We start from the raw sequence: 104,370 nt of genomic DNA, 5'->3' as shown, positions 1-104,370 counted from the left end.
AACGGACTAAAAAAGTAAAAAAATAAATAAATTATCAAATATATGAATTTATTCTTTTCAAAAGTTTAATAAATCATTGATTAATGAAGTATTTTGAAAAAAAAAATAAAAAATAGAATACATTATTTCATTACAAAATCAGAATCACATAGAATCCAAATTTATATAAAGAATCAGAATTGTTGATTCTAAAACTGAGATCAAGATATTATATATCAACAATAAATTATATTTGGGTACTTTAACATAAAAAATCATGATAAGAAATGAGGAAATTGGTGTTAGAACGAAGACGATTTTAGTATTACCTCTGTGATTAATGATAATTGCAGGAACTTAACAAAGTAACCCCCCTGGTGGCTCAAATGTCAGTATGCCAAGAATATGACACTCATTGGCCGCTCTCTACCGACATGCAGACTCCTACTACTTCTGTACATGGATATACTCCGTACAATTATTGTTCTTGAGTTGTCGATTCTATACCAAATAAAACAAGTGGTGGTACTTGGATGGTCCCCTACTCTCTCTCTCTCTCTCTCTATAATATATATATATATATATATATATAGTGATGAGAATGATGTAATTGATCCATCAGCAATATATATCAATACTATCATTCACCTCATCTTCTTGTGATCAAGCCATCCGAATATCTGGGAGTCATTTAAGTGATCTTTTATCACTACCTCAGTCTCAAGTGACTACTATCTTATAAGTTCCAACTAGAAAATGAGTACAAATAATTTTCACACGCTCATTATCGTACATACAGTATGGTAAATGAGCATATCAGTCCAGCACTAATTGATAATATTTTTAACTAACGTAATAAATAAATATAATGGTTCAATATTGGTGAACGATGATTATGATCGATTCTTACCCTTCTATTATCATACAATCTATATAACAACCCTCCTACTCCCCCAACACCCCTAAGGCCACGTAATAATCTTAGTTCGTCTTGTTAAACTTATCCAAATATATTACTAAGTTAAGTATTAGAAAGACATTATCAAAAATACATCTAATGTACCTTTTATAGAGTTTGCTATCGGGCGTGGAGAGTTTTATTAGCTCAGACGAATCAGATTGACTCGAAATATATATATATATATATATATATATATATATATATATATATATATATATATATATATATATATATATATATATATATATATATATATATATATATGACGACTTGACTAGTCAACGGTCTACTTGGTTTGGTTGTCAATAGAGATTGGGGAAGGAGTTTGGTCATCATTTCATATTCATTGATTACATTATTAAACGAAATCAAGAACCCAAATTAAATAATTTTTCAAGTGTTTGGACGCCTTAAAGGTCTCATTTCCTTCGTTAGCTACCCCTCTTTTTGCTTCTTTACTATACTTCTTTCCGCTCGATCATTACAGGGTCTTGTCGGCCGGACATAAATGCCACCTCATTCGACAACTAAATAGACACTATATAACATTGATATGACTGAATCATCCTTGACTCCGATATAATTGAATGGTGAATATATTCTCGACTCAGTTCATCAACGATGTGAGTCAAAGTAATCTTGTCGGACTTGGGAATTGGACTAGATGACAAAGTAACTATAGCTTTGCGGGATTAGACATGATCACAGGCAGCTATTTAGTGTCCCTCGAAAGGTGTAACAATCATCAATCGATTTGATTTTGCATCTTCTTAAACTTTTTTTTGGATGGTGTCTCTTGTTTAAAACTTTTATATTTTTTTGCTTCTATTTTTTATAATATCCATAATATCTTTTATTATCATTCATTACTTTCGTACCATCGCAAGATCTCAATACTCTTGCACTTTTCTCACTATTGCTCATCGACACATTGTCGTATCCCTCCTTAGTGATAGATGAAGATAATAGGTATTAGAAAAAATAAGAGTACCAAATGAAAAAATTGGAAACTATAGGCACCTTTCGGAAAAGTTTAAAAGAGAAAATTTATTTTTATAGAAATTGCCCAAAAATGAATAGAGAGGATTTTCCACCCTATTCAATTACTTATCAAGAGTTCATGATACAATGATTTTAGTACAAGGTCTCAATGATACAGTGATTTTAGTACAAGATCTTAAGCCAGTATTATGTATTTGTGTGAATGATAGTGGGGAAAGCAACCACCACATTGCCTATCTTCATCATTGGAAAAGGAAGGAGCATCAACCAATGGCATGTTGTGTGGAATAGTAGGCCACCTGTTGATGTAGAAATCTTGACAACCAACTAAAGATGTAATATCTTCTCTGGTCTTTGTTTTTTTGTTTCCTTTTTCAACAAAAGGAGCAAAAATAATCATCTATGCGAATGGTAAGATGGTCCCAAATGCATGAGATTCTCGTGGAAAATTGTCCATTAAACAAAGCAATGTGATGAAAGTGACATGTTTGAGATGTAAAATGAGTTCGACAATCTGATGATTAGAACTAGTCTTTGAATTTTCCTTACAAGTTATGGTCCTGGAAGAAGTGTTCTTATAGTTTATTCTCTATTACTTAATTCAATTAATTATCTATAAGCCACATCAATCGATTTCAATTCAGATGCTAGTTCTTGAATCCTATGATTAGCATTAAAGACAAATTGGGCTGGGTTTCAATGCAGACCATTAACATTCCACCTGCTGGCACAGAGAGTCATCCCTGCAATTGAGCCCATGGAGCATTATATCTATCTCACACTCTTACATGCCGCTACTCGAAGAGTCGAAGGAGACGATACAAAGGGCACGGCCTGAGCAAACGAGGAGGAATAAGAGAAGAATAAAGCGGCAGTAGCGGACGACATCCTTCTGATCCAAAACTGCAGGTTCCGATGTCGAGGAAGCTATGATTCAAAGAACACGTAGAAGTATATGAACCGTGAGAGTCATTACATCTCATTGTGGCGAACCCTCCATAACTTTCATTACAATATGTTAAAAGCAGAATTTGGTTGTTTGACATATGATCAGGTGTCGAGCGAACCTTGGTTAGAGTCCAAGTTTGTCAAAAATTAAATCCTAGATATGAGTGAATTTGATAAGGGATTTTGCAAAAAAAATATTATGGCGAGGACTTATGCTTAAATCAATAAAGAGTTTGGAAAATATGAAAGGTGTAATTAAGAGGAGCCCCCTTAGAACGTACTTGGGGGCTTTTTACAATGTGGTTTTTGATCGTCAAGTTGGGGTTGTGATTAATGCTCAAAATGATTATGTGCTTCCTAGCTACACGTGATTGTATAACATTAAATTTGAGGAATATAGGGTAATGACTACCTGAGTTAGATCCAATGTACTAATTTTTCATAGGGTTGTCAATCACTACATCACTTGAATAGTAATGATGCATCACTCATCCGATATCAAGATATCAGCTATATGGTGGTGAGGTATCAACCACATATCAATAAGATGTTGGTCATGTGGTGTTGAGATGTTTGTAATCTTTCTTATATTATTATTCCATATCACTTACTCCTCATCGTACATTATAAGACTTCTAATTAACTACCGACGCGAAAAAAATAGTTTAGTAATCTTATCATCAATTAGTAAACTCTGGGTCATCTCGATTAAATTGTTGTTAAAGGGAGCACTTTGGGCCACTTTGATTGTGTCATCAACAAAGCAAGTACATTGGCCTATTTTGATTGTATTATTATTAAAGGGAATACTTTGGGTTGTATCGATCATAATATTATTGAATAAAGTATTTCATACTATTTTGATCATGTTGCATGGAAGGAAGCACTTTGGGTCATTTTAGTTATGCTATTATCAAAGGAGCACTTTAGGTTGTTTCAGTCACACGTCATCGAAGGAGTACCTTAGGTTGTGTCAGTTGTACTATTATTGAATAGAGTGTGTAGAGTTGTTTTGGTTCTACTATTATTGAACACAGCGCTTTGGGTCATTTCGATTGAATTGTTGTCAAATGGAGTGCTTCGGGTAATTTCGGACATGCTGTCATTGAAGGGAGTGCTTTGGGTCATTTTGATCACATTACCAAATGAAGTGCTTTGTATCATTTCAGTTGTGTTGTCATCGAAATATGCTTTAGGCCAATTCAGTTGTATGTGCCATTAAAATGTGCTTTAGATAGATTCATTGTGTATGTCATCAAAACATGCTTTAAATCGATTCGATTGCATGTCATCCAAATGTTCTTTAAGCTGAATCAGCTACATGTGCCACTAAAATGTGCTTAAGGTCGATTCAGCTATGTATGTCCTTGAAATACACTCTGGGCCTATTCAACTACACGTTGAACTCGACCATTCATGCATATGGCCCTTTATTCGAGGTAGTTTTCCTCATGTGTTGTTCCCACATGTACAAGGATTCATCGTGGTCTTCTCTATTTACAAACATGTAATCTCAGCTATTGCACAGGATCTATTGAGATTTGATTCTTAGTATTTCGCAACGATGACTTGATACTTAACTGACATGGTGTCTCTAGGAGCTTCCACGGGTTGATCACCTGAATTATCGAGATTTCTAAAAGATTGAAATGATAATTCATATAACTCTCAATCATTTTGGTGGTGCCATATTGTCACTCAGGGTAATTGAAGGGTTGTCGTTAGCCCTTATAAAAGGTGGGCTAGGCTCATTCATTGCTTCATGCCCTTAGAGGATTCGGAGCATTTGGACCTTAGCCTTCAGACTCTTGTCATATTGGGGGAAGGTACTTCTTCAGAGGTGAATCCTTGGAGTATTGCCATCTTCGATGGACTCGTTTGACTTTGGCTCTATCATGTTGACCTTCGATCTAAATATCATCCGAGAGGTTTATTATATTTTGGTTGAGTTCGAGCTAATAGCTACTTGGCCTAGTAAACGACTCTATATGTCACGTTACTACTTTTGCAAGGTGAGATTTTGTTTCCCCCTCTATTGTTTCTTTGTCAATATTCTCTAATACTAGAATTCTCGCCTGCCTAAATGGTGTCGTACTCCTAATGCTATCTTATAGCATTTGTCAGGGAGTGCAAGAGACTTTGTGTTGCCCTAGCATTCAGTCCACTTTCTTTTCGGTCGCTTTGGATGCAAAGTCAAAGGGGTTTCAAATTTCCTACAAAGGTTACAAAAGGAGATTCTTTTTTGTTTCTTTAAGGAATGGATGTTCAATCCTCCTGAACTGGCCAACTCAGAAGTAATCTAATGTCTCCCCGAGGCTACATGGCTTGGAGAATGAGTAGTTCCCCTAAATTGGTCCCGCCCCATTTGAGTTCACCACCATCCTTCAGATGAGGAGCAGTAGCTCATCGAGGTAGACCTTAGCCTGCACCTTAAGGTAAGACATGGGTGTCTGCCATCTTCTTTCCATCTACTTGTCTTGGTACTAACTTCTTTCTGCCTTCCAAATATGCATCTTTGTAGGAACATCATTCGGGCTAACAAGAGGTGCGAGACTTGGATAAAGCATGTGGTGATGCACCCTTCGGTGAGGGTGCATTAGGAGGAGGAGAGCAATTGGGTGTAGAGTCAACCCACTCCATCACTGAGGTCTGAGTCTCCTCCAAGCCTTAGATCTAGTGCCTTGGGATGCTTGAAGAAGGGAGGCGGGCTTTAGCGAGCAAACATTGATTAGGTCCTCCAACGTCACCACCAATGCCAATCTAATGTTGGCAAGTTAAAGAAATAGTCTTAATCGAAGATCTAGCTCCTCTCTTCACTATCAAGGAGGAGCCATCTAGGACTACTGAGTTCTCTTGCTCTATGGGGAGTCAACGGGAGAAGCACTGGGCATAGCAACACCAACAACAATAATAACAATCCTCACCTATAAAGGGGTCAAGGCACTCGACCTCCTCGGCCCACCCAAGCAACCCTTCATTCGTCAATGTGTTTAGGTTATGCCTATTCTATCATAGATAAATCTAGACAAATGGTATTCGATATAATGGGCTTATAGTAGATTTCAGCACCAATTTGGTTGGTCTTTGCGATCATCTTAGTTATGTAAATGGAAGTTGTGTTCAGTCATTATGTAAATGTAAAATTGTCTAAAAATAGACTATCTATGTAATAATTTTATGGTTTTCAAACTTCATAGAGTGGTGTGGAATGTCATCCAACACAACACTCTAGAGTTACCCTAATAGCACATGGCTAAATGAGCCTTTAGGATAGTATATAAGATCGTTGTCTTATTTCGCAATAATGTCATATGAAAAATTACATGAACTTTTGATTGTAACAGACTACCTTAGATCTCTTCTCACGTGACTATTCAAAACATATGAAATCTATATTTATAATTTATATTATCCATCAAGTGTTTGCTAAAATATCTGCTCATGGGATCCCGAGTAAATGTTTGCAGGTCCTTAAGGGACCATAAGAGGTTTTGAGGAGGTTAATCTTTTACGGATAAACAGGTAATGATGCCACATGACCTACGCAAAACCAGCTAAGTTTATGATAATTCAATGAAACTTGTATCATTACGCCTAAATTATATTTATATGATGTACTATTGAATCACCCTAAAACACATTATGATGATGTACAATTGAATTGGGCTAAAGCATGTTCCAATGACACGTGGCCTAACGTGCATCTCTTAGCAACTCAAATAATTTACTTTAGTATTAACAGATTAACTTAAGTCACTTCTCGACTCACCCTCGCTACAAAGCAATGTGGTTGACACATGCTTGACACCTTGGTGCTAGACAATCGACACACACTCAACATCTCAGTATCATGCGACCGACACACGCTAGGCACCTCAAAGCCACATAGACAATGCGTGTCTAACATCTTAATATCACATAGGATAACATCTCGACATTATGTGACTAAACTGTTATCGCATCACTAAACTCAATGTGACATGATCACAATCAAACCTGAGAGAAACACACAAATGTTCCCCATAACCAACATCAAAGGACTCTCCTAGTGTATTCACTTGAAGACAACTCTTTTGGAGCTCATTCTGAATCCTTCAAATTTCAGACAACTCTTTTAATTAGTTTTACAGGGTTTGAACACTCTCAAACTCAAAAGTACTAATTACAAAAACTAACCTAACACTTCCGGTAGATGATATGAGGAAGAAGAAAACTATACTGATGACAAGAGGAATCACCCCGATCTAGATCGAGAATGATCGGTAAAATTATGCTTCAAGCTTTTCTTTTACCAGTTAAGCATAAACATCCACCTAATTAATAATAGTGTCAAAGATGTGAGGCGACATGAATCTAAATCTAATTAGTATCCAAGAATATGAGTTCCTCCATACTAATTAAGTTTTCGGGTAGAATTTGTTTGCGCCACGTGTGGCCATGGATCGATTTCTTCACTCAAAATCCACATTATTGAATACTGTATCTATTATTTATATACATGTATTGACTTAATATCTCATTATGATCTTTCGCCACATAGATATGCATGCATGGGTGGACGCTGACACGGCTGATGGTGATATGATTCAGCATCTCAGTATGATCAATTACTTCTCACCATAATTGTCAGGATTTGCTGGAAATGTCCTGTAAGGAATCTCTCCTGCACGGCGGCGTTAAATGCATTCAATACTCGAGAAACATAAAAATGGATGAGTATTCTCAATGGTTTTCATCACAACATGTCTGAAATCGAAGATCACAGCTGACTGTTTTTGCATGTCATCATTTGATGAAGTTGGCGTATTTTTGAATCAGCATTTCGATGAGGAGTTCGTTGGCTCTTTGGGTTGGATGGTAGCTATCCCAGAAGACATACTCCGAAGCATTTCTACAGGTCGTGCTTAGAACATTACACAGCTCGGCCACCTCCACAGTTCCAGTGCCACAGCAGCCCAGCTTGGAAACTTCAAATCCTGCACAAGTGAACAAAGAAGACTAGCTTGATGAAATCATCATGCATGGAGAGAACAAGCTCATTTCTTAGCATACCATACTTCCAAGGACACTGGATAAAGTCAAGAAAGATGGAGTAGACATCAACGTAGAACAGCTTTGATCCTTGGAGGTTGGAATTAAGCCTCTGTAGCTCCACGTTCAGCTTTGCGTTGTAAGTCTGTGCTAACTGGTTCCGATCCGCTGCACAATCCCCGGAGAGTCCACCACCCACAAGTCTTTGTGATGGCATGCATCCAACTGGTGGAATTCCTACAACACCCACCTTTCTTGCTCCGAGACCAACCAAATCCTATCATAAGACAGGAAGCATAGGACACTTCGCAGTGAATGTGATTGTGTCTGATCCCTGAATGCAGAGCCATTACATAAAAGGTGTTTTGATTCATTCAAATGGAAGTTTGATGTTGAACAGTGGGGCCTGCCTGTACTATAGCCATGTTAATTGGCCACCATGTGCAACTTCATGTTTTCTTAGCTTCAGTGTCCAATGACAACTCAGTCATTTCCTGGAGATTCCTTTCCCTACATATGTGTACACTCACTAAATCATAGGGTTGTTGAGGTTATCTATTGTTTGCATGTAAGCTTCAAGTTGGTACAAAGGGATGGTGTTTCTCTTACATCTGCATTAAACTGGCCTGCAAATATGCTACTCCATCAAACTGGCCTAGATTTTGAAGTCATAGATTTCGGTCCTCATAAAGAGAGAAGCATATGCAACAAATATCAATAAAAAGGACTTTCTTTTCGTTGCTGGTGTTGCAGATTCATTAATTGATATACCAAGGACTGTGTTTACTGGTTTTAGGCTAAACTTAGTACTTGGACATTGGAGTCACTCCAACAAATAGAACACCTTTTCACAACTTGTTAAAGAACTGAATGACGAAATACTTATGGCAATGTCATGATTTTAAAGCAGGCTCTTATGGCAAGATTCCATTGGTCGAAAATGTGAGGAAGGTTGATGATGGATAGAAGATTTTGCAGGTGAAAATGAAGGACTAGTTCATCATCTTGCAGTGTACAGAGAATGTTAATGCACCAATTCGAAGCATTTACATGTGTTTTTATTTGATCAAAGTAGTATACATGATGTAGCTTATCATGGAGTTTGTACGGCATCACAACAAAAAAATATTGATGTGAATGAATGAAAAGTTCATTCTGAGCTTACCTGGAGAAATCTTGAAGCACTTTGGATCAAGAACTCCGCGTAGGAACTTATGCCATAGCTGAGCTGCTGCATCGGATTGCTGAAGTACGCAACCACATCGTTGGATCCTGCACAAACGATGAACAGACTGCCGGAAAGGAGCCTCGTCAACTTCTTCTCTCCCAGATTCCCTGTCAACGTTCTCTTGTACTCTTTGAAGAACTCCAGTTGCTTCCACATGGGTGTGACTAACTAGATCATAGATAACGATGTTGTGCAGCAGATCTACGATGTAATAAGCTTAGATTGGTGCAAATGTTTGAAGAGATACGATACCGTCACTGCTGACGTGAGAGGATCGTATCCAGTTCCAGCTGAAGCAAAGCTTACACCGGTAGCGAGGTCTTTGAGTCCAAGGTTGGTGCCATGGTAAGCCGGCAACAGCTCCTTGACTCCAAGCATAGAAGCTGTGGAGATACACATGGAGAGGCAAATGGATCAGCCAACATTATTGTGAAGCGATAAGCTGATGCCTCTTTCTGCGACAGACGTACCTATGAAGTCTGCACTGATCTTTCCGTTGGAGAACCTGCCGGTGGGCACATGCCCGGCGAAATCCCGGCCGTAAGGTGGGAAGTTGCTCTTGACGATGGTGAGGAGGACGTTGTTGTTGCCAGGATCGACGATGGAGTCCCCGAAGGCGATGACAGCCGGCACTGCTGGTGCCGTGGAGTTGGAAGGTTGGGCCCGTGCGAGGTGAAACTGAAACAGGAAGAGGATGAGGACGGAGGAAGAGGTGGAAATCACATGCCCTAGCCACGAGAGGAGTGCCATGTTGGAATGGCGTGGTCTAAGATAGAAGGTGGGCAACTTCCTACTTCTATGATCGTTTATGACGGCAATGGTTGGGTTAGGCCACAAGCTTTGGATCATCCATTGCCACCATCTTAGCGACGACAGTACATAGTAACATCACCAGCTTCATCAAAAACAAAAAATTAGCTCTCGAGTAAATCTGTCACTTCCTTGGGAGCAGCGACGGAGATATCAGTGACGAGTGTTATGATCTGAGTACGATCTACTGTACGTGTGTCAGTCATGTTTCAACCAATACGGATACACCACATCGGTACACTAGAATTTGAAGGATCTCATGCAACTCACTGGGGTCAATTTCATTGACAACATTCTTAATGGGGCAGACTCTCTGTTCAAAAGATTAACTTGCCTTTGTCTCGATCATTTCTGACAACCAAATCCAAAACTGCTCCCTGCAAATCTCTTCCTCTTTTGCTTTCCTCTGTTTTCTTTCCTTGGTCAATCTCATTCGATCGATGCAGCTACATGTTGTCTCCGTGATATCGCTGCGTTCATGTCACTAATTTCTGTAGGAGGGTGGTCAAATCTCAGCATCTTCACTTAATGGTTGCCATATTATGTTCTTAAATTTGACCTGTCATCACCATGTTATCAAACAATGCCAAGGATTCCTCGGTTTGAATGAGGTGTCAAATGGACTAATAGCTAATAGACTCTGCTGCCAAACAATGCCAATAGTTTCCTCTGTCTGAATGATGTGTGAAATCTCAACATAATGAATGGCATGCTTGAAGAATCACTCGTGAAAGAAACTGCAGTCGGCTCCATTGGCTCACCGTATAAGAAGCCGCTGTCGGTCATTTTCTAATCAAACATTGGTGCTTATGAGCAGAACAAATTGTGTTGGACTTGTCAGCTTTAATCTACCGAAGAACTATATATCATCATGCTGTAAGAAAACAACGATCTACCAGCAATGTCAGAAATGTGACTCGGATGCTTACGGAACAATTAGAAAATTAAGGCTTTGGATTTCTTCTAATGAGCATTTCCACCTCTGTCATCACTCCTCTGTTCTCCTTCCAATAAGTCTATTGGTCATACGTGGGTAGTGATCCACTTTGTGCAGGCAGACATATGAAACATGGAATATCCATATAAAGAACACAAAGGACATATAACATGCAGAAATTACTACAATGTTTGACAAGGAAATTATAATATGATCACTCTGGCCTGTGCAAAAAGGAAAAGAAAAAAGAAATCCAATTGTAATATCGAAATACTACTAAGGAAAAGAGAAACAATTAGCAATTCATTTAATCTCATGGCTTCTGTGATGGAGGGCTTAAACACAAGTCTCGATTCAGGTCTGGACACCTATAGTCCTGTATGTTCCATGACCCCTCCCTGTTGCTGCTGCTGCTAATCTTCTCTTGCTTATATATGGAAGAAACCGCCCTGTATCTTTCTCCTCATGGATCAGTCGACGGTGCGTCGCTGGGTCTGTCCCTCGACTCAACAATTTCCTCCTGACGTGCGTGTTCCAGTGGTTCTTTATCTCATTGTCCGTTCTTCCTGGCAACCTTGCAGCTATGAGCGACCATCTGCCACAATTCAATGGAGTCAGTCGTCATGAACACTGTTCCGATCTTATTATTATTATCACAGACGCTGCGACGACTTGCCTGTTACTGAGACGGCTATGGAGCTTGATGATGAGCTCATCCTCTTTCATGGTGAAGATGCCGCGCCTGAGACCGAGCCGTAGGTAATTGATCCGACGCAGGCGACAACTCTTGCCGCACCGGAGAAGGCCGGCCGCCATGGGGAGCGAGCGCCAGCACCCCTCTCCATGGGCACGGATGTAGGCTATGAGGAGGTGGTCTTCCTCCCTAGTCCACGCTCCTCTTTTGATGTGGGCCTTCTCACAGCATGGAGACCTCACCATTGCTCCCATCCTCCAACTAGCTTTCTTACTTCTTGTCGAGGTGGTGTTGTATAAACGTTTGATACGGAGGAGAGAGAGAGGTGCATGCAATAATTGGTGAGTGAGAAGACTGGCATGCATGTAGAGAGTGGATATTGTCGGATTCCCTCTCCTCGAGTCATCACCGTTATCATCTTTTTCCTTTTCTATTTTTATATAAGAGTAATTACATATTACCTCATATAATTAATTATGATTAATATTTTAATTTTTATATTTTAAAAAATAATTTTAGAATCTCTAAGGTAAAATATTTAACTCTAATTCTCACCGACGGAAAAAATCACGTGTTGTCATGTAAAAAAAAAAACAAATGAAAATGATAAAAACATAATTTTTTTCTATCTTTCCAAACCACTCACCTGCAGTTTGTAGCACCTTCCTACTCGCCTGTAGTCTGCCACACTTTCTTGCTCGCTCATTGCACTTGCTCACTCGTCGTACTAGCTCACTCACCATTGTGGACCGGTGAGTTGGTGCAGTGGGTGAGCGAGTGCAGTGGGTGTCACAAGTGACAAGTGATGAGCGAGCGGGTGCGGTGGGTAAGAAGCGAGTGAGCAGGTGTGCTAGTAAGCGAGTGCGACGAGCGAGTAGGTGCAACAGGTAAGCGACAAGCGAGCAAGTACAATGGGCAAGCAAAAAAGTACAGTACGATAGGCTATGAGCAAGCAATTTGGAAAGAGAAGAGAAAAGAAAATTAAAAAATTAAAATTAATAATTAAAAAATAATATAAGTTTTATATTTTTATATTTTCCATTTGTGATTTTTTTGCACATGATAATATGATTTTTTTCCGTTGATAAAGTTAATGACGTAAGAAGAATTGGGATTAAATATTTTACTTTCATAAATATAAATCTCAATAATATTTTTTAAAGTAATCTAATAATTACCCTAGAAAATATTATATATAATATAAAATCATCGACTGCCACTATATAATTCATAATGTATTATGATCATGAATCCTAAATGCTTAAGCTTAATATATCGAACAACATGTTAAACATGCAGTGAAAGAGGACCAAATCAACCCGACATTGCCCAGTATATTTTATTCCTCCATTCAATTTCAAGTCATGGAGACAAACTTGTCAGCGATGGCAGTCAGGTTTTTCCATCCACGTCTACCCGAACTATTTAAATCATAGTCAAATACTATTTGGATTATTCGTAGAAAGACAAACAAGTTATTAGTCAGATGTAAATCTAAATAAGATCAAACTATCTTTTAAGGTGAAAAAAGTGGGCCATTCCCCTAAAAAACTTCACAAAGAAAAAGGTCGATTACAACTCAGAAATCGATCAAAGCTTATCTAACAGCTGAGACTACTCGGAGAGACGTATCCCACTTGCACAGAGCATTCCATTTCACGAGCGGTGGATGAGATCGGTCACAGCACGAAGATGGACCACCCAAAAATTCCAACTCAATGCTTGGCCAAGCCATCCCATAAAGTTGACGAAGATAATATACAGCAAAATGCTCTTTACGACCATAACATAATATTAACTCCTAGTACAGATTTTTTATGAGGAATCGTATGGTGTGCTCCACCTAGTCCAATTTCGCACCTGCGCATACTAATTATCATAATCCTATGGCCAGATAAGAATTCCTATTTCTCTTTTTTATCCTTCATGAATCCTTGTACAGATTACGACAGTAATGGTTGTTCATCATCTCGTCAATCAGGCCGATGTAAAGTAAGACGATGAGATTATTATTGCAAGGACTGGAGCATGTCCGGATCGATCTAAACGAGATGGAATCGTAATCTAGGAAGAGTTTGTGGCAGATAAAGCGGCCGGAAATCATTTATGCTGGACTTTGAGTTGCCTGAGGAAACCGGTGGAGGCATGCGATCTATCGCTTTCAGAATGACATGGCTCAAGTTTCTTGATAATCACTTTCGATCTTGGCAAGGTTATTGGATCGTAATTTCGACAACCACAGGATGTTTTGTTTCATCTTTTCTTGGGTTATTGTGGATTTAACCACATAAATCTAACTATATAAGCTATCATAGTTTTGTATTGCTAAATATTAGATGCTAACCACAACGGTGTGCAAACGGAGACCTCGTTATTTAATACAAACCCACTTTGTTTGGCGGATTAGTTACTCACATATCAATGTGCCACTTTCAGTCTTCGTGCTGTGGCGAGGTGTTACGCAGGTAGTCTCTATCGATGAGCTGTTGTTGACTTCGTCATGTTTAACCTAACCCGTTGCCATACTCTTAATTGACTTATCGCTTGCACCAACTTTCGAAATCGGGTGTTTCTTGAATCGCAGAAGAGTTGAAACTTATATGTAGAACAATCTTGAGATGAAGAAAAAGCCTTAGCGTTCTGGTTCATCTGTGGATGTTGTCCTCCACAGAAGGTAAGTCTCGTGTTGGGATCTAAGAATAGTATCGCTTCCCCACAACGAATTCCAGCAAATTTCTTGTACTTCACCAGGGCATACTGCTTCTCTCATTGGCAGTAGCCAGAGTTATCCATGTTGTCGATGAATGGTTCGTCCCCTCGGTTACGGTAGCGAGTAAAATTTCATGTGCAAAACAGGGATCTGGTCAGGTTATTAATGAGACGAGGAAGTAGGTTTGTGGAGATACACCACACCAGTGATAGGCAATGGAGATGAGATGAGGGCAGGGCGCATTTAATGGACAAAACTGCAAAACCGGTGGTGACTGAGGCTTCGTTGTTGCTCCACCGTGAAAGCTTTAAGACCACTGTCGGCCTTCCCTTATAGTCCCTTAGTATTTATAAGCACGTAGGGTTCTCGACATTCCACAACAACATCACACGTTACAATCCTTCTTCTTCTTCACCTCCTCCTCCTGTTGTTATCTTTCCTGCTGAGGTCGAGTTCCATCATGGGAACTCCGCCGCACCTCAAAACCGTTTTGTTCGGTTTGTGTTCAGTCTTTGTGGCCGTCGGATTCGCAAGCGCTGCAACGCAGACCGAGACGGTGGTCTCCGTCGTCGGTGCTACCGAATGCTTGGACTGTGCGCAGAAGAGTATCAAGACTGAGAACGCTGTCAAAGGTCGATCGACTCTTGTTCTTCACTTGTAGTACTCTTGATTCTTAGCACAATTGCTGCTTAGTTGCTCGAGCAAGGCATGCATCTGATATGTTCTTCCTTGGTGGTTTTGACCAAGCAGGACTACGTGTAGCCGTCAAGTGCAAGGTGAGCGACGAGCAGTACGAGACCAAAGCCACGGGCGAGCTCGACAGCAACGGAAACTTCGAGGTGAAGCTCCCGAGCGAGCTTCTCCTAGACAACGGCGACCTGAAGCACGAGTGCTTCGCGCAGCTCCACAACACCTCCAACGCACCTTGCCCTGACAAGAACAACGCCCTCAACCCTTCCAAGCTGATCCTCAAGTCCAAGGACGAGGGAAAGCACACGTTCGTTGCGGCGTCCGGGAAGCTGTCCTTCTCGTCGGCCACCTGCGCGTCGGCCACCTTCTACCCCTGCCCTCCGCTGGCATGGAAAAAGAAGCACCCCAAGTTACATATGCCACACTACAAATTCCCACCCAAGTCTCACTACCACCCACACCCAGTTTACAGCCCCCCTACCTACAACCCACCTGCGCCGGTGCACAGTCCGCCATCAGGGGGATACTACCAACCACCTGCGCCGATGCACAAGCCGCCGTCAGGGGGATACTATAACCCACCTGCTGCGCCGGTCTACAAGCCGTCCCCGATGCCTCACCACGAGCACCCCACGATCAAGTACCATCCGATGCCCAAGAAGACGTTGCCTCACATGAAACATATCCCGCATATCCACCATGATCACCCCAAGTACAACAAGCCGAGCTTCCCACCGGCCAAAGTGCACAGCAAGCCGTAGACCCCCCCGTCGAGCAGATAGCCGATGTGTCGTTGTCGTTACTTGTAGTGGTTGATGCTATGCGTAATAATGCCAGATCTAAGGATATGTGTGTGTGTACGTTCTGGTGTAAGAGCAGTCTTTATAGCTTCTTTTTTACAGCTGCTATCGTTCTATTCCTGTACTGGTTCTGTTCGCGACAGCTCTTCCAATCGGGTTTGCTGTCCGTAGAGACTTAAATAAGTGAAATATCATTTGGTCTTATGTTTCTACTTGTGCTATGTGCTATATACTGATGATAATTAATTAAGGGGGTCTACCAATCGATCCGTCCTGATCTAATCTTACATCGATCAGGTTCGGACTAGGCAGTTTGCGACAGGGCGAACCCGATGGGAATTGAAACCGATCCAACCCGCCCGAACAGCCCACTCAAACCACGCACGTGACCGCAAGAGGCGGCCTCGGGTGGTGGGGCGTGCGAATTGCACGATTTGCGAGGCATCACGTGATCCCTCGTTCTTTTCGAAATTTAAAGCGCTTTATCCTTTGGGCGACATCAAGGGCAAACCAAACTAGTGGACGCCAAGCTGAGTCAGTCGCACAGTAGAAATGATCACAACTTTCCATCTAAAATCTACACTGCACAAACACCAAGACAACCAGTGACTGTTCTCGGTTGCACTCTGAAAGAAACAAAGGCAATGATTATTGTCGATCTCTCAGAGTAATTTCAAGAACACACTTGCTCCTGCGATAGCCGCCGATGTCGCCGCCCGGCACTGCCAATCCTGTCCCCAATATCTTCGTATTTAGAATTTAAATGAAGTGTAATTTGCAATTTAAAAAATACGCGCAAAATGTACGATTTAGATGGAACGTACCGGTGACGCGGCGGAGATGCTAAAGAACCCGGACTCCCCGTCCGGCCCTGTTGTCGAGGCCTCGCCGTCGCCGTTGCCGCCGATACCATCGGTGGAGGTGGAGGTGGAGGTGGAGGTGGAATTGCTACCCTGGTGCATCGAGACACCGACGAGCTGGTAGGCCGGGGTGCCGTCAGGCTTGAAGAGGCCGTAGTTGCGCTCGGAGGACGGTCCCGCCTTCTGGTTCTCGTTGAAGAGGGCGAAGACGTAGGCCCGGATCGGCGTCCCGGGGACCAGCGGCGTCCCCTTCTGCCCCGCCACCAGCCGCATCAGGTTGCCGTTGTACCGCGCCGCGTTCTCAGGCGTCGCCCCCGTCTCGTTGGCGTCGCCCGCGGACGGCCACCCCGTCTCCGACACCCGCACCTCAACCCCGCCACCCTTCGAGGAAGGCGACGCTGCGGCCGCGATGGCGTGGTACACGGCGTCGACCTGAGCGTGGAGCAGGTTGCCGTAGCGGAGGCCAGTGGCTGGGTCGTTGAAGGCGGCAGACCCCTGGTCGAGGAGGGCGTACTCGAGTGCGACGCCGGATGGATCGCTCACGTAGGCGAAGTAGGGGTAGGCGTTGACGAAGAAGGGGGAGCCAGTGCGGGCGTGGAAGGCGAGGAGGGGGCGAACGTAGGGGAGGAGGTCCGGGCGGAAGACCGCGCCGGAGGGCGGATAGGACGGCGTGGCGAGGACCGCAAGGGAGTGGGCCGAGGTGACGGCGACATCGCGGTCGAGGCCGAGGGACGCGAGGGCGCCGTGGAGGTTCTCCATGGCCGGGACGATGCAGTGGGCGAGGCCGGAGGCGTTGGCGCCGGTGAGGACCTCGTTGCCGACGGTGACTGCCACGATCTTGACGGCGGGGACGAAGGCCTGAACGTGGGCGCGGGCCCAGGCAAGAGCCTCGGCCGGGTCAGCGGCCACGGGTGGGAGGCAGCGGTCGGGCATGCCGACGACGAGCTCGACGCCGGTGTTGGCGAACGCGCGGAGGACGGCGGTGTCGGCATCGTAGAGGCGGACGCGGCCGACGCCGATGGAGGCCAGGAGGCGGGGCACGGTCTCGGACGGGGGCAGGTTGTCGCCCACCCGTCCGTAGTTGACGCCGACCAGGGCAGCAGATGTGGCAGCGGAAGGGACCACCAGGGCGATGAGGAGGAGGAGAATAATGAGCAATGGCGGCTTAGAACGATGCAGGGCCATCGAGCTTCGGCGGTGGCGCAGCAATGTAGAGCTCGGGCCACAAAGAAGAAAGGTTGGGGAGTGACGGCGGAACAGAATAGAGGGTAGCGCAATTATGAGAGCAGAAGAAAGCAATTGAGGAGGGGGGGCGGGGGTGGTGATTCCCAGCTGGGCTGGACAATAAGGGAGAGGAGCCATGATTGCAAGGGGACTGTCCTGTGTCTGAGAGAGAGAGTAGAAGACAGGAGGAATCGTCCGGGATTGGTTCAGTCAGTCGCGAGTGGACAAATCCGATACTGAGGAGCGGATCCGTTGCTACTACAAAACTCCGTCTTAGCTCACCGCGGTGCACGTGATCGGGCCGGGAGAAGGGGCGGGATCGGAACGCTAGCTTGATCTGAGCCATACGTTTTAAATGCGGCCATATGAACCCTTTTTTCGACTTACCAGTTTTTTTTTATATATATTTTTTAAAAGGTAAGTGACGAATATAGAACTGTTAAAATTATTATCAATTACTAAATAATATTTTGAAAAATATATTAGATGAGATTTGAAACCCTCAACATTTGTTAAATAAGTCTGGTCCATCGTTACCAAGCTAATGTTTACGATGAATAAATGACTCTATCAAGGATCAATAAAATTTAAATTAAAAAAATTAACTATAATACCATTAGCCCTATTTATATGTTCTCTTATATTTGGGTGGGTGGGAAGGTGGGGGGACATTATACTGCATGAGTGTTTATATTGAAAGAGTCGTCCCTTTTTTTCGTATTTTTACAAGTATCTTTTAGAAGATAAGAAATTGTTACCTACATATATCTAATAACGTCCATCATTATTTTAGTAGCGAAAATGATTATGAATGGAGGATAAATATTGATTAAAATAATAACAAAATGAACGAGTGATAATATAAGCGGTCGTGACCAACGATAAAAAATTATTATTATTATTATTAACAATAACAACAAAAGTATAAATGAATAAGTAAATAAATAATATAGAAGGAAAAAGAAAAAAAAACTCGAATATTAGTAAAGAGGGAAGGGATGAATCAAAATTCAAGAAATTAAGCTAAAATTACTTTATCCGAGAAGAATACATAGTCCTCAACAACAAAACTTGTAGCAATGTTACGCTACCACCAATCACAACAACGAAAATACGAAATCAAGAAGTCCTCTGCAGAGATCGGATCTTACCGCTCGATAAGAGGTCGGTGAATCACCGATGGGCCGTCACCAGCGTCTCGATGAACCTGAGCCCGTCGAATCTCGGCGCGAATTTGTCTTCCACCACCGATCCCGTGGCGTCCTTATCAATCGACGATCCCGATCCCTGTTGAAGAATCCACCCGGGTAATTCTCCTTTCTGCCCCTATCGACAAGGAGGAGAGCAAGGCAGGGACGTGAATACCTCTTTGACGGAGGAAGGGGAGCTGGAGGCGCCGTGATCGGAGTTGTTGAGGGCGGTGAGAGCGGCCGAAGAGGCGGCCGCAAGGGATGCGGCGTAGGCCCCGGCCTTCTTCATCTCCACGACGACGTCGAGATCTCCCACCGACTGCTTGTTCCGACACGCCCGGAAAAACTTCCCCCTCTTTTGGAGCCCCAATCGACGCCCCCCGCCGTCCGTCACACCCAAAGGGTGAACTATTCCGAAAAAAAGGAGAAAATTGGGGCCCACCGGGAGATGCAGCTATTTTGTGCTGTTCTAATTTTGTGCCCTAGTTTTTGTTTCTCCTTCGCTATTATTTTCTTTCAGAGATGAGACAAAAAAAAGGGGGGGAGTTGAATAGGTCTTGCCCACTAAATATTGATGGATGGGGAATGACACTTTATTGGAGCATTTCGGATGAATAATTTTAGATCAGATTTTACCTCCTTATTTTATAAGGGTCAAACTAAAACTTAAATTTCAAGTAAGAAAATAGCTTACAATCTTTACTAAAACTATTAGACCAATATCCTATCTAATCATAAAATTTAATTTAATATTACAACACCTACAAATTAAGAACTCACGCAATAAAGGATTTACCTTCTTTTTTTTAGGTAATAATTATGTGGCTTCTCTTGGAATATATTTTTAGGATCCATCTGTCTACCAATTGATATGTAAATTTGCTGGTGCATTAGGATTTTTATGATCACACCAAATGATATTTACATGTTATATAAACGACACGCTTGGCACGAATCTTAAGGACGCCAATCAAATCTCGGCTTGCCCCGGTGGCTGATGGAACACGAGCCCATGATGCGAATGAGTCCGGATACGTTCGTGCGCTGGAGCTCCACGCAGTCGTCCATCAAGGTCACGAGCCGATGCTTCGTACGTAGCCGACGGTCTCACATGGGAGTGGATGATTCGTGCGGCGAGTGGGTCCCCTGGACTCCGTTTCCATCTACAAAACCTCCCCAGACAAAGGCAACCCTTCATGCAGGCCATCAGCCCGTCGATCAAAAACCACGGTTGGTGCGATATTGTTTCACGCCCACCACCCGCGGGAAGCGGGCCGCACGCGGCTACGGAACGCGAGTCACGGGCGCCACCACAACGCGGTCTAGCGCGGACGCAACATGACAACAAGGTCTAAGCACGCGTCCGGGCCCACCTGTTTGGCGACGAGGAGAGCCGTCCGATGTCGATCGGACGATCGGCTTCGCTTTCGATGGCAACAAAGACGCGCTCTGACTCCACGAGGATCAGGACCCGAAGTCGGCCTCGTGTCGATCTGTCGCCGCCCGAGAGAGACCGCGGGTGGACCTCGTGGGCCACCTGTCCCCTACAGTGCTCCACCCTCAGATCACCGTCGGACGCGGATCAGACGATAGGCGACTCATCGTTCGATTCGGAAGCCGTACGTGAGATATAGGATGAAAACAGAATAGAAAGAATTGGCGTGGCGACCAACTCATCCGTCGGTGGCTTCCCGTTCGATCACCATCGTCCACTCTGTAGCTGATGATTTTTTTAATCTTTATTATTAATACTCATTTCTATTATGCGGCGGAGTAATTGGTGTTTCGAAGGAATGTTTTCTTATTATAAAAACCGGTCATACTGATAAGAAGCGTTTAATATAGGGATGATATACACACTCTACTTTTCAAGTATCGACGCCCGGCACCAGACACAGAGCGCATTTTTTGGGGGGGCATGACGGACGCAGAGGGCGCGTGGTGAAGAAATTTGGGAGCCAAAATATATGTCTACGTAGGTATATGATAGCCCGCCTTAATGCATTGACCTATTCGGCACTCGAGAGCATCGTTCCTCTCACTTACCCGTTCGTCAATTTGATGGGATACCGAGTGTTTTATGGGACCCACTGAGAATGAGGATGGTGTAGAAATGGGCAGGTCAGCGGCATCTCCGGGGTGCGCTTGCGACGACAACGTTGTGCTTTTTAAGCGAGCAGCCCTGACGGCACCATCTTCTACCCACTTTGCGCTCTCTCGGTCACTCTTTCCCCTGCATTTTCTTTGCTCCCTCCCATCTCTTTCTTCGCGTCTCTGCTCCTTTGATCAGCACGAGTGTCAGCCAGAAGTACAGCGCAGCGGAGGGAAAGAGAGAGAGGGAGAGGGGGTGGCACCGCAGAGAAGACGACAGTAACTACCTCGATCGCCTCCTACTCCTCCCCTCATTCTTTTTTTACCGTCTCCACCAAACTTGTTCGTGTGTCGAAGACACAAGCACAAGGATCAACACACACCAAGAACAATCTCCTCTCTTGCACATCTTTGGTCCATAACCATACGGTTCGTTGGATCTCATCCAAGAACTCGCACCGCGTGACCCACATTTTGTCCATCAAAGCCTTATCCATGTCTGCTCTGTCTCTGCCATTCAGATTTTGGGTTTTTAGCTGCCCTTTTCTCCTTCTTCAAGATTTACATTGCTTGGTTTTATCTCATAAACTTGGATGGTATCGATCGAATTGTACTTTTCTAGGTTTTCGTTTTACAGATTCGCGATGGCATTGAGAAAAGAATGCTCCTCACTTCTTTTTCTCAAATGTTTGCTCTTTTCTCCTCTCTACTTGATTGATGAAAACCATTGAGTTTTTTTTATGTGATTTGTACTGGATTCTCAAACTCTGTTTTTCTCGTTATGGAGATTAAAACTAGCACGAAAATCAAGCGGCCCAAACCATTCCTTTTGAAGCATCCTTGCTTCAGGCCAGACTAACATCATATGTAGCAAAATCAGTTCAAGCTGTTCTAGCAGCACAATTTCTATTACGGCTTCTCTTCCGTGCTTTTTTTTTTTTCAAGTATCTTTTTCGCATGCATATCTGATCGAAATAAATGCCCAAACAGAGTAATAAATACTTGTCTAATTGACTTTTTCCTCTCCAGTGAACAGTGCCACTGCTCTCGCAGCATTAGGACATTCACAAACTTTATTCCTGCAAAGGTCAGTACCGAGAATCACTGCATGTGTCCTTAACCATCTAACGTTCGCATTTATAGTTTTGATTCCTCTCCACTCTTTTCATTTAGGCTATGGTAAAACGTTGCTTACTGTTCATCTGCTCACTAGATGAACTCCTTTCATGTAACTTTGAGAATTATTAACTAGAGCTTTCATTACCTAGACATCTTGTACCCACTTACAAGGTTTAGGTATGGTAGAGATTCAAGCTGAGCCTACTTAACTACACCTCCTCTCACAGTTTCAGGGAGATGGGAACAAAAAAAGGGGCATGCACCATAGTAGCTAAAAAGACGTGATACAAAGTGCAGGGATTACTGGATGATATACAAAAGTAGCTTTATCATGGGGAGAGCATAGAAAAGGAATATTCCGCAGATAGTAGTGGCAATAAGATATCTCTTCTTCTATTTGATATTTTTTAATTGAAAATTTCCTCTCTTAATGATGTCTCACTGGTGATCAGCTAAAATTATTAACATGATGCCTTTGTCACCTCTGATGAAGATTGTGAGATTTTGGATATTGAGAGGGGTGAAGAGGAAGAGTGATTGTGGAAGCTGACTCAAACTAAACATCATATAGGAAATGAACATGTTGCAGAATACATATCAGTTTGTACGTAACAAAAATCCTTATGCAGAATGGCTTCAACAATGAATGTGAAATGAAAAATTCATCAATTGTGCTGTAGGTGACACAAAAGTGATTGCACTACAAGCAGATTACAATTACATTTTATTTTCATTTATGTCAAACCCTATACAACCTCTTGATAGAACTCTATTACTTTTTTTTTTGAAGTAAAATAAATTTCATTAAATTAGAAAAACATAGTTAGGGGACTCGACGAACAACTCAAATCATCCAGTTACAAAAAGAGGGGAACCTGTTGGTTCTACCAATAGATGCAAGCTGGTGAGCTTTGCAGTTGAGAGATCTTGGAATAAAGCCAGCAGAGAAGAAAGTAAGTTGGCTCAATAGGAGCTTTACATCAGAGATGATAGCCTGGAGTTGCCAAGGAACTTGCTAGGAGCCATGAATGTAGTTGATGATGGGTTGGGCATCCGATTGGAGAAGAATGTTTTCCCAACCCATGGTTGCAGCATACTTGAGAGCCTCAAGGATTGCAAGCGCCTCTGTCATTGCAGCATTGTGGCCATTGCAATGTTGGCAACCAACAGCTAGAGTAGTGTTGTCCATGGAGGTGAAGATGAAGCCTATACATGCAGGAAGGTCAGAAGAAACAAAAGAGGCATCACATTGCAAAAAACAATAAAAAAACCTTTATCTAGAAGTAGTAAACTGAGGAATTATATTACTAGTCCCCTCAGGTGATGGATATGCTTGATTAGTTTCAGTCATGAGGGCTAGAGCCTTGATAACTAAGGTAGAGGGATTAGCATGACGGTTGTGGAATTTGGAATCATTTCTATTAAGCCAAAGAGTACAAAAAGAGTGAAATAAGGCTAAGAATCTAATTAGAAGCAGATTTCTCGTAGCCTTCACCTTCCAACAGCCCCAACAGCCAAGAGCCAGCAGACCAAGAATGAAAGTGTTTGAATCTGATTCCTATTTTGGATTGAAGCAAGTTCCAAAAGAAGATGGATGAAGAACATTCAAGAAATATGTGAGCTGGAGAATCCTCATAGAGTTGACACATTGCACAGTGCTCAATCTGGTGGTGTAGGATGTGAGCAAAGAGATTAGAGGTAAGCAATCTTTTCCAACAAAGCTTCCAAAGAAATAGTTTGATCTTTGGAGAAATAGAAAGGTTCCATATCACCTTCTAGCCATGCCATCCCTTATCCGTAGTGTCAAACTTTAGAAATTGATAGGCATCACTACTAGAGAGAGAGCCTTAAGGATTGGGTTGTCATATGACTCAGATCCAAGAATCGTCATGAGGGAGCTTAGCAATATGAATCCTCAGAATTCGGTCAACTAGAGAAGGGTGGAATAGAAGCTCAAGTTTGGTCAGATTCCAGCAATTAGAGTCCAACAGTTCAGAAACAATGCAGAAAGTAGATATCACATCAATGTAAATTAGCGTAGGCCAGTGTCTGATGGGTAGGTTCTCAACTGAAGGGTCTGTCTGAATGTTGGTATTGTTGCCATCAGCTATTAGTTTTTGAAACCCAGTTTTGATATCTTTGATTAGATGATTGATATTGATCCTGGGTCGAGAGAGATTGGATTTAGGGGAATCAGTCCAGGGGTGGAGGTTTTCATACTTGGCAGTTAGGATGCGAACCCAAAGAAGATTGGAGTTGTTAAGAATGGGGAGTATATGTTTTCAAAGCTAAAATATTGTAGACAAGGTTCTGTTGATAGTTCCTGTTCCTGCCCGCTGGTGGCTGTAAACTACATATGTTGAAATACCTCCTCCTCAAAGGAAAATCTCAAGTGATTCTGTTCTTTCTCTTGATAATATAATTTGGTTTTTTTTTAATCTTCTTTAAATAACTTGCAAACTGTTGGGAAGAAACCTGTTAATGCGGAATAATTCTTTTCCCTCTTTGTGTATCAAAATAGGTTCCTCATCAAAATATCAACTTGATATCAAAATGCTAATATCAATCAGCACAGCATAAACAATAGAGCAATAAATCAATCACACAGTGAGACCAAATCTTCTTAACGTGGAAAACCCAATGTGGGAAAAACCACGGGACCGCTGTCCACCTCAAACTTCCACTATCAATAATAATGATAACAGGTTTACAGTAGGTCTTCTCTAGAATAACTAGAGGATCAGAATAAATCATAGATCTTGGCTCAAGAATAGCATATCTTAATCACATAGGATGGATCTCCTCAAAAGAGAATTCTAGGTCTCACGGAGTAGATATCGTAGGAAAGTACCTTAGAGAGGGTAAACTGTAGATCAACACCGTTAGGATTGTAGAGTTTGCTGCAAGGATTCTCCACATAAAATTTGGGCCGAAACTGACACCGTTTGGCCACCGATCGTCAAGCAGAAAACTCAGAAACCTAATCTTTCTCTCTCTATTTCTCTCTCTCTTTTCTCTGCACGCCGCCGCTGCACGCTCACTCAATTTTGCCCTTTCTCTCTTGATTTCTTTGATTTGGGCTGATGGCCCAAATTTGTCCAAGCCCACATATGGGCTGGACCCAACACAAACTTTCTGTCATCACAAGTTCATTTTCGAATGCACTTTTCTTTTTAATTTTCATTTTTAACTTGTTAGTTTGAATTCATTTTTCTTGTATTTTACAGATTGAAGCATGAATGGATGGCATAGATTGTAGTCTATTTATTTGGGGATGGATCGGCGAAGTTGGCCTTGGAAAAAGAAGTCATCTGAGAAGGTTATGACTGCAATTGATTCCTCTCATTCAACTTTGTCCAACACTGGTGGAAATCAAGTTGATCAGGTTTGTTCTTGCTTGCACCTATTTGGTGCAAAATTGAAAATAATATCTATATATCATCGATAGTAAACATAATTTGGACATCGTCTATAGATTGACATCAAAGATATGAGTTTGATAAGCAGGTTTCATGCAGGTTGATTGTACTAACATTCAGTGATGTTATATAATTTTCAGATTCATTTTGCAAATTGATCTTTGACTTTGAAAGAACATAAACCATGACTCCTTTAAAGGGTACCTCTTGGAATTCCAACTAATTTCACAACTTTAAGACTGCCGAAAGAATAAGCTGACCTAAGTCCATGTTGGCTAATGACTATGATACTAATTTGTGAAATGCATGGGTCCATGAAATCCAAGGAAAAATGTTTCTAGTTTCATTATTTTGTTGCTTCTTTCAAAAATTGCATATGATGATTTAATTTATGGGAACAAATGATTTGCGAAATATTGAAGCTTTTTGTAAATTGGTTTATATTCCTTTCACTATGCCAAACAGGTTATGAATTGGTTTCCGCTTAAATTCTAATTATCCATACATATATGATGCCCTCATGAGCATTACACACTCTGAATAGTGAATATCATTCTCGAAAATTCAAAAATATACTTGATCTTAAGTTCAACATGATCATTTTCGAAACATCATTTGATACATAGCTTGAGGCGCCTCTCAAACTTCTACTCCTATCAGACTTTTAATTACTGAAACCTTTTAAACAAAATGCAATAAACTGATATGAAATATAATACTATTATCTAGCACTATCACTACAAGATATTTTTATTTATTTTTAAGCATGATCTTTAATATATATATATATATATATATATTTATATATTTATATATATATATTGTATGTGTGCATACATACATATACATATACTGATATATGTTTTGGGGCCTTTATAAATTTCCTTTCATGAGATATTCATTACCGTGCTTTATCTGCTTAACTGCAAAGGACATGAAAGATATATGTATATCTTGATACCTTTTTCCATGATATCAAGCTTGCCAGATATAGTACATGAAAGTGCTTATGCTACAGATATCTGAAATAACAACTTTATACTCAAAGCAGTCATTGAGGTCATGAATTAGTACATTATTTGAAGCTTTGGATTGCTAGCAGAGTTCACGAGTTACCTAGCAAATTCAATTGTTATGCAATGACAATAAGATATACTGTCTGTGCTAGCAGATGACATTTATGCGTACTGCCATGTCTACTTTAACATTTTTTTATCTTTATTTGAAGCCGAATGCCAATTATCTAATGGTAAGATTTCATTTTGACTGAACTGCATAATTCTGTAGTTATTATTTCTTATCTTATCTTCCTGCATATAGTGAGATAAGGTATCTGTTAGATTCCCAGTTTACTATTCTCTTGATATGGTTCACATAGTCACTCACTTGAGGCAACTTGCTGTCTTTGCAGGATGGTAACTACACTGTTAATTATGTACAGATTTCTGCAGAATCATATGCACACCTAACTGAATTGGAAAATCAAGTGAACATTTTAAATGAAAAATTGTCTGCAGCACTAATTGAGATGACAGCTAAGGATGATCTAGTCAAGCAACATGCTAAAGTTGCTGAAGAAGCAGTCTCAGGTGTCAACATGTCCTATTACATTATTTTACCTGAATATATTTCATGCTAATATTCTAAAATGTGGTTCATGTGGCTGCACAAGAAGACATTTTGGTTGATTGGCCCTGCGATCTCTTATATAAGACCTACATGGTTTCATTATGTGTTTTTGTTGCATATGCACCCAATAACGCAGTTTTATGCATCTCACATGTTTTTCCTTATTTCTCCTTATTTTATGATCTTGGCCATTCATGTTAGGTTCTTATCATCCATGTAACATTTGATATTAAATTATTCTTCCACACTTCTCTCATCCTATTTGTTATGTTTTTACTTCACACTCCTTATCATCCATGTAACATGCATCTCACATTCATGTTACGTTTTTACTTCTCATCCATTGAACATTGGAATGAATGTAATTCCATCTTATGCATTGCATGGTAAGCTTCTAATTTAGCAAGAATTATCTATATATAAACTTGACCATATACTTCTACTTTGTTGCCTAATTTTTGAAGCTTGCTCCTTATGATACATCCATATGAGATGCATTCATGACCAAAGTTTTTATATGTAGCCACATCCTGTACATTCTCAATGCAGTGACCTGATTCTTGCATAACACAGCAGCATCTTAGAACACTGATGATGAACTCAGTATTTTGCTTAGGAGTTTTGAGAGATGATGACTATAGATCACCTCGTTTTTTGCAAATTTCTAATTTTGAGCGTTGGTGATAATGAGTTATTATTCTTTTCTTAATTATTTTAGGTTGGGAAAAAGCTGAAGCTGAATCATCCGCACTAAAACATCAACTTGAATCTGTCACACTGTTGAAGCTTACAGCTGAAGAACGTGCATCTCATCTTGATAGTGCCCTGAAGGAGTGCATGAAGCAGACAAGGAATGTGAAGGAAGAAAGCGAGCAAAAATTACATGATGTGATCTTTGCCAAAACTAAGCAATGGGAAAAAATCAAAGCAGAACTAGAAGCAAAACTAGATGCTTTCGAGGAGGAACTGCTCAAGGCTTCTGCTGAAAATGCAGCACTTTCAAGATCTATTCAAGAGCGTTCAGATATTCTAATGCAAGTTAGTGATGAGAAGATGCAAGCTGATACTGAAATTGAACTGCTAAAGACCAATATAGACTCATGCAAAAAAGAAATTAATTCACTGAAATATGAGTTACATGTCACTTCTAAGGAGCTTGAAATTCGGAATGAAGAGAAAAATATGAGCACAAAATCTGCTGATGCAGCAAATAAGCAGCACTTGGAGGATGTTAAGAAAATATCAAAGTTGGAGGCAGAATGCCAAAGATTACGTGGTCTTGTTAGGAAAAAGCTGCCTGGGCCTGCTGCACTGGCACAAATGAAACTAGAAGTTGAAAATTTAGGTCGTGACCATAAGGAGACTAGAATGAGGCACTCACCTGCAATGAATCCTAGTCCACATCACAAATCAACTCCTACTTGTGATTTTGCTTCAGAAAGCATCCACACATTGCAAAAGGAGAACGAATTTCTTACCACACATTTATTAACCATTGAGGAAGAAACAAAGATGTTAAGAGAGGCTCTGTCAAACCGTAACAGTGAGTTACAGGCTTCAAGAGATATGTGTGCTAAAACAGCAAGCAAGCTTTGTAGTGTTGAAGCACAGATGCTAGCTCTGAACCAACAAAAAGTCTCATCAACACCAAATATTGATGTCTCTTCTGATACCACCTTAACCCAAAACGAAAGCAACCTGTCAAGCCTGACCTCCATGTCTGAAGATGGAATTGATGAGGAAGGAAACTATTCGGTACCTTGGGCTACAACGTTAATGGCAGAGCTCTCACAGTTTCAGAAAGAAAAAGATACTGTGAAGTACAAGAATATAGACAATTCAAATCATTTGGAACTTATGGATGACTTTCTAGAGATGGAAAGATTAGCTTGTTTGTCAACAGAGTCCAATGGAGCAACCACCATATCTGATGGTGTGCTTGATAAGATGAAAACTGAAAATACCAGTGCTACTTTACTAGGTGATGTTCAGAAGGACGATACTAGTGAAGTACAAGTGATGGCATCAGAGAAGCCAGAAATTCTGCCTTGCACCAATCAAAACCATTATGGACTTGTAATAAATAAACATGATCATCTGTTGGTGAAACTTCAGTCAAGAATAGCTTCTATTTTCAAATTGCAGGATCAAGAAGTTGATATTGGTAAAGTTTTGGAAGATATAAGACATATCATGAAGGAAACACAGGAAGAGTTGCCTCAGCACTCAATAAGCTGTGCCATTAAAGGAAATTATTTGACAGATGCTTCTTGTGATGAAAAACCTCATCATGATGACATCAATGAGACCACCGATATTGTTATCTCTATGCATGACAGTGTTTCATCTGCTGATGGTAAGAATGACTTGGGTCAAGAGTTAAACAATGTTATAACTGAGATTCAAGATTTTGTTACATATCTTGGGAAAGAAGCTATTGTTACACAAGATCATCCATTTGATACTCAAGGACTAAGTGAGAAAATCCAGCAGTTCTCTTCCTGTGTTAAGGATGTTCAACATGATGAAAAATGCTTGAATGATGCTATACTCATTTTATCCCATATTCTGTCTGAAGCCAATAAGGTAGGCTTTAGGATGTCATTGGATATGAATAATGAATGGAAAAGTAGTCTTTCAGATTGCATAGACAAAGCAACATTACTCGAGAACAGAGTAGCTCAGCATGAACCAAGAAATGAAAATTTCTCAGGGAGGTCTTCTTCATCTCATGTAGAGATTGATAGGCCTATCAGTGATATCAATGAACAAAGAACAACAATGCAGAAATTCTCCTTGAAGGAATTTGAACAGATGAAGCTGGAAAAAGAAAACATGCAAGTGGAACTGTCAACTTGTACCAAATTACTGGAAGAGATGAAACTTCAGCTGGTTGAAACTGAACAGAACATGACAGAGCTTAGATCTCAATTGGCCACTAGTAAAAAATTAAATAGCTTGTCTGAAACACAATTGAAGTGTATGGCTGAGTCTTACAATTTGCTGGAGTCACGTGCGCGGGAATTAGAAACTGAAGTAAATGTCCTACATTCAGAAGTACAGACATTAAGCAACAAGCTTCAGGAAGAGAGGCAGTTTCACGAGGATGATTTGGCCAAATTAAGAGATCTTCAAGAGAAGATTGACAGGTTGGCTAATGATTACATATACTTTGAATTGCTAAATCTTTTAATCCAAATAAATCTGGTTCTGTTGAAGTTGGCTTTTAGTTAGTTGGTGTCATTCATATATTTGGTACATTATCTGATGTCATCTTCTTGTTTTTGTTTTTTGCTAAAATGAAGGTATGATAAATGTTGCATGTGCTCAGATGCTTACACTGGTACCAACAAAAAACAGGTAATGACCAATGCTTGAGTTCATCATGTAGACATTTTGCTGAGCCATGTACATTCCATTTTTCTTCTTGATATTATTTAGTTGGAAGGATGACTTGAACATTTGACCTTATTGAAAACCTCTTAAGGTGGTTCTCATAAGCCACTTATAATGGTCTCTTGGAACACAAAGTTAAAGGTTACAGAAATTTCTACGGTAGTTGTCATAGTTTCAAAAACTCTGCCAAACTATTTTATTGTGCAAACAACTTTGCTAAGCCCAGACTAATGTTTGTGCTATATTGACTCAAGAAATGGCAACTGCATTTAACAAAGGATAGTTCAGGATTTTCAAAAGGTGCTCGGGTGCTTAGGCGAGGCTCGAGCGCCTCGCTGAAACCCAGACATAATGCTTCAATGAAGTGCTACTTGAGTGCTTGCCTAAGCCTAGGCGCCTGGCGCCACGAGCGAGTGCCCGAACCAAATTTGGTTGGGTTCAAACTTTGGTTTGATTGGACTTATAAGTTGGCTTGATCGAACCAACTAACATAGTTATCCTAACACTGGCCAACCCTCTCCCTTGCCCGACCCAGTAAAAGAAAACAAAGGTGAAATAAAACCCTACATCCTGTCACGGACAAACTTCTAAACAAGGTGTTTGATGTAATGCTTATGTATGTCCGTGTCTTTTGGCATGTTCATGCCCTGTACAGAATGTAAAGGGGCGGCCGAAGGCTTAATGGTCCCATTTTAGTTGGGTTGGTGGCCACTTTAGGCTTGTAAATAAAAGTTGTGTCATGTGGACACGTGCGAGAGCTTTTCGGTCTGTAATGGACCATTTTACCCTTTGTTGTGCCACTGTTCAGAGCTTGTAAAGTCTGTTTGTAATTTGCATTGTCTATGAAGTGTTTTTCGGAGATGTTTGCTTGTGGATCCCGATTGAGGCGTTCTCTTTAACCCGTTCTCTCTTTTCTTGGTCCTAAGGGACAATGAGAGGCTTCGGGGAGGCTGACCTTTGCGGACGGACACGCAAGGGTGCCGCACGACTTAGGCAAATCCAGCTAAGTCCGTGTCATATGATATCAGAGCGGGACAAGCACTCATAGAAACACTTGACATGCAAACGTGGGGGACCTAGCGGGGCTGTGTTGAGGGCAGTCAGCACACGCGCGACCGTTTGAGGGAAAACGGGCATGGAGATGTAGGGAAAAGAGTTGCTCAGAGGAGCGGGCATCTGAGATTGGCATTCAGAGGAATGACCAACCCTTCGCGCAAGAGGCATCACGAGAACAGGCAAGCTTGGAAGAATTTGGAGCGCACAAAGGTTGGGATGGCTGAGTTTGAGCTACGGCTCAACGTTGACAACTATACTTGATGGTGCTCTAGGCAAGCGAGGCGCTTGGCAAGAATGAGACCATGCAAGGTGGAATGAGTTGCTCAACGACCAAAAGAGTTATGCAAAGCTCACAGAGGTGAGGGGAATTGCTAACTCGAAGAATTTGGTACTCATGCATGGGCTTGTATGCGGACGACGGAATGTTCGTGGCCATCCCAAGGCGACCGAAACTCGGCGCCATGGAGCATTGAAACTTTCTCTTCGGCATGTGAAGGATACGTCCGTCGGAGGCTAAAGTGTGCAACGAGTTCAGCATGTTGCTAGGCCTTAAGGGGTGCAGCGGGGGCTGTATTGACATGGAGTCGCAATCTAGCAAGTGCGTTTGCAAGAGGCAGAACAGTGCACAGTTTGTTCAGCAGATCAGAGTAGTCCAAGGGGATGGTGGTCTCCGAAACGAAGAGAGATGTTGCTCCAACGGGATAGTTATCCAGGAGGGATAAGTCCCGGCTCTCCAGAGGGAGAATCATGTGAGACAGACCTCACATGTTGAGGAGGAGTACCTCAACAAACAACAACTCCACGAAGCTCGATGGACTGAGCAAGCGGCGAGGAGTTGTCGCATGATCTCGCTCGAGAGAATACATTGGTGGATGCATTGCGAGATCAAGTGGGGGAGCGACCTAAAGCAACTTAAATGAAGGCACACTTGGAGTCGATGTGGAGATCGGACTCAAGGGAGGGCTGACCCGTGGAATGGTGGGCACGAGGGCCACCATCGACTCAATGCAAAAACGAGGAGCGGAGCAACTTGGGTGTAACTTTGCGAAGTACCCAAGCCGCATGAAGGGAGCCAGTATAGAAGTTGGAACGTGGAGCAGAGGCACAGTCCTTTCCTTAGACAGAGGTCAAGGACATGAACTCTTGCAGAGGCAATAGTAGGATCATGTTGTTCCATGGGTCCTTCATTCTGATGGAGCAGACTCATCTTGCATGGTGCCAAAGACGAAGGGAGCTTCGGGGCACATGCACCTTATCTCGGAGAAGCATTTGATGGAGGAACTAAGGCGACTCAATTTGCGGAGGCGAAGTTGGGTTCAGAAGGCCTTAGCACGGGGCAAGAGGACGCAGAGGCGGGTACTCTTGAAGAATATGCCACAGTGTTGCCATTCGAGTTGCTATGAAGGAAGCAGTGCGCAGCGGAGATTGTGCTGGTAGGGGCAGAGGCCGAGGATCCAGACAATGGTGCACAAATTACAGTGAAGTCGGTGGACTTCGGGAGCTACTAGGCGACGGACTGTCCTAGAGCGGTGCTTCATCTAGGTGTGACCCAAGAGTGGGTGGATGAAAGTTGATTGCTAAAGGAGCGAACGAAATCGAAGGTGGAGGAGACCCTGCGATGTATTGGCAGAGGCCACACATGGAGGGTTCACAATTCGAGTTTATTCCACAAGGATCAGAATGCAATGGAGATGTCACCAGGAGGCGACATGGTGCAGCGGATCGTGGTGGAACAGTTCGTGGCAATGCGACACACACGACATGGTCTTGACCCGTGAGGGACTAGATCATATGGAGGTATGATCGGGAGCTACTGGGAGCTCCACTTCGGTGAACAACACGACGGCAAGAAGGGCTATGGATTCAAGGAGTGAAGGCCATGGTACCGCAGAGGCGGGTCTTCCGTGCGTGCATCGAATTTTGCTTCGGATGAAAGCCTTGGTCATCAGCATATGGGGGCTGGGTTCCACTAAGGGAAAAGTTCGAATGCAAGTACCAGTGAGTTCCATGAGAGGAACTTGATCATGTAGAGGTATGATCGAAGCAGCTGGAGAGTTAGACTGCTCCAGAGCTCACATTCGCTTAAGGGAGCCCGACAAGTCAGAGGACAAGGTCGAGTAAGCGAACGTTGCTACCAAGGAAGCTAAGGAGAACAGAATCGGTGCAAACCCTACAACGTGATGGCAGAGGCCATGCATGGGAGTTGCAGTCTGTCTTTCCATCGACCAAACAGACTGCTTGGAGAACATAGAGGTGTTGAAGCAGGGGGTCGAAAGGGGCGAGGAAGCGACGACGAGTCCAGAGGGACTTAGCTACCCAAAATCAAGCATCAGTCAGAATGGAGGTGGACTCAGAGGAGTGCCACGGAGACATTTCTACTGATTGTGAAGAAAAGGGATTCAGAGGCGAGGCGACGGATAGTAGGGCCATGGGCATGGCAGTGCCATGGTACCGCAGAGGCGGGACTTTCGTGATCCTTTGCTCCATTGCTCTCACGGAGGGAGAGCGCTTGGTCGTGAAAGGGGCCGAGGAGGTGGAGCATGCAGAGGCAATCTCCAAGTACCGAGACAAGGCTGAAGGGCAGAGGCCAAGAAACTTCGTAAGACCGGTGTCAACAAGTTTCTCATCAAGATAGCCGTAAGTGAAGGACTTCGGGTCATGCAAGAGTGCACGACCAAGGAACGAAGCAGGCAGTACGCGGTGCTGTACCTTTGCTACTCAGTGGAGTAGGCGGCAGGGTTGATGGAGAAGACGGTACAATCCCAGAGGCGACCTCATCTATCAGAGAATTACTCCAAGTTGGGGTGAAAACTTCCTGCATTCCAGAAGTTCAATGGCATTGAGAAGGTGAATCACAGTAGCTAACTCAACGCAAGGAGTGCAAACACTTCAAGTACTTCAGAAGTCTGAGCAAAGAGCAGGCGAAGGCCAGTAACCAGCTCGATGCATGAAGTACAACCTCGAGGAGGCGGGCGAAGTCAAGTAACCTTTGCCTTCTCAACTCTTAAGAGAATGGGCGAAACTGAGTACCCCAGTTCTCTTATTTATCCAGTAGAGGAGCTCTGCACAAGTTCAAAGACCCTTTGAGGATAATGGAAGACAATAGTTGTCAAATCCTCACCAACGGTGATCAGTACTACTGAGAGTAGATTGTCCGCTTTATTTCCCAACGAAATGCCAATCGAAAGCGGAAGTGATGCGAACCTACTTGGATGTGACAACTAACTGGAAGAAGAGTCAATGAGCAGATTTTGTGGAGGAAGGACCCAAAACTTCAGAAGTTTGCGAGGCGATGCTCGTTAAAGCTCCAACAAGCATCCACCCAATTCAAGCAGCATGTGGAAATTTTGAGAGACTGGCGCAGTAAGGATGGTCTTTTCCTTCATTTGGTGGATTCGCAGGAATCAACGAGGATCAACACAACTTAGCCAACCCCACACCAGAGTCAGAGTCATTGGCGAGTTGAAGCAGCATGGCGGATCAAAGGTTCGACTACTCAAAAACAACAGCGGAGAGCAGTTGGGAGCCAGGAGGCGCATTGCAGCTGGAGCGGAAGATTGAAGACTCAGCAAAGGCGAAGAGTTGCAGTGTTCACAAAGGCTTCGACGAGGACGTCGAAGGAATAAGTGGGGGAGAATGTCACGGACAAACTTCTAAACAAGGTGTTTGATGTAATGCTTATGTATGTCCGTGTCTTTTGGCATGTTCATGCCCTGTACAGAATGTAAAGGGGCGGCCGAAGGCTTAATAGTCCTATTTTAGTTGGGTTGGTAGCCACTTTAGGCTTGTAAATAAAAGTTGTGTCATGTGGACACGTGCGAGAGCTTTTCGGTCTGTAATGGACCATTTTACCCTTTGTTGTGCCACTGTTCAGAGCTTGTAAAGTCTGTTTGTAATTTGCATTGTCTATGAAGTGTTTTTCGGAGATGTTTGCTTGTGGATCCCGATTGAGGCGTTCTCTTTAACCCGTTCTCTCTTTTGTTGGTCCTAAGGGACAATGGGAGGCTTCGGGGAGGCTGACCTTTGCGGACGGACACGCAAGGGTGCCGCACGACTTAGGCAAATCCAGCTAAGTCCGTGTCAATCCGTTGCCTTTGTTCGCTCTACTCGCTATCATCGACAGCCTCATCCAACTCATTTGCTGTTGCAGCTCGGTTGTCGTTTCTACAACACACCCGTCTCTATAGCTCGTTTGCCACTACATCTTGTCTAAACCCTAACGTTCGTTATAACTCTGTTTGTCGTTGCTGACAACCTCTTCCATCACCTTCATTTGCCACCTTTGCACTTTCCGTCCAACGCTGCAGCTCTGTCCACCGTCGTAAATAATGTCATCTACTATCTTCATCCTCTACTGTAGCTTTGTTCGTTCGTAGCTACAGTTTCGTTCATCGTCCTCTTCTTCCCCCACCTTCCTGTTAATTAAACTGTGAATAGACAAGCAAAAACTTGTTTGGAGCAGTTTAAATATATTTATTATATCTACAACACCATCAGCAATATGCACTTTGATTTATACGTAAAACTCTCCTAGCTTTTACTTATGATGTCTTAGAGCGGCAAAACATGCTTGATTAATAAGATGCTTTTGGAGCAGTTTAATTCTAACATAGGTCTCCATAAACATATTTAGCATATTTCTATTTAGCTATATATTATTTTAATTATAATATTCAGGGGCCCCTTACTTTGCTTGGGTAGGTGCCTGGGCGAGCGCCTAACGTCTCGGGTGTTTTGGGATCTTGCGTCTAATATTTTTAAAAACGTTAGGATAGCCCTATGCCCATATTGGTCTGCACCGTCACCCAGCAAATGGGAGCAAGGTGGTTGTAAGGAATGGTGTAACCATCCATCAGCAATTCAGTACTAGGAGCAGCCTTTACCAGCTTGTTTACATTGTATCAAGCATACTGCTGGACCAATTGGCATTCCAAGTGTCTTTAGTCGAGACACTTTCAATCCGGTTTTTTATCACTTGTGGAGGGGTCCCTCGAGGCTTCTTGTCAACTAATCATAGGCCAACACATGATAGGCATTTAATGCCCACCTCAGTGGCAACTCCAATAAATTATCATGCTATTTTAGTCAACCATTAATGATGGTAGATTTTGGCTATCAGTGGGTCAACCTTATAGCATTTAAGAGTTTTCACCTGGATGTCTCTATAGATGGCTAGTGACTAACACCATCATTATTCCTCATTGACTCTCGCATTTACTCACCTATATTCAGGGGTTGATCACACCTTGACTTAGCCATCGGAGGAAGACCTTCCCAGGCCCATTTCTGGCTTCTCTTAAGTTGCTTTACAAGATGGAACCCTGAGCTCTAGGTTGTTTTTAAAGTAGCCTAACACCCACATTGTGCTTGCTAATTGCAAGGAAAAAGAACCAGATTAGATCTAACATCCCATTACAGCTAACGACCAAAGCAAGCATCCTCACTTGTTCATGGGCTTGCTGTGGTCTACCAGTGTCACTTGATATGGATCAGTATTGGGATGTTGTTATTAAAATTATAACCTTGATCTTGGTCTACTCGAGATTAACCCCTTGTAGCAATCTATATCGTGTAAGGTTTTCAAGATGAAGTTGTAATGTTTGTGATACTTGACCCATTGTCTTCAGTTAAGCAACAATGTCAGTTATGATGATAATGTGTTTGACTCTGTAATATCAATTTTAATTGGAATTATGTGATATTATTTTCACAATCCATTATTTTGACCTAGATGATAGGCATGCATCATAAATTACTGATTTTATGGCTTCCAAAGGTTCTATTGCAATTCAATCTGTCGTTTAGTTGTTCTTAAGTTTATGAATATGGAACACTTAAAACTCATGAAAGGACTGAAATTTGCATGAACCAAGTGATGATGTGTAGCTTCTAGTTTAACTTTTAAATCATCAATATGTCCTATAATAGGAGAAAGAGATAGAAGCTGCAGCTGAAAAGCTTGCAGAGTGTCAAGAGACCATACTTATGCTCGGAAGGCAATTGCAAGCATTGCGCCCACTGGCAGAACGATCGGATTCTTCCGCAAAGAATAGAAATCTCATGACTGATGATCATTTTGAAGGTAAACCTGGCCCTAGTGGATTTAACATTCGAGCCATGCATAAATCAAGGCACTCCATGTCAGAGGTGGAAAGTTCTGCTGCTTTTATAACACCAACACATGGAGGTGAGTCTCCCTTGGATAGATTCGTCTCCCAGGTTTGCCCATCTGACATAGAAGCAGGTCATCTTACAAGATCGCCTGTCAACTCAAAGCACCGAAAGCATAGGTATTCTCAGTCATCCTCTTCTACTTCCTTTCCTAATGTTTCGCCCAATAAGCATGGGCGTGGTTTTGGCAGGTTGTTCTACAGAGGAAGAAGTGATCAGTAGCTTATGCTTGTAGAGATCTTTTCAAACGGATAGATTGAGTTCACTCTAGTTAATGCTGGACATCAGATTGCAGCTTTGAGCCTGAAGTAGATGATGCTTGCTTCTGATGGCAAATGACTCCTTTACTGGCACTGCAAAACATCATTATCCATAAGGTTTGCTTGACTTGCAGCTTGCACGGAGGAGCAGCATCCACGTCCTTGATGAAGATAAGTAATTATCATGGCATTTCGTGCGTTTTCTATAAATTTCTGTACAAATTAATCGTGAAATTGTTGTTCCTTTTGAGGCACAAACAAGCTCTGCAAACATCCGTGCTTTTTTATGTACAGTTAATTGGCTTAAAAGATGCAATCAATTTCTATAACTTATGTCGTGAACCAGAAGTCTTAGAATTTGAAGGGATCTATGCTTTACATGCTTACCTTGTATTATATTGCTATCAAAATTGTTCTTATGCATGTCTGTCAGCAATCGCCTTATTGTCGCTGTAATTTCTTCATGCGATGTTCTCTTCCAGAGCAGAGTTGACCCTTCACTTAGATACAAGTCTCCAATAGTGAAGATGCTGAGCTGCATAAGAGGGCAGAGGAGTTCATCGAGAGGATGAACAGCGCCTGGAGAGCAGAGGAAGACGCTGATATGAATCAATGGGAAAAGCGTACGTGTGACAAATATGTTATTTGGAAACTGTTGAAGGATAAATATGTCAAAATGTTTGTATTTCTTTCTGGTCAAGTCAAGCTCGGGAGGAAGGAGCGTCTGTCATTAATCATGGCGGAGACGGAACGCGTCAACGCAGCTTCCGCCCGCCACCCTGCCTGGTTGTTGAGCAATCTCCAATTAATATCGGCCACCTGCTTCACCCATCGCCTCCCAAGTCTTCTCTCCAGCTGCCGTTGTCCCATCCACGACCGCTGCTGCCGTCGGCGCGCACACACATTTACTCTCCGTCCTTCTTCGTCTTTTCCTACTGCATTGATTTCTTACCATTTATATATCTTCCTTCACTGGCCGTCGCTGGTGCCACCATCCCTGTCTAGTGGATTAGGATGGAGGCAGCGACGGCGGAGCCCGCTGTGATGGGCCGCGAGTGCCTGACCGCCGAAATGGCCTTCGGGGGCTCCTCCATTGTCATCAAGATCCGCCGTCGCCTGCCCGACTTCCTCCAGTCCGTCAAACTCAAGTACGTCAAGCTTGGCCTCCACTACGCCGCCGTCCCCGTCCCCACCGCCTACCTCCTGGCCCCCCTCATTCTTGCGACCGTTGCCGCCACGCTACGGCTCGATCGGCTTCTCTCCTTGGACCCCGCCACCGGCCTTGCCTCCGTCGCCGTCCTGATGGTTCTGTTCGGCGCCTACTACCTGAGGCGGCCGCGCCCCGTCTACCTCGTGGACTTCGCTTGCTACAGGCCCGAGGACGAGCACAAGATCTCCAAGGAGGGGTTCTTGGAGATGACCGAGTGCACCCACATTTTCACCGGGGAATCACTCGCTTTCCAGACCAATATCACGATGCGATCAGGGCTGGGGGACGAGACGTACCTGCCGCCGGGGGTGCAGGCGCGGCCCCCTCGGCTGTGCATGGCGGAGGCCCGGATGGAGGCGGAGGCCGTCATGTTCCGCTGCCTCGACGCCCTCTTCGAGGAGACGGGCGTCGACCCGGAGCGCGACGTTGGCGTCCTCATTGCTAACTGCAGCTTGTTCAACCCGACCCCGTCGCTGGCCTCCATGATCGTGAACCACTACAAGATGCGGGAAGACGTGAAGAGCTTCAATCTGGGCGGAATGGGCTGCAGCGCGGGGCTCATCTCCATCGACCTCGCCAAGGATCTGCTCCAGGCGAACCCCAACGCCTATGCGGTCGTGCTGAGCACGGAGAACATTACGCTGAACTGGTACTTCGGCAACGAACGCTCCATGCTGTTGTCCAACTGCATCTTCCGGATGGGTGGCGCCGCCGTCCTGCTGTCCAACCGACGGGCGGACGCGGGGCGGGCCAAGTACCGGCTGGTGCACGCGGTAAGAACGCACAAGGGGGCGGACGACGGCTGCTACGGGTGTGTGTACCAGCGGGAGGACGACCGCGGGGCAGTCGGGGTGTCCCTAGCCCGGGAGCTGATGGCCGTGGCCGGGGACGCACTCAAGACCAACATCACCACCCTGGGGCCCCTGGTGTTACCGCCGTCGGAGCTGCTCAAGTTCTTGGCAACGCTGGTGGCGCGGCGGGTGCTGAGGCTGAGGGGCGTGCGTCCCTACATCCCGAACTTCCGGCGGGCGTTCGAGCACTTCTGCGTGCACGCCGGGGGGCGGGGGGTGCTGGAGGAGGTCCAGAAGAACCTGAGGCTGGGCGCGGCGGACATGGAACCGTCGCGGAGCGTGCTGCACCGGTTCGGCAACACCAGCAGCAGCTCGCTGTGGTACGAGCTGGCCTACGCGGAGGCCCAGGGGCGGGTGCGCCAAGGGGACCGGGTGTTGCAGATCGGCTTCGGGTCCGGGTTCAAGTGCAACAGCGCGGTCTGGCGCGCGCTGCGGGACATCGCGGTCGGCGTCTGCGGCCGCTGCAACCCTTGGGCGGACTGCGTCGACATCTACCCCGCCACAGGGATAGACCTGAGGTTGGAATCGAATTGATGGGACGCAACGCCACCTTGCAACATGAAAGCAACAAAGTGCTTTCATTTATTATCATCTATAAACCTTAACAACAAAAATAAGCCTATCGAGATTGCTAGTGTGAGGGACCAAAAATTGTTCTTTGTAAGAGATAATCTGTGTTGGCATTATTCCCTTCAATATATATATATATATATATATATATATATATATATATATGAAACTAAATAGAAAGTTTTTCGTACAATGAGTGGACCAAAAAGTTTCCTCTTTTAGGGCTAATTATATATTAGATCTTCACATTTTAATTTTTAGGCTTAGAAATTTTATATTAAAATATTTTTATAATTATAAAAATAATATATTTATGTTTATTTATCATAATAATATCGATTTTATCAATGAAAATATGAAAAATACTAGTTAAAAATATAATTTCAATGTTTCAATTGATGATGGTGGACGATATTGGTGGTGATAGACAACGACATCGCTAGAGGCCATAGGTGATAATTATGAATAAGATCAAAGATGAGAGCTATTTTACATCTTTGTCGATGCTGACGTAGTTATCGAGCAGTCATTTCGTTGTTTTATATCTGCATCATCATCGACGTAGTTACCAAGTGATAAAAGAGTCACTCAACATTTGCAACAATATCGACGTAGATGTAGAGAGTTATCGCTCGACAACTGCATCGATACTAATGCAGATATAGAGTGATGTCGCTCGACAATTACGTTGACACCAACGTAATAGCCGAGCAACCCTTTTGTCGCTCTGCATATGCATTGGCATCGATGCAGTTGCCGAGTGACGAAAGGGTTGTTGATGTAGATATCAAGTGGCCCTTTCGTCACTCGACAACTGCATCAACGTCGACGCAGATGTAGAGCAACCCTCATATCTCACCACTGCTCTCCTTATCCATAGCAGTCACCCATGACCTCCAACAGCGTCGTCGTTCGTCACCATTGATGTCATCCGCTGCCATCAATTGAGATATTAAAATTATCTTTTTATCTATTATTTTTGTATTTCCGTAAGTAAAATCGATGACGTTAGGATAAATAAACCTAGATGTTTCATTCTCATAACTATAGGGATTTCAATATAAATTTTTAAAATCTAGAGACTATGATACTCAGGAGATCTAACTACATAGGGTAATCTATATTTTAGTCTAATGGCATAGGATAACATCGCTCTACGTCATGCAAATTTTCATAACTAATAGCTCCATACACTCTGATCATAACCCTATAATGCCAGATTTTTCAGATTATTTTGTTGATGAAAATGGATTATTAACTTAGCAAATATGTTATAATAATATGTAGGCTCCAACTAATTAAATTAGTAGAGTTCCAAAAATGCTTAACCCTAAGTCAAAGATAGTAGGTTAATTTTCAACCATGTGACTAATCAGTAATTTCTTTTTAATTATTGATAGATAAGTCTCATCTTGCCGAGAGTTTGAACTTGTTAAATTAATTTTCTTTTTCGTTCTACAATAAAAGCGTGATTTGTGAAGTGGCCTTCTAATTGGCGCTTTATGATTGTTAGACACCACCTAAATAGGTTAATTGCTACAACTAATAGGAATGAACACACAACTGCTTTGCTATTATTGTTTTTTATTGACATTTAAAGATTTTTTTGTTCAAGTGCCTAAACAGTTCAGTCAATTGGAGTTTCAGAAAATTAAAATGACTTCAATTATTTATTTATTACAAGAATATATGACATTTTTTCAAAAGACATCTATCTTTTTATTATTATTAGGATGAAAGAGAAGAAAATTTGCTACTTTTTTCACCCTTTATCATCCTCTTTAATTATATGACAATTTTTAAAAAAGAAACTCATGTTTTTCTTCTTGCATAGCCTAATCTTTTTATTTTATTCTACTTCTTATTTTCTAAAATGTGACTTACTATTAGTGAATGGCCCACCATCCACGAGGTATTGTGAGCCTCTCATTATCAACTTTGTCGCTTTTGTCCTATATTCTTCTCTTCTCTTCTCAAGAGAGCATGTGTAGAGTGAGCATTGAGAGCAAGAGAAAAAGTAGGATGAAAATGTTCGAGAAGATGCTCTATGATGTCACCTTGGGGATGCAGGTGATGACGAGGATAATGACAAGGAGCCTCACAAGGCCTATGAGTGATGACACCCAAAAATGATGATATGGCCTTTGTGGGCAGGGCGAAGGCAACTACAATGATAATGAGAGACCTTGTGAGGTCTACAAGGATTATAGCGAGACTTCCACCGGTGAGAAAGAGATGAAGAAAACGATGATGAGACCTTCACGAGTGGCACGAACATGGACACTACACATGTCGAAACTAAGAATAATCTTATTTCTTAAAATATAAGAGGCGAAATAAAACAAAGAGAGCTATAAGAAAAAGTGAAAAATCAAGATGATTTAGAGAATTTACCTTTAATTATATTATAAAAACATTTATATATTTTAATAATATATATAATATTAAAAAAAATTTGTTCGATTAGTTGCCTCACCGACTCAATCAATGTTCTAATGACTCGAGGCTTGTTCCATAAATCCTGGCAATAGGAAATGTGCAGTCGTGCAAGATTTATACGTAAGGCTTGTGGGGCAAAGCGTAGGGAGGAGACCGGTGCCATGGCTTGTGCCCGGGGAGGAAGTGCATGTGGAGACGATGCCACTCTGCTGGGTGCTCAAACAATGGGCAGGAGAATGCCGATGCACGCGTCGCCAACGAGAACGAGAGTTTCCCCGATGCTGCGACGAACGTATGCCTTCCCTCCTCTTTACACTTGATCACGAGCTTGGACGGCCGCAGCCCGTTCTCGCCGGGGCGAGGCACGTCCAGGGCGTCATGGAGTTGCGGGAAGCACTCGCCCTTAAGCTCGCTCGGGATCTACACGTTGAAACTTCCCCCTTCTTCGACCGCAGCAGTGGCTTTAGTTTCGGACTCCCCGTTGCTTAATTTGCACTTGATGGCCATACTTAGTCCTGCTTGAATCAAACCAACAACAACTCTAACTCTCTTGATCTTTCTTTCGGGAACTCTATAATTGTTGATGTATACCTTTGACTGCGTCTTCGGACTTGATGTTGTTCTGCATGCAGTCCAAGCACTGGGTAGTGCCCGCCACTGTGGCGAAACTTGCTGTCATGGGAGCAGCATTGCTGAATCCGCTCAAGAGTAGTATCATCGCGCAGAGCTGCAGCAGAAGGCATCGAGGAAGCGGCAAAGCCTCCACAAGGGAACTCGAGAAGAAGGAAAAGAAGAATAAGTAACTGCTGCTACCTTCTTCTTCTTCTTCTTCTTCTTCTTCTTCTTCTTCTACTTTGGATTGTCGACAACACATTCCCACCAAACCTGGCTACGCTTTAGTTAATGGCTACACAAGTGGTGAGTGAAATAGGCTGAGACGGTTAGCTCCAGATTCCACCTGATATGGTTTGTCATCAATTCATGTCCATTAAGATCCATTCCTTTTAATTAGTGCGCTGCTTTGCCCGTAGACTTCCACTCTTGGAGAACTGAAAGAATGAATCAAGCTCGTCTATTGCAACAGTTAAAAGGAAGCATTTCTTTTGATGAATAAAGGTTGTCGAAGCTACTTGCCCTCATGCATGATGAATGGAGAAGCACCAGATTTCTTTTTCTTTTTTCCTTTAGAAAAATATAACTCTATGCCTCCATGCATGTATGGATGGATGAGAATTGAGAATATATATATATATATATATATATATATATATATATATATACAAAGTTTAGCACTACTAATCATGATTAGTACTCAATATTATAAAATTTAAAATATAAATAAATATATCCCTCGCGTTAGTAAATTCTAATCACCACCATAGCAATTTTGAGTAGAAATTTTTAGAATAGTAATGACAACTAAAATATTTAGCGAATTGATGAAAGATTAATTATAAGTGTGTAGATAAGCTCTAAAATTTCCACGCTAAATTAAAATCTAGATGTGTAATGGCTTTCTATTGATTCAGATACATGTAATTTGCATATGAAAAGGATTGGGATATCATTAATTCCAACAATGCCGACTTATTTCCAACTGCGTACACGCGCTCGGAATCCGATCCCAAATCATCACCGTTGCCGCTTACTCTCCTGTGCAACACGCAATGCTTTCCATTGATTCTACGTTTGGGTCCCACGATCATCTACGTGGGATCCGCATAGCGAACCAATGGAGTATAAACTTGTAGTGTTTGGTCTCTCTGGAGAGACACAGGAGACCCAACGCTTCCTGCTTCCTGACGCTTCTCTATATTATGCGAAGCACAGCGCATGCGTACCAGTATGCCCGACGAGTCCATCGTTTCGCAGCCGCCACCAACGCATCGTTCATAGCCTTCACGGAAAGAGGGCGATGGCGTCTTCGGGGTCGGCGTGGGCGAAACCGATCTCTTGGGCGTTGGACGCCGAGCAGCACGAGGCCGCCATGGCCGTCGCCAAGGACGACTCCTCCTCCACATCCGACGCCTCAGACCAGCAGCAGCGGGACTTCCCTTCCCTCGCCGCCGCCACCAAAGGCTCCAAGAAGAAGAAGAAGGCGCAGAGCATGTCCCTCGCCGAGTTCACCACCGGCAAGCCCGTCTCCCACAATTCTTCTGCTCGTCTTGCCTTCTCCTCCTCCTCCGCGGGCCTCACCCCCGACGAGCTCCTCCTCCTCCCCACCGGCCCCCGCGAGCGCTCCGCCGAGGAGCTCGAACGCTCCTCTTTCCGCGGCTTCGGCCAGTCCTACGGCGGCGCCCGCGGCCGGGCCGCCGCATCCGGGGAGGACCCCAACCCGTCCCGCTGGGGCTCGTCCAGGCCTTCTGACGAGCCGAGGAGGGGTGGTTTCGGCGGATCTGGCGGTGGATCCGACAGGGATCTGGGGCCGTCCCGTGCCGATGAGGTCGATGACTGGGGATCGGCGAAGAAATCCATGGTTCCAGAGAGGAGGGAGAGGGGAGGAGCAGGGGGCTTCTTTGAGTCTCAGTCCAAGGCGGACGAATCGGACAGCTGGATCTCGAGCAAGAGAACTGCGCCGCCGGCAGACGGCCGGAGGTTCGGTAGCGGCGGCGGTTTCGATATACCCAGGGAAGGGAGGGGTGGTTTCGACATGTTCACCAAAGAGGGATCCAACGGAGGAGGCGCTGATTCCGAAACATGGGGGAGAAAAAAGGATGTCGCAGGTTCTGATGCATGGAGGGAGGAGGAAAAAGGCAGCGATGGAAGGCGTAGGCTTGTGCTGCAGCCCCGCTCGCTGCTGTTGTCCAATGGAAACAACGGGGAACCGGCCCATGGAGAGCAGGACAAAGGAGCAACGGAGAAGAAGACCAAGGGTTCGAACCCCTTTGGAGAGGCTCGTCCACGAGAAGAGGTATTAGCAGAAAAGGGGCAGGACTGGAAGAAGATCGATGAGAAGTTGGAAACCAGGAAGATCGGTGATGCTCCGCCAGAAAGGTCTTCGTTTGGCAAGAAGGTTTATGGGGCAGCAAATGGGACTCAAAGGTCGCCTGAGGGCCGCACAGACAGGGCTTGGAGGAACCCCGACGCAGCTGCGGCATCAACTCCAAGGTCTGATCTTTAGCTCTTCTCTCACCTGTTGTTTGAATCTATAACTGCTTTTTTGCTGGATATGCAATTGCTGATGCTTATAATTTGTTCTCATTTATTTTGTTTTAGTCGACCTGTGATATGATTTGCCCTTGAAAAGAGTACATTACAATGTATCATTCGACTCTTCACGATATTAAACTTTAAAACAAGGTTTGAAATATCGAATTGTACCGGTGTTTCGACATTCGCTCGGTACGATACGATACTGTATACCGAGCGGTATACCGCTTGGTATATATATATATATATATATATATATATATATATATTCCTTCTCTCACACGGGACGACATGATGTCACTTAAAAAAAAGAATATATATATGTATATATGTATATATATATATATATGTATATATGTATATATGTATATACATATACATATATACATATATATACCGTTCGGTAACGGGCAGTCCGTGTATCGGTCAACTGACGGACCGATACATACCGTCCAGTACGGACGGTATTATTCGAAACTGTATACCTTGCTTTAAAATAGTAGCATGACTCATTAAATTTTAATACAATTTTCTTGTTTCTACGGGACTATAATGTTATAGTGAAATTGTTAGAATGATTTGAGGACCTCTCATTCATTGCATAAAGTTATCAATCTCATTTCTCATGAATTGGCAAAGATAATTGAATCATTTACTTCTTGCTGGCATTGAGAATCTTTGCTTTCACAATTTTTGTGTTTTTATTTGATGTTCTAAATTCTCTCTTTTCTACGTTCATGAGCAAAGCTAACTAAAATCAGGCATAAAAATCTTGACATCGAACCTAAAATCTTTGTTGTTCTGGTTGAAATTGGAGTGAACTTTAGCGAGCTACAAGCAATCTGCTTGCCGTTAAAATGGTTTATTGTCAATTGTTATCAAAAGTAAATTTTAGTCTCTGTTCTATGGGTCACATATTTAGGCACTACTACTAGGGTGATCTCATTAAGTTTGAGTTACTAGCGTCATTGGCCACTAGTTCAGAATGATTCTCCAAATTTGACTTTTTGAAATAGACTATGCAAAATAAATGGCTGGATTATGCTCAAGTTGATTAGACCCTGACTGATCTAAGAGACTAAGACAAGGTCTTTGTGTGTTCTGATTGATCTTTTACGGACTAAACCAAAACAGTCTGACCTGTTGCCAACAACGGCCATACTTGTTAAACTACATCCCTGTTACTCGGTATGGTGTTTGAAACTCTAACCTCTGTTGATGCTTTTTAGTTGCTTCCACCCTTCATATCACCGAAATTTTATTGGTTGCTCTGTGGTTACAAGCATTTGCAAATTTGCATGCATAGTTGTGCTTCCATGCCAAACACCCGCTGGCTTGTGTGTAATCTTTATTCCTATTGCCTTCCCATATCTACTTGATATATCTATTTTGTGATTGCATCACACCATGAAATCTTATCTTTTGAATTGTCTGTTCACTTTTTTCAACCTCTTACTGTTTCTGCAATCTCTAATTACAGGGAAGACAAGATTGAGAACACAGCACCTGAAATTTGAAAGCTATACAAACGATGGCCTCAGAAATACAGATTCATCCAATCGATGGGCCATCCAGTGATTGGAAACTTCTACATGACGAGACAATTTTGTTAGATAAGTTTCTTAGTGTGTTACTTGTTATTAGTTGCAGAGTGAGGATAGTGCGTCTAGATCTAAGGCCGCGACGGCATTTTTGTAAGGTTCTTTGTGCTATGGAGGATTTTGTTTTTAATATTTGATAGCCTCATTTGACATATTCTAAGAATGTCATCTGTCTTTGATTCCAAATTGTAGTTGAATATCAACATTTGTGCTCTCTGAGCCTGACCGTGCCATCATGTGACATTCCAGATAATTTCATGCTATTAAAATCTATTTCAGCTAGCTTTGGTGCTTAATATTGATGCATCTTTTACTGAAGTATATGCTTATTGGCTTTGCTTGGAGGAAGATGGTATACTATGTCCTTATCAAGATTAGATTGTGTGTAAATGTGGATCAAGTTATCATAATCAGACTTTGCTGGTCATGAAATGCATGAAAAGTATAGAGAGTGGATTAGATGTTACATATTTGTCTGATGGTTTGCTTGTTCCAGTGTTCTTAATTGTTCGCCAGTTTGCTAAACGTTGTGCCTTACCCACCTATCGGTGGCAGATGGTATCTAACCGTTAGGACATGAATCAGTAGCAGATGGAAGAAAATGATGTGTAATGGCACTGCAATAGTCCAGTTTCCATGATAAGCTGGTTTGAGATCACGAACAAACCTGTTGTTTCTGTTCTTTACCCAACAAGTTGTCGGATTGGCCGATCATAAACAAACTTGCAGTGTTGGAACCAAGAACATCAGGTATGAACAATGGGAATCTGAAATGGATCTGCAGATAAAATCTCAGTTATCATCAAATTCCAAGTCCTGTTGATCCAATCTAAACTTAAGATACAAGACAAACTTTAAGACCTAAACTGCAAATACAGCTCACGGCAAAAAATTTATCATCGCATGTTTCCTTCTCGCAAGACATCGATCATGTCATATATTCTTTTGTCAGCCTTGGACTGGACCTGCATTGATGCAACAATATCAGAATAAAACCAAAATGAGGACTTAATATCTTAAGATATGGAAAAAGCAATAAGACCTTCTTGAACAGAAAAATGGCAGCATCAATGGTTCCCTCGGCATAGATCGAGCGACCACAGACGTTATGCTGGAACTCAAAGGAAACTCTGCTCCAAGAATCAAATATGAAACACATAATGTAAATGGAGTTGGAGAAGCACTTTAGAATGTAGCTGCTCGAGTCACAGGAAGATTTTATTACGTTTCATCAGGTGATGTGAGATGATACATGTGAAATGCATGACCAGAGAGGTGCTCTTCAGGGACACCCACCATCTCAAGTTGCTTCTTAGGGTCTCTGATCTGTTTAATCTGTTAACCACAGAGTGTATCAAATACATGTCAGCTAGAACCATGACACTTGCTGTCAGATGTGCTGGAAAGAGTCATCTACAAGTTTAGAAAAACAGTTTTCAGGAACGCTTCGAAAGAGATGGGTAAAAAAATTATGTCCATGAACTATGTATCTAAAGTTTTCAATAAAACATACATCAAAGCTTAAATATGGAAGAAAAGTTTAATTCAGCCGCAAAACAAGCGCTTCAACTCAGAACACTGATTTGCTTCTCTAAAGTGCACTGAGTGTAACCAGCAGCTAATACTTTGATCAAAGCATGAATCAAAAAGTATGTAGACCCTTATATTAATGTGTGTCTACCTTCCAACTAAAAAGACAATGCTTCACTATAACTAACCTGCTTCATGTCCAATGTGACACTAAGTTTCTGAAAACATGAAATGACAGCTTTAGCTGTGCCAGAAGTATCCAGTTTGCTTGCTTGGTGCGACTCCATCACCTGTTAATATGCTAGTTTTAAGATAATTAGTCAAATGTTCTAGATGATGACCACATGCCTCACATCTTGATGACAAACTTAACAAACAGATCCATAATCCCATTATCATTAACTATTTTAGAATTCCCAGTATTTCCAAAAAAACCTAAGAATTAACAAGAGAACCACTTCTATTACTATCATGGAAACTCTAAAATTTAACAATTGACAGAATTTGAGTATTCGAAATCCACAGCCATATTCAACATCATTTGCACTGTGGTTTTTCACAAAGCTTGCATGTCCATTCTGCTTATTGCAATGTCAGAAGCACAAAAAATATACTTATTAAAATACAATTGTTGTTTCAATATTTTCAGACAGAGAATTGGCATCAAATTCCATTTTGTATAAAGATCCAATTTTGACCCTTAAATTAACAGTAAAAAAAGATTATCACAAGGGTTCCACTTCTTTTAGCAACTTACTGGAAACAAAACTAGAGCAGTTTGATACCCAAATCATGCAGGAGTAAAAAAAAAAACATCACTATCACATTTAAATATTTCAAATCAAATATTTCACTGTTGACCATAATCTCCATGCATTTCACAATTTGCGAGCATGGATGCAAATCGAAACATCTCAACAGGGCTTGGCTTGCAAATACTAGAAAACCATCACCGCGAACATCGGGATCTCAAATAATGATCAATATGGTGCATGCTGACCAGTATTATAGGTCTGATGATGTATTTTTTATTTTTTTGATTGATACCAGATAGTACATACCAGTGTACTGTCCTTAAACCAAATAGCATACCAATCCCATAGATAACAAAAACTAGTACAGTACCAAGATTTATAACCTTCATGAACACATTTCTAAGATGAACAGAAAATCATAATTTACACAGGTTAGCAAATTTAACAATCTCTCTCAACACAGGTGGACTGTGAACTAATTCATTATTTGACAACTTGGTTTGGAAATCTGTTTATAATTATCTTGTGAGTTTTTCTATCAAAAAGGTAAAGTAGAATAAACAAGTCATAACAAATTTGTTTACAATTGTAACAACTTACACTTTTCCTAGTTAAACATAAGAGAAACTACTCAGTCCTCTTTCTGTCTTAGTGCAATTTTCCTTTGTGCTCTTGGAAATTGTAACAATGTGAAGATTTTACATATACCTCCAGGAAACTGATCGGCCATGATATCCATGGCTGCAAGAAATGCAACAACCTAATAAAACAAGAAAGACTGAATTATGGGTTAACTATTTTTAGGGATTCTACTTAATATAAAAGATTGACAACACATCTTTTCAGATAAATTTTGTTAAACACCTGTTTTCCCATTTGCGGAGAGATTACTGCATAAACATTTGCATCTTGGACTGTTTTGTACAACATTTGCCTGTCTCCACCAGTAGTCCCCATAAGAAAAGGGATACCAAGTTTGCGGTAAAGATCAGCATTGACTGCATTATCAAAAAGCAGGTGACATAGTGAGATGAAATCACTCAACTAGTACATAAAATGGAACCATCACAAGAGTCACGAAACAAGAAATAAATGTAACAAAAGACTTTCAGGCCCTCTTTACTCAACAAAAAAGTTAAATTACCACAGCCATAATTCATCCAAGATCAAGCATGTTTCTGTCAGTCGGCTATATGTTCCTTGTGGTATGCCAAAGGCTGATGCAATAATATTGGGCATAATAAAGCTAAAGACTAAAGATTCTATGCTCTAACGAAGAAAGATGTTCTGACTTATGTTCCCATAGGTATCCAGACAAACAGGATTGGAGAGTAGTAACAAACACATTAACTACTAAAAAATGAAGTACATAGTATATACCGTTCACAGCATCAGGCACTGTATAATCCACCACAATAACATCAGGGAACTCATGAAAGACAGAAGAAAGAACACTTTCTCTTTCAGATGGACCATGTATTTGAATCTCAGTATTGCCTACTTTTAAAGTTCTACCAGGCTTCTCTAAATTACTGAATGACACAGGAACTAACTGAAGTCCAGCAGAAATTGCTGCTTCTGCAACAGCTCTCCCCATTTTTCCAGTGCATCCATTTACCTGTCCAGAGTCATGAGAAGGGAAACCAATCAATCACCAATGTGCATAAGACTTGCTTCCGTCAAAGTTTAAGCCTAAAAACTCATATATTAAGATATTGTGCAAACCAACATGGATATGATCATACTGTTTAAAAAGGTCTAAAATTTGAAAGTAGCAGATGATTCGTAGAAATTTCACCACAGGTATCTTGAGAAGAAGCAAGTGCAACAGAGGATTTGGTATTGAGGAGAAGAAAATCATTTCAAAAAATCATTCTAATGATTATATGAAGAAAATATAGGATATACTCTATTGACATGTATTTTCACATAGGGGTCTATCCTAATGGAACACAAGGTGTGCGTGGATTCTGGAAAGGGGTGTATTATCTTTGGCAACACAGGGCGTTCAGTGCCAATAGCTATGCTGGCATAGTACAGGCTAGCATATAGTTAGTAAACCTACAAGCTAAGAGCATCCTATCCTTGTTAGAGTATGTTGTGCTAATAAATATATTATATTAAACCAAGTATTGTGTTAACATCTAACATTTTTTTAAGTGATGGAAGCAACAGGAAGCATCTAATGAAGCATGAAGACTTTAATATGATTACAATATCCATGTCAGACAACTTTACTTGATAGATACTCCCCAACATGTTCAATGCTTCAAAACTTACATAGGACAAATGTAACATCTGCATATGTATTGTTAAGGTAGAGTACAAATGTAGGGAATGTATCTCATCTACATTAAAGCTCATGAACAAGATACATATTTGCAAGATGTATGTATCTTACAATCTTGACTTACTATTTATGCCAACAACATCCTAAATGTTTTCATATTTGAATTATTTTTCTTAAAGCTTAATCACATGAATGGTATACTACATCTCATAATATACATATATGACATCGTGGATTGTCTGAGCAGCACAACATATATCTTTATATATATATAATTACGTAAATATATGACATACATTCATTGATTGTCATGTCCATACATTGTTGTGCTCTATCTTCCCTAAAATTTGACATCCTGACATACTTGTTCCATTTCACTTGTCCGTGTCCATGCACGATAACCAAAATCTTCCGATTGCCAAAAACAGTGTAAAAGTTTTACCTTACAACCCTCTTAAGTTTTTCATATGAACACAAAGTTACGGCAACCAAAGTTGCTTCTTTTACAATCAGTCAACCTCAATTGACCAAAACCTTTGAAGGCGTCATCAAATTGAAAGGTAAGGGTCAACTAAAGTTCTTTTAGTGAAATCAACCTAAACTATAACAATTCCCCATTATAGCTTCGCAGGATATCGGTTTTAGAACCCTTAAACCCTAACCCAGAGCACAGTTGTTCGACACACATACCAGTACAGGGAAAGAAAGATTTAGAGGCGCGAAGGCGGGGGACATGTTGGGTGACTAGCTCGTGAGCACGGAGACGACGGAAGAGGGTCGCTGGGGGCTTCGTCGAGCTAGGAGTGAGCGCCGGTGCCCGGGGATCGCTAGAGAAAGGGCGGCGATCTGCGGCCGCAACGAGAACATCTTCGGGGATGCCGGGTTCGCTAGAGAAAAGACGACGTTCTCCGGAAGCAACGAGAACATCTTTGGGGATGCCGGAGGAGGAGGAGGTGGTTTCGGTGTCTGCTTCCGAAGAGAGAGAGAGAGAAAGAGAGGCCGATTAGGCCTCGAGCAGGGAAGTCGAGTCCACTTGGACCCGGGAACATGTCAAACTTGAGCTCATGTTCGACCCGGGTTACAACTTCGCCCTTTTAACGAACCCAATCCAAACATGACTTGTTCCAATTGGGTTCGACTAAACAAGTATCCAAGATATATATATATATATATATATATATATATATATATATATATATATATATATATATATATATATATATATATATATATAAATAATGAAATACTAACATCTTCCCTCAGCTAATTATATTTATTCCCTCTCATCCTCATCAAGCTCATGTGGATCACAAGATATACTCTTACTTCCAAGTATATATATATATATATGTAAATATCTAACATAGACAAAAAAAAAAAGATTGTTTATAGAAGAATCAAAACCTATATTCATCTCTTACAATTTACAAAAGACAAAAAAAAGAACAAATGGTTGATCTTCTAAGACAACATAGCTGAAAGTAAATCATATTTGTGCAATTAGTCATTGAAAAGAAATTTACCCCATTTTCACTGTCAAACATGAAGGCAAATCTACTCTGGGAAATCTTGTATTCAAGTTGGAGAATAAAATTACACAACACCTAACCTCAACTTAACAATCAACAAACTCCATAATATAAATGACATAAGTTTGCTTCTTCTTATCACTGTGAAGCTATTTGGATTTTTGCTGTAAGGAAATTGTACAAATAGAAAATAAAAAATTGACAAAAGCACTTGCCCTACTGCCATCGTTTTGGAAGCTTGGATGAAGGCACTGCTACTTGAGTTGTGTTTTTACTTGTACCTGGCATTGTAAGAGAAGCTGATGAGAGAATATAATGCTGCAAAGAACATGACCATTGATGAACATGCAAATGCAAGAGTGTAACATCATCCTTAACTATGTTATGTTTGGTTGAAGATGAGGTTGATAGTCGAAGCCATGAGAACAACCTCTTTGCTTGTGGAGCTATGCATAAATTTTCTTTACTGTTTCATTATTGTTATTTGTCACTGAATCAGAACAAATACCAGCTCGGTATCCTGTTAAGGTTAATATTCATATGTCATGTAAGAATTGCATGTTTATGGTTCCTAGATCACTCGGTATGAAACATTAACTGAAGATGAATTAAAGTGACATTATTGGTTTGAAATTCTGATTCATTAACGACAAATATATCAACATGTATTAGGAACCATTCTCTAGGTTAACACAGACTACTTTCAACATAATTTATATGTATATATTTGATATTCAGAAAGGGGAGAGAGAGAGTTCCATCACAGGAATGAAAACAGTTAGCAGTCATAGACAGATATCCTACAAACGAAACCTACTTACTTGGAGACTTTATGGTATCTCTTAATCTTGTTCTGGATGCTGGGACTTGTACAGTCTTCCCCGAAGGTGGCTTAGGTACTGGAGTTGGATTTTTAGGCCTGTATTCATAATGTAGCTACAATTAGTATCTAACATAGCATCTCAAATAATTTAGGCCTACTGTATTTGCTACGTCACTGAAAGAATCCATTTTTGAATGACAGTGTTGAGTTTTCATAAATAATTCATCTTAAAATTTCAGGTTCATACTATTACTTATGTAGTAGTAGTCCATAATTGCCTGATAGCAAAAAAGTGGAATTTTTAAAGCTACATTAGAAAAGTCCATCATGCTCTATTTATTATAGAAAATGCATGCAAGATTCCTGAGATACTTACTCTTTCTCTTTGGTGATATCTAATGATTTCACTCGTTCAGAGAGGCGATTAAACTCAACGAGACTGCCAGTTGAACCATCTGTTTCTGTTCCCATGGAAAGATCACCATCTGATAGATATTCCTCTGAATCTGCATCACCATTGCCCAAATGCTCAGGATCAGCAGAACTCTGATCTGCTACGACTTTTATGAGCTTTGACTGGCCCAAAATTTCCTTCTGGTGCCTTCTGTCATCTGCGGACAGATGAGAACCAGATTCAGAATGGTCACCACTCTGCTCTGAGAAGTTCTCATGATCTGAACCCAGTTTATCATTAGCCACTACCCTTCCATTAGATGACTTCTGTTCTTGTTGAATGGTCCCACCTAGCAATGAAATGCCACAAGGGGAGGAGGATGAATGCCTCAATAAGTTACTATTATGTCGTAATCTAATGTCTTTTAGCTGTTGGAGCTGCTCAATTTCTTCATCTTTCCTTGCAACAATATCTTTAAGTGATGCAATCTGCAAGTAGAAAAAAGAAGAAAACACTGAATCCTAGCAAAATAATTAAAAAGTATCGTTCTGCTGAGAACAAGAAATTGGTATCGAAGCAAAATAAACATCTGGGCAGCAATCATTACACAACTCACATGCTTATATATGCATGATAGAGTTATAGTTCATGGTGAAATATTATATTATCTACTTTCTTCATCTAAATTAGGCATTTCAGATCTTTGTATGATTAGTCAGAGATGAAAATCAATGGCCCTTCCTGGACTCCTTCAAAAGTCATCAATTTTGTTTTGGGAACTCCATAGTATATTTGCATAAGACATTGATATGAAACACAGATAATATCATATTTTAAACTTGTCGTTAGACATTCTCCAAGGAAATGGCCTCAAAAAAATTAATGAACCTTCAAAGTGTAAGCAAGAGACTTTGTTTAGAACATTTCGAATCTATGCTGAAAACTCACCAATTCATAGATGCAAGACCTTTCTTAGTGGTGCTTCACGAATTCTAGATATACATAGGTCACTCAACCAGATCTGGGGTTTCTTTTGTCTCCACTTAAAAATTAAAAATACTATTAGAGCTAGCTCTGCTAAAAGTTAAGGTCTTCCACATTTCCATTGAAGGCTTTGCATGGTGAAGAAATTTAGAAAACCTAAGAGACTAAGAAACATTTTGAACCTATTATCTCATTTCATCTGTAATTAATTAATTGTAGCATTTGTTAGAGAGTGTAAAAGACAAAATGTGTGTATATAATGAACAGGAATAGAATGAATCATTAAATTATCATAAAATTGAAAAACGAAAAATATAAAATGACTAGCACAAAGAACCTGTTCCATCAAATCTCTTATATCTTTCCCTTCTTTTTGACTCTTTGCAGCACCCAGCTCCACTCCAGATACCCTTTCAGCAAATTTTAAGGTACTCGAAGTCTCAGAATAAGATCCTATATCTGGATTTATCTGTACAAACATAAGTGTCTTAGCATGTCCACCTGCATAATAAAGAATGAAAAATCTCATGTCTATTTTTAGTGAAAAAATACCAATTGAAGGGGAGGGTTTCATTAAATAAAGCTCATCTTAAACTGAAACAAATAAAGCAAATGCCATTTAAAAGAATGTAGATGGGTACCTAAAGAACTTTGCAACACTTGAGTCAGTTTGCTATTTCTATATGGCACATGAGCACTTTTTTGTGATAGAGCATATATAACATCTCCAAGAGCAGACAAAGATTTGTTGATATGTTGTGCTTCCTTAAGTCTATCTCCTGTAACTTCGGAGCGATCAACTCTCTCACTTCCAGCAAGATCTACCAGATGAAGAGAGCCTTGCAAAGTAGCTCCAGTTTTCAAATCCATCCCTCGAACATGAACTGTCACAATGCTGTAAAAGAAAGGTAATGTAATACCAGATGACATAATGCAGCGAAAACACAATTGCATATAGATGACAAAATTTAAACCTGTGTGACCGGCTACTCCTTTCATTGAGAGCAGTAGCACCCACAGCCCTATTACTGTGTCCTATATGCATCAACTCTAGTACATCAGAAGTTGATTTAACAGGAAGCATACTTGCATCAGGGACAGCAAGTCCATTGGGCAGTGAATTACTCACAATCCCAAGTGTGTGCAAGTTAAAGGGAAACAGCAGGTATAATCTATACCACATAGAAGCTGGGATAACATGAGTTTGGTTAAATTTGAAATCATAAATCTCTGTAACAAAAGAATAGAGCATATTACTTGGAATAGAAGGAAACAAAGGAACTATAATCACACAGAAAAAAACATTAGAATGAAAATTCAAGAACAAGATTAGATTTCAATGAACCTTGATACTATGATAGAACAATAATAGAATGAAAAAAACTGTGGAGAAAAGGATATTTCTTTTGTGTGCCATCACCTGCAAGCAGATCACGGACTTGTTCGTTATATATTTCAACCATCTGGACACACACTTCATATACGTAGGCATCTCTCCTATTCCAAGATATATGAAATAGATCATTTAGGGCTCGGTAATTGACACCCCACTCCTTTTCAGTTGCCGAGTGTGGTCCAGTCTGAAACAAGACTTTCATCATGTTATGAGGATGAAATAAGATGTGGAAAACATAATTTGAAATAGCTAAATATATAAAAATATAAACAATGATCACCATGGTGTACGTTTTTCCTGATCCAGTCTGACCATATGCAAAAATGCATACATTATAACCATCAAGAACTGATCGGACTAGGGGCTGAATGTCCAAGAAGACTTCCTCTATTACAGCATCAGAAAAGAAGTTGCTTAGCAATCGATAAAACAAATGCAAAATACCTACTATGGTTGAACTGTCCTAGTCAAACAACAAATTTTATTGCCATTTCATTCAAATAAATGCCATAAACAACAAAAGAAAAAGGAAACTAAAAAGCTAGAGATTTTAACAGATGTATGATAACCTTGAGTGGCAGCTGGACCAAAGACCTTATTGAACTTGAACATCCGCTGTACATCTTTTCCCTGTTTGGAGGGATTTGCAATAAGAAGCTCACCATTGTCACCAATATACTCTGTGGTAGTCTGTTTTACATTTTCCCCAGGAAGAAATGGTCTTATTCGGCAATAAACTCTAATATTTCCTACACAGAAGACATTAGCCAGAGCCAAGATGTAACTATGTGCTAAAACTATAATATCACATGATGACAATTAAATGTTAAATGGACACCTCTTAGTTCCTGAACCTCATTGTACAATCTCCTGTTTTCTGCAAGGACGGTATGATAATTCTCTGCTGCATCAGTCAGTAATTTCAGTTGTTTCCCTGCACAGAAGAATACAATGCATGTCTAAAGAGGTACTGAAATTTTAGTTAAAATGTAGTATCAGCAAAACATGTCTTACCAAATCTGGTAAATTCTTCACACCATTTCTTTTGTGTAATTCTGACTTCATGCTTTATGGAATTGGAAGATGACCTCAACTCCTGGAAGAAACACTAATGCTCAGTCTTGAGCATCATATGAGGAACAACTTACAACAAGCTTGAGCGTGATATACCTGCACTGATTGCAGTTGAAGATCTATAAAACTCTGAAGAACAAGTTCCCTTTGATTCCAATTCTGAAATTTAGATTCAGAAATTGACCCTAACTCTTCTATTCTCCTTTGTGATTCTGCCAAATAAGATTTAGCATCTTTTAGCTTTTGCTCCAACTTTGTTTGATACTCCTTGGCCTTAGTTTCCATTTGCTGAAATTGCTCTTCATATGTTCTTTTTATTATTTCCAACTCCTGCTTAAGTTCTGAAATTATCTGGTCAGTTTTTTCCTTTTCCTTTGTTAGCCTAGCCATATCTTCTTCACCAAGTTTGTTTCTCTCTTCAATTTTTTGCTTTTCTGTCTGCAAAAGAACAATTATCAATATCAAACATGTGAATACAATTTGTTCCAAAAATGATGGGAAGTCCTTGGTCAGGCTCAATACAGCCACTAACACACTTCAACCTAAACACTATTGTGTTTTGACCTTTGCTAATTTACTAGATCACATCAAAAAGTCTATTGGTTGTTAGTTCTGGTTTCTTTCAACTCATTATCTGTTATATATGTTCATTACAGTTCGTCCAGATTTTTTGTATCTCAATTCATTTACCTCATTAGGAAAATGGAAACTGTAGCACTAAGAAAAGGAAAAGGCTGCAGTGACAGGATTCACATTCGCTGGGGCAGGAGCATACATCTATCTTCATATTGGAGTTTTATGGACAACAATATCATTGGTGATCTTTACTAATAAGGCTTGCCTCTATATGGAAGGCCAATAACATCTGCTGCTCAAAAACAGCACTCTGCAAATACTTGATGTCATAAAACTCACCAAGTATGTTATGAAATCACTAATAAAACATCATTAGCAATCAAAGAATAACAAATGTTTCACGCTTGTAATGCAGAAGTATCCATGTAAGAATAGCGTTGAAGTAAATTGATGATAAATCAATTCAGATAAGAAGCTAATTGCATCAACATACCAATGACAGCACCATACAGAACATGGCACATATCAATGGGACGTAATGTTAGTTTTCATCTGAGATGGGCTATACTATGGCAAGTGAACCATTTCTATTGATACATTTCATATTACACTATTTGTTACCATTTGACTGATAAATTATTTTTATTGGAGTGAAATGTGGTGGATATTGTATAGTTCTACAAGTACTGAAGTTTGAGTTAATTTCTGTATACTAATAGAATTAATATCTAGATTTCACTTTTTTTAATGAAACAGAAATGTTGCTTACAATGGAACTGATGAATTATGACTACTGGTTTTTCTATGGTTATGAAGGCATTAGCCATCAGAATATATCAACCATGAAGCTTTGGTTAAACTATAGAAGATGTGTCCAAAAAGAATTCAGGGATCCTTGCTACATAAATGAAGTCAATCGGGTAACTACCTCTAAAGAGTTCATGACCAAAATTATTATTATATAGATTAGTCCATCGGTCATATACATGTCCCAAAGAGTGCCAATATCAGTGAATATCACCTTATTTTGATTTAAATGACATACAAATTCCTGAAGCCATTCTCAAAGTCACTTTTGCAGCCTTGTGAAATCATTAAAATTACAGGCAAACAAAAGATGGGAAAATAAAGACATAATCTGCAGAATAATAGCCTTATGAGTTGAATAGATTGCAGTTTTGTTAAGAAACAGACCTTTAGCAGGTGGAGCTGGTTCATAGCTATCTGAAACATAAAGGATGAGAAAAGAACCATTTTATTATGGGATTGAAAGAAGAACATTGTACTCTAAATCCATAGGATATGATTGCTGCATCTACTAAAATTACCTGTGTTTCTTCTTTCGTACCAGTTGCTAGCGTTTCAAGCACCCTAATCCTTGATTGATACTTCTCCTCACGTGCTTTAATGAGATTATTTTGCTACAGAAAAGAGAGTCATAAAATGTTTGAATAGAAATAAATGTAAAATCACCTTGTCTTACATTTCTTATGTGCTCTGCTTGAGTTGAAATACGTCGTTCAATCTCTTGCACAACTTTTCTCAACCAGCATGGCAGACGCTGGGGAAAAGAACAATAAAATCAAAGCTTTAAACAATAAAATCTTTTGTCCTGTTTCTTTGTATGGAACATCAACTGCCATAATATATTAAAAATTAAGGACTACAGGAAAAGATATCATATAATGAGCACATAATTGGTATAAGGACTACACACTAATACAATAGACCAGCATGTAAGTAAATTCTCTTATACTTGACTACATACTTGAGGTATTTCTCCATTTTTGCTCTCGATGCTTTCATCGACAATGCCATTTATAATACTCAAAAGAGATTGAGTTGGGGCATTCTACAAAAAATATACTTTGATGCTTAACATATAACTATATAAAAGATAGTGAAAACTAAATGTCTCGATTACAAATTTAAAAGATTACATCTAAACTATTTGATTTCATCGTTTCTGAGAGCTTAGCTGGAGGAAGATCATAATAATGCCCTTGTTTCAATTGGAAAACCTCATGGAATTTGTGTCCACCATGATGAAATTGCGGAGATGATGGCTCTGTAAAATGTGGATATAGTAATTAAAGTTTATAAATGAAATTTTATAACTAAATGGCAAAATGTAACTTCTTTGCAGTAAGCAAATAATATCATGAGCACAAGGAATGCTCCAAAACATAGTGTAGTTTGAAAATATTTTCATAGCAGAGAGGAGAATAGATTTGCTTCTAAAGAATATAACAGATCTACGCTTCCACAAAAAGGTGTGCAGCATCACTTGCATCATATACATATATATGTATATATATATATATATATATATATATATATATACATATATACATATGTATGTATGTATGTATGTATGTATATGTGTGTGTGTGTGACAAAATTTTCATTTGTACTTTACTGCCAGTAAAAGTTGAGATAATTGAGACATTAAAATACAAATGTTCGTTAAACAAGAGAGGAGTACTTTGAAAAACTTCTTCATATTCAAACAGGACCATCACTTGATCTACAAAGTACCTATCATGCTAATATCCTTTGAATAAAGCTCCATAGACTTTCCACATGGCCAAGGGCCCAAACATGTTAAAGCACCTTAAAGAATGTGAAGTGAAAACATTGAAGTTTTCTTTTCGTCTTACCAATTGAAGCCTCCACGGTCACTCATTGAAGTATATGAGCCTAGATTAGAAGGAAACCATATAATTACATACAAGTAGCATAGGATCCATCACAAGTTTCATAAAGGAATTACAAAAGGATTTACCATTAAGATCTTTGAGAAAGAAGATTTTGGTGTGACACAGCTAAAGCCCAGTAGTATCATGACATAAAGTGAAGAAAGGTAACAGAAAATTTTTGGCATGTTTGCTGTCTAAGAGCTTTTTTAGTTGGCCCCTTATCACTATAGCTTGCTTGCAACGCCAGAACAATGTGGATAAACAACAACATTAAGTTCACTTGCAGAATTTCATACGAAAAATATATGTGCAGAATAAATTTCCAAACTTTTCCCACTGACACTCAACCTCACCATCCCACTTCTTATATTGTCACCTATATGAAAATATCTTTAGCCAAATCAGAAATGACATTTTGACCTCTTTTCTCTTTAGTCGATAATCCGACCAGAACCATGACAATGAGCTCAATAGCATATCCAATTTCCAGAGATTTCTAAATCAATAACATGATCGTATGGATATTATAGGAAACCTCTATGATGAAAATTAAGGTCAATAGTCTATGAACAAGAATTGCAACAAAAGAACAAGTAATGAGAATTATTTCAAAATTTCTGTAGTACAGGCTACGTATAACAAGACTCTACTGGGAGCCCAGCAATAGACCAATTACTCGTACAAATAACATTACAAATCATGTAAAAGTTACATATAAGTCTACGTGAATTTGTACCACATTATATAAGGGAAGATCCATTATCAGGTGAGATAGATGAGCAATAAGAACAATTAACATACCTGACATGGCCGAACTTGGCAGCACATGTTGTAACCTCGAACCTTGAAAGCTATGTCTTCTCTCCTCTCCTAAGACAACAGAGTTCTGGCCATTCAGAATGCTATCTCCTCTCAAAGCACCCAGTGGATCAGTCCTTATAGTTTCAAGAGCTTTCCAGCTCATTCTTGCTTCACCTACGCTCTTAACCGGTGGGTTCATGTCCTTGTCCTCCCCAAGGTCGGAGAGGAGGTGATCCTTGAGAGACCAAAGGCAGTATACTACCGAAGAGACAGGTCCCTGCATGCCACACTTAATTCACCAGCTGAGGAGTAACACCGACACTAATTTCTTGGTAAAGATATGATTCTCTACCCGGTTACCTGTTCCAGATCGGATACATTGAAGCCCGGCAATCCCATCTGCTCTACAGCTGAAATAAACCTCCTTATGTTTTCCGATCTGCTCTCGGACCTCGATGCATAAGTTTCATTCCTGATCTGCAACCGAAGTTCAAATCAGGACTAAAAAGAGAATCCCCCAATTAAGACCAAACGTCAAACAGCTACAAGTATAATTGTCAGTAGTTCAACCTCCTCCGAGTAGCCAGGACTGAACCTCCTCATGATGCCGCACAAGAGAGCTCCGTCGGACAACCGAGCTCGGAGTTCCTCCTCGGACGCTTCGAGCGGCATGTTAAGGCCGGGGAACAAACCGTTCAGCCATTCAATCACTTCCGACCGCCTCTTAGCTGATCAATTCCAAGATCTAAGAAAGAAATAAATGCTAAAAAGAACAACATGAAGATTCAAAACGCGAGATGCAGGTCTCGCCTGTCTCGGCGTCGATGTTTAGACCAGCCATCCCTTGTCGCGCCCAGTCTTCGCCCCGACAGCTCGCCGGGCTGTCCCCGTTCGGCATCTCGAGCAAGGCACCGAGCTTCATGGTGACCGGACGACTCGACGCCACCGTCGGAAAGGAGAGCGGGGGTGACGCAGCAACAAGGGACAAGGGGAGGGCATCGCTTGCAGGAGTTCTTGAAGCCGCGAAACCTTTCCGAACTTTGAGGCTGGCACGTTCCTCCTCCAATTATTTCTCCTTTTCTTTCAGATGCAATCCATGGCATCTGCCTCCTTTTACGTGACGTCTGCCGTTGTTCGTGCCAACGGCAACACAGCGATCAATGCCGCCATGATGGCAGTTGATTAGCTATGACTGGCATGCACGTTCTGGAGTGAGTGACGGAACGTCTTCCTCCCGACTCGCGCCCTGTGAGGAGCATTTGGAAGGAACTCTGCAGCACCATTGCTAGCTACAATCTGCCATTAAAGCCCCATCGATGATATCGGAAGAGGAGGCCGAGAGTGGTAAATCGGTGCCATGTTCCTCTTCTTCGAATTAATGTCCCCTGAAATAATAGCTTGATTTGTGATCGAGTCAATCTCCTAAACTCGAACCCGACCGATTTATCGATCGGGTTATTTGAGTCAACCCGTTTGAGCCGATCACATCTTATGTTTGATCTGTGGGAATATATCTTACTGGGTCTAATTATTATATGGGCCTGGGTCTAATTATCGTTGCGATCATGCGGTCTTCTCCATGGAAAAGATGAACAAGAAAGGAAGAGTAGATGATTAGCGTAGTAATACTTGGGAAGCATTCTCGGTTGATGCGGCTGTAGAACTGCTCTACTCGCTGGGGTCAATCGAAGAGGATAAGGTTTCGAATGGAGAGGATGAATCCTGCTGGTTCATCTCACTAAAAACGATGTCGGTGTGAATGAGTTTAACAAGTCAGTCGATAACTTGAGGTTGTCTTCCATTAAGAAATAAGACGGCAAGTTACTCACGTCAAAATAATGAAGAAAAATAAGTCTGCTGCTCGATCTTTCACACTGTTTTTGTCTGTTGCTAACTTTGCCGGGCGAAACATATTATCCTCCGCGACTCCTTGCCTATATTAATTCCACCCACCACCGTGCTGCAGAATTCCTCGAGTCCCAATTCTTGCATTCATCACTTGCCACCCTACGGGAATATGGCAATAGTTTACTTCGTTCTCTCACCTCTTTTCTTCTCTTTTTCAGGTCTCTCTCTCTCTCTCTCTCGCGATTTCCTTGTCTTGTTTATTTGATTTCATGGGTGTGCTGTGGTTCCCCTGTTATCGATTCTGTGTTCGTCACGCTTCCTACTCTGTTTTCAGGGGCTCTTGCGGCTACGTTTACGCTGGCAAATAACTGCGAGTACACCGTATGGCCCGGCGTGCTCTCGAGCGCTGGCACGGCCGCGCTGCCAACGACGGGCTTCGCGCTGCAGAAGGGCGAGACGCGGAGCCTCGACGCGCCCGCCGCGTGGTCGGGCCGATTCTGGGGCCGCACTCACTGTGCCACTGACTCGAGCGGCAAGTTCAGCTGCGCAACCGGCGACTGCGGGTCTGGCTCGGTGGAGTGCTCCGGCGCCGGCGCGGCACCCCCGGCGACCCTGGCGGAGTTCACGCTCGACGGCAGCGGCGGGATGGACTTCTACGACGTGAGTCTGGTCGACGGCTACAACCTGCCGGTGCTGGTGGTGCCGCAGGGCGGCTCCGGCGGGGGATGCAGCTCCACCGGCTGTCCGGTGGACCTCAACGGGGTGTGCCCGTCGGACCTCAAGGTGGTGCTGTCGACCTCGGACGGCGGCAGTGACAGCGTCGCGTGCAAGAGCGCGTGCGAGGCGTTCGGATCGCCCCAGTATTGCTGCAGCGGCGACTACGGGAGCCCCAACACGTGCAAGCCGTCGTCCTACTCCCAGTTCTTCAAGAACGCCTGCCCCAGGGCTTACAGCTACGCCTACGACGACGCCACCTCTACGTTCACCTGCGCATCCGCCAACTACCTTATCATGTTCTGCCCCAGCACCACAAGGTACGTAGCTAATTATGAACTCCTTGTCTTCGTTTCTACGGGTCAATCGAATCATTTTTAGATGCGTGTGGATGTCCAAACGAGCGGAGGCGAACGCGGCAAGCATGGCGCATGCGCTGGGCTCGCCAAGCTGCTCCGTGACGTCTTTGACTCATGGCATGCTCTGGCTTGCTTGCAACTTCACGTTTAACTTTTGCGGCTGTAGACGTCAGATCCGTTGGATTTAGGAAACTGAACGGGAAAACATGTCGTCGTCAGGCCGGCGGTGGATACCACACCAGCTTCTCTGACCTTAGTCCGTTCAGACGTCAATCTGTTCCTTTCTGTGCAGCTGCCTCCCCGTTGTCGTCATTTAACTATTGCCTATGCCATATATCTTGAATGCGATCTTTAATCTTTGACAGCCAGAAGAAGTCCTCGGACTCGAATTCGGACGCAGCAAGCATGCCGCTGAGCAATGACACGATGGTCTACGTGGGGGGCGAGCAAGTGAGCCACGCCGCGCCAACCCTGCCGCACATGGCGGCCATGCTTCTTCCCATCTCCCTCGCTGTCCTCGCCTTACGTCTCGGCTTTTAGCGCGGCCGCTCGGAGGCCACGCCGTGCGCACCGCAAATTCTACGCCGGCCGTTCGGTGCGCCTACTACTACGGAGCAACAGAGGGTGGTGGGAGAGACGTTGCTCTCGGGGCCCTACCTTGCACCTCTCATGGCCTGTCCTTTTCGTCATGAACAATGACGATGAACATGAACGGTTTTGTCAGGCTGACAAAGATCTGACGAAGAACGAAAAGAACTTCTGCTGCGAAGTCCATAAGTTGGCTTGAATTTTTCACATGGAAGACGATGTGATTTATCGCAGGAGCTGATCTGTGGATTCTTAGCTCCGGATTATTGCTCATCGAGTGACATCGACATCACGCTGAGAGAAATATAAGCGTGGGTGTTAAGCTTATTCTTTTGTTTGCTCCGTTTGATCATTCACACAGGTCTACATTGTTTCACATTGTATCGCGACCTTTCCTAGGGTTCATGTCGCTCTCCTCTCACAAGAAAGGATAATGTTATTTAAGTTGGAGAATGAAAAGAAGCCATAAGCCAAGAATGCACGCATCTCATCGTTGACGTATATTTTGGTTTGTGTGCAGAATCTCCCTACATTGAAAGGAAAGTGATTTCACTTGCACCTTAGGGTTCTTGAAGCTTTCTATATCTTTATTTGCCAAAGGATAAATCTCTTCCCTTCTACAAGAACACGAGCTTTCACTTATCACAAACAATCTCGTATTTAATGGGTAATTGTTATGTCAAAAGACAAACTAAGTTTCCTTTAAATCAAGATTAAACAACGATTATCAATTCGACAGAAATATTGCAGGAAAACTTAATTGACGTGAAAATAATTAAATAAAACAATTATTTAAAAGCCTTCCACTTAATCATTGACATCGACTATTATCATCATGCACGTCATTGTACCTTCACCACTTGGGATTTCCAACATCCGTCGAGTCAAAGGCCTAAAATTTGACATGCTGTGAAGTGATTGATGCAGCGCTTAAGCTGATACACAAAAACTCTGAAACACACAAATCCGTATGCTTAGTAGAACTCGATTATTAGATGCAGTGGTGTTCTTCCCAAGCATATGTTTTTCCTGATCGAGAGCAATTTCTGGGACAAAGAGGAAGAAATATATCGATCATAATAGGACAGATCAAGATTCATGCAATCTTTCGTGAGAGCTAAAACACAAAGCTCATGGAGAACATACATGACTTAACAAGAGTAGAGCAACATGCATATACCATGGTAGCGTACTCCGAAAAGAAGACAGTAACAGTGAAGTATTCTGACTGGGGAAATCGAGCATCCAACCCTTTATTGGAGGTGACGGGGAGAGAGAATTCTTTATTGTACTCTTATGTGTCTGCTTTCCGAGGGTTTGTGCCTGTTATATATCTTTGACTGGAGATCTTGTAACCTAAACTTCCATACCTGTTCTCGCTTTTGAGATAGATCAAGCTCTTGTTTTCTCCTCGTTTAGTGGAGCAATCCAATTCTCCATGGCATATTTATGTGCATACATAAATCAATACTTGTAACATCATGCCTGTCCCACAGATTTTATGTTCAATGTTTCTGGATGAAGATTAGCACCTTGTCCATGTTCACCTCCATAAGCCAACCCCTCTTCCCCTCAGGTCAGCTCCCACTTCAATTTTTTGACAGTGGTTTCTCTGAAGAAAGAAAGAAAGAAAAAAAAAAGCAAGAAAGAAAAAGGAGACAGAGTTGACAAAGATCGAACACAAAAGCAGAAGCCAATTTGCACGCCTCGTCTCTTCTTTCCAAGAGTGAATGGGAACTGTCTCAGTCTATCTAATGTCGATATCGCCATCTTTTTCATGTGGTGTGTATTGAGGAATGCACCAAAACAAGGAACAAAGTAGCATAAGCAACTTGAGATTTCTCGATCCATTGTTCAAGGCCACTGCACAATCGTACAGAGGGCAAACTTGTATGTTCTGTGCATCCATCTACTCCATCTGAACTAAAGAATTCATTAGTATGAGGAAATGAAGATTCCATGGACAGATTGCGGCTTGTGAGCTCTACGCGAAAGGTATCTATCTATATATAATATTTGGAGTGGATACGTTGTTGTCAAAACGATGGTGGATATCCGAAAGCAATAGCACCAACACCATTGTAGTAAACTGTGTGCCTTTGACATCTACTCACAAATAGATTAATGAAATATGGATTGTCTCTACGTACTTTTAGCTAATTATAATAAATCAGACAAGTTACCAACATCACATATCCACTAGATTTTCTATAAATACATAGCAACTATCTATAAATTAGGATTAATGGTCGGCCACCCGCGATCGACCAGGAAGGAATAATGCAAGTGTAGGCATTAGATGGACTTAAATAACCGGCAAGTTTTGCAATAGAAGGGAAAGAACGAGTAGGATGTATATGACATGAAAACTTCAGGTCATACTTTAGATTCTGTGAGGAGTCTCTTTCTGAATTTGTCCTGGATAAAATTTGATTGCCAAGATAATTTAGATGGTTGGTGCTTGGCTGTTGTCATCTCATGCATGTTTGTCATTTCTTTGGATTAGGGGTCGAGTATGGCACGAGAACCACCAAAAGGTACCCTTTCAATCCATTGTAAAGTCTACATAAAGCTCATAGACGATGACTGGATCTCACGAGGACTGCATATTGCCGGAAAGGTGCGGTCGGTGATCTGGATATAACACATAGCTTGTATTCGTTCCAATATGGCTTATGCAACAATTGGTTTCTCTATTCATAATGCCAAAAGGCACCTCACAACTTCTTCAAAACCCACAATTTTGTGTGTTTCTGATGATGATGAAGTAAATTCGGCATATAAAAGTTTGTTTCAGACAGTCACTGTTGAGAACATATGAATCCTAAACATCCTGCCATGGTCTTCTTGACCTTCCCTCCATTCAACTTCCACTTCCTACCTGAACGTTCAAGAGTGGCAAATCTTGGAGGAGCCATTGATGCAAGCAAGCACTATCTGTCGTTCATTGTCTCTCCGACCTGGCATCCTTATCCATGAACAGATTAAAGGCAAAGACACCTCCGGCTGATGCAAAAGGAAAGAAGCAAGGAAGGAAATCGCCTTCAAACAGTAAGATGAACTGCAAAGCCTTGTGCAAGGCTCGACTCCAGTGGGAGATGACTTGAATGTCTCGTAAAAGGGAATCAAAAAGGAAAGACTGACGTCGAACTGCGTCTTTCACTTATCCATGCAACTTTACACCACAAGTCTGTCACCAACCGACGTATAACATGGCGAACTGAGGTAAGCAACGACACATGCACGCAGATCCTTCGTCGTTGATGTGACGCCCTAGCAGCACGGAGCACTGCAAGAACTTTCTGCTAAGTGACACTTCCAAAAAAGAACAGATGTATAGTTATACTTTCTTAAGAGGTTTTGATTCAACTTCACACGTCAATGTTAGGTGTTCAAGTGCACTTGAATTTGCAAAAAGCTAATCACATATACATCTCGGAACTCACTCGCTCTCTTATGAAAAAAATGTTGGAGAATAGTTTTTGAATTGGACAATCAGTAATTCCAAGGACTTAATCAGCATGAATTCAATCAACTGCGTGATGCAAGATAAGCTAAGTGCCATGGTTGTGATATGTCACGTAAACCTTCGACTGGTGAGTCGGTTCGGTTGGTTTACTGTCGAAGTGTAGGAATATCCTGATGTCTTCTCCTTGCTGATGTGAGGGACTGAAGTGGCAAGCCGACATAGAAGGACTGCTAGGGAGACGGTTCACTGAGGATGATCTAGCCTTAGAATAAAGAGGTCGGGTAGAGGAACGGGAGTCTTCCTTGCTACGGGGTCATCTCCCGGGCTATCGGTGGTTCTGCACAATAGGTTTGCACGGGGGGTTTCTCAGCTCGACCCCTCTAATGCTTAAATTAGCACAAGATAGAGGGAGAGAAAAACAACAATATAAGTTGTGTATATGAAAGAGTATTGAGAGCTTAGTCTAGGACATAGTTTTTATACTAAGCCTCGAGCGATCTCGACATATATTTAATCAAGACCTGTCATATTCTGCAGAGGCACTCATGAGGGTGACTTGCTGTCGGGTATGCTGTTATTAATGATCGTTAGTTTGCATTCTTTTATTATCTTTTAGTCCAGCACTCATGAAGAGAGCTTGAGGATACTAATGTTATTCTTATCATTCTGAAAAATATTTTGAATTGGATAACATTATTATATATTTATAAGATTTATTAAACATAAAAAATCAATCATTTAAAAATAATGAAAAAAGAAAAATATTTTTTTATTAAATTCTATTAGTTAATAACACCGGCTAAACCTATTAGTGAGAGGTAATTAATGGAGGTCTTAAGATGAGATCGGTGATTGAGTGCTGACAAAGGCACAAAGGTGGTAAACAACCTGCTTCAATAAGATGTCGAAGTTATCCACGATGGAGACAATATACCTATAACTAAAGCTATCACATTGCTTTTCTGATCGTCGGGATGACACTTGACACTATCTTAGCTTTTAAGCTAGGAACATGTGGTCTCTATTTGCAGTATAAGAATAAGTAACTTATCTTTGATAAGCTACGTGATAAGTGTAGAATAAATACAAATTTTTATTAGATAAATAGGTAGTTTACAACTTCACAAGGGTTACATTGTCGGTTAATCATTATCCGATATGTCACCATCATGTAGAGTCCAAGTAGCCTTCCATCCATACGTAGATAATAGTCAAAAGAATATCCCATGGAGTATTCTACCCTCATCCCCAATAAAATATTTTATGAAATATTTTGCCCGATTAAGTATAAAAATACATCTTTAACCCAAAGAAGGACTTACCTTTTTTACTACTTATGTCCATACTCTTTGACTTAAGATTACTAACTTAGATATCAGAGGGATCAGATCAGGAAATCTCTCTCAACCTCGATCTGCATGTAGGTAGGATCTCGAGAGCTCAATATTTCCACCTCAGGTAATCCTACACATACGGGTCTGGACTACGTCAGGCTGACTAAAACGTCAACGATATTTTCCTCTAGCATTTTGGCGCTAGGAGTGCTCGATGCTACAAAAATATCCACCTAACAACTATCTTAATAAACCCCTGAGCAAGGAGGCCCTACTTCGACCAATAGTACTTTCACTTAATGGGGGTAGCAGCTAACCTTTCCGTATATGAATGTATCCATTTTAGTGCAAACATCCATGCGATATTGGTATGCATTCAATAAACCAAGGGTAACCTCGAGTCAATTGCTCATCTCCATTGAGTCGTTCTTAAACTTCACATAGCAAGTGCATATACTAATGGGCATTATACAAAATATTGCTCTACTTTTATCTTAGCTAGCCCAACAAGTGATGTCACCATCTCAACCATGGTCAGCAGCTCAATGCTACTGCCATCGGTGCCCATCGAGGTCCCCCCCCAACGTAATACCAATATCTCAAGAGCACTCGAGGCTCATCGAATAAGAGAGCACCCCACTCCCCAACCATGGGCTTCAACAGACTAGCATATCGCCACTTCGCTCCACTTGAATCCCAAACCCAATCAATAGATTCGATGGAAGATTTCTTAAGGATCTAACTATAACAAATGAACCAATACTTGGAAGAGATGCGGTGAGAATTCCAATAATCTAAAGGGGAAGGGTCGGCCAATCCCACCTCGGGTCAATCGCCATTCACTAAGGATATCTAGGAGGAGTCGATTCTAGCCAACTTTTATCTCCCATCGTTGGAGGTCTTTGATGAAAGTATCGACCCACTAGAGCATATACTATTTTCATGCCTAAATATCATTGTATGACACTTTAAATACCTTGATGTATCATGCATTTCTGACCATGTTAAGAGGCCTAGCACAAAAATGGTATGCCTATCTAAAGCTACTCTCTATCAGTTCCTTACCTCAACTCACTAGGTAGTTCGAGTTTCACTTCCTCGGGAATGCATGTTCGAGGTTATCGACAATAATACTTCTCGAACTTAGATAACGAGAGGAGGAAACACTCTCAAACTTTGCTGTTCAGTTCACCAATAAAATTTGAGGTGTGTAAGATGTTCATTTGTTATTTGTGATACCTTCATGATAGGACTTGACCCTCTCATAGTTTCTAGTCATTAGTAGAAAGGTCACTGATAATGGTACCGAAGGTATTCTAGAGGGTTATCAATATATTACTACTAAGGCAATGGTCTCGGGTTAACATGAAGAGACTTGCAAAGACCAAGACAAGAGCAACTATACCTCACCCCGACCCTAAGGTCATTGCGATGAAGAAAAAGCAAATGACCTGAGTTGCCTCACTCAAGGTCCGTGATGACCCCCTTAAATATGACTAGAACTGAATCTTTTTATAGATAAAAGTAAATGGATTCTTAAAGACCCTTAATCAATGAAGACTCTGTTAGCAAAGAGAGATAGATCCAACTACTACTTGAGAAGAAACGAGTGCAACTCATCAATTTTTCTAGGGAGAACACTAAGGTGTTTGCATGGTCACCAAGAGATATGCCAGGAATCAACCCAGATGTAACCCAACATCACCCGAACATCTCTTTCGAGGCATGTCCAGTTAAATAAAAGCCTCACAAGTTTGCTCCTAATGATAAATTAGCTATTTGTATAACTATGAAGGGTAGGGATTTGCCCTTGCATAAGTTAAACATTAACCTCAGTCTATCCCCTCTTTTCTCTAAAGAGAATCTAGAATTTTAGAGATCCTTTGAAGGACAATGAATACACCCTTTCTCGGGACAACTCTTTGGGTTCCTCACCCTTTCGATGGTAGGGCACATTTTGTAGGGAAATCTAGGGAGGCAACATCATATGCATAGTGGAAGAACATAAAAACAAAATCTTCAAATTTTCTAAAGATGTGTTCGTTGTCGTGTGAAGATTGGTGTGCAAAATCTATGAAACTTAAAACTACATATATTAAAGATTGTATTACCTAGGAGATTATATATCTCTAAACCCCTATAAATCCGTAGGAGATGGTGAAGGAGGTCAAGCACACTCCTCTCTAGCGGTGATCCATACAGTAAGGCTACAACGATGCTCCTCAAATCTCTAGGCCTATTATTTGAGGAGGAAAAGGGGATGAAAATAGTAAATGATAATCCAGAGAGGCTCCAGCCTATGAACCATTGGTTCCCTTCTATTTATAGAGGTCTCCTATCAACATAACCCTAATGGATCCTATCATATTGAATATTGGATCTCTATCCAACTACCCAAGCCTCTTAGATTAGTGGATCTCTATCCAATAATCTCTCATTAGCTCTTATTAGATCTCATTCATAGGATCCAATAATTTAGGAGCTTATTGGATATCCAATAAGATATAAGCTCTAGCGAATATCTAATATTCGAACTTCTACTCATCGCAACGCCTATCAAATATGTGTAACCCTCTAAGCCCATATCGAGCTGACTGTGAGTCATACCTATCAAAACTCCTTCTGACTCAGTGGATTATTATCTCCATAATAATCCACTCGATTCATCGATTGCGGATGTACTAGGCCACTACGTCATAGTCCCTAAACGATATAGGAGAATCCAATCTATTTGACCTATTTGTCCTCAATTACCGTATACTTATATTCCCTCATCCATCTAATATCTCAGAGACCGTATACTAGGAATGGTGATGTCATACCCATATGGTTTCTACTCTAGTTTCGCTCTAATCGGATTCTCCCAAAGAACTCTTTCACTCTCAATCTGAATGACTTTGGTCAGGGATTTGTTTGAGCAAAAATATATGAGATATGCCTCTCATTACACTAAGAACGAATGATCCTTTATCGATACTCAATAGTCCTCGTAAGGTTAACTACCACTACTGATGATTGACTATGTTAGATATGTAACCTCTAGACCTATAAGTCTAGTATCAAAGAGTGAAGTACTCATACAGGACATCCTTGGTGTCTCAAGTCTAAGGACCAAATACACCACTAGGACTATGAAATTGCTGTCTAACGATAAGACATCATCAACCATCTAGCATTTCGTAAGCTTTTCAATCAGTGAACTCATTATCCAATGAACACTTGTACTATATCTCTAATGTCCCCGCATAAGCAGCTATAAGACTAGTTGCATCCATTATATAGATGAGTATATAGTACACAAGTCTATCTGGTTATCTCGATGTCTCTCTAGAGTAACATATGGTCGGGATTATTTATGATGTATGTTTAAAGGTGAATCAGTTTTTTCATTATCGTGATCTCATCACGATTCGATTCTCATTGCACAGATCCATGAACATCACAATATATTCAAGCAATAGACATTATAAAGTAATAAAATATCAAATAATTATAGTAAGAAAAAAGACTGTGTCAAGTCACACATGTCATCACTCACGTGATTGGCTTGTAGGGCACGTATGACTAGTACATTCGTCATGATGATCTCCTACTTCTTCCTCGACTTGTCGGTGCTAGCATAATGGCTAAACTGTCTTGGGCTTGATGCCTCAAGTGACAGCTCATAGATAAGTTGGAGCTAAAGAGGCCATTGTCATGCTCGAAGAGGAGCCAAGCACTTTCCTATTCAAGGAGTGCAGATTCATACTTGTAGATGATCAAAATCATTCGGCTTTAAAAAGAGGGGTGAGGTGAAGTAATGAGAGGTTTGGGTCATATCTTAAGGAGCCGAGCTGAGATCTACGTCAATCAGTCAGTACTTATCTATCTTCTGAATGACCTTAGAGAAAAAGAGTATATCTCTCGACCGAAGTACTTGACCCATCTTCTTGTCCAACAAGGGGGAGGGGGGGGGGGGGGGGGGGGATTTATCTATGTAATACGCTGATCATGCGAAATTGAACCCTAAATCTTAATCAGAACTTACGAGGAAGAAGCGCTCTTCTAACTCTTATGGTTGGAAGGAGGCTACACTAACTTTGAAACCCCCATGAGTGGCTAAGCAATAGCCACTTCTCCTATTGTATATTCAAAAATAAGTCATGAAAAATTAATAGGTTAGTAATGTTGCCATGCTAGTATTCTCCGTTAAACACTATTAGATAGTACTATGAGTTGGGTGTCATTTGAGAGAGTGATGTCTTCCACCATTATAGACAAGACATTATCATCAGGTGGAGGAAAAGACTAAGTCCTGCCTCAAGGGCATCGTAAAACAAATAATGAGACTCGGATGTAAGGTCAAATGAACGTTGACTAGGTTGGGAATCTTGTAAGTCAAATTTAATTGGGATAGAATATTTAGCCCGCAAGTGATCTAAAAGTGGTGCACTCATCACTGAATCATAGTCATATGAGTTTTTGATGGACTCTTAAGTCTCAAAGAATCTTTAGGTTCACGAGAAATGCCTCCCCTGACGAAAGGAAGGTCGGGACCTCTTTCGCTCTTGGGTTGTCCAAAGATAGAATATAGACCTCGACCGTCGAATGACCATTAGATCAGGAGAAGCTTGTATAAGAAAGGATAGATATCCCGACCTACGGAGGTGGAAGAACACAATAGTAGAAGACCAATTTGGAATGAATCTCACCTACAAGATAAATGGAGATTTATAGAGAGGGAGTCAATATCTCCCCTTCCACAATTGAGACAAATTTCCCTTCGGGACAAATCCGAAGAGATGCCACCGGATAAAGGACAAATCATAAAGAGGTGGGTTATCTATGTAATATGCCGATCATGCGAAATTAAACCTCCAATCTTAACCAGAACCTACGACGAAAAAAATATTTCTTCTAACTCTTATGGTTAGAAGGGTGTTCCACTAACTTTGAAACCCTCATGAGTAGCTAAACAATAGCCACATCTCCCCTTGTATATTAAAAAATAAGTCATGAAAAATTTATATGTGGAAGGAAGGTCGGCACATCAGCATTCTTTGTTAAACATTGTTAATGAACGCTATGAGTTACGTGTCATTTGAAAGTATTCATGACACTATCAAGTATAAATTATAATTTTTGCTGGCTATAAGATATCGAATATGTAAACTAAGTCAGTGGTATCTTTAATAAATATCACTTTGACAATAAAATAATATTGAGTTTAGATGGTTCCAATAAATCAGACAAGCTCCTAAAATTTTGTTCAATATACGTGCGAAATACACCTAACGAGTTCTTGTTATAAAGGATTTAAGAATCATTGCCTCTAAGATCATGGTCCATTATTGTTCCCAAAACAAATCAAAGCAGTAGTGGTGAAGTGCGTTGAATCTAAGAGATTCCTTGATTGGCTTAACCTGTTTTAGGAGCATATGGTGTCAGGGTGTGTCGATTCCGGGATATGCCTTGATTAGCTGATCTAGTCTAGTAGCACATGCCATTGATCACATACCATCAACATGGCCTCAGGTTGTCGATGTGTCGATTGTGTATTGTCTACGTGATATCAACCATATCTCATCTTTGTAGCCTTTGGAGCAGTCAGTTTGTCAATCTCGTCTCGTCCACGTGTGTCGATCAAGTCATTAGTCACCTATCAATAGATAATATTAAATCGTTTAAACTAATATAATATTTAAAATAAATTTTATATTATATTTATTTTCCATCATTCTGTTTTAAATTTTTTATTTTTAATAAATTTTCGTTCCACGAATTTTACTACGGGAATTGCTTGTTTAGATCGAATCGTGCTCGGGTTAGGAAGGCCGGACGCCGATCCCCGAGGTGGTCTCCGTTGTTGTGACGATCTCGGTTTCCGCAACCTTTGTTCTCGTGACCGCATTTTTCACGCTTCGGCTCGGTGGGGTTTCCCCGGTCCGGCGCGCCATGGATCTTCTCTTGAACGCCTACGGCGTCCCCTCCGATCAAGAAGAAGACACAGGCCAACACCAACGCCAACACAGACCCCTGCAGCGCCCTCTGCCTGCTCCTAAAAGGTTCCGATCGGAAGCGTATGTTCCTCCTCAGAGCCCCTCCCCACCGCTGGTCTTGCCGCCGGAGCCCTCCGGAAGATACGTATCGAAGAGGGAGAGGGCGATCTTAGCGGCGGCGGCGGCGGCGGCGGCAGCGTCGTCGACTGCTTCCGCTCCTCTGCCTCCACCTCATCTGCATCCTTCCACGAGTGTCGCGTCTCCCGGTATCTTGATCCCCCCCTCCCCCCGCGTTGTTATGCGCTTGCCTACTGCTTGATGAAATGTTAGAGAGAGATGTTTGAGTAAGCAACACATCAAAGCTCTCCTTTGTTGGGCAACACGTGAGGGAAAACACTACAATCGTTAGTGAACTCACGTGCCGTGGCCGAGGAGTCAGCACGGCTTGGTCCACGGGTCGATGTCCGGAGTTCCCGTCGACCGGGGGTGTCCCTCGATCGATCGGAGGAAGCCGGTTCGGGGATGGCCGGGTTCCTGCACACAGACCAGGGTCGGGAGATTCCCGACTTGGGCCCCTCATAGATTAAGTGGTTTTGTCTTCTTTTCTCTCTCCCCTGGCCAGATGTCGGCCCGGGGCTTTCATGCTGTTGTCTGAGGATCGATCGTACGTGGACTTAGTGTACCAATCGACCCCCGCCACCCCCCCCCCCCCGCAAGTTTGTACCTTCGTGCAGCCGTTGTCCGGTATGCGCGGAACGGCACCATGTGGCGCCGTCTCGAGCTTTTCGGAATGGGACTTGCCAACTGAACGCCTTATCATACGGGCCTCAGCGGGATGTGGGAGGAAGGCAGCCACTTGTGCTGAGTCTGCTGGGGTGTAACGTGACGCTTGGTGCGTGTCTCAGGAGCCCGCGTTCACTGATGACATGACCGAGGTCCAAAATATGCCTTATCAATAATAGTATCTCTTTTGTTTCTCTCTTGCTACGTTCTGTAGAAAAATATTTCCAGATATCCTAATTTTGCTATGAATATCTGATAATTAGTAACTCTCAAATTGATTGCAAGGGTTTTTCTTTTGGTTGTTTCTAACATCACAAGCCTCATCTATGTTTGTCCAATCTTGACTTTTGATGTCGTTGAACTATTGTAATCTCAGCGTAGAACAATCTGAACTTTGCTTATGCCAATTTTATGATGCTTTGGCTGCATTAATAAAGAAATAGAGCTAAACCTATTTCAATCTGATTAGATGTTTCTACCACTTCTTCTCTAGCATAGTTACTGTCTCCTATTTTGGTTGGTCTTCAATTGCAGTTGTGGGATCAATTTCAGACTCAGATTTGCCATCAGATATATTGACATTTTTGAAGTGTCAAAGGAAGGGCCTTGCTGGGAGACGTGGGATTTCTACAAAACTCGCTGTTTCCTTAGATGGTCACCGTTCTGCTGTCAATTCTTTACAATGGTCTAAAAGTCATGGTTTGTATATCTGATTTTGCAATTTTTTCTCGAAATTTCTTATATTATATCCACCTGGTTGGTTTTGATGGACATTCTGATTGTACTATAGCTGAATATATACTGTCGGGTTTACGTACAGTTCCACTATGATGATTCTAAAAAACTTAATCAATCATCTTCTTATTTAGCAGATGTATGTTTTTGTTCCTTCCATATTATAGTTGGAGATTATAATATCATGGAGATGGCTATCATTTTCACTTGAAAATTCACTTCTATCATTTTCATGGACATGGCTTTTGCTTTTTTTCTCATTTCCCATCAATGTGACTTGTCTGCCCTTTCAATAGTAAAATGTGGATTCCTTTGTATCATACTTACTATGACATAGTGGATTTCAATTAACAAGTATTATCTGTTGGGCATAAAACATCTTAAGGAATTAACATTTGTTTAAAAACAATGTTTGATTCTTAGTCATGTAAAAAACAAAATATTGTAAAAAAGTGTGGGTAAAGGGCATCTTAATCGTTAATGGATTTTAAGGATAAGTTCTACATTGTATCTAAGTTCTAAGAATCTTTTAAACATTAAATTAGCTTATTGAATTGTGCAGAACAGTGATGCAATACTTTGACAATTATATTTTATTATGTTAAAACTTGGAACCTTTTGGACACATCTTAGGCTCCCCTCATATTACCAGAGATGGTAGATCATGACAAAATTATGATTAATCATTGTGTTTTGCCATGTCATGCTGAAGCATTACATTGTGCATGCTTCTATACAGTATCTGGAAAAGTTTTTTCTTTTTAATCTTGATACTACGAAGTATGAAGTATGCCATGATATGGTATCCAGTGTGCACTGTTATACCAAAATCACCCATGATATGGTGTTTTTTATAGATGTTACTAAAGATAGAACTCTGATTCTTTATAAGGAATGGCCTTTCTTAAATCCTCAAAAATAATGTGGTAACTATGTCCTTTTCTCTAAATTTTAGCAAGAAGGTTTTTTTAATGTCGTTTTATGTCTAGTAATTGGGAATGTCATCATTGTTTTTCTCTGGATATATTTTTCAATATTTTAAGTTAAGATGCACTTATAATTCCCAATTTATTAACATGTATGAGCTCATAACTCTGTAATATCAAGATCTGTTCTACAACCCCAGTAGTTTTCACTTTGAGGAACTTAACAAATTGTAGCTTTTCACTACCAAAGGATGAGAAATGGCTTTAAAATAGAAGTGTAGCATATCGTTTCTAATCTAAAGTAACCATACTTTCATTTCATGTTAAATGTGTACTAAAAATCTAGTCTCTTTTTTGTTCCCACCCCCGAAGTGTTTTAGCTAATTAGCTTGTTCACTGAAATGGTCCTTTAGTTTTTGAAATTGCACCTGGAGTTATTAAACCCTGACCAAATCTGCCGATACCATTGGAAAACCAGGAACCGAGTTGTTAATTGGACCATTATGTATTGATATTGACCATAATACTCTTAAATGTATACTTTTATTTTTTTCCTTTCGAGGATATTTTAGTCTTTCTAGAAAAATCTGATGCCTTCTCAAAGCATTCATTACCTAAACCCCCCCTCTCTAACGGTCCCTCTCTCATCGTTACCCATGGTTGAGCATTGTGTGATACTTCTATAGCTAATTTTAACAGGGTACACATTTTGTTTACTTAAAATTGGCCAGTCACTATTATCTACTTTTTTGCTATTAATAAGTTTAGCTAAACAGGACATCTTCTTGCTTCTGCTGGAATGGATCAGACAGTTAATGTATGGAATGTTTGGAGCAGAAATCAGCAGAAAGCCCGTGTTTTCAGATGCCATAATGCAGCCGTGAAGGATGTTAGGTGGTCTTCTGATGGGTTATCTTTGCTTTCTTGTGGATATGACTGTTCATCACGGCTAGTTGATGTTGAAAAGGGAATGGAAACACAAATATTTAAAGAGGATCAAACTGTGGAGGTCATCAGATTCCATCCTGATAACTCAAGTCTATTCCTTTCTGGTGGGTCAAAGGGTCTACTCAGATTATGGGATATAAGAGTTGGGACAGTGGTAAAGGAGTATCTTAAAGGGCTTGGGCCCATACTTGATGCTGAATTCAGTTTAGATGGAAAAAACTTTCTCTGTTCCAGTGACACTACAAAAAGCCGTATTAGTGAGAACTCTATCATTGTTTGGGATGTCTTGCGACAAGTTCCTTTATCTAACCAGGTAACATTCTGCACTATCTTTTCTTTAACTCCTATCCTTATTAGTGGTCTTTGATGTCCTACGACTGTACTATAACTTCACCGTATATCTCTGATTTTTGCATATCAAATAACTCATTTTAGTATTTGAAAATTTAATGGCAAATTCAGTTCTGGATGAGGGCTGGCTTCAAGCGATCATTTGAAATACTTGCTTGCTAGTTTGACAGTTTAAGAAATTAAAGGGTTTAGATACTGCCCCTTGTTATAGGGTGAAAGCAAAAATGAAAATTAACAAACTGAAAATGAGATAATAAGAATGTTAAAGGATAAAATGTTCTGCAAATAAGATTTATGATCTCTTTGGATTGAAGAGGAGGGACACTAAATTTTAAAGTACCAATAGTGAATTGTCATCTTGACATTGGATGGTAGCTATAATTTGCTGGATTGGCTATCAGGATTCTTCACAGGAAATATATGCCAATGTTTCTCGGTACCTGTAACATTGTCTGGAACTTGAAAACTGCCCTTGCAAATTTCATCAGTTCCTTTATTTTTTTTTTCTCATTCGAACTGGATTACAAACAGTCTATGCAAATTTAATATTTGTGTGCTAATGTAATAGTTGTTTCTTTCCTCCAAAAGCTGCACATAAAATGTTTGCTAGTCTTCGTTGCAAACAAATGGTTGGAGAAAGAACTAGATATGTTTCTGTACTTGATTAATTGTGTCATTCTATTGCATTAAAGGCTGTTGTCTTCAAGTTTTTGATGTCATTTACAATCTTATGAGAAGATGTTGCTGTGCAAGCTATTTAGGCACCATTTTGTTGCCATTGCATTTGAGTAGGCATTGTAATGAGTTAAACATGCTAATCCATCTAATCCTTATGTTTCTTCCATTGTTGTTAGGTTTACACGGAGGCCTACACCTGCACGTGTGTCCGGTATCACCCATCTGATTGTTGTTTCGTTGCGCAGTCCAATGGCAACTACATTGCCATTTTTTCAGCAAGGCCTCCCTTTAAGATGGATAAGTACAAGAGGTACGAGATGCACGGTGTATGCGGCTTCCCGATCAAGTGCAATTTCAGTTTGGATGGCGAGCAAATCGCCTCAGGCTCGTCGGATGGTTGTATATACTTCTACAGTTACAAATCCTCGGAGCTTTTGAGAAAAATAAAGGCATTCGATCAGGCATGCATTGACGTTGCCTTCCACCCCTTAATGCCTGATGTCGTAGCTTCATGCAGCTGGACTGGGGAAATTTCTGTGTTTAGATAGATCCAATCTCTCTGACTACTATTTAAAAATCAAGAAGCTTATTATATTATGCCTGAATGATATTCTGGTTCTATGGATTGGCAATTTCAACGTATTTGGGAATAGAAAGAAACTCTCTGGGTTTAGGATTATGAAGATCCTAAAACTAAGAGTAAATTGTGCATGGAACTTAGGCTGGTATATATCGTTTATGAGATCATATATGCTCGTCTTCTCTAGCATTGGAATGATAAATTTGTGTATTTTACGGTCAAGCATAAAATGCCCTGAAAAAGCAAATTGTGATGCAAAACACAGAAATTATAAGCTCATATATATCAATCTTGCTTCGGAACCCATAAGAAATGTTAAAATTCGAACATTCTTTTAAAACCAGCGAATTCGTGTGTCTCATTAGGCCCCAGGCACATCAAACACTTTGAAATGACTTGAACAACAAATTATAGACATTAGGAGAAGATAAACCACTTCATAGACTGGCAGATGAAATATCCGAACCCTTCAACGTACATTCGAGCAATGCATAGAACAGGTGTTGGGAATAGGATAAAAAGCATCGTTACAGTATTTGCGACTTGCAAAGCGTTTGGATCCCAACATCATAAGCAGTGCACCAGATGCATTTATAAGGCATCTCAAGGTACTAATAAAAGGGCTAATATAAAATTCAGTCGTAATCTTTGCTCCTAACATCTTCTTGACTGCAATCTTGTTTGATGACTATCGGCCCTGGTGAATCAGCAAGGAAAATAGACAACAACCTGAGAGTAAGAAGAGATATAATAATGAGATTGGCAAGGAAATAAACAGAAACTATATATTTTCTGTAGAATATGAGCCCAAGAGCCATTGACATAAATATATACAAATGATGATAATGATAATGATAATCAACCCACGGATACCAAAATTGTCAATCGACAAGTGCCTCAAGTCTATATAAAAACGTTCAGATGTGGAGAATGTCTTAATATTATCCTATGAAAAGTGACAGAAAATATGGTCATCAAGCACACATACAGATAATTATGCACAAAAATCTTCAACAATGTGCAAAAGTTTATTCACAACTACAGCTAATGTAGCTTTGTGTTTAAAAGACAATAGTATGCTTCTTTAACACCACAATGAAAAAGAACCGAATAACAAAAAAACTATGTGCACAATTCATCCAAACCTTAGACAATACCAGAAAGAATATCACATACAAACATCATCCTTCTACTATTGAAAATATTGAAGATCAGAATAGAAGAGGATCAGAACAAGTTCATAGATTCTTTGTTCAAAGGATCAGAACATCCTTTGCTTGTGAATCAATACAGGCACAAAATACTGAAGACCAGAATAGAATAGAGACACATGTTAAAGCCCAAAGGTCAAGGTTTCCATTATCTTGAGAACTACCGGTACCAGAAAAAAACAAAAAAAAAGATACAACTAAGGAGATCATTGTAATCGGTGCCTTTCTATGATAGGAAGATACAACATTTTTTTTCAAAAATTAGATAGATGACTTTAGATCTGCTTCGGGAAGTACCATTGTGACACATATTAGCAAGCAAAAGAAAGATCGATAATCATAAATCCCTGAAGGATTCATTTTGATTTTTCATTTACTCTTATTGGCAATGAGATCTGATGAAAACAAGAGCTTCAAGGCTAGCACCACAATGCTATAGGAAAAAGTACCCCATCATCACAGTAATTGACTAAAAAGAACATACAACTCCTTGTTTGTATTTGTTAATCAGAGCATAGCATAATAGACTAATTCAGTTTCAGATTTCTTATTAGCATAATAGACTAATAAGAACATACAACTCCTTGTTTGTATTTGTTAATCAGAGCATAGCATTATAGGACTACTAAAATCCATGCTCATATGTTCCAACAACAAAGTTCTTCACATCAAGTTCTTCTTTCTAAATCAGTCTCAGAGCAATAGTTCATCTAAGTAGAACCTCAACAACATATCTTCTCCCTAATTGGTGATTTGTGTGTCAAATATCATAGAAACATGATCAGAAAGAATTAACCAAGTAATCCTGGTCTGAAAAATAAAGCATAAATTCTCCTCATAAAAGATTCATAACAAGGTAGAAAAATCCATCTTTAATCAAGGCGACATAGAACAGAAATAAATGCATATGAAAACCACAGCCAACAAGTTCATGGAAACCTCAGAATCTAAATAGAATTCAACATGGCCCATTAAGACAAAGGAAAGCTTCAAACCCTAAAATTCTCATCGCACCCGAGACAAGAAGCGAGAGGATCGATCACTTGCAGTAGCGGTCAGCCTTCTTCTTGACCCTGTCGTCGAGCGCCTCCTCGATCGTGCGGGCGCTCGTGCGGGACTTGTTGGCGGGGTCGTAACCGAACTTCTTGGACTCCACGGGAAAGAGCTCCTCGTACTTCATCCGCTTCGCCGCGTCGATCGTGTACGCCTCTGCCCCGGCCGACGCCGACTCCCCGTCGGCATCTTCCCCCGCAGCGAAGGGATTCTTTTCCGCGTCGGCTTCCGCCTTCTTCTTCTTCTTACGCTTCTTTTTGTCGACGCCAGCGACGTCGCCGCCCTTGAAGACGAGCCTCCCGGCCTTCACCTTCTTGTAAGCCTCCGACATCGTCCCGATGTCGCGTCTCGACACACTTTGCTCCCGTCTTCCTTGCCCTACGAAAGCCAGCCTCCATCGACCCACTAAGAACACTTGGAACAACGATGCGCCGCCGTTAATGGGCTTTGGGCCAACTGTAGACCGAACCCATCATGGCCCCCGTCGTTGCCCGACCTCTAACATTAGGCGATTGACCCAAGTCAAATCAACCAAATGGACCTAATTGATCCGAATTAGTCGTCTCTATTACCATTGGGCGTGTAACGTTGAGGCCATCATGTCCGAATTGGACCCATGCAAATGTCGTTGGATTCGTGAGATCAGAAGAAAGCGTGGGTTTGCTTCCCAGAGCCAAGCTTGGTTGCTATATATTTAACCCCTTTAGCCCACTTCTTGGTTTGAGCCGCAAGCAAACAACAACAGAAGAGTTGGTTCTTGATCCTCCGAAGCTCTCTTCCTTTCTCCTGCCCCATCGTAATCCTCCTTCTCGCCCTTCGACGCATCGCCATGGTTCTTGAGGTCACACTTCTCTGGCCCCTTTAGATCTCTTATTTTCCTTTCTTTCCGCCGCCTCCTCTTTGCACGATCTCTACTTGTTGCTAGGGTTTTCTTTGAGTATTTTGGATTCGATTCTTGCAGGCCACGATGATCTGCATCGACAACTCGGAGTGGATGCGGAATGGGGACTACTCGCCCAGTCGATACCAGGCCCAGGCCGACGCTATCAATCTCATATGCGGAGCTAAAACTCAGGTGATCGTCTCTTTCCCTTTCTGCAACGAAAGTTCTTGAGTCGAAGGTTGGAGCGGGTTCGATTTTGGGTTTTTGGAAATTAGGGTCTAGAGGCGTCTTCTTTTGGGATCCGATTGGTTGTAATGCGAATTTTGGGGATTCAAATTATTGTTTTGACAGTCGAATCCGGAGAACACGGTGGGTGTGCTGACGATGGCGGGGAAAGGGGTCCGTGTCTTGGTGACGCCCACGAGTGATCTTGGAAAGATCCTGGCTTGCATGCATGGTAGGCGTTTTTGCTGCAAAATCTTTCTTGTTCCCATACTTGGTCTGAACCTTTCATCATCGTGCCTATAGTGCGTTTATTATTCAACCTAACACCTAATTGGTCGGTTGTTCTGATTCCTTGCTGTCTATTGAAATCAGACAAGTAGAGCTTATGGTTAAGACATACACCTCTGATTATGATCTGCTATAACTAGGAATTCAAATATTAGTGTCAATTGGTCAATCTTTTGTTGAGAAAATTTGATGACATCTAGGGATGATACTAGACTTGCTGAATGAATTTTGAGTCAAATGTTTTACCAATATGCTCTGTAGTTTGACCTTATTTTTAAACATTTGCTCTGTGTGGTTGGTATTTGTAATTGACACTGGTGATTTCAAATGCTTCTAAGCTATGTTAGATTTGTATTATAGCTATGCATGACAGAACTAGTATTTTCTTTTCTTACACAAGTGATGATTAACAAGAATTTGTATATTTGTATATTGCTGTCTTATCTATTTGTATATTGCTGTCTGTGTGTAGGTTTGGAAATCGGTGGTGAAATGAACTTGACTGCAGGAATACAGATAGCCCAGTTGGCTCTTAAACACAGGCAAAACAAGAAACAGAAACAAAGAATCATAGTTTTTGCTGGAAGGTATCCTCAAAATCATTCTGATTTCTTTCTTTCTCCCTGATGTTACTTATACTAGTTTGCATATTTTTAATACTTATTTTGGATATATCAAGTCCAATCAAGTATGACAAGAAGACATTGGAGGCAATTGGGAGAAAGTTGAAAAAGAACAGTGTTGCTTTGGATGTTGTTGATTTTGGAGAATCTGATGATGGGAAACCTGAAAAGTTGGAGGCCTTGGTTGCTGCTGTGAACAATAATGACAACAGTCACATAGTTCATGTTCCACCTAGTCCAAGTGCCCTTTCTGATGTGCTTATCAGGTTTCTGTGGTGATTTGTGAAAGTTCATTATCACGCTCTTTGATCCATGATTTATAACTTGTTTGTGTCATTGACAGCACACCTATTTTTACTGGAGATGGGGAAGGTGGGAGTGGTTTTGCTGCTGCAGCGGCAGCAGCTGCAGCTGGTGGCATGTCTGGATTTGATTTTGGTGTGGATCCTAACATGGATCCTGAATTGGCCCTGGCATTGAGGATCTCCATGGAAGAAGAAAGAGCAAGACAAGAAGCTGCTGCAAAAAAGGCTGCTGAAGAGGCTGCTAAACAGGAGAAAGTAGGGGAGCAAGCTTCAAGTTCCCAGGATGCAGCTATGACTGAAGCAGTTGACACTTCAGCTGTTGTGGCTGATGATAAAAAGCAAAATTTAACGGTGTGTTCTTTGTCGTACCAACCTTTAATTCTCATTTAATTAGTCTTTATATCTTCTTTTTCGAACCATTTTGTTTTTTACAAGTGTTGATGAGCTGTAAAATTGTCAAATCTTATACCTTTAATGTCAAATTTTCAGTTTTAATACCCATAAAAATCTCTGAAGTTCTTAGCAACTAGTAACTTTTAGGCAAATGCAATAGAAATTAGTGTAATAGTTTAAGAGGAGTTTCAACTTTATAGTGAACAAGTTGAGTTTTTTGAACAAAATATTTTCTTTTATGGTGGATTCTTTATGCTATTTGATATGTTCTTACCACGTTGTCTCTCATATCTTGAGTTTACACAAAAGAACGACTAGTTATACTTGAATGCACTTGAAATGTTAACAGGATGATGAGGCTGCATTGCTAGAACAAGCTCTTGCAATGTCCATGGATGGTGCTAAGTCTACCAGTGTGGATATCACTGATGCTGACATGTCAGATGCTACGGCAGAAGATCCTGAATTGGCATATGGTTAGTCCTATAGTTAGTTTCTGTTACCTTTAAATTACCATCGCAAAATTTTGTATCTATCTTGTTCTCTGTCTTTATGGTGATTATATATGGCTAAATACTAATCTCATTTTGCTTCTACATCTCTATGGTGATTATATACAACTAAATACTAATCTCACTTTGTATGATACAAATGCTGTTGCTACTTTTTGAATCTACCTGAAGATAGACAGAGCATGCTTATTATCTATTTCTTGTCGCAATTATTTTTTGTCAAATTAAAATGTTTGGGAAATTAGTAAGACATAATAGATGGTTTTGTTCCAAGCATGATTTGTGGGATTAAACAATCTTGATCCAATTTAGCCAATTTATATTGGGACTGGCTGCGCCAATCTCAATTCTTTTAGGGTTCATGGAGCCCGGTTGCAAAGTACGAGAAGTGATTGCTCCCTCTAATCGTTGTTGATATGTGGTCAATCTCAGCAATTCAGTTAGTTACTGACTGATAGGCCAAATTTGGTTGATCTTTTTTATCCCAGCTGATTTATGCTTAATCTTGTCGTGTTGTAACGGACAAACTTCTAAACAAGATGTTGGATGTAATGCTTATGTCTGTCCGTTGTCTTTTGGCATGTTCATGCCTTGTATAGCAGGTAGAGGGGCGGCCGAAGGCTTATAAGTCCCATTTTAGTTGGGTTGGTGGCCTCTTTAGGCTTGTAAATAAAGGTTGTGTCATGTGGACACGTGCGAGAGCTTTTCGGTCTGTAATGGACCATTTTACCCTTTGTTGTGCAACTATTCAGAGCTTGTAAAGTCTGTTTGTAATTTGCATTGTCTATGAAGTGTTTTTCGGACATGTTTGCTTGTGGATCCCGATTGAGGTGTTCTCTTTAACCCGTTCTCTCTTTTGTTGGTCCTAAGGGACAATGGGAGGCTTCGGGGAGGCTGACCTTTGCGGACGGACGCGCGAGGGTGCCGCACGCCTTAGGCAAAACCAGCTAAGGTCGGGACATTATGGTATCAGAGCGGGACAAGCACTCATAGAAACACTTGACATGCAAACGTGGGGGACCTAGCGGGGCTGTGTCGAGGGCAGTCAGCACACGCGCGACCGTTTGAGGGAAAACGGGCATGGAGATGTAGGGAAAAGAGTCGCTCAGAGGAGCGGGCATCTAACATTGGCATTCAGTGGAATGGCCAACCCTTCGCGCAAGAGACACCACGAGAACAGACAAGCTTGGAAGAATTCGGAGCGCACAAAGGTTGGGATGGCTGAGTTTGAGCTACGGCTCAACGTTGACAACTATACTTGATGGTGCTCTAGGCAAGCGAGCGCTTGGCAAGAATGAGACCATCCAAGGTGGAATTAGTTGCTCAACGACCAAAAGAGTTATGCAAAAGAGTTATGCAAAGCTCACAGAGGTGAGGGGAATTGCTAACTCGAAGAATTTGGTACTCATGCATGGGCTTGTATGCGGACGATGGAATGTTCGTGGCCATCCCAAGGCGACCGAGACTCGGCGCCATGGAGCATTGAAACTTTCTCTTCGGCATGCGAAGGATACGTCTGGAGGAGGCTGAAGTGTGCAACGAGTTCAGCATGTTGCTAGACCTTGAGGGGTGCAGCGGTGGTTGTATTGACGTGGAGGCACAATCTAGCAAGTGCGTCTGCAGGAGGCAGAATAATGCACAGTTTGTTCAGCAGATCGGAGTAGTCCAAGGGGATGGTGGTCTCCGAAACGAAGAGAGATATTGCTTCAACGGGATAGTTATCCAGGAGGGATAAGTCTCGGCACTCCAGAGGGAGAATCATGTGAGACGGACTTCACATGTTGAGGAGGAGTACCTCACGAACAACAACTCCACGAAGCTCAATGGACCGAGCAAGCAGCGAGGAGTTGCCGCATGATCTCGCTCGAGTCGATATGGAGATCGGACTCAAGGGAGGGTTGACCCGTGGAATGGTGGGCGCGAGGGCCACCATCGACTCAATGCAAAAACGAGGAGCGGAGCAACTTGGGTGTAACTTGGCGAAGTACCCAAGCCGCCTGAAGGGAGCCAGCAGAGAAGTTGGAACATGGAGCAGAAGCACAGTGCTTTCCTTAGACAGAGGTCAAAGACATGAACTCTTGCAGAGGCAAGGGTAGGATCATGTTGTTCCATGGGTCCTTCATCCTGACGGAGCGGACTCATCTTGCATGGTGCCAAAGACGAAGGGAGCTTCGCGGCACATGCACCTTAACTCGGAAGAGCATTTGATGGAGGAACTAAGGCGACTCAACTTGCGGAGGCGAAGTTGGGTTCAGAAGGCCTTAGCACGGGGCAAGAGGACGCAGAGGCGGGTACTCTTGAAGAATATGCCACAGTGTTGCCATTCAAGTTGCTATGAAGGAAGCAGTGCGCAGCGGAGATTGTGCTGGTAGGGGCAGAGGCCCAGGATCCAGACAATGGTGCACAGATTACAGTGAAGTTGGTGGACTTCGAGAGCTATTAGGCGACGGACTGTCCTAGAGCGGTGCTTCATCTAGGTGTGACCCAGGAGTGGGTGGATGAAGGTCGATTGCCAGAGGAGCGAACAATATCGAAGGTGGAAGGGACCCTGCGATGTATTGGCAGAGGCCACACATGAAGGGTTCACAATTCGAGTTTATTCCACAAGGATCAGAATGCAATGGAGATGTCACCAGGAGGCGACATGGTGCAGCGGATCGTGGTGGGACAGTTCGTGGCAATGCGATACACACAATCCGTCCCGTGAGGGATGAGATCATATGGAGGTATGATCGGGAGTTACTGGAAGCTCCACTTCGATGAACAACACGACGGCAAGAAGGGCTATGGATTCAAGGAGTGAAGGCCATGGTACCGCAGAGGCGGGTCTTCCGGGCGTGCATCGAATTTTGCATCGGATGAAAGCCTTGGTCATCAGCATATGGGGGCTGTGTTCCACCAAGGGAAAAGTTCGAATGCAAGTACCAGTGAGTTCCATGGGAGGGACTTGATCATACAGAAGTATGATCGAAGCAGCTGGAGAGTTGGACTGCTCCAGAGCTCATATTCGCTTAAGGGAGCCCGACAAGTCAGAGGACAAGGTCGAGTAAGCGAACGTTGCTACCAAGGAAGCTAAGGAGAACAGAATCGGTGCTAACTCTACAACGTGATGGCAGAGGCCATGCTTGGGAGTTGCAGTCTGTCTTTCCATCGACCAAACGGACTGCTTGGAGAACACAATGGTGTTGAAGCAGGGGGTCGAAAGGGGCAAGGAAGCGACGACGAGTCCAGAGGGACTTAGCTACCCAAAATCAAGCATCAGTCAGAATGGAGGTGGACTCAGAGGAGTGCCACAGAGACATTTCTACTGATCATGTAGAAAAGGGATACAGAGGCGAGGCGACGGATAGTAGGGCCATGGGCATGCCAGCGCCATGGTACCGTAGAGGCGGGACTTCCGTGCAAGTCATTGATCCCTTGCTCTCATGGAGGGAGAGCGCTTGGTCGTGAAAGGGGCCGAGGAGGTGGAGCATGCAGAGGCAATCTCCAAGTACCGAGACAAGGCTGAAGGGCAGAGGCCAAGAAACTTCGTAAGACCGGTGTCAACAAGTTTCTCATCAAGATAGCCGTAAGTGAAGGACTTCGGGTCATGCAAGAGTGCACGACCAAGGAACGAAGCAGGCAGTACGCGGTGCTGTACCTTTGCTACTCGGTGGAGTAGGCGGCAGGGTTGATGGAGAAGACGGTACAATCCCAAAGGCGACCTCATCTATCAGAGAATTACTCCACGTTGGGGTGAAAACTTCCCGCATTCCAGAAGTTCGATGGCATTGAGAAGGTGAATCACAGTAGCCAACTCAACGCAAGGAGTGCAAACACTTCAAGTGCTTCAGAAGTGTGAGCAAAGAGTAGGCGAAGACCAGTAACCAGCTCGATGCATGAAGTACAACCTCGAGGAGGCGGGCGAAGTCAAGTAACCTTTGCCTTCTCAATTCTTAAGAGAATGGGCGAAACCGAGTACCCCAGTTCTCTTATTTATCTAGCAGAGGAGCTCTGCACAAGTTCAAAGACCCTTCGAAGATAATGGAAGACAATAGTTGTCAAATCCTCACCAACGGTGATCAATGCTACTGAGAGTAGATTGTCCGCTTCATTTCCCAACGAAATGCCAATCGAAAGCGGAAGTGATGCGAACCTACTTGGATGTGACAACTAACTGAAAGAAGAGTCAATGAGCAGATTTTGTGGAGGAAGGACCCAAAACTTCAGAAGTTTGTGAGGCGATGCTCGTTAAAGCTCCAACAAGCATCCACCCAGTTCAAGCAGCATGTGGAAATTTTTAGAGACTGGCGCAGTAAAGATGGTCTTTTCCTTCATTTAGTGGATCCGCAAGAATCGACAAGGATCAACACAACTCAGCAACCCCACACCAGAGTCAGAGTCATTGGTGAGTTGAAGCAGCATGGCGGATCAAAGGTTCGACTACTCAGAAACAGGAGCGAAGAGCAGCTGGGAGCCAGGAGGCGCATTGCAGCTGGAGCAGAAGATTGAAGACTCAGCAAAGGCGAAGAGTTGCAGTGTTCATAAAGGCTTCGACGAGGACGTCGAAGGGATAAGTGGGGGAGAATGTAACGGACAAACTTCTAAACAAGATGTTGGATGTAATGCTTATGTCTGTCCGTTGTCTTTTGGCATGTTCATGCCTTGTATAGTAGGTAGAGGGGCGGCCGAAGGCTTATAAGTCCCATTTTAGTGGGGTTGGTGGCCTCTTTAGGCTTGTAAATAAAGGTTGTGTCATGTGGACACGTGCGAGAGCTTTTCGGTCTGTAATGGACCATTTTACCATTTGTTGTGCAACTATTCAGAGCTTGTAAAGTCTGTTTGTAATTTGCATTGTCTATGAAGTGTTTTTCGGACATGTTTGCTTGTGGATCCCGATTGAGGCGTTCTCTTTAACCCGTTCTCTCTTTTGTTGGTCCTAAGGGACAATGGGAGGCTTCGGGGAGGCTGACCTTTGCGGACGGACGCGCGAGGGTGCCGCACGCCTTAGGCAAAACCAGCTAAGGTCGTGACAGTGTGGTGTCTTTTTCGGATGTTGCAGCTGATTCCAACAGAACCTGTTGAATATCTGATTTACCTGATATAACCCTCTTTCGTGATCTGATTTTACCTGTTTGGCTAATCCAAGACCAATCCAAATTCTAATTCCTACTGTTGGTTCTGAACCAGTCTTGATTATGTGAACCTTGGTTACAACCTGTCTTTTCCATGAAATGGATGCGATGGCATTATTGTATACTAGGATTTATTTTTCATTTGTCTTGATTTGTTTTTCATCATCTCTAGCATTTAATTGTTGTTCTAGGATATGTATGGTGCTATTTCATATGATTTCTGCATTGGAGTGGTTAATCTTATTGACAAATTTATTAGCTAAAAGTATTTTTTTGGCCATCCATGCTTTGGTGGTTAAGAACACTTGAAAACCCTTATGGTAGTTTCATATGAATTCAGGTTTAAACTGGTTGAACTTACTTTTCTTTTACAAATAGGTTGTATATTTAACTTATTATTTGCTGTGTGTAAATGATAAATGGTATTTAGTGATACTGTTCACTCCAACTCTATGTACACTTGTTTCCTAGATGGGAGTTACTAGGCCATGTTGTTGATTTATTATGCTCCATGATTTAGTTATCGTAATCATTGTTTTCCATGATTTAGATGTGTTCGGGATTATAATTTTCCTTGTTATGTACCTTCCTTTTTACCTTATGGTACCTATAACCATCCATCTCTTTCCAGCATCTTCACATTGAAAAGAAAGCATTTCCCGGCATGAGCCCTTCGATTAGAATTTGTTAAGTTACATTTTTCAAGATGTAACTGTTTGCTGTTCTTATAAGGGCCAGTTTGCACAAACGGAAAGGCTCTGGTTGAGCTGGAGTCTTTCTAGTTGATTCCGACTGTGTTTTAGTGATAAGGTCGAGAAATCACCAAACTTGTATTTGATGTCTGAGACAGATATGAATTGGATGTTTGATTCGAGAACCTCACAGGGAAGTGCTTGGGGTTCTCTTCTAATCTAGAAGTCACTATATTGGTAAAATAGCCTGCTACAGAAAATCTTCTGCTGCATGTATTTTGTTCTGTTTGTTATACTTTTGCTAATTGCCAGGTGACTAACTACATGGTGCCCATTTGACCATGTATTAATGACACTTAAATGGTAGATAATCTTCTCTACGTGCTAGAACTCATGGTATTATTGATGTCATGTTCTTTTCTATATTGCAGTTTGGGAAATACTTTCAGAAAGATATAAACTGTTACAGAGTTGAATATATATTGGGTGAACTCTACCGTAACAAACTTGGTAAATTGATACTACCTGAAATATATGATTAAATTTTATCTCCAACTGATCTTTAGATGATTTCAAGACAATAATAAAAAAAGCAAGGAACAAGGGACAGGTAAAGGGGGGGCTTCAGTATTTGAGCCAAACTAATCTAATATCTTCTCCAAAAGATTATTTGCTATTTCCCGTTCAGTTTCACAACTTTTACTTCTTTGGATGCATTACCTTGCAATATCCTCTAGAAACACATTTGCAACTGTGTGCATTTTGTTTCGATAACTGCTTATGCAGATTTACAAAGTTTTACCCTATTGCATGCAGCCCTTCAAATGTCTGTTCAAGAAACTGCAAAAGACTCGTCATCCCAGTCAGAGATGAGCAAGGTGCTTGAGGACCAATCATTTGTTTCATCTATCCTAAACTCGGTAATATTCATTTTGCTGAAGTTATTGTAACTTTGAAGTAATTGTTCCTGCTATATATTAATAGCTTCTTCCCACAGCTTCCTGGTGTTGACCCCAATGATCCTTCACTGAAGGATTTTCTGGCATCTTTACAAGGCCAATCAGAGGTTTGTTTTGGACTGAAACTCCAAAACCTTTTATTGTTTACAAGTATATTGATTATTGTATTGTTCTTGTTAAATACCACCTTTTTTTAGTTTGATGTAAATGATAAAATTTTACAAGAAATTAGGTTCTAAAGATGGTACAAATAGTATTTACTCACTTGCTGAAGTGAGAGAAAAGACGAACAAAATTCAGGTTATTTTTTGGAGCATGAATAATTAAGATTGAAGGGAGTCTAACAAGAAAAAAATAGGCCAAAAGGGAAAGATGGTTATGATACTTTACCAAATTACTTCTCTCGACTATGTGGCCTGCAGATGCATATACAACCACATATACCAATGCATGAGCTTGAAAATATGATCACATATATGGTACATGTTTCAACATTATTACCATTTATGTGTTTGTATTATTTTGATACTTTAAACTTGATTGATGATGTATAACTTAGTCAATACAATTAACTTCGTGAAGAGTAAGAATATAAGTCCACGAGTTTTTAATTTAGTTGTAGCATTTATCTATCTGCTTTTTCTTTTGTACTTGTTTATTTTTCATACAATTTTTATATTTGAATATTTGAAATGCATGTGCTGGCTTATACCACATATATACTGTTGTACTTGACCACCTGCATACTGTGACATCTCTTTAGAAATTGCTTGAGAGTAAGGATGGTACTAAAAGCTATTTGGATGGAAGGAAAATTAGGGTAAGTTAAGGGTCCTCTTCAAAAAATGAAAGCTGGTAGGTTATGTGGCCCACTCTTTTCATGGTTGTATTAAGGAGCTATAAAAAAGGTATTATTGAAGTTAGTAAATTATTATGAACTTAAAACTTGAGTCAGACTGAAACTCTTGAGGCCGTTTGAACCAGAATTAATATGAACAATAAGTAACAAGAAGATCAACTGGAGAATATATTTATTTGCTTGGTAGTGGAACATTTTAAGTAAGGATGCTTGTTGTCATGAAAACAATGTGGACAAAAACCACAGTCAATCATAATATATCTATAATGTAAGTCAGCTCAAAGTCTTAACTGTTTTTCACTAATGATGCATGGCATATTTAGGATGGAATTACATGCAATCAAGTATTTCCTATGGATTTTGTCTATTGATTTCAGTGAACCGGGGGCAAACTTTATTTAGAGTTCTGGAACTAAGCTTCAGAAGCCATAGTTCAAAATTAAGTAGGATTAAGATAGAATATATGAGAATGTAATTATAAACAAAGGAAAATGATGGCATTGCTCAACAGGTGATAAAGTTAAGAAAAAGAAAACGTTTACTAAATAAAAGAATGATAGTTAAAGTGAAGAGTTGAATTTGCTGTGTTTTGTGATTGTTGTAATCCTCCAATTAGAAGAACAATTATATAAAGTTGAATTTGCTGTGTTAATATATTAAGAAACAAGATATCCAAAAGTTGTTATTAAGGATGTGAGGATGTTGAGATGGATGCTAGTGTTGTAAATTAATTGAAAGATAATAATAATGATTTTTAGTGGTAGTTTGGAGGTTTTTCCTGGTTGTGTTGAATCTTTTTAATCCACCAATAAGAAGCAGTAAATAAATTTAGGATAGAAATTTTAATAGAGAGATAAGAAGCTTAAGCTGGCTTGTTTAGAGGTGATATATAAGAATAGGATGGCCCCCTTGAGTCCTCTATGAACTAAGCTGTTCATGAATATATCATATGCATTCATTAACTGTGCATGATTTCTAGTTTCTAAAACTAAATTGAAAGATATAATGTTTGATGCATAGTTTCTAAAATAAAATTGTAAGAAATAATATAGATGCCTTCTCTTAGACCCTAATTTGGTATGGTGATTTTTATGAAATTTTTTTCTGGAATTTTGTTCTAGATTTTGTCCCTACTTGAAATTAGGTGGCTTCAATATTCCAATTAGTTGCACAAAGTACATTTGCGTTTAAAGTACCTAGTAAGTGATGTACACATGAGTCTTCTTGTACATGACCCTTTTTTTCCTGCTAAGCTGCTTTGGTTGTTATTCCTGTGCTTTTATTTGCAATTGCATGTGTTTCTAACACGTGAAGCTCTGATGCTGAACCTAGTGTTTGTTTTGCTTGTATTTTCAGACCCAGCAGAAGCAAAAGGAAGACGATTCAGAAAAAGGAGGTGATAAATAAAGGATTAGTTTAGGCTGCTATGCCTTGTTATCTGAGGTAATAATTGTTGTTTAGATCTTATCTCAAAACTACTTCTGGGTTTATTTGTAGTCTCCTGAACCTTCATAACGATTTTGTTTCCTTTCTAGCGGCATATTCTTATACCTTAAAAAAGGAGTTGTAAGTGGATTTAACATGTTTGAATATCTCTAGCTGCTTCCTTTTTTTTTTTTAATTCTGTAATGAGGACTTTGGAAAAACAAAAATCTCACGAACATTGTTCAACAACGGCTGAGATAATGTGCTGATATTTATGTATCTGATATTGCACCGAGTTGTAAACCTTGCACATTCCTTCATGCTTGATGCTTTGCTGAACTCTTTTCTGCTTACCAGCATGCTATATGTCACCATCATCTCTCCAATCTTTTTCAGCAATCTCAAAGTTCATCGTTAAAAACTATAACTTGTACAACCCCTGTGTTAACTTTGTTTTACTTGCAGAACAATTATCTTTCTTTTGGGCGCCACTTGTTTCTTGTGGCGGTGGACCGAGGGCCTGCATTTTCTTTGGAGCTCGAATTTGTACTGTGACATCTCTATGGCCTGTGGACTATCCAACATTTTATATTCAGGGATGTTTCTTTTTATGCTACTTGTATCTGATCCTCTTCCAACTCAGTATCATCTCTGGTAAACAACAATGCCTAAGGTTTCTCTGGGTGTTCTATTACAGGTCTCCTTTCATGATTAGGAACATGTCTGTTGATATACTTAAAAAGATTTTAGTTTGTTCTCGTTGAGTTCCAATGGTAAAGTTGCATTTTCTTTTAACTTGGTTGGTTGTGATTTATTACCTAAATCCAAGCTTTGGCCTCATGTTAGGGTCAATCAATTGTCTTATGGGAGTGGATGTGATCTTTTGTGTATGTACGTATATATGTATATGTATGCACACAGCAAAATAATACTGTATTTATACACATGGAAGAGCCAAAGTAACAAAATTGCCTTCACCTGAAATATGTATGCATGTGAAATCGAGTTCTGTTTCGTCGACTTGGTTTCCACTGTTTGTTCATATTACTTCCACAACAGCTTTGCGTCGTCTTTACTGTCTATCATAAATAATGAAATCTATTCGTGGAAGGAGAAAATCCCAAATGAATCATTTCCATGACCGTGCATGCATATCTTTCGTAACAGGCACGGGATCCACGACCGACACTCACTACACACAAAAAGTAATGGACTTGGTAAATCTGATAAATTCACAATGCGCACACCCCTCCTTTCTGACAAACCATCGTAGACAACATGCTTACACCACTCAAAAAGAATTTTAAGAAAAATCTCAAACACAAAGTTCTATGAAGCTATGAAAACGTAAACAGAAATTCTTGGGATGAGAGCAATCTCTGATTCAGATATATACAGAAATTTATTCTCCAATTATTCAGCATGCGGTACGCCACAAGATCTCAATAAATATTTCCTTGTAGAGACAGTAAACAGTGTGGCTCAACTATGATGACCGCCACTGCAGCTCAACTTGTATGCGACCATTTTTGGAGTCGATTAGATGATATTTCTCGTTGATTCTCTTATTGTTGACAACATCTGCAAGGCTGATGACGACATACCCCAGAATTTCCTGACAAATAATTTCAAAATAAACATTCGTAAGCTCCAGATTAATGTCTATTGTGCAAGTACTCTTGATGAACAGCATATGACAATTAGCAGGCAATGCAAAGTCCCACATATAGACAGGCCATCGTTGAAAAAAAAATAAAAAGGAAAAGAAAACTGTGCATTGCTAGGTTTTAGAGGGCTAGATTTGGTGCGCCATCATAAAGTTGCTCCTTTGCCATCAGCATTCCAGTGGCAAATGCATTTTTGCACGTTGTAGGGAGAAACTGCATACATTGGTTCCCCAAACTCCTATATTTTCTTACCACAACCACTCATTCAAAGGGTAGTAGGGGTCCCTTCGAGGCCTCATGGCAGTTTTAGGATATCACAACTAATCTTACTTTATTTGTCAATATGATATAAAACATAAATAACTCATAACACCGACACAAACAGGTTCGTCGGGTTTATTATGAGTTTTGGCAACAACCTTGTGCCTCCACAATGTTGCTGGCCTGGATGTCTCAGAGTGTATATAGCCTCTTCGGGGGCTCTCTTAATTGGACAAATTAAGTTTTGCATGTCATTTTATGTAACATAATCAATTAGTTACAGTGAAGGTAAACCAAAAAAAATAAAGATAATCAGGATAAGCATGCATTAGACTTGGATCCATTTCGCTGCAAAACGATGATCCAGAAAATAAAGCTAGAAACTACATAGAAGAGCCAAAGTAACAAAATTCTCGAATGCGAAAGATATTGGTCATACCTTCGAGTGGATTCCAATACTTGGTGGCCTACTGAGAACCTCTACATGCATTTTATCATTTGTGGGTGGTTCCTCACACATGAACTGGAACTCCTCTTCCCAACGCGGGTCCCTGTTTTTCTTGATGTACTGCATACAATTACAACAAAATAAGATACCTTGTGCGATGCTGATTGGAACTGATGAATGCAGCAAGGCAACTGCATAAATTTCTACCTTGGTCTTCTTCTCTTCTCCTCTGAAAAGGATTCTAACATATGGATTTGTGTGGTGCTTCCCCTCAAGATCTTGAGCTTCATGTACGATGACCACAAGCAAGCCGCCACCCACAGGAGTGCCTTCAGGGGCCTTTTCTACATCGTTTTCACCGTCACTTATGTTGTTTGCAACTTCCCCTTCCTTAAATGGCTTGTAAGTGACCTCAAGAACAATCTGTCCACGCAACTTGTCATTCTGAGGATCACTAGGATCCATGTTCTTGAGCAGTTCAAGGGTTAGAGATTTTGTCTCGTCAGGGATGAGATCTTTCAATGGGATAGCATTCATGCCCATTTTCTCATGTTTTCCAACCTAGAGGAAGAAATATATGGACAAAACAGCACATTATGAGACAAGACAGTAGATGACCGACCAAAGAGATATAGTACAAAGGCATACCTGTTCCCAATCGTAGACACTCAACTCCAGAGCTTGAGATTCTGGATCCTTAACAACCAACTTGAATTCCTCATTCCATTCAGGGTTAAGGTTGCTACGCTTGACTGTTGTTTTCTTTGATGGAAGATTGTCATCCGCGAGCTTTAGCTTTACGTATGGATCGGACTTGCCCAAAAGATCTTTTTTCTTCAATTTATATGCTCGGACGACAACCACATTTAGGATACCAGTGGGCTTCTTCATAGCTCTGCAAGAAGCACATAAGAGATGATTAATATAGGAAGTCAGTTAGAGGTGAAGATAAAAAAAGAAGAATCTGGTAAACCTACTTTGAAGGGTCCATTATTGGCACTTCCAGCGTTTTAGGCCAAAGATACATGTTGGCAACCTGCTTCTTGATCGTCTCCTGTGGATAAATGTAGAGAAAAAGAATGTACATCAGGAACATAGAAAATAAAACGAAGGCACAAACAGCAAACTTAATATACACATCTCTTCAACAATGATACATAGGCCAATGCTGTATAAATGTCACTACTGGGTGGTGATGTTCTGGGTTACAGCTGATGCTCGTAGCTACATTCAAAAAGGACGCAGAATAAACACAAGCAAGTCTAGAACAGGTATAGCTTCTCTACACTCTTGGAAGTGTGAACATTCAACATAAGTTGTTGTTATTTACTTTAAGATCCTAATAATCCTGATTCTGAACAAGTTTGAGCATCATAATTCTTGGTCAGTTTTCCAGTGAAAATCTCAGTCTAGAAGTGTGCAAATAACTGGAGCAGAAAAGACAGCTGCAGAAGTAACATGTAGCTCATTATATGCAGAAAATTACAATTTAAACGCTGATATGAAGATCAACTTTTCAAAACAAGTGAAACACCTGAACGAATCTGTAAAGACCAGGCACTGACATCACATCAGCTCCAAGAAGCTTTAGTCCAAAATCAACATGTGGCTACAACAGAGTACAGGAGGTGAAAATATTATAAGACTGGTCAAAAAATAGGAAAATGATTAGAACAATAAGAAGCATCAAAGATGAGCTCTGTTTCTCATTCACCTTTTCCATGAGCGATACAAGGATCTTTGCGAAACAGGGGAAGCTGGGGACAAGTGGCTTTAATGTAATACGTGGTGTAGCAAATACTTGCAAGTCTATTACCTAAAAGAGTTAAGAATTGGAAAATTGTTAGGAATGACTGTCATCGGTTACCAAAATACATGAGCTTAAGAAAAAAGTCAAATTTAATTTACTTTCACAAAATGAATGTAAAGAAAGAAAAAACCTGTGCAGTTGCTTTTAGTCCAAATGCCTTAACCACAACAGTGACATTAGGATTTCCAGCCCATTTAAGTGATGGTTCCATAATTATTTCTTTTTCATCTGTAATGTACACTTTCATTCCTGAAATATAATGTACAATTTAGTAAAGGTACTTAGACTTATGAACCTATGATAAATATCTATGAACCGCATATGTCAATCGAATGCAGTGCAGAGTTGAATATTAACACTGAAGAAAAATAAATCAGATCAGAAAAAAGCAATGTGTAAAAAGGATTTCGGTGCAGGCTGGTATCGAAGTTTCTCAAGCCAACTAAATGAAAAATATGTAAACAATCTGAACTGATATATACAAGGATTCTTACGCTTTTAAGAAATCAAAGATATATTTATATCGGATGATCTGAAATTAGAGTCCAAAGACCAAAAACTAAGTGGCACAAAAAGCAGAAATTCACTATTATTTTGTCTCAATTATATGGAAGATTTCCTGGTGATATCTAGAGAGAGAATGTGAGATTAAGGTTAGCATATAATCTAATGTAAAAAGCCAAGTAACCATGAGAGTAACACTGACCTTGCAAAGTAGGTGGCAGAGAACCTAAAGTGAGAGTTTCAAATTCAACCGAGTCAATTTTGTACTTGGCAGTATTCTCAGCAATAATTGGTTTTGCTATCTCCTTTGCAGTTTTGCAGATTGCCTGCAACGCAATATTTAGATAAGAAAGAAGCCAAAAAAGAAAAGTAAGTATGATAAAAACTGTCATCGGATCTTGTAAACACTCGAAGAATTTGCTAAAATTTCAAGAGTAGTCACCTTATCGAGATATGGCCACAAAAGCTCGAGAAACTTGTTTAGCCAGTCAATCTTCAAGGACAAAACCGTAAGAAGCTTAGTTTCTGAAATAATCAACAGGCTACAGGACATAAATATGAACTGGAAATAGAGAGGAATGCCATTTCTTACTCGATCAAAGTCTGGATTTTTCACCCATTGAGGAATTTCAGGAAACATCTGCTCCAGTGACTTTGAATCAAGTTCAGCAAGAGGCCTAATTTCAGGATCCTGAGTATATTTGTTTCACTATCAGTAATTCAGTATATTTGTATCTCAACTTGCATACTGGAAAAATAACAAGGACATGACATCTATTGACAGAGCTGAAATGCACACATAAAAGGAACATGCCAACAGCTATCCTTTGACATATTGCTCGAGTTGGCAGACTATTATCACACCTTACCACAAATTAGCCATCAATCTTTTCTCATAGGTCAAGTTCTTTAACTACAATTTGAATTATTTATTTTCTTGGCAACAAATATACATGTACCACATACTGCAGTTCTAAATTCTCAATACTAGAGGTGGAATTGGGTAGTAGGCATAGAGTGTCTATTTATTGGCAAAACACGCCCCATTTCTCCAAATCGTCCCCTACAGTGCTCATGCAGACATCGAGCAAGATTCCACGAAGGGGGCCTTGGATATTTCCCCAAAGACATAGCCTGATAGAGTAGCAATTTTCACCTGATGAACCACAAGAACGGAAGGGAACATCTCATGAATCCAAACTACGCCGATGGATTTCTACGACCTGATGGTGCAAACCTTAGAGGTGATGAAAAAAGCATCAGAGAAAGAAAGATGGAACATTACAACGGGAACTTCTTTTCTCTGCTGCAAAGGGTCGGCAATCTGAATCCGATGAGGCAACACAAAACCCTCAAGAAAGAAAGCCAAGAAGGTCGAGAAACGTGAAGAGATCTCCCAACAAGGGTCATCAAGGAAGAGGCGGAGAAAGGGATCAAGAATCCTACCTTAACATCCGTGGGCTGGAAGTAGATGAAGAAGCAGTAGCCGATGAGCAGCCCGACGCCGATTCCGGTTCCGAACCCCAAGAAACCCAACAGGGAGCTCAAGAATCCCATGTCGGATGCCCTCTACAGATCCAGGAACACGGGGAAAGGAAGAAGACGTACAAAACCCCACCTTTCCGCGGTCCGATGCCCGGATCACCTAAGCTAGCTTCCTCCTCATCCAACCCGGATCAAGAAAAGGAAGGCCGCAAAGTGGGAAGAGCTGGGAGAGGCGAGAAAGGGGATCCAAAAAGATTTACGTTTCCATCGGTGGATTTATTAGGCTGTCCTCATTAGAACGGGATTTAATGGCAGCCATAAAAGTTGGGAGAGCCAGAGTGTGAGCGCGCGCCCCTGCCCCTGCCCCTGCCCCTGGGGACTGTCGGTAACGCGCTGCTGCATGGGCTTGGAAAGCTCTTGCCTGTGACGCTCACAGCCACACACTCCTTTTCTTCTCTCTCGCACATCCCCCGTCCGTTTGCTTATCTATGCATTATTTTACTGGCAGAAGAGACGAGAGGGAGAGAGAGAGAGCGAGCGAGGGGCTATAATGTCCGATGAACAGTTACTTCGGTTGGGTGCCGCGTGGAAATCGCGTGCTGCTCCGCACTCGGAGTTCGATCGACGGTGGATGGGAGAAGATGGACGGCGGTGTTTTGGGTGGTAGTCAGGTGGTGGGGTAAGGTTTCGAGGTCAAATCGGGTTGAACCTGTCCTCGGATTCCTACTTCTGTTGTAATAGTCAACAACCTGATCTCGGCCACACATCTGGGATTTGGAGATGCGTGACAAGGGTTGATGCAGCTGCCAGCGACGGTGACGTCCGCGCCGATCAACATCGTGCGACTATCCTAATAGCAAATCGACGTGTCTTTCTATCGCTCGATCAAAGACAACCTGTTTTGAGAAAAAAACAAATGACGGTCATGATGGTTTCCACTATTTAATTTATTTTTTTACGTGATCATTTGATACGTGGGAAGATATCAAATGCTATTGTTATTTTATAGATAAACCGAACGGAGATAAATGCAGGGATTATTTGATCGATCGATCATTGATGTGATATGTAGATTCATGAGGAATTATCTATTTTAGACGATGAATATATTTATATAATTTTTATTTTTTCAGAATATATAAATTTAAAAAAAAATCTATGAAAATAAGAAAGATTCGATGGGCTTATGAGTCCTTTGCTTCACTTTAAGAAAAAACACTGATAAAATAATTTAGTCTCACATAAAAAAAAAAAATATGAAAGACTTGACGGACTAAATCATATGGATACATAACAAATTACCTACCAATCGCACGGATGACCGATCAAGCGGTACCTTATCAACTCGTTTCAAAAGCTTTTAAATGTAACACGAGGATGAACTACCAAAAGGAAAGAGAAAGTAAACGAGGAAAGGACGTGAGGAGAGCATATGGACAAAACAGGGAAATGCATGTCCAACAAAATAAAAAAGGGCAAAACAGG

The 104,370-nt window shown here is 41.2% G+C and overlaps 13 protein-coding genes across 19 annotated transcripts; 7 read left to right on the top strand and 6 right to left on the bottom strand.

Annotated features, from left to right (window-relative positions):
* Positions 1 to 7,575: 7,575 nt before the first annotated feature.
* LOC135635484 (GDSL esterase/lipase EXL3-like) lies at positions 7,576 to 9,964 on the bottom strand. The gene is made up of 5 exons (XM_065146577.1): positions 9,620 to 9,964; positions 9,402 to 9,532; positions 9,087 to 9,317; positions 7,943 to 8,198; positions 7,576 to 7,866 (listed from the first exon to the last, which is right to left on the bottom strand). The coding sequence occupies exons 1-5, from the start codon at positions 9,897 to 9,899 to the stop codon at positions 7,676 to 7,678; spliced, it is 1,089 nt and encodes a 362-aa protein (XP_065002649.1). The 5' UTR covers positions 9,900 to 9,964; the 3' UTR covers positions 7,576 to 7,675.
* Positions 9,965 to 14,662: 4,698 nt separating this feature from the next.
* Positions 14,663 to 15,994, top strand: LOC103982709 (proline-rich protein 4-like). Its single transcript, XM_009399700.3, has 2 exons — positions 14,663 to 14,932; positions 15,051 to 15,994. Exons 1-2 carry the CDS (start codon positions 14,761 to 14,763, stop codon positions 15,749 to 15,751), a joined length of 873 nt encoding a protein of 290 aa, XP_009397975.3. The 5' UTR covers positions 14,663 to 14,760; the 3' UTR covers positions 15,752 to 15,994.
* Positions 15,995 to 16,343: 349 nt separating this feature from the next.
* LOC135635972 (glucan endo-1,3-beta-glucosidase 11-like) lies at positions 16,344 to 18,426 on the bottom strand. The gene is made up of 2 exons (XM_065147459.1): positions 16,615 to 18,426; positions 16,344 to 16,521 (listed from the first exon to the last, which is right to left on the bottom strand). Exons 1-2 carry the CDS (start codon positions 18,010 to 18,012, stop codon positions 16,453 to 16,455), a joined length of 1,467 nt encoding a protein of 488 aa, XP_065003531.1. The 5' UTR covers positions 18,013 to 18,426; the 3' UTR covers positions 16,344 to 16,452.
* A 2,822-nt stretch (positions 18,427 to 21,248) lies between these two features.
* On the top strand, positions 21,249 to 38,547 carry LOC135586357 (filament-like plant protein 4). The gene is made up of 8 exons (XM_065149537.1): positions 21,249 to 21,434; positions 22,185 to 22,242; positions 25,502 to 25,659; positions 27,105 to 27,282; positions 28,041 to 30,471; positions 30,628 to 30,682; positions 37,703 to 38,064; positions 38,137 to 38,547. The coding sequence occupies exons 3-8, from the start codon at positions 25,549 to 25,551 to the stop codon at positions 38,165 to 38,167; spliced, it is 3,168 nt and encodes a 1,055-aa protein (XP_065005609.1). The 5' UTR covers positions 21,249 to 21,434; positions 22,185 to 22,242; positions 25,502 to 25,548; the 3' UTR covers positions 38,168 to 38,547.
* Positions 38,548 to 39,067: 520 nt separating this feature from the next.
* LOC135637114 (3-ketoacyl-CoA synthase 1-like) lies at positions 39,068 to 41,054 on the top strand. The gene has a single exon (XM_065149538.1). The coding sequence runs from the start codon at positions 39,220 to 39,222 to the stop codon at positions 40,798 to 40,800; it is 1,581 nt and encodes a 526-aa protein (XP_065005610.1). The 5' UTR covers positions 39,068 to 39,219; the 3' UTR covers positions 40,801 to 41,054.
* Positions 41,055 to 45,106: 4,052 nt separating this feature from the next.
* LOC135635818 (eukaryotic translation initiation factor 4B3-like) lies at positions 45,107 to 48,308 on the top strand. The gene is made up of 2 exons (XM_065147175.1): positions 45,107 to 46,383; positions 47,906 to 48,308. Exons 1-2 carry the CDS (start codon positions 45,191 to 45,193, stop codon positions 47,940 to 47,942), a joined length of 1,230 nt encoding a protein of 409 aa, XP_065003247.1. The 5' UTR covers positions 45,107 to 45,190; the 3' UTR covers positions 47,943 to 48,308.
* Positions 48,309 to 48,805: 497 nt separating this feature from the next.
* Positions 48,806 to 51,481, bottom strand: LOC135635819 (probable 4-hydroxy-tetrahydrodipicolinate reductase 1, chloroplastic). Of its 3 annotated transcripts, XM_065147178.1 has the most exons (6): positions 51,176 to 51,481; positions 51,020 to 51,071; positions 49,745 to 49,846; positions 49,252 to 49,361; positions 49,069 to 49,156; positions 48,806 to 48,991 (listed from the first exon to the last, which is right to left on the bottom strand). In XM_065147178.1, exons 3-6 carry the CDS (start codon positions 49,841 to 49,843, stop codon positions 48,923 to 48,925), a joined length of 366 nt encoding a protein of 121 aa, XP_065003250.1. In that variant the 5' UTR covers positions 49,844 to 49,846; positions 51,020 to 51,071; positions 51,176 to 51,481; the 3' UTR covers positions 48,806 to 48,922. The 3 variants fall into 3 exon arrangements, with proteins under 3 accessions (XP_065003250.1, XP_065003249.1, XP_065003248.1); XM_065147177.1 differs by having other exon boundaries at positions 50,912 to 51,481; XM_065147176.1 differs by lacking the exon at positions 51,020 to 51,071.
* A 154-nt stretch (positions 51,482 to 51,635) lies between these two features.
* Positions 51,636 to 64,392, bottom strand: LOC135635817 (kinesin-like protein KIN-14C). Of its 2 annotated transcripts, XM_065147173.1 has the most exons (22): positions 63,688 to 64,388; positions 63,448 to 63,605; positions 63,238 to 63,354; positions 62,878 to 63,154; positions 61,318 to 61,445; positions 61,146 to 61,229; positions 60,861 to 60,938; positions 60,706 to 60,798; positions 60,572 to 60,601; positions 58,898 to 59,239; positions 58,742 to 58,823; positions 58,566 to 58,661; positions 58,297 to 58,476; positions 58,008 to 58,114; positions 57,752 to 57,911; positions 57,306 to 57,561; positions 56,973 to 57,226; positions 56,669 to 56,832; positions 55,330 to 55,835; positions 54,952 to 55,049; positions 54,346 to 54,411; positions 51,636 to 51,929 (listed from the first exon to the last, which is right to left on the bottom strand). In XM_065147173.1, the coding sequence occupies exons 1-21, from the start codon at positions 63,797 to 63,799 to the stop codon at positions 54,347 to 54,349; spliced, it is 3,387 nt and encodes a 1,128-aa protein (XP_065003245.1). In that variant the 5' UTR covers positions 63,800 to 64,388; the 3' UTR covers positions 51,636 to 51,929; position 54,346. The 2 variants fall into 2 exon arrangements, with proteins under 2 accessions (XP_065003245.1, XP_065003246.1); XM_065147174.1 differs by lacking the exons at positions 51,636 to 51,929; positions 54,346 to 54,411; positions 54,952 to 55,049 and having other exon boundaries at positions 55,367 to 55,564; positions 55,656 to 55,835; positions 63,688 to 64,392.
* Positions 64,393 to 64,746: 354 nt separating this feature from the next.
* On the top strand, positions 64,747 to 66,713 carry LOC103982717 (thaumatin-like protein 1b). The gene is made up of 3 exons (XM_009399713.3): positions 64,747 to 64,943; positions 65,060 to 65,759; positions 66,164 to 66,713. Exons 1-3 carry the CDS (start codon positions 64,895 to 64,897, stop codon positions 66,336 to 66,338), a joined length of 924 nt encoding a protein of 307 aa, XP_009397988.2. The 5' UTR covers positions 64,747 to 64,894; the 3' UTR covers positions 66,339 to 66,713.
* Positions 66,714 to 76,932: 10,219 nt separating this feature from the next.
* On the top strand, positions 76,933 to 82,193 carry LOC103982718 (uncharacterized). The gene is made up of 4 exons (XM_009399714.3): positions 76,933 to 77,433; positions 78,485 to 78,649; positions 80,388 to 80,872; positions 81,765 to 82,193. The coding sequence occupies exons 1-4, from the start codon at positions 77,124 to 77,126 to the stop codon at positions 82,134 to 82,136; spliced, it is 1,332 nt and encodes a 443-aa protein (XP_009397989.2). The 5' UTR covers positions 76,933 to 77,123; the 3' UTR covers positions 82,137 to 82,193.
* A 392-nt stretch (positions 82,194 to 82,585) lies between these two features.
* LOC103982719 (uncharacterized) lies at positions 82,586 to 84,823 on the bottom strand. 4 transcript variants are annotated; one of them, XM_009399716.3, is made up of 2 exons: positions 84,375 to 84,823; positions 82,586 to 82,897 (listed from the first exon to the last, which is right to left on the bottom strand). In XM_009399716.3, the coding sequence occupies exon 1, from the start codon at positions 84,761 to 84,763 to the stop codon at positions 84,419 to 84,421; it is 345 nt and encodes a 114-aa protein (XP_009397991.1). In that variant the 5' UTR covers positions 84,764 to 84,823; the 3' UTR covers positions 82,586 to 82,897; positions 84,375 to 84,418. The 4 variants fall into 4 exon arrangements, with proteins under 4 accessions (XP_009397991.1, XP_018680035.1, XP_009397990.1 ...); XM_018824490.2 differs by having other exon boundaries at positions 82,586 to 82,865; XM_009399715.3 differs by having other exon boundaries at positions 84,394 to 84,823.
* A 292-nt stretch (positions 84,824 to 85,115) lies between these two features.
* On the top strand, positions 85,116 to 97,505 carry LOC135637217 (26S proteasome non-ATPase regulatory subunit 4 homolog). The gene is made up of 11 exons (XM_065149769.1): positions 85,116 to 85,273; positions 85,394 to 85,507; positions 85,667 to 85,772; positions 86,301 to 86,415; positions 86,508 to 86,717; positions 86,795 to 87,107; positions 87,499 to 87,625; positions 94,284 to 94,387; positions 94,465 to 94,533; positions 96,642 to 96,728; positions 97,176 to 97,505. The coding sequence occupies exons 1-10, from the start codon at positions 85,262 to 85,264 to the stop codon at positions 96,690 to 96,692; spliced, it is 1,221 nt and encodes a 406-aa protein (XP_065005841.1). The 5' UTR covers positions 85,116 to 85,261; the 3' UTR covers positions 96,693 to 96,728; positions 97,176 to 97,505.
* Positions 97,506 to 97,992: 487 nt separating this feature from the next.
* Positions 97,993 to 103,346, bottom strand: LOC103982721 (synaptotagmin-2). Its single transcript, XM_009399720.3, has 12 exons — positions 102,847 to 103,346; positions 101,993 to 102,091; positions 101,843 to 101,893; positions 101,603 to 101,726; positions 101,027 to 101,145; positions 100,801 to 100,902; positions 100,621 to 100,695; positions 100,064 to 100,140; positions 99,735 to 99,981; positions 99,294 to 99,647; positions 99,078 to 99,206; positions 97,993 to 98,325 (listed from the first exon to the last, which is right to left on the bottom strand). Exons 1-12 carry the CDS (start codon positions 102,955 to 102,957, stop codon positions 98,197 to 98,199), a joined length of 1,617 nt encoding a protein of 538 aa, XP_009397995.1. The 5' UTR covers positions 102,958 to 103,346; the 3' UTR covers positions 97,993 to 98,196.
* Between the last annotated feature and the right edge of the window lie 1,024 nt (positions 103,347 to 104,370).

The sequence above is a fragment of the Musa acuminata genome, chromosome BXJ3-4, assembly GCF_036884655.1.
Source record: "Musa acuminata AAA Group cultivar baxijiao chromosome BXJ3-4, Cavendish_Baxijiao_AAA, whole genome shotgun sequence".
NCBI lineage: Eukaryota > Viridiplantae > Streptophyta > Magnoliopsida > Zingiberales > Musaceae > Musa > Musa acuminata.
The sequence above is the reverse complement of the archived record's forward strand: the minus strand, read 5'-3'. Positions and strand labels throughout refer to the sequence as shown.

What these genes read in the sequence shown, in the direction of transcription:
- LOC135635484 (XM_065146577.1), bottom strand. Translation starts at nt 9,899, where the DNA reads ATGGCACTCCTCTCGTGGCTAGGGCATGTGATTTCCACCTCTTCCTCC. An exon ending in GATCAGTGCAGACTTCATAG is followed by an intron (nt 9,533 to 9,619) that starts GTACGTCTGTCG and finishes GTATCTCCACAG; the next exon opens with CTTCTATGCTTGGAGTCAAG. An exon ending in GTGCTTCAAGATTTCTCCAG is followed by an intron (nt 8,199 to 9,086) that starts GTAAGCTCAGAA and finishes GTCTTATGATAG; the next exon opens with GATTTGGTTGGTCTCGGAGC.
- LOC103982709 (XM_009399700.3), top strand. Translation starts at nt 14,761, where the DNA reads ATGGGAACTCCGCCGCACCTCAAAACCGTTTTGTTCGGTTTGTGTTCA. An exon ending in GACTGAGAACGCTGTCAAAG is followed by an intron (nt 14,933 to 15,050) that starts GTCGATCGACTC and finishes TTGACCAAGCAG; the next exon opens with GACTACGTGTAGCCGTCAAG.
- LOC135635972 (XM_065147459.1), bottom strand. Translation starts at nt 18,012, where the DNA reads ATGGCTCCTCTCCCTTATTGTCCAGCCCAGCTGGGAATCACCACCCCC. An exon ending in GCATCTCCGCCGCGTCACCG is followed by an intron (nt 16,522 to 16,614) that starts GTACGTTCCATC and finishes TATTGGGGACAG; the next exon opens with GATTGGCAGTGCCGGGCGGC.
- LOC135586357 (XM_065149537.1), top strand. Translation starts at nt 25,549, where the DNA reads ATGGATCGGCGAAGTTGGCCTTGGAAAAAGAAGTCATCTGAGAAGGTT. An exon ending in GTGGAAATCAAGTTGATCAG is followed by an intron (nt 25,660 to 27,104) that starts GTTTGTTCTTGC and finishes CTGTCTTTGCAG; the next exon opens with GATGGTAACTACACTGTTAA. An exon ending in TCAAAGCACCGAAAGCATAG is followed by an intron (nt 38,065 to 38,136) that starts GTATTCTCAGTC and finishes TGGTTTTGGCAG; the next exon opens with GTTGTTCTACAGAGGAAGAA.
- LOC135637114 (XM_065149538.1), top strand. Translation starts at nt 39,220, where the DNA reads ATGGAGGCAGCGACGGCGGAGCCCGCTGTGATGGGCCGCGAGTGCCTG.
- LOC135635818 (XM_065147175.1), top strand. Translation starts at nt 45,191, where the DNA reads ATGGCGTCTTCGGGGTCGGCGTGGGCGAAACCGATCTCTTGGGCGTTG. An exon ending in GCTGCGGCATCAACTCCAAG is followed by an intron (nt 46,384 to 47,905) that starts GTCTGATCTTTA and finishes CTCTAATTACAG; the next exon opens with GGAAGACAAGATTGAGAACA.
- LOC135635819 (XM_065147176.1), bottom strand. Translation starts at nt 51,268, where the DNA reads ATGGGGACTACTGGTGGAGACAGGCAAATGTTGTACAAAACAGTCCAA. An exon ending in TCACATTGGACATGAAGCAG is followed by an intron (nt 49,362 to 49,744) that starts GTTAGTTATAGT and finishes TGTGGTTAACAG; the next exon opens with ATTAAACAGATCAGAGACCC. An exon ending in CTCACATCACCTGATGAAAC is followed by an intron (nt 49,157 to 49,251) that starts GTAATAAAATCT and finishes TTCTTGGAGCAG; the next exon opens with AGTTTCCTTTGAGTTCCAGC.
- LOC135635817 (XM_065147173.1), bottom strand. Translation starts at nt 63,799, where the DNA reads ATGAAGCTCGGTGCCTTGCTCGAGATGCCGAACGGGGACAGCCCGGCG. An exon ending in GTACGAAAGAAGAAACACAG is followed by an intron (nt 60,602 to 60,705) that starts GTAATTTTAGTA and finishes TTTATGTTTCAG; the next exon opens with ATAGCTATGAACCAGCTCCA. An exon ending in GATATCACCAAAGAGAAAGA is followed by an intron (nt 55,050 to 55,329) that starts GTAAGTATCTCA and finishes TTATGAATACAG; the next exon opens with GCCTAAAAATCCAACTCCAG.
- LOC103982717 (XM_009399713.3), top strand. Translation starts at nt 64,895, where the DNA reads ATGGCAATAGTTTACTTCGTTCTCTCACCTCTTTTCTTCTCTTTTTCA. An exon ending in TCTTTTCTTCTCTTTTTCAG is followed by an intron (nt 64,944 to 65,059) that starts GTCTCTCTCTCT and finishes CTCTGTTTTCAG; the next exon opens with GGGCTCTTGCGGCTACGTTT. An exon ending in TTCTGCCCCAGCACCACAAG is followed by an intron (nt 65,760 to 66,163) that starts GTACGTAGCTAA and finishes AATCTTTGACAG; the next exon opens with CCAGAAGAAGTCCTCGGACT.
- LOC103982718 (XM_009399714.3), top strand. Translation starts at nt 77,124, where the DNA reads ATGGATCTTCTCTTGAACGCCTACGGCGTCCCCTCCGATCAAGAAGAA. An exon ending in CACGAGTGTCGCGTCTCCCG is followed by an intron (nt 77,434 to 78,484) that starts GTATCTTGATCC and finishes CTTCAATTGCAG; the next exon opens with TTGTGGGATCAATTTCAGAC. An exon ending in AAGTTCCTTTATCTAACCAG is followed by an intron (nt 80,873 to 81,764) that starts GTAACATTCTGC and finishes CATTGTTGTTAG; the next exon opens with GTTTACACGGAGGCCTACAC.
- LOC103982719 (XM_009399716.3), bottom strand. Translation starts at nt 84,763, where the DNA reads ATGTCGGAGGCTTACAAGAAGGTGAAGGCCGGGAGGCTCGTCTTCAAG.
- LOC135637217 (XM_065149769.1), top strand. An exon ending in TTTCATCTATCCTAAACTCG is followed by an intron (nt 94,388 to 94,464) that starts GTAATATTCATT and finishes TTCTTCCCACAG; the next exon opens with CTTCCTGGTGTTGACCCCAA. An exon ending in CTTTACAAGGCCAATCAGAG is followed by an intron (nt 94,534 to 96,641) that starts GTTTGTTTTGGA and finishes TTGTATTTTCAG; the next exon opens with ACCCAGCAGAAGCAAAAGGA.
- LOC103982721 (XM_009399720.3), bottom strand. Translation starts at nt 102,957, where the DNA reads ATGGGATTCTTGAGCTCCCTGTTGGGTTTCTTGGGGTTCGGAACCGGA. An exon ending in TCCAGCCCACGGATGTTAAG is followed by an intron (nt 102,092 to 102,846) that starts GTAGGATTCTTG and finishes AAATATACTCAG; the next exon opens with GATCCTGAAATTAGGCCTCT. An exon ending in TGTGGCCATATCTCGATAAG is followed by an intron (nt 101,727 to 101,842) that starts GTGACTACTCTT and finishes ATTGCGTTGCAG; the next exon opens with GCAATCTGCAAAACTGCAAA.